Genomic DNA, 144179 nt, shown 5'->3' with positions numbered 1-144179 from the left:
TCATAGGTAATGGAGTGGCCAGCGCAGTCACCAGATCTGAACCCCATTGAGCTGTTGTGGGAGCAGCTGGACCGTATGGTACGCCAGAAGTGCCCATCCAACCAATCCAACTTGTGGGAGCTGCTTCTAGAAGCGTGGGGGGCAATTTCTCCAGCTTACCTCAACAGATTAATAGCTAGAATGCCAAAGGTGTGCAATGCTGGAATTGCTGCAAAAGGTGGATTCTTTGAGAAAAGCAAAGTGTGATGTAAGAACAATGTTATATCACATACAAATCATTATTTCTAACCTTGTCAATGTCTTGTCTCTATTTTCTATTCATTTCACAACGTATGGTGGTGAAGAAGTGTGACTTTTCATGGAAAACACAAAATTGTTTGGGTGACCCAAAACTTTTGAACGGTAGTGTGTATATATATATCTGTTTGTATTCAGAGCTGATTACTTAGAATAATGTATATCAGTGTAATTTTGCTGAACCCGTCAGTTATTGTTCTTCTGACTGATGATGTCGCTGCGGTTATATCACTGACGGACAAGGAAACGTTCCATCAGCGAACAAATGTTTCCTTATTAATAGATGACACTTGAGGAACTCGAAAACCTTGTCCTTTCATGTCTTGCTTTTCATGTGAGCTGTAAACAAAAGCCGTAATAACTACTTGTTCTCTCATTACCCCGATAAGAGATCTGCTTTTATGTTACAAATGCAGCTGTCCAATTAGCTTAAGGACATTTTTATTGCTTTGTTGCATAAAAAAAAAAACTTTGCAAATGGTTTTGACCAACTGACGTTTTTGAATATACAGCTTATAGACACTGTCTCCATGGTAACAGACTACAAACAAATCATATGTAGTCTGATCCTCCACCAGTCCTTTTATCTATTCTTTACTGCTTGCCTGTGTTCACACATCACAATTTAGCCTTTCCAGCTATTCCTTTCTTTTAGCTAGTTATTATATTGGGGTAATTTATTGGGGTAAAGTATGAGCTTCATCTCTGAAACGTGTGCTCTGCTGGTGACTGTGTTTAGGTCATTTAAATGAATAGGGCCTATGCCTTTCTATTCAGGGTTCATGATTCCGTTTCATACAAGTAAAATAGTGCCAGTCACGGTCCATGAGCTCATACAATGAACAAGGCCATGCACTCAGCCATGTAGGAAAGTACCTGCCCCCGTAACGTCGTAATATCCGATGAATGCTGGAGGCTTTAGAAGCCGGTCCGGCACCCAACCAATGGCTGGCGGCCATACTGGCTTCATTCCAGAAATCGGGTTGTTGTGATGGGATAAGCCCCTGTAATCACTATATAATGAAAAGTCGGGCAGATTTCTTTACTGCCGGTAGCTGGAAACATTCTTGACCCTGAATGAAAGTAGAAATCCTGAGAACTGTGCGGAATTAAAACACCAAATAAAAAAGAATGTTCCAGAAGTTGTAATTATACAGTGATTAAAGGAATTCCCGCAACTCCCAAACTCCGGCATGTTCAAATCCGATTGTTCGGTATTTGAATATTGATGGCCGAGAAAGTTGGACGCAGCTCCAAGGACTCCGGATAAACATGGATACAGCCTATGGCCTATGCCTGTATCAAATGCCGAACAATCAGACTTAAGCATGCTTCAGTTACACTCATCTCTAATACACCTCTCAAGATGAATGGTGCCCTAGTCATTTTGGCCATGTGGTTGCTGGAGGTAATTGGGAAGCTATGAGTAGCTGAATAGGCTATGTTCTGATTTTTGTCATGGATATCCTGTGGGTATGGCATAAATATCCTACATGGCAATACCACTTTAACCCTTTCCCCACTCAGTCCTGGCAGGCTTCAAGACTTAGAAGAGGCCTCAGGGTACTGTGACAGATTGGACCCACTGAACACCAATGATCGAAACCGATTAATTCTTTCAAATCAACTGGTTACAAAAAGTGCCAGAGATTTGTAATTTACATCTGTCCACCTCTGTCCATGTCAGGAACAGCAGCAAATCCCCATAGAAAACCTCTCCTGCTCTGGACAGTTCCTGACATGGACAGAGTTGGCAGCAGAGAGCGCTGTGTCAGACTGGAAAGAAAATACCACTTCCTGTAGGACATACAGCAGCTGAGAAGTACTGGAAGACTGGAGATTTTTTTTATAAAAGTAAATCACAAATCTTTGGCGCTTTCTGGCACAAGTTGACTTGAAATAAAAAAAACATTGGTTTTTCTACCCCTTTAAACTACTGCTTTAATTGCAGCATCTAAACAGTAAAATGGTATTGGCGGGTACAGGGGGTGTTAATATGAGGCTAAGGAGGTGTCATTCATTCTCAGGAAGTGTGAATAGGAAGGTAAAGGGGTGTGGATTAGGATTATACCCCTTTAGCCGAGCAATCACACCCCTTTTGGAAATAAACAGGGAGATTTATCAAACATGGTGTAAAGTGAAACTGGCTCAGTTGCCCCTAGCAACCAATCAGATTCCACCTTTCATTCCTCACAGACTCTTTGCAAATGAAAGGTGGAATCTGATTGGTTGCTAGGGGCAACTGAGCCAGTTTCACTTTACACCATGTTTGCAGATAATAATGCAGAGAATAGTTAGATACTGTGTATGAGCCGACGTGTTTCTCTGACTACACCTCACCTTCAGTGAATGCCGGCAGACACCAGTATTCACCTAACACAACCAGTGATTGCTTTTATATGTTTATACTGCATGATTAGGTAACATTACCGTTAAATAAATGACACATAAAAATTCAGCGCTGCCTCCGCAGCCCGAGGCTAGAATACATAGAACTATTATACGCAGCATTTTCTGGTGCGATTTATTTATCCATATTTAGCCACAAGGAACTGATAAGACGTGTTACTAGTTATAGGATAGGAGGTAGGGGGAAGGGAAGCCAGGAGGTGGCGGGGAAGGGAAGCCAGTAGGTGACGGGGTAGGGGACCCAGGAGGTGGCGGGGAAGGGAAGCCAGGAGGTGGCGGGGAAGGGGAGCCAGGAGGTGGCGGGGTAGGGGACCCAGGAGGTGGCGGGTAAGGGAAGCCAGGAGGTGGCGGGGAAGGGGAGCCAGGAGGTGGCGGGGAAGGGGAGCCAGGAGGTAGCGGGGAAGGGAAGCCAGTAGGTGGCGGGGTAGGGGACCCAGGAGGTGGCGGGTAAGGGAAGCCAGGAGGTGGCAGGTAAGGGAAGCCAGGAGGTGGCGGGGAAGGGAAGCCAGTAGGTGGCGGGTAAGGGAAGACAGGAGGTGGCGGGGAAGGGAAGCCAGGAGGTGGCGTGGAAGGGAAGCCAGGGGGTGGCGGGTGAGGAGCCAGGAGGTGGCGGGTAAGGGGAGCGAGGAGGTGGGGGGTAAGGGAAGCCAGGAGGTGGCGGGGAAGGGAAGCCAGTAGGTGACGGGGTAGGGGACCCAGGAGGTGGCGGGGAAGGGAAGCCAGGAGGTGGCGGGGAAGGGAAGCCAGTAGGTGGCGGGGTAGGGGACCCAGGAGGTGGCGGGTAAGGGAAGCCAGGAGGTGGCGGGGAAGGGAAGCCAGTAGGTGGCGGGGAAGGGGAGCCAGGAGGTGGCGGGGAAGGGGAGCCAGGAGGTAGCGGGGAAGGGAAGCCAGTAGGTGGCGGGGTAGGGGACCCAGGAGGTGGCGGGTAAGGGAAGCCAGGAGGTGGCAGGTAAGGAAAGCCAGGAGGTGGCGGGGAAGGGAAGCCAGGAGGTGGCGGGGAAGGGGAGCCAGGAGGTAGCGGGGAAGGGAAGCCAGTAGGTGGCGGGGAAGGGGACCCAGTAGGTGGCGGGGAAGGGAAGCCAGGAGGTGGCGGGGAAGGGAAGCCAGTAGGTGGCGGGGTAGGGGACCCAGGAGGTGGCGGGTAAGGGAAGCCAGGAGGTGGCGGGGAAGGGAAGCCAGGAGGTGGCGGGGAAGGGAAGCCAGGGGGTGGCGGGTGAGGAGCCAGGAGGTGGCGGGTAAGGGGAGCGAGGAGGTGGCGGGTAAGGGAAGCCAGGAGGTGGCGGGGAAGGGGAGCCAGGAGGTGGCAGGGAAGGGAAGCCAGTAAGTGGCGGGGTAGGGGACCCAGGAGGTGGCGGGTAAGGGAAGCCAGGAAGTGGCAGGTAAGGGAAGCCAGTAGGTGGCGGGGAAGGGAAGCCAGTAGGTGGCGGGTAAGGGAAGCCAGGAGGTGGCGGGGAAGGGAAGCCAGAAGGTGGCGTGGAAGGGAAGCCAGGGGGTGGCGGGTGAGGAGCCAGGAGGTGGCGGGTAAGGGGAGCGAGGAGGTGGCGGGTAAGGGAAGCCAGGAGGTGGCGGGGAAGGGAAGCCAGTAGGTGGTGGGGTAGGGGACGCCAGGAGGTGGCGGGTAAGGGAAGCCAGGAGGTGGCGGGTAAGGGGAGCCAGGAGGTGGCGGGTAAGGGGAGCCAGGAGGTGGCGGGTAAAGGGAGCCAGTAGGTGCGACCAGGAGGACTTCCACAAGGAGAAGATTTTTGGTTTTCAATGTTCTTCACAACATTGATAATAAAGTTATTCCAACCAGACGGGTTTCGCCTCTGAAGCCTCCTCACAGGACAATTACCCCAGCAGATGGGCCGGTCTCTCCCTGACATCACAGATTATACATTGCCTATTATACCGGAGCTTTGTTGTCAGCCGCCAACTAACGTCTTTAATGTCTGATTACCAAGATGAAGTTTTTGATGATCTTAATAAAAAATGTATGAAATATTCTAGTGTAAGAACTCAACCTAACAGTACTGTTCGGAAGAGGGGTGTACAGCGAGTGCACTACTTGGTTGGCACCAAGAACCAGCAAATATGAGTAATAGAAGTAGTAGGCTCTCTAGCGTAACTCCCCTTAAATTATCCAAGTTAATGTATATAGTCTTAGATATATATATAGTTTCTGGTTATATCATAAATAAGTGATTATAATAAGTCAGAATTGTGTATAGAGATAAATATTTTTTATATTCATAAGATGAAACAAATAAAAAATAAAATTCACCAGTGAAAAATACAAGCAAAATTAAAAAACACACCTTTATCAAGATTCATAAGGCTCTATAGGCATATATATCAGTATATATCTTCATAGTATGATAATCACAGGAGTATATATATTAAAATTCTTAGTGTAAAACACATATAAAAAACATAGCAAAGCTTGAAGGATGTTTCAAAAAAAAAAAAAAAAAAGGTATCTTTGTGTAGTATATTTCATACACGACTATTTTTCATAAACTATTCTAGCAGTACAATCTTGTCCATATGTGACTCTGCAGGGCCCTTGCAGGTCGCAGCGGTTTGTAGTCACTGTGCTTATGGTAAATATAGAACTGTTCCTCTGTTAGTTGATTTGAGATATAGTATATCCCTTATTCTCGTATATGCAGAGGTAATACAGTTAATATAGAATAAAAGCGGTGAAAGTACACCTCTCACCAGTCCCAAGTCTCTGGGTTTGCAGGATCTGCGGCCGCAGTTAGTGAGGAGCATGTAGATGGATATGGAACTTCTCCTGCTCAGAGATCCTTCATTCAGGAGGTTCTCCCCAGAGTATTACACACAGATCTTGTCTCTCACATTTGTGGAGCTTCAGGAGGTATGTTTCATGACTTTGCAACATATTACTGAGGAAAGAACGGAGCATCGATCTGAAACGCGTCTAATAAGAGTTGCAACGTTATATATAGCAGAAAGACGCATTGTGCACAATATATCACCAGTCCGCACTTCAGATCTGAGCACCCAGCCACATTGGGAGAGGCAATCAGACATGAAACATACCTCCTGAAGCTCCACAAATGTGAGAGACAAGATCTGTGTGTAATACTCTGGGGAGAACCTCCTGAATGAAGGATCTCTGAGCAGGAGAAGTTCCATATCCATCTACATGCTCCTCACTAACTGCGGCCGCAGATCCTGCAAACACAGAGACTTGGGACTGGTGAGAGGTGTACTTTCACCGCTTTTATTCTATATTAACTGTATTACCTCTGCATATACGAGAATAAGTGATATATCTCAAATCAACTAACAGAGGAACAGTTCTATATTTACCATAAGCACAGTGACTACAAACCACTGCGACCTGCAAGGGCCCTGCAGAGTCACATATGGACAAGATTGTACTGCTATAATCGTTTATGAAAAATAGTCGTGTATGAAATATACTACACAAAGATACCTTTTTTTTTTTTTTTTTTTTTTTTTAAACATCCTTCAAGCTTTGCTATGTTTTTTATATGTGTTTTACACTAAGAATTTTAATATATATACTCCTGTGATTATCATACTATGAAGATATATACTGATATATATGCCTATAGAGCCTTATGAATCTTGATACAGGTGTGTTTTTTAATTTTGCTTGTATTTTTCACTGGTGAATTTTATTTTTTATTTGTTTCATCTTATGAATATAAAAAATATTTATCTCTATACACAATTCTGATTTATTATAATCACTTATTTATGATATAACCATAAACGATATATATCTAAGACTATATACATTAACTTGGATAATTTAAGGGGAGTTACGCTAGAGAGCCTACTACTTCTATTATTAATAAAAAATGTTATTGCCAGAAAACCTGACTCATCTCCTAATGGATGAAATTATTTATTTTATTGTTCCATCGTATAACATTGCATGTTACGGAGTTCCCGAAGCCTTTTATTGTGTCCCGTATTACACAGTGTGACTTACACAGCGCTCTTCACTACGACAGGACCGTAAAAGTAACTGGCACAGGAATGACATTGTTACGACCAGGCATTTGGAGGCGTTTCGGAAAGTCTCTCGATCGCTGATTCTCCAAAATAAATTCTAGGGTTGAAGTTGAAATTCACATGAATACCTTATACAATTAATAATTCTAGTCTTCAAGTACTTATCAGCTGCTGCATGTCCTGCAGGAAGGGGTGTATTCTTTCCAGTCTTATAGTACTCTCTGCTGCCATCTCTGTCCATGTCAGGAACTGTCCAGAGCTGGAGAAGGTTTCTATGGGGATTTGCTGCTGCTCTGGACAGTTGTGTCAGGCTAGAAAGAATACACCCGCAGCTTACAGCCCCGGCCCCCTTAAATCCCCGCACCGCACGCCCGATTGCCACCCCGGCTCCCCCGCACGCCCGATCGCCGCCCCCCCTCCCCCCCCGCGTGCCTGATCGCAGCCCCGGCCCCGAGCATACATCTCCTGCTCGGGCCCTGGCTGTGTGATGCTCCCGGAAGCATCACATAGCCACGGCCCGAGCAGGTGATGTACGTGTATACGGGGGCCGCGATCCGTGCCGCAAAAAAAAAAGGACATGTTGTAGTGCGGACCGTTCTTTGCGGCACGGATCGCTAGGGTAATGAAGTGTGAACGTAGTGCTCCGTGCTTCATTCGTAGTGCTGGCCGCGGGGCCGCGGACTGCACTAGGGTGTGTGAATATAGCCTTAGGCTGGGTTCACACACAGTATATTTCAGGCAGTATTAGGTCCTCATGTCAGGTCCTCATAGCAACCAAAACCAGGAGTGGATTAAAAACACAGAAAGGATCTGTTCACACAATGTTGAAATTGAGTGGATGGCCGCCATATAACGGTAAATAACTGCTATTATTTCGAAATAACGGCCATTGTTTTAAGATAACAGCAAATATTTGCCATTAAATGGCGGCCATCCACTCAATTACAACATTATGTGAACAAAGCCTTTCTGTGTTTTTAATCCACTCCTGGTTTTGGTTGCAGTATGAGGACCACAATACTGACTGAAATATACATAGTGTGAACCCAGTCTTAGTGTGCACCATCTGCCAGAACAGAAGATCTACACCTATACTTGCATCCATTAACATTGATTAGATACGATTCCAAAACCTATAAAACCTATAGAAAATGTATAAAGCTTTAAAAAGCTGGCTGCAGAGAGATGTATGTGTGGTGGATGGGAATTGTTCTCAGCGGGGTGACTGAATAGTCAGGTGGCCGCCTCCGCTTGTATATAACCTCATCATGTCGCCGGCGCTCGGACTTCTTTGGGCGATGGCTTAATAATGATGTACGGAGCAATTCCCACTTTTCCTCCTGGCTGGCAATGACATCTCACTTTTTGGCCTGCAGTGCTCCTCGTCCTATAACCAAACGCGTTTACCTACTCCACCATTCATCTCCGGTTATAGGCGGCTTCCTGATAATTTACTTTAAATGACAATTAATTAGACATATTGCTCGGTCTGTTACGTCTGTTTAGATTCCAATGTTTTCCTAACATGTTCCAGCTTCTTCTATGAGATTTATAACCACGTTGGAATTGATTGACTCCATTATGTTTGAAGCAGAGTGGGGTATTATAATGTGGGCGGTCCAGGCGGCCGCCAGGGTCCCAAGGCCTACATCTGATCTCACTGCAGCTGCACATCCTCTGGTGGGCCGGAGTGATGTCGAGTTACAGGGCCATCCCAGGAATCCAGAACACCTGTCCCAAATTACCAGATAGCACAATATTCAATCATGTATGCCCCTTTAGGGAGCATGTGCAAGTGGCGGAGCCAGGACTTCTGGCGCAGGCATCGCCTGTAACACATGCTGCCTGTGCCGGAGGATAGAAGACACGAAGGCCATCTATTATCAGGGAACTACACAGGGGCCTAATCTACGATAGGGGGGCGACATAGGGGGGCCATCTACTATAGGGGGACGACACAGGGGACTATCTACTATAGGGGAACAACGCAGGGGGCCATCTACTATAAGGGGACGACACAGGGGGCTATCTACTAAAGGGGGAGTACACAGGGAGACATCAACTATAGGGGGACTATACAGGGAGATATCTACTGTAGAGGGGCTACACAAGGAAACATCTACTATAAAGGGAGCACACAGGGAGACCTCTACTACAGAGGGACTACACAAGGAAACTTGTACAAAGGGACTACACACTACACAGGGGGCCTCTACTAAAGGGGGAGTACACAGGAAAACATCTACTAAACAGGGGCTACACAGGGGGCCATCTACTAAAGGTGCTACACAGGAGGCCATCTACTATATAGGGGATGCACAGAGGGTGTACTGATGTAAAGTGAGCTCATTGCTCTAGGGTCCCATGTCAGTGTGTCTGTAAGCCGGAGCAGTTGCTGACCTGACAATTCATTGATAGAAATGGCCTTTTTTTGTAAAATCTGGTTGTCAGACTTACAGCAACCAGATTCAGTTCTAGATTCAGTGGGGATGGTAGTACCATACAAACCACCACCAGTCTATATCTACCATCTACAGCTTTAGTCCACATTCAGATTGTTCGAACACGGCCACATTTTCGCATACTTCCTAGAATCCCAATACGTGGACTCAACATGGTTCAAGTGAATAGAACTTAGTTCACTAGAGAATTGCGCTCAGTTCAATGTTTCCTATAGATTCCTGGTTAGAAATGTATCCTAGTCTTGGTGTTCGGTCTATGATGAGTATTGGAAGCTAGTTGCCACCAATAGTAGTGGTGTGCCACCCATGTTACCATCACCAGTGAGGGCTACTGGCAGCACTGACACAGTGCTCTCTGCTGCCACCTCTGCCCATATCAGGAACTGTCTAGAGCAGTAGAAATCCCTGAAAGTGGTACTTCCTGACATGAACAGAGGTGGCAGCAGAGAGCACTGTGTCAGATTGAAAAGAATACACCACTTCCTGCAGGACATACAGCAGCTGATGATTACTGGAAGATTTAATATTTTTAAATAGAAGTAAATTACAAATTTGTATCATTTTCCGACACCAGTTGATGTAAAAACATTTCCTGAGTATCTCTTTAAACAATCATTAGCAGAAATCCGATCCAGTAAGAGTCAGCAGCAGATGATTCAGCCCACTAAGGGTTAAGCAGCTAAAAGGTTTAGATGTGTCAGAAAAGATGTTGTGGTAGCAGCAGGATGAGAGGCCAGATGTGGACACTATCAACAGTCAAGCACACGGTGGTCAGCAACGTACATGAGGTCAGACAGAAGCAATGTCAGGTGAACAGGCACAGGACAAAAGATCAGGCACAGTAACCCTTCTCAGGTTTACTATAGGGAACTACACAGGGGGCCATCTACTAAAGGAGAGTACACAGAGAGATATCTACTATAGGAGGACTGCACGGGGAGACATCTATTATAGAGGGACTACACAGGGAGACATCTATAGAGGGACTACACAGGAGGGCCATCTACTAAAGGGGGCCTACACGGAGATATCTACTATAGGGGGACTACACAGGGAGACATCTGCTAAAGGGGGACTATACAGGTAGATATTTACTATAGAGGGACTACACAGGGGGCCATCTACTAAAGGGGGACTACACAGGAAGATATCTACTATAGGACTACACAAATAGACAAGTACTATAGGAGGACTACACGCGGAGACATCTACGATAGAGGAACTACACAGGGGGGCCATCTACTAAAGGGGGCCTACACAGGAAAATATCTACTATAGGGGGACTACACAGGGAGACATCTACTTTAGGGGGACTATACAGGGAGATATCCACTGTAGAGGGGCTACACAAGGAAACATCTACTAAAGGACAACTACATGGGATAATCTACAAAATGGGGGGCTACAAAGGGGGCCATCTACTATATAGGGGATGCACAGAGGGCGTACTCATGTGAGTGAGCTCTAGGGTTCCATGTCAGTGTGCCTGTGAATTGGGAGGGGGATATTGGGGGGCCCAGCCTATATTTAAGCCGCCCTTGCCGGAGCAGAATTATGACCTGACAATTCATTGATAGAAATGGCCTTTGTTGTAAAGTCTGGTTGTCAGAATTTCAGCAATCAGATTCAGATCCAGATTTATCGGAGATGGTAGTACCATACACATCACCACCAGTCTACATCTACTGGTGTAGATGGTCAGCAGCAGATCATTCAGCCCAGTGAGGGTTAAGCAGCTACAAGGTTTAGATGTATCAGCAGTGGCGTAGCTATAGGGGTCGCAACGGTCGCCATGGCGACCGGGCCCCTACGCTAGGGGGGGCCCGCCGGCCCCCCTCGCCACTCCCTCCTGTGGGCCCCCAGCCCACGCACATAACTGGCACTTGATGTCATCTGACTGGATCTCTTACCTAGTCAGATGACAGCAAGTCCCAACGTCCTCTCCTCCTGCCTGCTCCGTGCAGGCGGCGCTTCAACTGAGAGGATCGCGCTGCTGCAATCCTCTCATCTCCTCATCACTGTAGGCTCCTGCAGGGTGGAGGCCCCTCCCCCAGACCAGGTCACAGCGCAGCAGGAAAGGAAAGCATCAGTGAGTATGGGGTCGTGACCTGGCCTGGGGGAGGGGCCTCCGCCCTGCAGGAGCCTACAGTGATGAGGAGATGAGAGGAGGATTGCAGCAGCGCGGATCCACTCAAGTTCCTCAGAGGTGCTGACTGCAGGGACGCTGCCATCCTCCTCTCCTCAGTGGTGTATGCTGGATCCTGCAGAGCTGAGGGGTATGGGGATCCGAGCAGGGGGAGGAGCCTCAGCCCTGCAGGACCCAGCATACACCATGGAGGAGAGGAGTGCAGCATCACTGGGGTAAGTGGGGGGATATGGAAAGATACCACTACATATATATGTATACACACACACACACGGGGCACATGGAGGGATACTGGTCTGCTATATACAGGGGCACAGGGAGGAGTACTGGTCTGCTATATACAGGGGGACATGGAGGGATACTGGTCTGCTATATACAGGGGGACATGGAGGGATACTGGTCTGCTATATACAGGGGCACAGGGAGGAGTACTGGTCTGCTATATACAGGGGCACATGGAGGGATACTGGTCTGCTATATACAGGGGGACATGGAGGGATACTGGTCTGCTATATACAGGGGCACAGGGAGGAGTACTGGTCTGCTATATACAGAGGGAAATGGAGGGATACTGGTCTGCTATATACAGGGGGACATGGAGGGATACTGGTCTGCTATATACAGGGGGACATGGAGGGATACTGGTCTGCTATATACAGGGGGACATGGAGGGATACTGGTCTGCTATATACAGGGGCACATGGAGGGATACTGGTCTGCTATATACAGGGGCACATGGAGGAGTACAGGTCTGCTATATACAGGGGGACATGGAGGGATACTGGTCTGCTATATACAGGGGGACATGGAGGGATACTGGTCTGCTATATACAGGGGGACATGGAGGGATACTGGTCTGCTATATACAGGGGGAAATGGAGGGATACTGGTCTGCTATATACAGGGGGACATGGAGGGATACTGGTCTGCTATATACAGGGGGACATGGAGGGATACTGGTCTGCTATATACAGGGGGACATGGAGGGATACTGGTCTGCTATATACAGGGGCACATGGAGGGATACTGGTCTGCTATATACAGGGGCACATGGAGGAGTACTGGTCTGCTATATACAGGGGGAAATGGAGGGATACTGGTCTGCTATATACAGGGGCACATGGAGGGATATTGGTCTGCTATATACAGGGGGACATGGAGGGATACTGGTCTGCTATATACAGGGGGACATGGAGGGATACTGGTCTGCTATATACAGGTGGACATGGAGGGATACTGGTCTGCTATATACAGGGGCACATGGAGGGATACTGGTCTGCTATATACAGGGGCACATGGAGGGATATTGGTCTGCTATATACAGGGGGACATGGAGGGATACTGGTCTGCTATATACAGGGGGACATGGAGGGATACTGGTCTGCTATATACAGGGGGACACAGGGAGGGATACTGGTCTGCTATATACAGGGGCACATGGAGGGATACTGGTCTGCTATATACAGGGGCACATGGAGGAGTACTGGTCTGCTATATACAGGGGCACATGGAGGGATACTGGTCTGCTATATACAGGGGGACATGGAGGGATACTGGTCTGCTATATACAGGGGGACATGGAGGGATACTGGTCTGCTATATACAGGGGGACATGGAGGGATACTCAGGGGCGTAGCTAAGTGCTGATGGGCACTGATGGTGCTGAAAGGTTAGAAAACAATTAGAGAATGACACAGTACAGTCCATTAATAATAGGGGGCAGTAGTACAGTACATGAGGGGACACAGTGCCACATTAGGGGGCGTCACCTTAGAGTGACTATAAGGGGGGGGGGGGGGCAAATAAAATTTTGCACCAGGGCCCATCAGCCCTTAGTTATGCCCCTGTGTATCAGAAAAGATGTTTTGATACGGGATGAAAGGCCAGATGCGGACACTGTCAACAGTCAAGCACACAATGGTACACAGTGTCAGACAGAAGCAATGTCAGGTGAACAGGCACAGGACAAAAGATCAGGCACAGTAACCCTTCTCAGGTGCCAGGTGAGTGTGTAGAGTAATGGCATGGGTGGAGGACCTATTAGAGATGTGTGTACTGGCCCTTTAAGTTACAGCCAGGGCACTGCAGCCCCTATGGGACAGACTAGGAACTGCAGCCATAGAGGAGGAAGCCGGGACCTGATAGAGTGGAGACCTATTGAGCCCTAATAACCCCATTGTTATAGTGTTTAGCCAAACAATTCATAAAATTGCCTGAAGAATAGCCGTAAGTGGTGCGGGCTAGCTGTGCGCACAACCCGGCTACAAACACTTGATCTTAGAAATTGCTCTGTGTAATTTGGAAAGTGGTCAATTTAGTGGTTGTCAGGGCGTCCTTATCGTCTGTGTACACTGGCAGAACATCTTGACAGCATGTAAATCCCCGCTCTCCCTCCTGCAGGGTCATTGTTCTCAGTGCAGAAGGTAATACTGTAGGAAGCTCCTCCAGGGGGGAACAATGCTTCTTATTTATGGGCTTCTAATTCTGATTTTTGTTTGTAAGAAGATTGTGTCCTGTAATGAAGTTATTGCTAATGTTAGATGAAAGAGTCTTTTTTTACTGCAGAAGAGCGCCACTCCTGTTTACAGGCTGACTCTGGTATTGCAGGGTCAAAGTGAATGGGGATGAGATTAAATACCACACACTGTTCATAGATAAGAGTGGCAGGTATACACACCTTATATGATGGGGAGGGGTATATAGAAATATACAAAACAATCCTGGAACTCATATTGTTTACTGATGAAAAGATCATGAAAAATATAAACACCGGGCGGAATGATTGGAAACATAATATATAATATCAGTATAATAATATATAACTATACAAAGTATCCCCAAAAGATCATGCTGTAAACAAACTTCATAGCAATACTGTGGATCCAGGATCAGTACAGGATCAGTAATGTAAGGTATGGACACAGTGACCCTACCAGCAGAATAGTGAGTGCAGCTCTGGAGTGGTGATTGCAGCTCCAATTAGTTTTGGGTGTGGTCCTGCTGTGTGAGGCTGTGCGAGTCTGCTGCTCCTGAACTCCAAGCAAGCAAGATCTGCCCCCAGGCCTGCTCTTTCCTCCCCAGGGAGGGAGCGGGTTTCCAGGCATGAGCGAGGAAGGCGAGGTCCAGGCTGCTGTTTCCCGTGGTAGGCCGCCGGGGAGCAGGAGAAGCCAGTAAGTGGCCTGTACACCTGAGGATTCGAGTCGTTCCACCAGGAGTCGCAGTAATTCCATTCCTACTCTCCCCACTGAGGCTGTGGACAACCGGAGGAGGAATCCACCTCAGGAAAGCAGAGTGCCACCAGCAGAAAGCCAGTTACTTCTGGAGGAAAGCTGAGTGCTCACGGGGGTGAAGCCGACCTCGGTGAGGAAGGCTGGGGAGTGCAGAGGGCCTGGGAGTCTCTCTCCACCTATGGCTCCCGGGTCATGAGCCACCTCCGTGAGTATGAAGAAGCCAGCAAGTCTCTGAGGAGGCTCCGGGAGGAACTGCGCTACACCCGTGCCAGGGCCAACCAGGCTACAAAGAGGAAGAAGTCTGAGATCCAGGCGGAGGTAAAGAAACTTGAAGGTGAAATAAAAGATTTGGAGGAGAGGAAAGCGGAGATACGGGAGATGAGTGGTGGATTTAAAGAGAAACTTATAAATGATGACCGTTTCCGGGAGATGGCTGATAACAGAGAGAGAAGGTTGATGGGGCTGCAACCTGAAAGGCAGGTGGATGATGATGATGATGATGATGACGACAACAACGATGAGGGGGGGGGGGGGGGGGGGGGGGGGGGGGGGGGGGGGGGGGGGGGGGGGGGGGGGGGGGGGGGGGGGGGGGGGGGGGGGGGGACAGTGACAGCAGCGGCCAGGGAGGGGCGCTGATGGCCCAGATCAGGATGATTGAGTCCCCAGTGTGCCCTCAGAACTTTGTGTTTGGAGATGAACTCCCAGAGGAGGCACCTGGGGGCAAGAAGGGAAAGACCAAGGCAAAGCAGCAAGAAGTGGTGAGTTACATCTACACCCCCGTCCCTGAGACGGCCGCAGGGTCGGTTTATTGTGCGAGCCCCGTTACCCAGCCCAGCCCGTGTTCTGTAGTGGACTCGGTGCAAAGGTGGGGGGGGGGGATACAGATATTAAAAGGGCGCTGAGCTCCAGCCTTGTTTGTAGTAGCAGGGATGGAGCAGAGAAGGCCGGACAGTGAGGGTGGCCCAGCGGTGGGCAAAGAGGCAGACTCCGGTGCTGTAGTTCGCTCCCCTGTGGGATGGGGGGTGGCTCAGTGCCGGAGGTAGTTGTGGTGGCTCCAGACGCTCCCAATAAGACAGGCCAAATAAAAACTGCAAAATGGAAAATGTTGTTTTGTATTGGCGCCGCTAATCCCACTGATCAGCGGCACTTGGACAATGGGATGGCTCCTAGACCGGGTAAGCAGGCTGTCCGGTCCCTTAAAGGGCCAGTGGAGGTTGTCCCAACTCTAGTGCCCCGGGATGCTGAGCCAAAAAGGATAGCACGAATAAAAGACTCGTCATTATCATCCTGTGCTGCATCTGCTGCTGCTACAGCCAGTGTGAATGAGGGAGGGGATGGGGGTGCGGGCTGTATGAATGATGAAATGATGGAATATGGGGTGACCAGTGTTATTGGGGGTGGTAGTGATGCTGTTATTGGGGGTGGGAATGATGTGATCGGGGACAATGTTATTGCAGGTGGTGATGCTGTTATTGGGGGTGGTGGTGATGTTACTGGGGACAATGTCATTGAAGGTGTTGATGCTGTTATTGGGGGTGGTGGTGATGTTATGAGGGGGATTGGGGTAGTTACTAGAGACAATGTTATTGGGGGAGGTGGTGATGGTGGTGTAGGGGCAGGGACTGGTCCGGTTGCACCCCCAGCAGTGACAGCACCTAGGAGAAGTTATGCAGGGGCTGGGGGAGGTAGAATGCCCTCCTCGTCTCCAGGCTCTGGGGACGGCATGTTGCGACAGCGTTTCCTGTGGGCTCTTAAGAAGGGGGAAAGATCGATCAATGTAGAGGGAAGAGAGGTTGATCTATGCTATTGGATAGAAAGGCATGGCCTTGCTGCCTTCCAAGAACAAAGAGGAGGGGAAACCACTTGGTCCCTTCCAACAGCCGGGCAGGGTGGTTTCCGTAGGATTGTGGTTTGTCTTCGGTGGAGGGGCAGTGATACATGTCCTTCAAGGACCAAGGTGGTTGAGCTCCTGCTGAAGATGAGCTTCAAGCCAACTTACATCTATGCTTTGATACATCCCTATGGTACACCCGAGTTCGATATCAGTTTTGTTCGGCCGAAGGGGCTTGAGCTTTTCTGGTCGAACTATGAATTGATAAAGAATGAGCCCGGCTGGCAGGCATTGTCTCGCCAAAACGAAGTCAAGAGAGTGACCATCTTGACCCGTAATTATGGCTGTATCCCAGTTTTCCAGGCGGTCCTCCCGCTGTATCCACCCTCTCCACGGAGCCGCCAGGCAGCTAGAATCATTGCAGAGAGTTCGGGTTTGTACGAACCCGAACCGAAACAGGTTTGGACCATCCCTACCCGTAATAAGTCACTCTCTTGTGTGGATATCATGACATGGTTAGGGCGGTACGGTGAGGTCATTGGTATTCCACAAAAAAATAGGTACGAGTTTGGCATCTGGTCAGGGGCCTGGACGTTTGTGGTAAAACTCAGACGTTCAGGAAATACGGTTACCCATATTCCATCTTCTGCCTTCCTCGGGAGAGTTCGTATCCAGATCTTCTACCAGGGTCAGCCAAAGCTCTGTCACAGGTGCGGCGACCCCAAACACTTCAGTGCCAACTGTACGGTACAGAAATGTGCCTTGTGTGGGGGTGTAGGCCATCTTGCTGCATCTTGTGCAGAGATTAGGTGTCACCTGTGTGGTGACTTAGGGCCCTATTCCACAGTAACGATAATCTGCCGGATCGGACGATTATCGTTTGGTGAAATAGAGAGAACGATCAGCTGATGATCGTGTCATCGACTGATCGTTCATTTAGGGCCAGATCTAAAATCATCGTTCCCCCACTGCGCATCGCTGCGGTTGAATAGCGGTGCGTGGCGGGCGACCGACGATTTCAGAAGCGCAGCATCATACATTACTTGTCAGGTCTTCTTCTCTGCCCTGTCTTCATCCCTGGGTCCCGCACTTTCTATCTTCCGAATCGCCGGTCAGCTGACGGAGCGCTCAGCCAATCACAGGCCAGGACCGTCGCGGCCTGTGATTGGCTGAGTGTGGCCTGTCAGCTGACCGTCCATTCGGAAGATAGAGCGCGCGGGACCCGGGGATGAATACAGCGCAGGGAAGAAGACCTGACAGGTAATGTATGATGCTGCAAGGACATCGGTAACTATGTCCTTGCAGCCCTCGCTCAACGATCATCGGGCCGTGGAATAGGCCCAGTAAACGAGCGGTGATCTAGCAGATCGCCGCTCGTTTACATCGTTGATCGGGCCCTCCTCGGCCCGTGGAATAGGACCCTTAGGTCACCCTTTCAGTCGTTGTCCTTGTCCTTGTTCCTTTGCCAATGCGGTCTTGGCCCCGGCGAGTAAAGGCCATGAGCTGGAATCTGCTGGGGAGGGGACTAGCAAAGGTGAAGGATCTGAGGGGCCAGTGAGGAATAGCAAGAAGACAACGCCAGCCAGACTGAGCCGTCTTGATAAGCACCAAAAGGAGAGGGCCATGGGGGAATCCCGAGTTACTGGGAGAACCTCTGGTCCTGAGTCTTTTTCTCCTGGGGAAGTTCGTATTGTGAACTACATGCACCAAAAAAACGATAGTACTATGAAGGTCTATGGTAGTTCTTTAATAATGCGCAGGTGCATACTAAGTATTATATTGTGACATTATGAAGATATAATATATATAGCGATCTACTGGTGACACTTTGAATATACAGTATATTATAGCTGATAAGTACGGGATGTATTTGGATGAATGGAGATTTATTACCTATTATCATCTGAGATTTATTATTATGAGTCATATATAATTTCTTGATATTATTCCTTAGTGTTCACTTGCGCATGCGCACTTTTTGTAAGACACAGTGATATACGATTTATGCTGTGATTCATGTTAGTGTCGATATGTTACTGTATATTAGTAATATGCGTCGTCTCATGATATTTTATTATTTTTTTGATTTATATTTCATTCTCAAAATGTAGCACTTTATATAAAGCGCTGGATTGGGCCTGCGTGTTCCTTTGGAACGCACAGTGATACGCATAACCGAAGCCAGTGCGCTGACGTGCTGACACACACCAGTGGGTGTGTGCTGGCAAACTGATGTATCTTGGTGGAACGCAAGTTGATACGCATAGACATAATGGTCGTTGTTATGTAACTTACTTTATAGTATTGAAGATACGAATCCAGGAATATCGGCACTGTAGGAGATATGTTCCCATAGACTGCATGCATTTATATAAGATAGAGCAGGGGTTCCCAAACTTTTCACACAGGGGGCCAGTTCACTGTCCCTAAGACCGTCGGAGGGCCGGACTATAAAAAAAACAAACTATAATCAAATCCCAATGCAAAATGCTACAACCCCCCCCCCCCCCCCCCAAAAGTAAAAGCATCCCTCTTTCCACCCCTCACCCAGCCCCCACTCAACCCCTCACTCCCTCCTCAACCAGCCTCCCCTAACTCCCCCTTCACACCCTCAACCAGCCCCCTCACTCCATATGCTAATAATGTGTCCCTGCATTGTCCCCCATATAGTAATAATGCTCCCTGTTGTGCTCTCTATAAAGTAATATTGTCCCCCTGCAATGTCCCCCATATAGTTATATTGTCCACCTGCAATGTCCCCCATATAGTAATATTGTCCCCCATATAGTTATAATGTCCCCCTGCAATGTCCCCCATATAGTAATATTGTCCCCCATATAGTTATAATGTCCCCCTGCAATGTCCCCCATATAGTAATATTGTCCCCCATATAGTTATAATGTCCCCCTGCAATGTCCCCCATATAGTTATAATGTCCCCCTGCAATGTCCCCCATATAGTTATAATGTCCCCCATATAGTTATATTGACCCCTGATATAGAGTGTTCATAAATGCCGATGTGAATCTAGATGAATATGTAACACACGTTATGTGCTATGTGATATATCCTCCGGTATGCCCATGCGCACTGGGCACAATCTTCGCTGGTAGCGCCATTTTGCTTAGTGGCAGACAGTGGGTGGAAATTTCTATCATACGATGCTTCGGCTATGCGCATGCGCAGTTGGGGATAATGACGCCATCTTGTGCATCGGCGTCTGATGTGCTCCACATGCCCAGGTCCCACAGGTAATTAATTTACACATAAATGCACTATGCTACTAATTATATGTATGTATAAAAGGGACATCATTTCATTCTGAACTCCACCCCTGACGAAGTCACCTGGAGTGACGACACGCGTTGGGTCCTTCCCAGGGCATCTGTTCCCATGCTATTCACTGCTATTGAGGATTTTCTGTGAAGTATATGACCTGGCTTCCTTCACTTTTTCTGGTTTTACACTTTATGTAGCAGAGGTTATTAGCTCACTTAGGGAATTGCACAACAAGCACTTTATATGTGATTATTTGCATTTATTGTGATATATTTTTTGTGCCACTTGTGTACTTATGAGATCTTATTTATTTGTATAGAAGCCAGCCGTATAGTTTATAGTTCATGGTACTGTATATGTAATCATGTGGAACTACTTTGATTTTGTTTGATTCCCTGGGTGAGATAGGGAGTACCATATCCCTGTACTCAGTTGTTGTATATACCTATATGGTTTTTTAATTGATTTTATTTGTAAAGTTTGTTATGTTGTTCTGTCTTTTTATAATCATGTTATAAATAAAGCTTGTGTACATATTTTTCACATTTTTAGTGGTGTGCGCTACCTTTTAGTGTCCAGCTTTTTTCCTTCTTGGTTGTAGATGTATCCAATGGACACTTAGCTGCACCCCTAGTTGTTAGTGTGAGCTCCCTCATTTCTGTACTATTTATGTCCTCAGGGGAGGGGACTGGCCCAGAGTCTGGGGACGAGGACGGTAATATTGATAAGCCTGGTGATATGGACGCTTCAGTATCACTAAAAAGGGTTAAGAGTTCTTCTGACGTGGAGTGTGAGGAGGGTAAGAAGGGGGGTGGGAAGAAGAAAGCCATCCAACTCAATCACCCATGATGGCGGCACCCTCTCCGTTGACCCTGGCTTCCATTAAGTCAGATACGGCTAGATTTGCGGCCTATGATTATTTTGCCCATGTTAATGCTGACATTTTCTTTTTGTAGGAGACCAGGCTAACAGACATGTCATCTATATTTAAAGCCAGAAGGGAATGGAGGAATGGGCCCTCCTACTGGTCTCTTGCGGCCGAGCTGTATAGCGGGGTGGCAGTCGTTTTTGCCGCACCGGTAGAATACCGACGGGTTAGGCCTGGGTTTACATATATAAGTTGGCATCAGTTGCGTTTTTTTGCCTAAAAACTGACCACAACTGATGTCACAACTGAAGCCAAAAATGCATCAGTTGTGATCAGTTTTTCTATCCTTCTTTTCATTAAAAACCATCAGTTTCCATCAGTTGTCACAAGTTGTGCTCATCAGTTGACATTTTTTTTCCAAGTATGTTTTCCTGTCATTTTCAATGGGATTTGCGGGGGAGCGCACGGGGGCTATATACTAATTGGGGGAGCTCACAGGGGGGCTATATACTACAAGGGGAGAGCTCATAGGGGGGCTATATGGGAGGGGGAGAGCGCACATGGGGGGCTATATACTATTGGGGGAGAGCGCACAGGGAGGCTGTATACTAATTGGGGGAGAGCACACAGGGAAGCTAAATATTAGTGGGGGGGGGCAACAGGGGGGCTATATACTACTGGAGGAGAAACGGGGGGGGGCTATATACTACTGGGGGACCAAGGGAGGACTATAGGGGAGGGGGAGAGCACACAGGGGGAGAGATGTGTTTATTTTGTGCTACTATTTGCCTGAACGCCGGATGCCAGAGCCGAACGGCATGCGTCCTGCCCGGCGAGGCATCCGGCGCTCTATTCGATTGAATTGGTGCGGCGCCGCATCACCGGAGCGGCGGTCCGCCAGGACGCTGCAAGATGCGTCCTAACGCACCGACGGTCCGGCGATGCGGCGGCCACTAGTTCACCGCCGCACATTTTGAACGATCCCATTGAAAACAATGGGATCAGTTCAATGATGCGTTTCCCTCCGGCGCTTTTCTTCTGCGCCGGAGGGAAACGCCACCGCCTTATTGAGTTAAGTTCAGGCTGTGTGTCGGGCTGAGAAGTCTCATTGTTGGGTTTAGTATGTTATATATTTTCTCATAAGTTTGCGTATTGTGATTGTCTTTGTATATTTGTATAAATTGTATATACTGTATATATTATATGTGTTTTGTTTGCACCTGGGGTTGGGGTTTAGTGATAGGTTGGGTGGTGGGTAAAAGGGGGGAGGGGGCTTCTGTGGGACTTTGTTGGGTTGGATAGAATTATGTCTGTGGTATTAGGTTGTGCACAATGCAACTGGGCCAGGGGGTTCACATTTAGTTATTTATATAGGTGTATAGTATATAGTGGTGTATTGTTTATAGGTGTATAGTTTATAGTAGTATTTATAGATTTGTATATAGTAGTGTATATAGTTTATTAATATGTTTAGCTAAATAGTTTATATTGTATATATATTGTATATAGGTATATGGGTTGTCTGCGTGGGGATGGACCGGTGGTTCATGTTATGGTTTCATTTTTCTATTTATTGTTTTGTTCTGGTTAGATATGGTGTGTTATTTCTGTATTTATTTATTGTTATGTTTAAAATTTTAATAAAAGAAATACAGGATGTAACTCAGGATCAGTACAGGATAAGTAATGTAATGTATGTACACAGTGACCTCACCAGCAGAATAGTGAGTGCAGCTCTGGAGTATAATACAGGGTGTAACTCAGGATCAGTAATGTAATGTATGTACACAGTGACCCCACCAGCAGAATAGTGAGTGCAGCTCTGGAGTATAATACAGGATCAGTAATGTAATGTATGTACACAGTGACCCCACCAGCAGAATAGTGAGTGCAGCTCTGGAGTATAATACAGGATCAGTACAGGATCAGTAATGTAATGTATGTACACAGTGACCCCACCAGCAGAATAGTGAGTGCAGGTGTAAAACAGGATGTAACTCAGGATCAGTAATAAAATATATTTTAAAATTATCTAAACTTTTATGTACATTTTATATAGATTTTAATATTAGATTTACTTAGTGTCTTAATGTGTAATTGCTCAGCATTTGATTTGTCATTCTATAGAATAGTAAACACTGTTTCTTTCTTTGTCCCTTTATGCATTTATATCTGTGTACATACACGCGGCCTCCATAGACATTGTAGACTTTCCCGACTCTCTTCAGCGGAGTATCTGGAAAATTCAGCAGAATTAATTGTTTCAGAGACGTATTAAATATTCTTTCCACTTCAGAGGTGCGGAGAACATTAATGCGGTGTTATTCATCAGCCCTTTATTTGGCTATTTGCTCGGTGACTTATTTCCTATCTTCCAATTTCTGTTATTCCAAAGAGAACAAAAATTCTGACCTGTCAGTTGCTTAAAGTATTGGGATCCTTGTAGGCCCTAGAAATATATATTTGTCAGTAAGAAGATCCACTTGATGTTCAGAATGTAAAATATTTCGAGGGCCATTTTATGACCCAGCAGACTGGCACATTGGCATGTCTGTAGTATTGGATTCAAGAAAAAACTTAAATTTGCTTTCAACTTGTTGTTTATCACTGAGAAAAATCTCAATAGATGGGGGTGTAGTATAAAAAATAAACCAGCGATACTCACCTGTCCTGTTCCCATGCCATTGCAATCATCTTCTTGGTTTGCTTCCTGTGATGTCACAACCAAGCCAATCACTGACTGAGGCAAGATTGTTGTGTCCATTGATTGGCTGAGCAGTTCCTGCATGGTCACAATGACATCACAGGAAGGAAGAAGGACTTGAGACTGTGAGCTAAAGTGGGCGGTGGGGGTACAGGTGAATATAGCTTGTTTTTTCGTTTCACAATACCACCAGCCATGGGGATTTTTTTTTCCTATTGATCAACCCCAATAATCTAGTGCCCTCTTTTACACTAGGAAGACATCCAGCTGGTTGTGGTCACCGGTGGGACACCTGGGGCCATGGGAGCACCGAGAGGCCACTCTGTCTTGTCCATGGTATTATAATACAGGGCTGGAGTAGCAAGATGATTTCCTTTTGGGAAGGAAATCCTTTGACTCTATAAACTGTACCTTTCACTGTTAGGGCTTGATTCACACACTAGATTTTTATTTTAATGCTGTTTTTGTTAGCCAAAACTAGTAAGCAGATACAAGAGGAAGGAAATGTATACCGAAAAGACCAGCCTAATGAAAAAATGGGGTGTCTACAGGGGTGCCATGGACAGTTAGGTAGTAGGGCAGTGTCGTAAGGGATATATAGCTCAGGGATCTCGCTGGACTGTTGTTATCCCTAGTGCGAATCAGGTCTCTGTAGACTTAGTAGCTCTCTAGCAGAACCTTTTTATAGAGGGGAAATTCTGTGATTTTTTTTTTTTTCGAATTGACTGGTGTCAGACAGATTTGTAATTTATTTCTATTTAAAAATCTCAAGACATCCAGTACTTATCAGCTGCTGTATGTTCTACAGAAAGTGGTGTATTCTCTCCAGTCTGACACAGCGCTCTCTGCTGCCACCTCTGTCCATGTCAGGAACTGTCCACAGCAGCAGCAAATCCCCATAGAAAACCTCTCCTGCCCTGGACAGTTCCTGACATGGACAGAGGTGGCAGCAGAGAGCACTGTGTCAGACTGGAAAGAATACATCAATTACTGCAGAACATATAGCAGCTGATAAGTACTGGACGACTGGAGATTTTTAAATAAAAATAAATTACAAATCTGTATAACTTTCTGACACCAATTGATTTAAAAGGGGGAAAAAAGCCCTTTAAAAAGTTTCCCTTTAACACTTGGAATGTAATTTGGCAAATGGACAAGTGACCCCCTGATCACTGTAATATACATGTATTGCAGTGAACTCTTAGGACCCTATTACACGGGACGATTTCTGTGTGAATTAATGTTACATCGTTCGAATTTAAGCGATAATCGTTTTGTGGAAATTTTGCTGTAATTCCGCATTCGGTCACTAATTGTTTCTTAATTGTTCAGTGTGATGGTGTGTTTACATGGAGAGAGTTATCTGACAATTTTTTAAGCCAAAGCCAGGAATGGATTTAAAAGGGGAGAAATCTCAGTCTTTTCTTTATGACCTGATCTCTGTTTATTGTCTGTTCCTGGCTTTGGCTTCAAAGATCTGTCAGATAAATCTGTATGTGTAAACGCACCATGATTCTACATTGTCCCTTCATTTGATGGGATCAGATAGAGTAAACGATTGTGGTAACTAACGACTATCGTTCTTTGTAATATGATGACTGATTTCAGGCTAGCCATAAATCATCTCTTTAGCCATTGTTTATCGTTAACCATTAAAAATCTATTTGTCTAATAGGACCCTTTAAGGATCCATTTACACAGAAAGATTATCTCACAGATTATCTGCCAAAGATTTGAAGCCAAAGCCAGGAATGGATTTGAAAAGAGGAGAAATCTCAGGCTTTCCTTTATGACCTGATCTCGGTTTATAGTCTGTTTCTGGCTTTGGCTTTAAAACTTTGGCAGATAATCTTTCTGTGTAAATGGACCTTTCAGGGGACGATTATTGTGTGAAAAATCGTTATATGATTCGAATTTAAATGATAGTCGTTGTGCATTATTGCAGACAGCAATCGAGAAATCATTGTGTGTCATTCATCGTTGACTTAGATCTCACCCTAAAATTAACGTTAATCGTTCGCCGCAGTTCCGCATTCGTTCTCTAATCATTCATCGCAATTCCTTCATTTACTGGGATCAGATGCAGAGTAAACGATTGTAACTAACGACTATTGTTCTGTATAACGATTTAAGGTTAACGATAAACAATCTCGTTTGCGATCGTTTATCGTAAAAAATCGCTTTGTCTAATAGGACTCTGACTGCTGTGCAACTGTTATGGAAGGCAGACGCGTTTCAGCTCCCTGGGACTCCAGCCGCTTCACGTCTTCAAGTCACTCTCCCGACTAGAGTGGTTCACTATCGCTCACAGAGTGCTGGAGTTCCACTTTATCGCAACCGAGCGTACAAGAACAATACTAAAAAGTTTAGTTGCAACTTGTTGAATTAAAGGGAAATTCCCCCGAGCACCCCAGCAATGAAGGGGTTAAAGGTTAGGTGTCCCCGCCTCCTTGTGTTTTCCCCGTTAGCATGGGCTCTAACCTCTTTTCCTAATAGGATAATAGTGATCTGCGCCACCGCCGGCGTTCGGCATCTGTCTGATGGCTGCGGCTAATTTGTTTGTTTCTTCTGGTTTCTAAGTGGATTGTTATAAATATGTTCTCATGCAGGAAGCGGCGAAAATCAGAGGAGTTTTTTTTTTTTCTTTCTTATTAAATCTCAAATAATTCTTGTGGCTTCGAACCTTCTGCCAAGATGAAGACTGCAAATCCGTAAGAACTTGTGGGGTCACGCTGCCCCAGAACTAGTAACCACAGCAACCTCAGGCAGCAGATAATATAGAGGCGTGGTGCCGTGCTTCATTCCATCCACAGTGTGGTCCTCATTTATTCATTATAATAATATAATAGTAACATGTGACCTGCATTTGATTCATCCCGTATTTCTCCTATATATACTCATTCCCTACATGTTTCCCTGTTATGATACTTACTCAGGGAACAATAAATTTACATTTGATTGTTAAAGGCCTATTTGCTATGTATTACCTTTCTTTACTTTTTATAGATAGATAAACACCAATGCAGTGTCCTGATACCCATATATTAGCTTCTTTATGTATAAGGTTGTTGTGTGGCTGAGAAAGACAGGAAGTAGTATTATACAAAGACTATAAAACAATGTATGTACTCTTTCTTTATTTGTCACACTGCTTAAAGGACAACTCTGGTGCCATAAAAAAAACAAACACCACTGGGGGAGATTTATCAAACATGATGTAAAGTGAAACTGGCCCAGTTGCCCCTAGCAACCAATCAGATTCCACCTCTCATTTTCCAAAGAGTCTGTGAGGAATGAAAGGTGGAATCTGATTGGTTGCTAGGGGCAACTGAGCCAGTTTCACTTTACACCATGTTTCTATTACTCACCCTCACTCCTGGGTCCCTCTACGTTCGAATTTCCAACCATTTACAGTTCCCAGAGCTCTGGTCGGCAGCATCTGTTTTTCTTTCCTTGCACATCTTCAGCTGGGAGCGTCAAATGACTGACAGCTTGCTCAGCCAATCAGAGCTGAGCAGGCTGTGAGTCATCTGACGACGTAGCAGAGGAGAGCTGGCCGAACTAGTTAGGCCAGCCTCCCCCCTGTGTGACCTCATCGACACGAGATGGCGCCGGCCGTGGTCAATCGGGCCTCCCAGTCACATGTAGGAAACTGAACTTTGGCTCATCTCTAATGGTGTCCCTGCAGTATTTTTGCATTTGTAGCAAGCATGATGTAAATCCACCACTAGGTGGCAGCACACTACCATGTTATACAGTGCAAGTACAGTACTTAGAGATGAGCGAATCACTTGGAAATTCGTTTCACAAAGTTTGCGAAAATTCACAAAAATTTGTGACTATTACAAACGAATCTCACACAGAACAATTGTCGTTAGTTACGATCGTTATAACGTTCGTTACTGCGATCGTTAACTCAAACTGATCCCATTAAACTATGAAATTTAGAATTAGGCCATGTGCAGACTATGTAAGAGACCGGCCGTTCCGTGACCCAGCCGGTACTGCAGTACCGGCCGGATGATTTTTTTTTGGCCGCAGGGTACTCATGCGAGCGCATCCATGCACGCCCGCATCAGTACTCTCCACTGCACTGACAGGGTTTTCACTGAATAGCGGCCGCAGAAAACTGACATGTCAGTTGTTTTTCGGCGCCGCTAGGGATCCCGGCCGGAGTGTATACCCTGTGTATATGCTCTGGACGGGATCCCATAGACTGAGAGACAACGTATATTTTTGTAATAATAATTTTTGTAATTTTACGAAGTTATACGTTGTGTGAACGTAGCCTTACACTGAATGATTATTGATTGAATTTGGAATTACAGCAAATGATTAGCGAACGATTAATGAGGCAAATCGGGAGAATTCGCGAATCTCAATGAGGAAAGAGGCGCCCGATTTGCTGCGAGTCTGAATTCATCAGATTCGCTTCGCTCAATCAGTACTTATGAAAAGCAAATCATAAAAACACGGAAATGCTTAATATGACACCACTCCCATCCAACAACCAACTTGTTCCATGTAGCAGGATCGGTACAGGGTCACTGCAGCTGAAGGAGACCACCCTGTCAGGAAGCATGGGGGGTGAGGGAGACAAACTGCATTTACAAAAAAAGGAAAAAGATCAAACAATAAAAAATTTCTGGCTGCACAGAATCATTCCCTTGTTTTATTACCCAAATTGCCCAGTAACTAATGGAAGTTTTTTAAGTAATCGATATATTAGGAAAACTACTGACAATGCAATTCCCTAGTGTACTGTATAGTCTATAACACGTCTCCGGCAGTGATCACAGCTAATAAAATCATAAAACATATTTACGGCCCTGTGTACACAGGACAGAACGGGGTACGCTGTACTCACAGCCTCCAGCTGCATGATGGGTAAGCACGCCCGGGGGAGGCGCACAGCCTGTCAGGGAGCCCATTGCTTTCTGGAAGGGAAGATGAGGGCAGTAAATACAGTCACACTCCGAGCTATTTTACAGATGGAGAATATGAAAAAAAAAAAATATTCAATGATAATAAAACTGCAGAACTATACAAGCTCCAGGGTGAGAAAGCAATAGCTGAACCTTCCAACTACCCCGTCATTTATAGAACTATTGTTATTGCCATTATAAGTAAGTTATTGTTTGTCGGCAACCAGTCTCCTCGTGTAAATGGGGAGGGGGGCTGTAATGGCCACTTTATAGTAAAATTGTTCCGTGTACAGTATTAGTAAGTGTAATCACATGACTTACTGACCATGCCCCACCTCCAGTGCCCTCTATAGACATATACAGGCTCAGTGGTGGATACTGGGGGATGGGGCATGGTCACATGCTCCTCCGTGTCGGCCATCTTATGGACAGACTCGCCACAGAGCAGGGCAGTACAGCCTGCGCAATGTGTACACTTACTAATACTGTACATTGGACATTTTTACTATAAAGTGGCCAACCCCTTTAAGAATATTTTTCTGTTCCTGTAAACTAAAACCATGGAAACAATATTTTAGTATTTAACTATTGGAATGAATGGCTGAACTTTAAGGGATACTCCAGCATTTTGTTTTATCTTTTAAACCAACTGGTGTCAGAAAGTGATATAGATTTGAAATTTACTTTTTAGTTTTAAAAATCTCCAGCCTTCCAGTACTTATCAGCTTCTGTATGTCCTGCAGGAAGTGGTGTATTCTTTCCAGTCTGACACAGTGCTCTCTGCTGCCACCTCTGTCCATGTCAGGAACTGTCCAGAGCAGGAGAGGTTTTCTATGGGGATTTGCTACTGCCCTGGACAGTTCCTGACATGGACAGAGGTGGCAGCAGAGAGCACTGTGTAAGACTGGAAAGAATACGCCACTTCCTGCCGGACATGCAGCAGCTGATAAGTACTGGAAGACTTGAGATTTTTAAGCCGAAGTACATTTCACATCTATGTTTCTGACACTAGTTGGTTTGTAAGTAAAATTTTTCGCCATAGTACCTTTTTAAAGTCAACATCTCTTAACGTAGTAATACAAATAAGTGCAAACCTGCTGTTACTGTGATGTATCACCAGAGTACTTTGAAGGGCTTCAGATTTATGTAAGCAATGAACAGAACAATGACTGTATGGGAGTATGCAGTGTCCCACTACGTACGTTTTCTATGTCTTCTCTGAGTTGAATTATACGTGACCCCAACACTAAAAGAGTTCATCTGTCTCCCCCATAGTCTTGTATTGTTACTCTGTTATCTATATTTGTCTGTATTAATGGCAATACATAATCTTGTATGTTAGTGATACTCCCTCCCCAGGCATATACATAAAAACTCCCACATTAACCCTTTAGCTGTTACTAGAGACAGATTCCTCCTGACATCAGGCAGTGGACAACAGATTGCAGAGAAGGGAGCCACCTAGTGGCCAACACTTAAGACCTTTTCTTCCAGGGTAAGGAGTCATTTTTGGAATATGATGTGGTTTACAAGGGGTTTGTTAGGGATTATACAGACAATCACATGGCCGGACTGTATAAAACTACAATGGCGCCCCCTAGAGTAAGGTTTAGCCATGTGTATACAGGCATCACAGCCATATGAGAATTAAATGTAAGAGCCAACCTGTAAATTCCCCTATTATTGGAACCAGATGGGAGGAACGTGAGTCACGTTTCTTGATGATTTGACAACGCAACCTTTTCTTTCTGGGTTCTATCACTCTCTAATTCGGAGTATGGGGAGTGATAAAGCTTTTATAATCAGAGACGGAGCGAGTGATTAATAACCAGGTGACAAGTACGGCTTTATAAGGTACAAGAACAAGATCCTCTTTCACATTTCACTAACTTTGGAGAACAACATGTTATTAGTACAGATCACAGAAAGTGGTAAAAGGAAAAAAATCAAAGATTTTATTATTGTAAAAGTTCTGCAGCTTTTTTACAGGAGGACGGGAGAACCTGTACATTACATATACAGTATCTGCGGATTTACAGGAGGACAGGAGGACCTGTGCGTTACATATACAGTATCTGCGGATTTACAGGAGGACCTGTGCGTTACATATACAGTATCTGCTGATTAACAGGAGGACGGGAGGACCTGTGCATTACATATACAGTGGTACCTTGGTTTAAGAGTAACTTGGATTGAGAGCGTTTTGCAAGAAGAGCTCACAGTTTTTCAAAATTGTTACTTGGTTTAAGAGCATTGCTTTGGTTTAAGAGCTCCCTGTACTGGGTGGGAGGGGAGTGGGGGAGGGGTATGGCCTGCATAGCGGGGTCTACAGCCCTGTACTCTGACCCAGGAAGTCTCCCTCACCTTCCAAATCATAGCAGATCCACTTCAGGCTGGGGCTTGCATCAGGGGACAGTCTCTGTCAGCCTTTCTGTTTTCCATCCTCTCCATTCCTGTTCCTGGAATGTCTAGAGTGGCGAGCTGTATTCTTTCCACCACCACCCACAGAAAGGGGATATGACCCAAGGGTGAGGTATCTACTGTGTAGGTGCTGGAACAATAACCACTGAGTCCCGTTAGCATAAAAAAATCTTCTTTACTACAGAAATACTTTGTACAATAGCTGATAGCAGACTGTAGACTTGACAAGACAGGAGCTGTACTGAGGACCTTTAGAGTAGTAGAGCTGAGAGTATTTGAGAGGAGTCTGCGCTGTGAGTCCAGAACAGTGAAGAGGAATTTGTACTGCAGGTTTAGAGTAGTAGAGAGGAGTGTGTTGTGAGAGTCCCAACCCAAGGTAGAAGTGTGCTCTGACGGAACTTTAGAAGAAGAAAAAGAAGTAGAATACTGAAGACTTGAAAGTAGACGTTTACCTTGTTTCGACCTTTGTCGCTATGCCACCTTTTGCCTACCAGTGTCGGGTGACCCGTCCTGTGAGGTTGACACAAGCCCCAGACCTCGTCACCTGGGTTGAGCAGAGTGGCCAAGATTTCTTGGTTACACCCGCACTGCGAGATCCGGATCAGCTCCTCTGTTATAGGATATCATCCTGCACCTTTAGACTTGTTCCCGGTGTGGGTTGGGGTTTCTCTGACTTATCCTCTTCCTTGAGTAGCTTAACACTGCATGGTGTGTGGAAGTGCTGCTTTCAAGAAACTGGTGTCTGGATCTTCCATGTGCATCTGCTCTACACAGGAACCTGACTAAGACTGACTAGTTCTGGAGAAAGCCAGGGCCCAGTTGGACCACTTCCTCTCCCCATGTGACAACTTCCTACAGGTGGTGTAATATCCCCTGAGAGTGGTGGAAAAGAAAGCATAGAAAAGAAAGGAGCTCAGGAACAGGTAGAGAAGAAGAGAAGGTCCTCATTGGTGCACAGATCACAATAAACAATAACCCTTTGGTTACCTGCAGCTGTGCAAAACATAAGTACAGTTACATACAATAGTGACATCTTGTGGCAAAATAATAATAATAAATAATTGAAGTACAGACTTTTGCGAAGGATGTAACATACTAGTAACACCCGTGGTGGGACACCACACATCTTCATATGGGAGTTCCCCTTAATGACCCTTTCTTATGCCCCCACACTTCAGACAAACAGGTTTTGAACCACTGCCTGGAAGGGGATACATGGCGACCATACAGATTTATGTAATACAGTACTTGCATGGCTAGAGCTATGATATCCTGTACACAGATGTGATAACACTTTGAATTAGATATTCTGTGGTGGAATAATAATCAATATGGCTGGAAACCCATGCCTGCCACATCAGCTAAATCAGGTAAACCCAAATTTAAGGTGGTGCACCAACTTTTTAAAATTGATAGCCTATTCTCCAGGTAGCCCATCAATGGTGGTCGGGCACAAGATACAGTGTTTCAGTGTTTACCGTCCACCCCTGGGAATACACATGAACAAAACACCTTTAAAGGGCCTCTCTGCTGCCACCAGTGTCAGGAACTGAAGGGCTGCCAATCTGGAACTGGTCTGGCCTTGTTAAAAAAAATTTTTTTAAAAGAGCTACGTTTCATTGGTAAGTGAAAATAGAAAAATTAAATCCAATATAAAAAAAAAAGGAAATTCTATTTCCATAAAGATTTTTCTTTTTTAGCTACAATGAGAAAGGAAATTGCATTCATGTCACCCGACCAAAATATTTGGTAGCCCTAGCTTTAATGTGAGTCATTATATATATATATATATATATATATATATATATATATATATATATATATATATATAATATAGTAGTGGAAAATACTCGCCTTGCATGTTCCTAAATTGCTATATGAATGGATAAAGCTGATGCGGCTGATCGGGAGACTGGCTGCACACACTGACACACATGGAGTTACATTCTGGAGACACTAGATGGCGCCCTCTACCATTACAAAAAAAAAGCTTTTTAATTTTTTTTGTTATTGGAAAAACTTTATGAAAATGTGAGAACTGAGCCACAAATCATTAGGAAATAATAAGCTGTGTCCTGTTCTTGACAGATCCTTTATTTATTCTAAAATGAAATAGATTGCGGTTTATCTGACAAGCGGTGAAGTATCCTATGTGTCCACAGTGTACCTCTAATAAGGCAGTATTACCGAGGCTGTATGGATGCAATGTATGGCACTATGTGAGCACTATATATAATAATGCTATGGAGCTGTATATGCCGTGGCCGGGGCTGCTGGATACTGGTGTTGAACCAGCCGGTGGCCTCTGGTGTTTTGGGGCTACTTGTCTTGGTGGCCAGGAGTGGTAACACCTACCCAACCAGATAGTACCGGACTAGTTTGAGGTGCCGGTTGCGATGACAGTCCCACTTTAAATAATGCTGAACTTTACTTGAACTTAAAGGGGTACTCCGGCGAAAATCTTTTTCTTTTAAATCAACTGGTTACAGGAAGTTAAATAGATTTGTAACTTACTCCTATTTAAAAATCTCAAGTCTTCCCATACTTATCAGCTGCTGTATGTCCTGCAGGAAGTGGTGCATTCTTTCCAGTCTGACACAGTGCTCTCTGCTGCCACCTCTGTCCATGTCAGGAACTGTCCAGAACAGGAGAGGTTTTCTATGGGGATTTGAAGTGAATGTACCATCAGTACATTCGCTTCAAGTGTTTCACATGGATAGAACGGCGCTGGCGCGGGGAAGCCGGGATGGTGGGATGTGTGCGGTGGGATGTGTGCGAAGTGAAAGTGCATCATTACCACGTTAACTTGTAGTACAGGCTTTTGCGAGTGGTGTATAAACTAATAACACCCGTGGTGGGACACCACATCTGGATGTCCAGTTGAAAGCTTTGATAAATGACAGTATCGCTATAAAGATGGATTTTTTTGTACCATTTAGTTGAATGTCACAACATAACACCATTCGCTTAGATCAAAGCAATCTTCCTGTCAAGCGATAACATCTGCTGTGTCGCCTTGGCCTTACCTGCCTGACTCCTTCCGCATCATCTCTCAATAATCAAGATCCAATTTTGTTTATCATTAACCTTTTCCTTCTCCATTGGTTAAAGGAGAAGTCCGGCCATATTGAAAATCCGGCAGGTGCAGGGGGGAATTTAATAACGAGTGAGCGCTTACAAAGCTTTTTTCTGTAAATTGCAAAGATAAAAGAACAGGCAGGTGACAAATACAGCTCTACTACAACCCAGATTTTGCCCAGACAATTCCTTGAAGCGGGCTGCAAAATTAAAGCGTACCTCATCTGTCATTATAAAAAAAAAAAAAATGTTCAGACTGCGACCGATCAGGAGAACGAGCTGGGGAAAGTCTGTGATCAGTACCTTCTCCTCCGGCTCTGTGTTATGGCCGTGTAATGTAAGTCTATAGGGGCGTCCAAGACACAGGGCGGGGAGAGAGAATACACTGCACATGGACTTCTCCCAGCTCGTTCTCATTGGTTGCAGTCTGAACTTTTCTCCAGAGTATCCCTTTAAATATCCTAATTTTATCATTCGCGATGTTGGCAACTATGTATTTGCTGAAGAAAAGACACAGAAATTCAAATTCCAAAACACGGTTTCCATAGATTGGTATCATTCTGCATGGCGTGACATCATGGACATATTACATCATGATACCTTTTTTGGATATACAGTGGTACCTTGGTTTAAGAGTAGTTTGGATTAAGAGCGCTTTGCAAGGAGAGCTCACAGTTTTTCAGAATTGTAACTTGGTTTAAGAGCATTGCTTTGGTTTAAGAGCTCCATGTACTGGGTGGGAGGGGGAGTGGGGGAGGGGCATGGCCTGCAGAGCGTGGTCTACAGCCCTGTACTCTGGCCCAGGAAGTCTCCCTCACCTTCCAAATCATAGCAGATCCACTTCAGGCTGGGGCTTGCATCAGGGGACAGGACTGTTGAGGTTGTCTCTCCATAGCTGTAACCCCTCTCTCCCCGGACAGAGATTGCTGTTATACTGTGCCCACATCTGTCCTGCTCATTCCTTCATGCTCCCTGCAGTCTCTGTCAGTCCTTGTGTTTCCCATCCTCTCCATTTCTGCTATAATGTGCCTGCACTTACACTCAGCTATACACACTACTGCTATAATGTGTCTGCACTTACACTTGGCTATACACACAGCTGCTATAATGTGTCTGCACTTACACTCAGCTATACACACCGCTGCTATAATGTGCCTGCACTCACACTTAGCTATACACACTACTGCTATAATGTGTCTGCACTTACACTTAGCTATACACACTACTGCTATAATGTGTCTGCACTTACTCAGCTATACACACTGCTGCTATAATGTGCCTGCACTTACACTCAGCTATACACACTGCTGCTATAATGTGCCTGCGCTCACACTCAGCTATACACATTACTGCTATAATGTGTCTGCACTTACACTCAGCTATACACACTGCTGCTATAATGTGTCTGCACTTACACTCAGCTATACACACTACTGCTATATTGTGTCTGCACTTACACTCAGCTATACACACTGCTGTATAGAAAGGTTTCTGTCACTGTCCTCCTGCACTCCTGATCTGTGATTCTCACTTCCTGATACGGCATACGGCATAATGTCAATCTTCCTGATCTGTGATTCTCACTTACTGATCCGACATACGGCATAATGTCAATCTTCCTGTAAATTATAAGAATATTAGAAGCACACATCACTTACCGAATGCCAAATCCCCGAACATTTTAAGCTCCGCCCCTAAAGGCGAACACACTCGCAGCTCATCACCGTATAACCCTCACCTCTGACATCACTATATCTGGCTTTCCCATTGACTTGTATTACAACAATATATACCTGTGTCGGCCTTACAATAAAACACGGTACACAGATTTTTCTTGGTTTATTCAATAAAGCTTTAATATCTTGGTTTTACAAAATAAAATACAACTTTGTGTTCTGTACATTAAGCTTATATGTATAAGATAGATCTTCTTACTATGTATACTGTATAGTATTTGCAGTTTGTAGTTATATTACAATGATCGGCTATCATACGTCTTGTAGATAATGTATATGGCTTCCTCTAGATAAGCATCGATACAATTTGGGGGGGGGGGGGGGGTCACTAAATGATTTCATCCTACAGGACCGATGACATCATATTCCCGGTGTGGTATAAATGATGGCGGTTACAGGTGCTTCTTATAGATCTGAGGTCTGGCAGATATGTTCTTTGGAGAGAAATCACTTAAAGATGGTTAAATATGATGATCATTTCAAGGGGCTATCCAGGATTAGAAAAAGCACCGCTGCTTTTTTGCAAACCAGCGCAACCCCTATCCTCAGGTTCTGTGTGGTATTACAATTCAGCTCCATACACTTCAGTGGAATTGAGCTGCAATACCATGCCCAGTCTGACGACAAGGGTGGCGCTGTTTCTGGAAGAAAGCAGCCATGTTTTTTTAAACCTGGATAACCCCTTTAAGATACTGTAAACCCATGGCCTGTGCCTATGTATACCTAGAGCAAATCCAACTCAAACTTCATCTAAAGACCAGGGAAAACAAGGACAGATTGGTTGCTAGGCACACGCTTCCTGACAACTTTAAAGGCTGTAGTTACTAAGTCATGTTTTCTTAGCAACAGGTATATCATATAGAGTAGTACCAATTCAGATTTCTACTATAGACTACAAAAAACAAAGACAGACTGGTTGCTATGGTTCCTGACAACCTCAAAGACTGTAGTTGCTAGGCTGTGTTTCCATAGCAACCAGTCTAGCAAACAGAGCAGTTTCAGTTCAGACTTCACCTAAAGATAAGAGAAAACAAGGATGGATTGGTTGCTATGGATACACTTCCTGACAAGCTCAAAGGCTGTAGTTGCTAGGTCATGTTTCCATGGCAACCAGTCAATCAGGCTTGAGTAGAGACAATTCAGCCTCCACCTACAGACTACAGAAAACAAAGATAGACTGGTTGCTAGGCATACAATTCCTGACAACGTCAATGGCTAGGTGGTTTCCATAGCAACCAGTATAGAAACAGAATCGTGTCAAGTCACACTTCCTCTAAGGACCAGAGATAGCAAAGGCTGACTGGTTACTAGGGATATAATTAATGATAACCTCAAAGGCTGTAGTTGCTAGGGGGCATTTCCACAGCAACCAGTCTGTCTCTAATGAAGCCGGTTGGTGCTGTACTGACTGCATAGAACACAATGTAGTTCTGTATATTAGGTTGCACTATTATATTATTTTCTTGGGGGAAAATAGTTGAATGATTTTTACACTATTAAGGTCTATATCTTCTCTGCAGTTTTGATAGATGGCGGGCTGTACGTCTATGTAATGTTGTGTTGGCACAGCACGCCCACTACAGCATGCCCACTACTGTGTGCCGCTCTGTATGATCCCAGACTCCACCTCCTTAAAGAACTTTCAGGAAAATGTGATCAAAGTCTTTATAGGGTAAATATTACATTCACAAGCTTGACTGGTGGGGGTCCGGGTGCTGAGACCCCGCTGATCGATAACTGAGCAAAAATCAAAGGGCATAGTGCTCAAATAAGCTCTTCTGGTCTTTTGTTTTACTGATCCTGTGTTAGGGTCCCAAACTTAAAGGGGTTTTGCAATAATGAACTCTATTTTTAACTGTCTAATAATTTAGTATATATTGACAAATTAAGTTATTTTACTACCTTTCTGTGGTCTTTTATGGTTCCCTTTTACTTCTGAATCTTACTGTCTACTCTACTGTCTTCATCATCCCAACTCCATGCCAAATGTAGATCCTGTAATGGACTTCCTGTTCCTGCTGTACACTCTAGCCAGCAATTCTGCTCACGTTATCTTCCCCTCAGTATGTGGGTGTACCAAAGGGTTATAGTACAACATTGGTGGGAGGAAGATAAAGTCTGAATTCCTAGCTAGAGTGTGCAGCAGAAACAGGATGTATAATACACAGAAGGGTATGTTACAGAGTAGAGAGTTCTTAGGGGTAATGGGTACAAGATTCCCTGGAATGAACGGTGCTCAGTCAGTATTCCATTCACTCTCTGACTTTAGGGTCAATTTTTTCCAGTTTCTTGGGATCGGTTAGACACCACACTTTAAAAAAAAAAAAAAAAAAATTAATTTCCTTAGTTTTTAATAAACTCACTCATCTCGCCCAATTCACTATATGAAAAACCTGAAACCCTAAAGGGCTATTTCCGTTTCTCATAAGGGTATTTGGATATAATGGCACAATGATAGAATAGTATATAGACATTTCGGGCTAATATTTGGAACATGGAAAGATCCTGATAGGTTTCTTCCCAGATCCTTCTTTGGTCTAAGCCTGGCAGTGCCATCAGCACCAGTTGATAACATGGTAGCAAGAGCAGAACCATACGAGCAGGAGATCCATGATGTCGTCTAGAGCTATGGGAACCTGGGGCCGTTCCACCATGGATGACCTCACAGGACAAGTCCAGCCTTTCCTTGAAGAATATCGGGAACAAACAATGGTCTTGCCACTCACTATATAGTGGAAAAAAAGAGCAGCTTAATACAGAAGACAAAGAGGTGAGCTTAGTGACATCCAGTAGATGAGGTCCTCCAGCAGAAGAGGGGTCAGTATGGTGAACTAAGGCAGCGGATAGGCCAGGAGGAACATTGCCAGGCTTATTGGCCCGCTATGGTTTCTTAGGGTCTATAGATAACCTTTCCCCAAGTTTTCGAATGAGTTCTGCAAGGTCCTCTGTGTTGTGTGTCTTCTCTTCAAGGAGCTCATAACGCAGACTTGAAATATCTTGCTTTATTTCCTTCAGTTCACCTGTAAAGAACAATGACATCATTTGCAGATATTTGTCTATGATACATACAGTCAGAACATTAAGGGGTACTCCGGCAAAAATCTCCTTTCAAATTAACTGGTGTTAGAAAGTTATATAGATTTGTAATTTACTTCTATGTAAAAATCTCAAGTCTTCCAGTACTTATCAGCCACTGTATGTCCTGCAGGAAGTGGTGTATTCTTTCCAGTCTGACACAGTGCTCTCTGCTGCCATCTCTGTCCATGTCAGGAACCTGCTTCACTTCTTAGGGCCTTTTCACACTAAGCATATTTGGCAGAATCCCACGGCAGAGCTCTCTGCAGCAGAATTCTGCTTGCCTCAGTGTCAAACAGTGTGTCTATGGGAGGGCTTGTGCCTTGTGCTCTCCGCTCAAAGAATTGACATATCAGTGTGAACAGGCCCTTAGGTTGCTTGGCATTGTGGAAACTACTCATTGAGCCACTTGGCACACACCGTTGACTGAGCGTTCCCTAGGCTGGGCATGCAGTACTGTTGCTTACCTCTGGGTGGCAATCATGAACTGAGCAGCAAGCATACAGTGTAAGTACAGAAGCAGGGACTCCTTTCATTGACAATAGCCCCTGCTCCTGTACTGATTTCTACAAAATAAATCACAATAAAGTGATTTAGACAAACCCTAAGTTTTTTTCATTTAAAAGTTTTGGAGCTCAGTTTTTTTTTTTATCTGTACTGTAGCTCCAAATTAGCAAAACGTTAATCTTCGTATTCTAGCTATCCACCACTAGGGGCAACTTGGGGGTTGGTTACATACTATTTATCCACTGACTATAATATACACCATTCAGGAGGAGGGGTAGATATCTTTATTACATGGAAGACTCACCTTCATTGACTTCATCGCTTTCCTTGTCCACCTGCGCTTTGAGCACATATCGTTTGATAAGTCGCTTCATTATTTTCTATGAGAAAGAAAGATTTTCAATAGAGATTGATGCAGACCCTGATCAGACCTTCATCAGACCCTTACCAAGGACCAAACAGTAATCCACACCACCATGTCATATAAGACATAAGATAAGGAGTGGAGCATACAAAAATACAAAATTTCTCCCTATGGAGTAATAGCAGAAACATTCTCCAGCCCCATAAACCACATCCAATCATTATTCCATGCTTTTGCAGTGTAACCGACGCGTTTCACATGTCTTATGCGTCCTTGGTAATGGATATAAAAACGTCCAGCAATATTAAAGAAGACGTCAATAAAATAAGACATTGTCAGCAAAATGTCATTCCCCAAGGCAGTCCGGGTGTAATGTATAGCTGACAGAACGGCTCCTATTCCCTATCCGGGACCATTAGAACAGACACATGGCTGCCCCGAAGAAGCACTGGAGCTATTTATTGTCAGCTATACATTACACCTGGATTGCCTGAAGGATCATATTTTGCTGACCAGGTCTTCTCTTATAATACGGATTGAAGGACATTTTTACAGGCATGAATAAGGAAGCATAAGACATTAGAAATGCGTCGGTTTTTCTCTTTTTTTTTTTTTTTTAAAAGCATGAGCTTAATAGCTGCCATTGGGGAGTATCAGGATGCCACCATACACATTGGGTGGTTAACCAGTCTCACCATTGTCAGCGGGTTGGTCAACACTTATCAAATGTGTATGGCCAGCCTCTGATCATAGCAATGTCCTCAGAAAGCTGACAGGTTACCTGATATCTGGTGGGCGGGTGACTGATGTTGTTCAGGTTGCCATCTTCAGAACTTCTTATGCTCGAGTGTTTACTGTGACCGAGCTGCAAGTGAATGAAACACAAATCCCTGTTACTGTGATTATGTAGGTATCACATCAATAAAATAAGTCATATATAATATATACTGTAAGTCATACTTGTCATCTTTACAGAATGGAGAACTCATATAGACCACAGACCAGACACCTACACTGATATATGCCACAGACCAGACACCTACACTGATATATACCACAGATCAGACACCTATACTGATATACACCACAGACCAGACACCTACACTGATATAGACCACAGATCAGACACCTACACTGATACAGACCAGACACCTACACTGATATATACCACAGACCAGATGCCTACACTGATATAGACCACAGATCAGACACCTACACTGATACAGACCAGACACCTACACTGATATACACCACAGACCAGACACCTACACTGATATAGACCACAGATCAGACACCTACACTGATAGACCAGACACCTACACTGATAGACCACAGACCAGACACCTACACTGATATAGACCACAGATCAGACACATACACTGATATAGACCACAGATCAGACACCTACACTGATAGAGACCAGACACCTACACTGATATACACCACAGACCAGACGCCTACACTGATATACACCACAGACCAGACACCTACACTGATATACACCACAGACCAGACACCTACACTGATATACACCACAGAACAGACACCTACACTGATATACACCACAACCCAGACACCTACACATATATAAACTACAGACCAGTCACCTACACTGATACAGACCACAGACCAGACACCTACACTGATACAGACCAGACACCTACACTGATAGACCACAGACCAGACACCTACACTGATATAGACCACAGACCAGACACCTACACTGATATAGACCACAGACCAGACACCTACACTGATATACACCACAAACCAGACACCTACACATATATAAACTACAGACCAGACACCTACACTGATACAGACCACAGACCAGACACCTACACTGATATACACCACAGACCAGACACCTACACTGATATACACCACAGACCAGACGCCTACACTGATATACACCACAGACCAGACGCCTACACTGATATACACCACAGACCAGACGCCTACACTGATACAGACCACAGACCAGACACCTACACTGATACAGACCACAGGCCAGACACCTACACTGATATAGACCACAGGCCAGACACCTACACTGATATAGACCACAGACCAGACACCTACACTGATATAGACCACAGGCCAGACACCTACACTGATATACACCACAGACCAGACACCTACACTGATATACACCACAGACCAGACACCTACACTGATATACACCACAGATCAGACACCTATAGTGATAAAGACTACAGACCACACTCATAAACTTAAACAGACCACAGACCAGACCCATAAGCAGATACATACCAGAGGCCTGACCTGTAAAAAGATATAGACCAGAGGCCAGACCTCCTAAATCAGACCCTAAATAAATGTCAGGTTAAGGGATGGTCTTTTGCAGACAGAATTATGATTTACAAAATCCGAATCTTCCTGGGGAGGTTAAAGTGTCATCCACATTACTGGAAGAGAACATCTCTGCAAAACGGGCTGTTCATGTAAGTAATATTATTACCATGATGACTAGCATCCATGGAAGATAGCGGCTACTGGATTACAATCTCTGAGGCGCCCCCTAGCTGTTGGTGCTAGAGTGGCCGTCTAAGCTGCAAGGCCCTTTCCCTGGCTGCAACGACTTCTGGTTAAGGAACATTATTGACTCATTTTGTACTTTTTTATGTTATACACAGTGTAAGAGACAAGTGGGCTATAGTATTTATTTTTGCATCAACTTCCACCACAGATGGTGAGGCCCTGGAATTCTCTTGGTCAGTCTGGTGAGGCCCCGGCATCCTCTTGGTCAGTCTGGTGAGGCCCAGGCATCCTCTTGGTCAGTCTGGTGAGGCCCCGTCATCCTCTTGGTCAGTCTGGTGAGGCCCCGGCATCCTCTTGGTCAGTCTGGTGAGGCCCAGGCATCCTCTTGGTCAGTCTGGTGAGGCCCAGGCATCTTTTTGGTCAGTCTGGTGAGGCCCAGGCATCCTTTTGCTCAGTCTGGTGAGGACCCGGCACCCTCTTGGTCAGTCTGGTAAGGACCCAGCATCCTCTTGGTCAGTCTGGTGAGGACCCAGCATCCTCTTGGTCAGTCTGGTAAGGACCCAGCATCCTCTTGGTCAGTCTGGTGAGGACCCAGCATCCTCTTGGTCAGTCTGGTGAGGCCCCGGCATCTTCTTGGTCAGTCTGGTGAGGACCCAGCATCCTCTTGGTCAGTCTGGTGAGGCCCCGGCGAGGCCCAGGCATCCTCTTCGTCAGTCTAGTGAGGCCCCGGTATCACTTTGCTCTGATGGGGCTCCAGTAGACAAAGTTTGAGAAGTGCTGTGCTAGAGCATTCAGTTAGTTCTGCAATTTCACCACTGGGTGGCAGTCACACACCACGGCTGAGCTATGTGCATGCTATATACAGTGCAACCTGTTCAGAAGTGACGAGTGACTATTATTAATTTACACGATCACTACGGCTGTGTGCATAATAATATCACCGGCGATCACTGTGACATCAGCAACATCCTCCCTTACTACCAATACAGATGACGACAATGAGCCAGACAAAACAATGCTTTATAACTACGGTAATCCTTATTATTTACAGCTTGTTTATGTACATGTGGTGTGATAACTCAGAATAAAATCATAGATGGATAGAAAGATAGATAGGAGATAGATAGATAGATAGATAGGAGATAGATAGATAGATAGATAGATAGATAGGAGATAAATATTAGATAGATAGATAGATAGGAGATAGATAGATAGATAGATAGATACATAAATAGATAGGAGACAGATAAGAACAGAGCTGTCTTAGTCACATTGCTCAGGTAAAGGCTAGCTGTTAGGTTTAGCAGCATATGGCAGTAGATATTATATTTCTGGCCACTAGGTGGAGTCACAGATCGCTGTATATCTCTGCACTGAGCTTCTGGTCCTGTGCAGAGCATTTCATCAACCCCTTTCTGCTGCATTCAGTGCAGTTTAGATGGGTCAGCACTTGCACCCGGGGCCTATCAGCAGACGCTGAGTGGACTTCAGTGAGCGTGGTATAATGTATCATATACTGTATACTGCGGGGGATATCAGCAATTACATCATGTCTCTTCAGTGGATAAAAGCTGACGGCCCCTTTCTGACATACTATATACCTCTAATGTATAACAACAACAAAAAAGAGAGAAACAGCACCGGCAAATGCTAAGACACACCGTATACATAATAGAGATATTTAGAATGGCAAAACTGCTATACAAACCATTTAATCAAATAGAGTGTTTTATCTCACCACAGTAAGGTGACCTCAGAGAGATGGTTTCCATGCTGACAATGGACTCTCAGGGCTAATACTAAGCCTACAAACTGGGCACCCTGTGGGGTGTCCTGTGTGAGACTGGACACCCCAGTAGAATAGATGGGTCCTGTGGGCCCTGTGTGTGAGCTTAGTATTAGCCCAGGAGAGGGCAGTGTACAGTGTAGGAACCATCTCTCTGAGGTCACCTTAATGTGGTGAGATGGTACAGTCTATTTGATCAAATGATTTGCTAAGAACTTAATTTTTTTCAAAATATCTATATTCAGGGCCGGCCTTTGGGGTGTGCGACCTGTGCATTTGCAGAGGGTGCAGCACTCCCGGCCAGCTGATGGGGCACCGACAGAGTACCTGCCCGAGCACCCCCCAGCTGGCTGCCCGCTCTTCTCCCATAGAGGTTCATACGGGGTGCTCCAGGAGACAGACAGCACATCTAACTTCTGGGTAAATTCCAACACAATGGATCTGATGTAGTTTGACTAGAGAACACCACTATACTGTGACTGGATAACACCCCATACCGTGACTTAATGACACTACTATAGCATAACTGGATAACATCCCTATGCTGTGATTGGATATCATCTCCATACAGTGGTTAACACCAACATACTCGCTCATCTCCCACTAGGGATTGTTCCAACCATGTAGAGGAGACTCTCTGTTCTCAGCTGATTAATGGACGTTGGCGCTCTACAAATGGAAACAGATGTTGCTCCAGCCTTCACTTTAACCAGCAGCCAACTAGAGAGTATAGATTTCCTTTGCTCCCTCGCCTATGTAGGGCTGCACAAAAGGGCCTAATACTGAATGGGGGCTGCACAAAGGGGCCTCATACTAAATGGGGGCTGCACAGAGGGGCCTAATACTAAATGGGGGCTGCACAGAGGGGTCTAGAGCTATATATAGCACTATCTTGTAATTCTCACCCACTTTATCGCTGCTATAAATTTGCTCCGCTCCCTCTCCTATATGGGGCTGCACAAAGGGGCATAATACTAAATGGGGGTTGCACAAAGGGGCCTAATATTAAATGGGGGCTGCACAGAGGGGCCTCATACTAGTTGTGGATTTTCTGTCTGCACATCCTTTAGTGAATGGAACACGTATGGGTATGGCCCTAACCTAAAAGTTATATTGTATCTACCCTGATGTAATACCTAGAACATTCTTTTGCACACCCACAGAGAACAAGCTATGATATCATCATCCCCAAATGACTATATCATGTTTAGTATATCTGCCAGTACAGCTCGATGCATCCGTGTCTCCGTTTATCATTAGTGCCCTAAGCATTATGATCAGGCTGATGTCTCTGTGTAGACAAACAATGGTGACAGATTCTCCGCACATCATTTCCATTCCTGTATTTACAGAATTGGGGCCAAAATATATTCCAGTCAATCTGCCCAGACCATGTGATTGCACTGTGATGTCTCCCATTGTAGACCAGCCGCCTTTATTGTGTAATTTACTGTATTATAATCGACGTCTTTCATGCACGACTGCAGGTTCCTCGTAATCAGCTCTGGGGCAGCTGTCACCCCCCCCCCCCCCCCCCCGAGCCCCTCTATGTGCACAGACTGGAGAAGGGCCCCCTAATTCCGGCCTATATGCCCTCTCATCTACCATGCAATCTGCACTTGGCTTCAGTAGTAAAATATTTACATGGCCGTGATTGTGCTTCGGGCTCTTTGTGTAACCACAATATTCATTTATTCATATGCTGGTTTTATATGACCACCGTGTGTGTTCATTTCTTCCTTTGTTGCCTCTGGGTTATTGAATGCTTCAATGCTTGAAGAACGGAGATGCAACTTAATGGAGTTGTTGCTTTCTTCCAAGAATAGCATCACACTTGTCCTAAGGCCCCATCTGGTACTGCATCTCAACCTACTAGATATAAATATATCTCCTTCTAGTAGAAAGGGGGTGCACATAGTGGCTTAATATTATATGGGGCTGCACAGAGGGGCCTATTACTATAGGGGGTGAACAGAGTGGCCTAATACTATATGGGGCTGCACAGAGCGGTCTATTACTATAGGGGGTGAACAGAGTGGCCTAATACTATATGGGAGCTGCACAGAGGGGCCTTTTACTATAAGGGGTTCCCAGAGTGGCCTAATACTCTATGGGGGCTGCACAGAGGAGCCTATTACTCCAGAGGGACCTAATACAATATGGGGGGCTCTGATCTGGACTTTGTGTTTTGGGGCCAGTATGGCTTTAGAAGGAGCCTTATTTAACCCTAACCCTTCGATAGCTATCAATCATCATATGTTATCTATACAGAACAGAGATGCACATGTATGCTCTGCTTGGCTGAGTGTGCATATGTCTTTAGTGGAGAGAAGCTGCTGCCAGATCTAGTGGTAACTTATCTAAGAAGAATGGGATCGGACTTGCTCCAACTGAACGTGCCCTACTATGTTCTTTCAAAGGCAAGAGTTGGGAAGCCGCAATACAGAGTAAGCAGTGAGTTGGCCCAGCATTTCTCTGTGTATGGGGTCCTATAGGTAAACTCTTTGCAGGCTAGCCCTCTTGCTGTTATATGGTTGCTTATGGAATCAGTGCTCCCTCACTTCTCTTGAGTTGGTTGTCCCAATTTGTCTCATTGGATTCTTACCAAACTAGGAGGGTTGATCCCACTGCTATCTCTAATGTAACGCTCCCATGAGAGCCCGTAACCATTTCTTTTCTAAACTGGCCATCTGGTGACTCTCATCTAAGCACATGTCAAAAGGTAAGAAAAGACATTTGTTGCCTATTCTAACATCTATTTATATTCGAACAGGTCACCTTAATGGACTTAAATTCAACGTGCACATCAAAGCTCCTTAAGGAATCAATCACTGACTTGTCATCATCCTGACTATCATGATTGGAAACCTCATGATCCTGCTCAGGACTGGATTGAAAGAAAGGGCATCCGGGGCGCATGCTCCAAGGTCTTCACCACATATGGGCCACTACAGCCATCCCATAGCCCTGCAAGCCCACACAACATCTTTCCTGGTTTCCCAGGTGAGTATACATTCAACTGTACATTAAGATGCACACCAGTTGAATGAGCTACACTGACAGGATGTGTCTGTAGTATGTTACTATATGGGGAATAAATACTATATAGGAGCTGCATAGGGGGGCCTAATACTATACGGGGCTGCAAAGGTGGGCCTAATACTATAGAGGGACAGGACAGAGGGGCCTAATACTATTCAGGGGCTGCGCATAGTGGCCTAATACTATTTAGGGGCTGCATAGAGAGGCCTAATACTATACAGGGGCTGCATGGGGGGCCTAATGTTATATGCGGGCTGGATGGAGGGGCCTTAAATCATATGGTGGTTGCACAGAGGAGCATAATACTAAATGGGGCTGCACAAAAGAGCCTATTACTATATGGGGTGCACAGAGGGGCCTAATGCTATATGAAGTCTGTGATGAGGCACCTGGAAGCTGTGATGATGAGCCTTAAACTACACGGGGGGTACACAGAGAGGCATAATAATATATGGGGTATAGAGGGGCATACTATCATATGGAGGCTGCAAAGAGGGGTCCAATACTATAAGGGGCCATCACCTCAAACCATACTTGTAGCAGAGTTTGGCTGTTCCCAACTACGTTTAAGCTGCTTCAGTTTCAGGTACTGTCTAGGTTTCAACCTACAAACAGTATTGATAATAATGACTATGATTATCACCCATATGGCATAAATTGCTAGTAATACACCTGACTGTATACACCTGTACCTAGAAAAACGGAGGCTGGTCAAAATACATACTGATTTTGTTTAGATTTCATTCATTCACTTTGCAATTTGTTCAGTGATTAAAAAAAAACAACAACCTACTAACACTTCTATTTCTGGAAGCTTCTTGCTCTGCAGCATTTTCTTTACACTTTTGCACAGAGCTTTATATATACGCATCTCATAGACACAATGAATCAGTGTAGACGAGACTGTGAGATCAACAAATGTACAGCAGAAATATTCAGAGTGTTTGTTACAATGTATCAGTCTGTAGTCCAGTCTGTTTAGATCAGGGGTCTCAAACTCAATTTACCCGGGGGCCGCTGGAGGTAGAGTCTGGGTGAGGCTGGGCCGCATCAGGGTTTCCACAAGAAAAACAAGATAGCAACCCTCCATAGTCACTCCCCTACAGTCACCACATGCTGCTGACTGAATAGTACCCCATATAGTATCCAATTCTAATTATAGTGCCCTATATAGTATCCAATCCCCTCATATAGTGCCCCACATAGTAGTCAATCCCCCCATATAGTGCCCCACATAGTAGCTAATCCCCCATATAGTGCCCCACATAGTTGCCAATGCCCCCATATAGTGCCCCACATAGTAGCCAATCCCCCCATATAGTGCCCCACATAGTAGCTAATCCCCCCATATAGTGCCCCACATAGTTGCCCCCATATAGTCTGCCTGAGCATAGAATGGAGTCTATGGCACGGGTGGAAAGTCAAGTGGGAGTGTGGGGGGCGAGCGGCAGAATCCGCGCAGATTCCGTAGTGTGAACGCACGCTTAGGCCAGTTTCACACATTGTATGACACCGGCCGTTCTGTGACCTGGCTGTTTCACAGAACGGCCGGTGTCAGTGAAGATCATCCCTGTAGGTACTGCAGTATCGGCCGGATGATCTTCATTTCTGTTGAATTGGGATGCAGGCGCATCTGTGAGCGCCCACATCCCAATTCACCATTCAACATAATGGAGAGTGCGGCAGGAGCTTCAGTCCCCATTGTGTGGCCTGTCAGGGTTGTGCGGCAGCTATTCAATGAATAGCGGCCACACAAAACTGACATGTCTGTATACACTCCGGCAGGGATCCCATTGACTGTAGCACAGCATAAGTTTTGTATTAATCACGGACGTTGTTGCAAGTCGGCAACAACGGCCGTGACAAATATAAAACTTACATTGTGTGAACATAGCCTTACTTAATAAACTCTACAATAAAAATAACAATTAGAGGAAAAGTCAGAAAAGATATAAAAGCTATATAGAAAAGGTATTAGCAATGGACTCAGGAACGTATTGATGGGTTAATATGAGTATTGATCTGAGCTGCTCTTAAATAATGGACGTCCTGGCAGCGGCTGGTAACCTTGTTTAATACAAATCACCGTCTTAGTACCATAAATTGTATCCTATTCGATTCCCTCATTACAATAACTCACACAGACCCGCTGCAAGCATTTGCATTCATCACATCTGGGATAGTCATACTGTGCAGCCGTCAGCCTAGCAACAGACAATGGCAGCTGACAGGCATCATCTCTGGAGCTGCCGAGACTTTTCACTCAGACGTTTCACTGGGAATTTATTAATTTGCCAGACTGAAACAATGAAACAAGTATCTGGTATCCAGAGGTGTTTCCACTATAGAGGCCGTCATTGGTGGTGTTACAGGACCCATTGGGGGAGATTTATCAAACATGGTGTAAAGTGAAACTGGCTTAGTTGCCCCTAGCAACCAATCAGATTCCACCTTTCATTTTCCAAAGAGTCTGTGAGGAATGAAAGGTGGAATCTGATTGGTTGCTAGGGGCAACTGGGCCTGTTTCACTTTACTCCATGTTTGATAAATCTCCCCCATTGTGCACAACTCACATCAGTCTCACTCCTCATCTCTTTAGGGTGTTGCAAAGTCTTGGAGGAATTTTCCATACCCCCTAATATTGGCACGAGCAAGCGGAGGGATTGAGAAAAGATGTCCTCCAGTGTCTATAAATTTCTCCTGAATTAACTATTTGTTGTGTGGTTCCATTGTAGTGTTCAGGCAACTTGTCGAACTTGCTGAGTGTTCAGGTTTGGAGAATGCTGCCAAATCCGCTCAACGCTATTCCTCTTTTATGGCCCTATTGGTGCGTTTACACAGGCAGATTTATCTGACAGATTTTTGAAGCCAAAGCCAGGAACAGACCATAAACAGGGAACAGGTCATAAAGGAAAGACTGAGATTTCTCCTCTTTTTAAATCCATTCCTGGCTTTGGCTTCCAAAATCTGTCAGATAAATCTGCCTGTATAAACGCACCATAAGACACAGCGATAATTAGGCTGATTCGGCAGATTATAACCTGCAGAGCCAATCATCGGCTTATCTTTGTCACCTAAACATTTAAATCATCATCTGCCAGCCGCTTACCAATAGGTGTAGTGGTGCACGGCCGATGGCTGATGACACTGTAAAAATAATAAAGTAGATACTTACCTTTTGTCCCCTGTTGTCCTTCAGCCTATTGACTGCTGGCAGGACGATCAGCCAATCACTGGCTGCTGTGCTGTCCCATCTAGGTCAGTGATTGGCAGAGCAGCCTGTCACTAAAGAGATGGGGACAGAACTGCCAGCAGGGAAACAACGGCAAAGTCAGCAGGGGGGGGATAATAGGTAAGTATAAACTATTATTTTTTAAGTAAAAAGCAAGGTCTGCATGGACATCACTGAGGATAATATACAGCCCTACAGCCCAGTGAAACCCCGCCCAAGCTGGAGACAAGAGTGGGGCTGTCTCTGGAAGAAAGTGGCCATGTTTTCATAGCGCTGGATAACCCCTTTAACGTAATGATAGTTGTCCACACATTCTCTTATACACTGTCTACATTTGCTTATGTCAATCACTGAAAACAATGTTTAAAAAAAAAGTACTGTTTTTTTAGAGGACAAAAAGTATGGTTGTTGCACCATTTAGGACCCTAAAAAAGGGAAATATGCAAAAAAGTAGACAAAAGTATACAGCTATATACTAGCTCCCTTAAAGGGAACCTGTCAACGCAGATGAGGACACAGAGCCCGTCCGACCCCCCGGTGAAGCCCCTGGATACTTACCCTTCCCGGTGAGTCCCGCCGGTGCCGGGACGAAGATATCAGCGCCCGAAGCCGTGCGCGCACGCTGCAGAGATGAGTCTGACGCCCATAGAGAATGACGGCTTCAGTCATTCTCTATGGGCATAGGACTTATCTCAGGTAATTTGCATACAGCGCGCGCACGGCTTCAGTCACTCATATCTTCGTCCCGGGACCGGCTCTAGGAGTGGGACTCGCCACAGAGGGTAAGTATCCGGGGGCTGCACCAGGGGGTCGGGCGGGCTCGGTGCCCGCGTCCCCGGTGACAGGTTCCCTTTAAAACTGAAATGAAATAACTGATTCAGCAGGATAGCAGCACATGATGTGAACAGGCCCTGATACAGAGTCCATGAGGTCTTACATCAGGGTATGGGAGGGTGTTGCAAAACTACAATTCCCATCATGCCTGGACAGCTTGTGCCTGTTTTCTATGATAAATTCTCAGCTATAAAATAAGAATAAAAAAAATGGAAAAAAAATCAAAAGAGCCTCAAACATATAAACTTCTAAGGCAGAAAATTATCAAAGCACTCAGCATGGCCCCGGCCAGCCCGACGCATGGGGGACGGCAATCATGTCCATTCTGCCTTTGTTAAGAAGTGATACGATCTCCTAAAACCAAACACGATATATATATAACGAATGCGAACACAAGAGTCCCTGATTCTAATTACACCGCGGAGAATAAATCCAGCTGGACCACCGCTCGCTGATCAAACGTCACGGACTCCCCAGGCTGACGCGTCCTTTCATACGGCCAGCATTGGGGCAGAGTTCAGTGCGGAGATAAGTCGAGTAATTACGCTCATTGTGCTCAATAGAGAGATGTTCTAGAGAGATAACAATGGAGTGGAATGAATGAGAACCCATCTGTAAACTTCATGCGGACATTGTACGGGGAGTATGGAAATGAACCGAGACAAATGTGAACGTTTACAAAACTTTTTGTATAATGCGAGGATGAAACCAATATTCCACCAATGCAATGGATTGGAATGGAAAGAGTGGCAACCAATGGGAATGGGAGACCTGCATAACCAAGACTTGGTGGTATTCACCCTACGGGCTTGTTAGGTCACCCAAAACATAAAGACCCACTGCTTGTATCCCCCCTTGGGCCAAATCCCCACCTCGGTGTTGGCTAACAAAGCAGTTCCTATGTAGAGTAAAGTCCTTGAACTAGTTCTCACCATCCAGTAGTAAGGGATTGGGCGAACAAGGATTGGGGCCCCTGTGTGGTCTGCTTTTACAAAACATATACTATGGGCAAGGAAGGTTTTCAAAGTAGAGATTTGGGGGAAATGTAATATAGTCACATGCCTCAACAATGACCGACATCCAGGACATGGACAGGAGCTTCGCCAGAGCTGCATACTGCGTCAATCAGCACCAAGACTTTGTGGACAATTGTTGCTTCTAAGTTCGTGTAAAAAATTTGATCTTCTGTTCCATCAGGACTGCACCCCAGTGAGACAGCAAGCTCCATAGAGACTGGTGTGGGAGAACCTCAGCCCTGACCGCAACAGCATCCAGCCATTCCAGCACCATTGGGATGAAAAAAAAAAAATGGGCAAAAAATCCCCCCTCAAAAATCTTGACTAAAGTTTCCCCACAATAGTGGCGACTGTTATCCTTGCAAACTTCCAAAATGAAAGGGGTACTTCAGTGAAAATCCAGCTGGTTTCAGAAAGTTATATAGATCTGTTATTTACGTCTACTTAAAATCTCAAGTCTTCCAGTACTTATCAGTTGCTGTATGTCCTGCAGGAAGTGGTGTGTTCTTCCCAGTATGACACAGTGCTCTCTGCTGCCACCTCTGTCCATGTCAGGAACTGTCCAGATCCATAGCAAATCCCCATAGAAAACCTCTCCTGCTCTGGACAGTTCCTGACATGGACAGAGGTGGCAGCAGAGAGCACTGTGTCAGACTGGAGAGGATACATCACTTCCTGCAGGACATACAGAAACTGATACGTATGGGAAGACTTGACATTTTTAAACAGAAGTAAATCTATAAAACTTTCTGAAACCAGTTGTCCTAAAAGCTCCTGCAGGTGTAACGTGTAGGTCTCCCAACACTTTTGTCCATATAGGGGGAGATTTCACAAACATGGTGTAAAGTGAAACTGCCTCAGTTGCCCCTAGCAACCAATCAGATTCCACCTTTCATTATCTAAAGAGTCTGTGAGGAATGAAAGGTGGAATCTGATTGGTTGCTAGGGGCAACTGAGGCAGTTTCACTTTACACCATGTTTGTGAAATCTCCGCTATAGTGTTTATTTAGGGCAGGATTTAGAGACGAATACCACAGTCTGCATGCTAAGCAATGCAGGGAGGACACAGATCATGTCCCCCGGGACGCTTCTCTCCCCCTTGTCACAGTTTTAGGCCTGTGACGTCATCCTAATATCTTGGGTCTCCATGGCAACCGTCAGAATAAAGAATGGAAGCTTTCTTCCCTTAGGTCCCAATACTAAACACACTTTAAGTGCTTTTTTGGTTTGGGGGAGCAGATTATTTTGGCACCATGTCACCTCAGGAGAGTTCAGCCCTGTCAGCCCAATCTCTTCAGCGGTAAAGCACTACGCGGGAAAATCTGACACTAAGGTTTAGAAAGTAGGTATTCCTTCTAGCTGTCTATAACGTGTGTATATAAGGGGTTAATTCGATCCCTAAATGGATATCTGGTATAAGACCAATGGCTCCAAATCATTTTCATGTCCTTAAAGAACTGACATAACAGACAGCAACTGTGCCCATCACAATGCAGCAACAAGCAAGCCGAATGTGCCCTCCCGAGGTAAGAGAACATCCCGACAACTCCCGACAGTACCACAAAGTCATAGTCTTTCATACAAATATCATAATAGAAAAAAATCATGGTATTCCACCAACAAGTCAACTGTGTTAAATTTGGGCCAAAAGATGTCTCTCCACCCTTACCTCTAAAGGGGAACTCCGGTGATTTTTTTTTCCTCTTTCAAATCAGCTGGTATCAGAAAGTTATAAAGATTTAAAATTTACTTCTATTTAAAAATCTGCAGTCTTCTAGTACGTATCAGCTGCTGTATGTCCTGTAGGAAGTGATGTATTCTTTCCATTCTGACACAGTGCTCTCTGCTGCAACCTCTGTCCATGTCAGGAACTATCCAGAGCAGTAGCAAATCCCCATAGAAAACCTCTCCTGCTCTGGACAGTTCCTGACATGGACAAAGGTGGCAGCAGAGAGCACTGTGTTAGACTGGAAAGAATACACCACTTCCTGCAGGACATACATCAGCTGATAAGTACAAGAAGACTTTTTTATAAAAAGTAAATTAAAAATCTTTGGCACTTTCTGGCACCAGTTGATTTGAAATATTTTTATTATTTTTTTGCTGAACAACTCCTTTAAATTGTGCAATATGGAAAAAAAAAACATAAAATAAGTGTTAGGCTATAGTCACACAACGTCTATTTTTGGCTGTTTTGCAGCCTTTCTTTGCATAAAAAGGATGCATTTTGGCACCAAAATGGCCGCAAAACAGCCCAAAAAAAGACGTTTTGTGAACCTAGCCTAAAAGCCACTCCTGTATACAATACCTTGTTCATCTCGGAGTCCTCCTGTAAACCCTTTGAGTGGCAGGAAAATATTCTAGGAAGGAAGGATTTTATTTTCAGCGCAATGTAAACAAACGATTTGGGACTTGGCACCAGGTTGAATGGCACTGGAAGGGTCCTTCCTTCCTCAAAGTACGAAAACCAAAGTTTGGCCCTGGCAAATTTCCACTCCACATCTGCGTCATCCTGAAGAACGAAAAAGAAAAAAAGAAAGGTAAACTAGTCAGTCAAAAATCTATAGAAGTTTTATATTGTATAAATTCAGTTTACTTTCTACTAGAACCGTTGCAGAATAAAATAGAGGCGGTGCCTACAGCAGTTGAAACAGCAGTAGCGGGGGGATCAGGGAGCAGGTGAGTATGGGTTATTATTATTTTATTTTTTTTTTCATAGAAAGCTGAAAATATTTTTCTGAGGCTGAAATATCCCTGTAGGCTATGTTCACACTAGGTAAAAGTACGGCCGTTGTTGTTGTTGCCATCGGCAACAACAGCCGTACTTTTTGCGGGGTGGAACAATGCCATATTTTCAATGGGATCCCGGCCGGAGCGTATACACATCGTATACGCTCCGGCCGGTATCCGTGCGGCACCGTAAATAACTGACATGTCAGTTTTCTGCGGCCGCAATTCAATGAATTCAATGAATTGCGGCCGTAGGAAACCCTGTCAGTTCATACAGTGAAGCAAGCGGCTCCGGCCCTGATGCACCCGCATTAGAGTTCTGCAGCCTGAAAGATCATCCGGCCGGTACTTAAGTACCGGCCGGGATGATCCAGGCAGAGACCGGCCGTTCCGTGACCTGGCCGGGGTCACGGAACGGCCGGTTGTTCACGTTGTGTGACCATAGCCTTAAGGTGTTTAAAGGCCCTGACTTTTATTTTTGGAAGATTTTTTTTTAATTTATTTATGTATTAGTTAAACCAGGTAATCGTAGTCGTCCCAGTGACTTTCAGATGTTCCCTCATTCTTTAAAACCACTTAGGTGCCAGGGAACCTAATGGGGTTAAAAGGTCGGAATCTGAATTATTTTTGCCTTTTTAAGTGTAACTATCAATAGTACAAGCGATTTTAAGAATCTCTGTAATAGGTTTTATTAAGCAGAATAGTTTCCTTCTGTACTTAAAAAGCTGTTTTGCAGCTCCCCCTCACTTCAGAAGAAGCACTTTTTCAGTGTCCATTATGGTCTATGGAGAGGGGCGGGGCCAAAGGGGGTTAATGAGCACGGAGAGGAGAAAAGGCAGCGCCGCACAGCACATAATCCTATAATCTTATCTCACCCAGATTCCAGATAAGCACTGACCTTTCTGACCTCTGAAGCCAGTGTTTTATGTGCCTACACAGTCTCCAAACTGTACAGCTGCTTGACTTCTCTTCCTGCTCTCTCATCCCCCTTGACCCCTCCCCCCTTCGTAGGTTATAATGGACACAGCACAACCCATCATCACTTTGCTCCTCTGTAATGAAGACGGCTTTGCCTTATAATAGACAGATAAGTGAGGGAGGGGAGGCTGCAAAACAGCTTTTTGACTAGAGAAAGAGGCTTTTTGCTTAATAAAGCCTATTACATAGTCTCTTAAAATCGCTTGTACTATTGATTTCTGCAAAAAATATTAAAAATGACAGTTACAATATAAGGTATTATATGGGTCGTCTGTGGCGCAGGAATGGACGGACACTGCTATACAATGTTGTCACCTATAGGTGGCAGTGGAGAAAACACTTTATGCCTCTTTGAGAACAAAGTCTCTATGGACGTTCTCCTTTTAAAAGAAACTATTTTTTTGTTGACGGCCAAATCTTCAAACGTCTTCACATCTGATCCCAAAGCTGAGACTGTTTATTTTTCTTTGTAGTATTTTTGGCTGTGGAGCCTGCGCAGGTTTTTTTTGATGCTTCCCTTTGATAATTTACTGTATTTACCGGCTGACACCGTGCAGACTCCGTTGATGAGACGCATCCACTTCCACCTCTTCGTACATTCTTGGCAACGTCTTCCCATTACATACACGGCGTTTTATTATCTGCTGATACTTATTGATTGCTTGTCACTTTGTAACCATGTTTTATCCAGACCCCGATGGAGCCGCAACAATCGGGAACGACTTCAATGAGCGATGGGTTAAATGTCCCTGGCGGTAATTCACAGGACGGCGGTGATTTTTCAGACGGCGGGTGGATGTCATAGGGAGGCACCTATTATTTTTAGTTGGTTTGAGGAGGGAGCGGAGACAATCACCTCCTAATGATGTGATCATTGTGTGTCATTCTCTGCAGCGGGGACTGGTTAATAATCCCCAAAGTGTTAGTTAAATGGCGTGTATCTGTCACTCCTCCGGCTGAGGAAGAAGACAGGAAATTGGAGATATGCTTATAGAAATATATCACATAGAGTATGGGAAGATAGGAATGTCAGACAGCGATCTGGGAACCGGCGTGTCTCTAGTAGTGTCAAGTCGTAGAACAGCTAGGGAAACTTCCTCCTGGGAATTATATACAAACTATACATCTCTGAACAGCCATGGAATTGCTTAAAGGGATGCAATTGTAGATTTTCTTAAAGGGGCCACCCAGGGATTAAAAAGTATACGGCAAAAAAGAAGTGATACTCACCTCCCCTGATCTCCTGACAGTCCCTGGTTGTCACCATTTCTTACTGGTTTCTGTGACACATCCGCGTAGGACTGCCCAGCGAATCACTGACTAAGACGGGACATTGCTGCAGGCAGTGATTGGCAGAGCAGGGCAGTTACTGTGGGGATAACATGCCACAGGGACCAGGGAGAAACGGTGATAGCAAAGAACTGACAGCTGTGGAGCATCGGGAAAGTGAATATCGCTATTTTTTTGTTTTTGTAGTCGCCAGACAGAATTTCTTAAAATTCTCAAACAATCCCTTTAACCAACCACTATTGCTACTATTGTTTGCACCACTTCTATCCCTACCAAGTTTTACTTTTATGATTCCTAACTAAAACTATTACCACTGTTACTGTTAGTGCTGATACTACTATTACCTACACCAGCTATAACTACTATGATTTTTAACTATATCTACAGTAGTACCACTATACCCAATACTACTACCACTTAATACTATGCTGCTAACTATAACTACGATCACTATTACTACTAACACTACTATTACCACCACTGCCATTACCACTATTACAGATCTAACCTCCACCACTTTTACTACCTCTAATACTACTACCACTATCAGCACCACCATTACTACTATCACTACTAGCTACAACTAATTTCATTACTACTAAATGTGTAGCGTCCCAGCACAGATGTGTCACTAAGTTTCTCATGCACAAAGTAATTCACTCAGGTTCTCAGAGTGGGATGAAGGAGAAGTGTAGTATTTATTTTCCCCCACTGGGTGTCACTTTTGTATTTGCTGAATGTATTATATGGAGCACAGCTAAAGGAAGCATTGGGTTAATCGTTTATTGTCACACTTTTTATCCTGTCACACGTGCGGGTCTGTTTCCCTCTTCTTCTGTCCTATCACCTCTCTCTTCTCTCTTTTACACACATAACCCTACCAATCCTACACTTGTTAAAGGAACCCTATAAAAAGGAGCTAATTCCTAGTGGGATGGTCTTCTAGTTCAGTTAGTGGTGAGAGACACACAGACAGAGACAGTTCCTGCTGCAGCATATCCAGGGCCTGGCTCAGGCCAGGACCCTTGTTGGGACCTAGAGACTTAACCTTTGTTCTTATGCAAGTAACTACCCCTAGCATGCAGTACTAGACCCCTCAGGAGGAAAGACGTCCTCTGAGGATCAACTTGTCCACACCAGGGATACTGTCTACACTACACAGGGCAGCACACTGGAGCTAGGTACTGACCCAAGTAGGGCAAAGCTGCAGTTCAAGCCTACGTATCCTGCTGTAATGCAAGGCTATTCTGGGAAACTTTGAGAGGTCTGCTTCACCCAGCGCAAGGACCTGGGACCTTATACTACCCTAGCAGGATGGGTATTCCTACACTATAGGGTATAAGGCATCAGATCAACAAGGGATCTATACGAGTAAATATCTTCTCATCTTCTCTTATCTACTACACTATGCCAGCAGAGTAGACAGCCAGCTACATTGGACAGGGCCCTCAAGGCGCTCCTCTACTCCACTCTACTCTCACTTCTAAAGTTTACTACTACTACCGCATGCCTGCACCTGCAGTTGCTAAAGTATTCTAATTGTTTTGCACTGAAGATTTAAAGTAAATGGACATTATCCTGTTTAATTTATTGGACTTTGGTTATTCAAAACCTCGAGAGCAGTGCCTGTTTGTCCAGGGGTGGGTCCCAACGCCATTCGAGGCTACTGTGACAAGTGCCCAAGTGACCCTACACCCACAGAGCTGCCAACAAGCTACACGGCATACGGCAGCGCTCCTTCCGCACATGTACTATCACCAGCTATTACTACCATTTGTCCTAACTATAACTACTACCACCACTTTTACTACTAATACTACCACCACCATTACTACTCTTAGTCCAATGTATAGCTGCCACCACGTGTACCACTACTACTACCACTGCTCACACCACCATTATTATTATTATTATTACTACCAGCCATTGCGGCAATTATCACTAGCACTATACAGAACCCATTGGTCTTATATAAATTAATAAATGTCCGATTCCAGAACACTTGGTTCGGCAGCCGCCATCTTACCTCGATCTCCTGGAAGGAGCTGTTGATCATGGCGATCAGCATGTTGAGTAGTACGATCACCATAGTGACATTGTAAACCCCATACAGGACATAGCCGATATTCTCTATAAATTTATGCCCGTAGTTGATGACCACCGACTTCACTTCAGAAAGTCCAAATATGGCCCAGAATAAAGTCTTAAAGCTTTCTTCAACTCTTAAAGAAGAAGGAAAAAAGAAGAGAAAAAAAATCTTAATCCGCTTGTAACGTCTCCGTGGAAAATCAGCAATGTTCATCCATTGTAATGGCAATTATTCTCGGGCTGTGGTTACGTTCCTGCCATAGGGTGATATGACAATGTACGGTCTGTAAGGGTAATCGACCACATCCTGCTAGAGAAGTGGTGCATATCACTGTACGTATGTAGCAGAGCTCATTTCTAATCTAACTCTATGGGGTTATAGTCTTTGTGTTTATAGTCTTGTTATTACAGCGAGTCAATGGGATCAACTTAGAGGGGGTGGTAGAATTTTAAAAACTTGCTAAAAGGGTAGGTCATGTGACCACAGTAGGCGCTGGGGTAGTGTGGAAGGATGGGGGGGGGGACTCAATTGTTTTCACTGAAAAGCAGCTACCTGCATATACACGTATGTATCTCCCACTGATTTTAAATCCATATACAGATAGCTCCACCTAGTGGTGGACAAATGCAGCCAGAATATTATCATGTATCAAGTCCGAAAAACTGAGCTGCCCCTAGATGACAATGCAGAAGATATTTCTTACATAGAACCCAATGTGGTAATAAACTAGATAAACCCTTACGTGGTGAAGGCGTCGTTTTGCTTGGCTCCCAGATAATAAGAGTAGAGGTTAAACATTCCGATCATGAAGGCCACAAACACCATAATAAAGATCACCATGAACTTAAAGATGTCCTTCACTGTCCTTCCTAGCGAGATCTGTAAGGGTCCGAAGCTTTCATTGGCTGGTAGGATATAGGCAATGCGAGAGAAGCTCAGAACAACCGCGATCGCGTAGAGGCCCTCCGAGATGATCTGCGGATCTGACGGCAGCCATTTTATTCTGGCTAGGAGGAAGAATGGCAAGAATGAGTTAAATGCTGTAAAATCAAAACAAAATTGAGGACAAACATGGCACCTATATAACTTCAACGTCCCTATTGGTCACCCATGGGTCATATGACAAAAAGAGGGCATAGCTCAGCTAGACAGCATCTCATATACATCAGAGTTGTGAGACTGTAGTGAGCCTCCCCAACCTCCCCATCCATGAGTATAGCAGCATTAGTAAACCAGGAGAAGGGAACCAGTGTAAGGGTGGATCACTGCTCTTCTCTCCTTTTATAATGTACGCTTTCCTGCAGTGTCATCTGTTTCATCCCAGCTCTGCTGCATCCACATATTTTTATTACTTTATTTGGGATGTGTGACCCTTGACCAGGCACCAACCAGACTTTGAGATTTCAAAGTGAATTCCCTTTCAACCCTGCTATCAATCCCATAATGCATCATCACAGAATCATATAGTCAGCTAGAGCCAAAGGCAATTGCCCAGGGACCACATTTCCAAAGTGGCTCCCAAGGACCGGACTGTAAATACATCACAGTTTTAAGTGGATAAGTAGTAGTAGTTAAATACTATAATGAGGTAATAGGCATTGTAATGAAAAAAAATAAATAAAATGCTTAAAGGGAAACTGTCATCAAGACAATGCTATATAATCTATCGCCATCATGTTATAGAGCAGGAAGAACTAAGAAGATTGATATATAACTCTGTGGGAAAAGATTCAGTATAACTTGTAATATCTTGACTGAAATCCCTGCTCATTCTGTGTTAAGGAGTCCAGTGGGCGGTGTCACTCATTGGACTGGACTCTTTACAAGTTATACCAATCTTTCCCCATAAAGATATATATCAATCTGCTCAGCTCCTTCTGCCCTATAACACAATGCGGATAGTTTAGGTAGCATTTTCATGGTGACGGGTTCCCTTTAAGAATTACCTCCATACAGTATTCTAGTGCTTATAGCATGTATCCGAGTTGAGCATTAATTGCCACCATTAGCAGAGCTATGACAATAACGATAGTTATAAACTGTGTGGCGGTATAAATTAAGCGGTAATCACTAAGTGGGGATATTGTAGGAGGACTGAATTGCTGCATTAACAGAACTTTGTTTGGCGTCTGTAATTGAACACAAAATTGCAGAATTAGCAATGAGTACTATATGGCGGTATTTACTGGTTATTCTAGAATAAAAGAACTTTTTATGGTGTTAACTGAGCATTACTGTAGCGGCAGTAATTGAGTGGTACATGGCGGCTTTAGACGAGGATTAGTTAAGCAGGATTTTAGCACTGAAGAGATTTAATAGTGGCGGCATTAAATGAGCTTTAAATGGAGGTATTAATTGAGCACTTTATAACAGGAGTAATGCTACGTTTAAACGGAACGATAATTCGCCGATTGCACGATTAACAATGTCGGAGTAACGATTTTTTTTTCATAACGATCAGCGTTTAGACGGTACGATATATCGTATGGAAATTCGCTTAAGCCTATCTCACACATTGGTTAAATCGGCAAACGACTGTTCACACGGAACAATCAACGTCAATTTGAGAACTTGTTGAAAGATCAAAATAAACGATTTCTCGCTCGTCGTTTGATCGTTCGCTGCGTTTACACGTACAATTATCGTTCAAATTCGATCGTTATCGTGCTAATTCACACAATAATACATGGTGGAAATCATGGCTGAGACCCTTCACATTGAAGGGTCCTTCAGTTTACAAACCCCATTTCTAAATATACAAGGTGGGCCAAAAGTAGGTGGACAGTATGTGTAATAGGGTTATACAGGGGGAGATTTATCAAACATGGTGTAAAGTGAAACTGGCTCAGTTGCCCCTAGCAACCAATCAGATTCCACCTTTCATTTCTCACAGATTCATTGGAAAATGGAAGGTGGAATCTGATTGGTTGCTAGGGGCAACTAAGACAATTCTACTGTACGCCAGTTTGATAAATCTCCCCCATAGTGTTTTCCCAAACCTAAAATTCCTGACAGCCCCCTCGTACCCATCTACATGTAACAGAGGCTGAAATAAAAAAGACGCTAAAGTCTATCCCCTTGCACATAATAAATCCTAAGGCTGGGTTCACACTGCGTTTTTGCAATCCGTTTTTGCAATCCGTTTTTTGCAAAAAAAAAAAAAAAAACGGATGAAAAAAACGGATGCATTTGTGTCCATCCGTTTTGATCCGTTTTTCCATTGACTTCCATTGTAAAAAAAAACGGATCAAAATGGATCCGTTTTTTTTGACAGACGCAAAAACGTAGCTGACACTACTTTTGTGTCCGTTAAAAAGAAACGATCCGTTTTGATACGTTTTTTCTACAATGGAAGTCAATGGAAAAACGGATCAGAATGGATGCACACTAATGCATCCGTTTTTTCCATCCGTTTTTTTGCAAAAAAAACGGATGAAAAACGGATTGCAAAAAAGCAGTGTGAACCCAGCAATTTGCCAGAGACAGAGACACTGAAGCTGCACAGTAGTGATTTGGTTCCTGTCCTGTAATCCGGTGCCCCCCTGCTATACCTGAGCTGTAGGACACTGTGATATAGGGCAGGAGTGACGTTTATAATGTTCTTAGCATCTATGACAGGTGGGAACATTTCCGTCTTCAAACCTGTCAGCACATAATATATAGTATACATAACATCTAAAAACAGGCAGTCTTCTTAAAGGGATATTCTCATCTCAACTAATATAGCTGTACAAGTACAATCACAATCAATGGCTGCAATCCGTCCCCTGTGCCCCAAGTCTGCTTTGGGGTCAGCTTTGACTCTTTCTTTTAAACCACACATTCAGGCCCCGACCACCTCCACCTCAAAAACATTTCCCGCATCCGCTCCTTTCTCACCCCTGACACCACAAAACTGCTGGTCCATGCTCTCATTATCTCCCACCTGGACTACTGTAACATCCTGCTCCCTGGCCTCCATCTAACACCCTTGCTCCCTTCCAGTCTAACCGTAACTCCACTGCTCAGCTAATCCACCTCTTTTCTCACTCTGCCTTTGCCTCCCCCCTCTGCCAATCCCTTCACTGGCTCCCAATGCCCAACGTATTCATTTTACATTGTTGACCATGATATACAAGTGTGGTGGTTGCTACGACCGGTGATGGTATAGTCGTGACGACAATGCTAGTCCAGCACACAGGTGTGATGTTGGTACCTGCTTTAGTACGGCCGGTTTGTAGTGTTTGTCAGTGACCTGCCAGGTGGTGATGGGTCCCTTGGGCTCTTTTCACGGGAGTCCTGAGTGGCTATCAACCCACCCGGACTAGCGGTACCGCCACCCACAGAAGGGGGGAAAAAAAAACCCAAGGTGTGCAGTTAGTGTGCATAGGTACTGGTGCGGAGTAAGAGATGACTGAGTCCCAGTGATATAAAAATATGACAGCTTTACTGTGCAGTCTCTTAGTAGTACAAAAGACTTTAGTAGAAAATAGATAAATCTTTACACAGACTTCAGTGCTTGACCTTGTTTGTGCTGAGGAGATGCTTGGAGAAGTAGAGTAGAAGTAGTTGTAGCGGAGCTTGAAGAGTTGGAAGTAGAGTAGCATAGAAGAGAAGAGTTTGTCAAGGGAGTCCTAACCCAATGTAGCAATGTACTCTGTTGGAACTTGAGAGAATACTTTAGAGTGAGACGTTTACTTGTACCCCTGTATAGACTATAGTCTGACCAACTTCTGCCCTACAGTGTCAAGTGACTCGTCTTCCTAGTGTGATACAAGCCTCAGTCGTGGTTATCTGGGTGAAGCTAACCTCCTGGGCATGTCCCAGTTACCTGCACTGTGAGATAGGATACGTAGACTTTCTGGTAGCTTTGTCCTATCCAGGCTAGTTCCTCTTGTGTATCAGGATACTGCCCTGCACCTTTTAGACTGGTTCACGGCGTGAGCTAGAATGTTCCTAGATTCTTTTCACTTTGTAGTGTTTAGCACTGCAAAGTTGATATAGTAAGAATACTGAAAAGGCTGAGTGTCTCTAGTTGCATCTGCATACTCACGTGTCTTAGACTAGACTGCACTAAACTGAACTGACTTGTCCTGGAAGAGGATTCTGGCAGAGCCGGGCCCTGGGTTGGCTACAGCAGAGACGTCTGCTCTGTGTGTCCTTCTCCCACGAGAATCTGGGTAAGAACTGATGCTACACCTCCTCCCACCAAGTGACTACTTCCTACAGGCTAAGCAATCCTCCCTGTGAGTGGCGAAAAGGAGTGTGTGCAAGAGAAAGAAAGAGATAGGCTAGAAGTAGAGAGCATCTCCTATAGGTCAGCACATAGTACCTATAAAACAGTAACCCATTGCTATCTTCAGCTGTGCAAATCATAAGAGCGTACATATAAAAAATACTGACATCTAGTGGTGAAACTTTAAAGTGCACTCCATCACCACTTAACCTGGAGTAAGAAGCTTTTTTTTGAGAGGTGCGAAGCAGATATAATATAACACCTTTGGTGGGACACCACACAAGGCCGTCCACAACCTATCCCCCCGTACATCCTTTGCAGGCAGGGTCCTCTCTCCTCATGTACCAGTCTGCCATTTACCTTATTCATGTAATGTGTTTTGATCTTGTAATGTTCCTGTCTGTCACCCCCTATTGTTTGTATAGCGCTCTGAAATAAAGGGGGCTTTAAAAACAAATAATAATAAAAATAATACAAGTATAATTATGTTAGTTGAGATAGGAATAACCCTTTAAAGGGGTAGTTTACTCCCCCAATTTTTTTTCAAATCAGCTGGTGCCAGAGATTGTTTTCTATTTAAAAAAATCTCCAGTCTTTCAAGACTTATCAGCTGCTGTATGTCCTACAGGAAGTGATGAATTATTTCCAGTGTGGAAAGCAGTAGAGTTTTTTTAAGGGGATTTATGGCTGCTCTGGAATTTCCTGACATGGACAGAGGAGGCAGCAGAGAGCATTGTGTCAGACTGGAAAAAATACGCCACTTCCTATAGAACATACAGCAGCTAGTAAATACTGGAAGACTAGAGATATTTTAATAGAAGTAAATTACAAATCTCCGGCACTTTCTGACACCAGTTGATATGAAAGAATTTTTTTTTTTTATGTGGACAACCCCTTTAAAGGGATTTTCCAATCTGACAAAGCAACTTACTGATCATGAGGTATCTGACCACTGGGGCCTTCCATGGTCTCAATAAAGAAGACCCCAGTCTTCTATTAGAATGGAGTGGTGGGTTGCAAATGAGCACTGTGGCTCCATTTATTTTCTATGGTAGCTGTGGAAATAATAGAGTACTACTCCCAAAGAGAACAAATGGAGTGGCAGCATATATTATGTGACCGCTGCTGTATTCCCTATTATACGGGGCAATTATCATGTGAAAAATCGTTTAAATGTAATATATTATTTCTGTGTGCTGGCAATGATCAATCAACAAACGAAAATTTGTTCATTTCTTGGTCGCATCTTTTGAGCTGACCATAAAATCGACCCAAGGGTCCTATTAGGCCGGGTTTACATATGTCCGGCGGTGCGGCGGCGTTTCCCTCCGGCGCAGGAGAAAAGCGCCGGAGGGAAACGCATCTTTGAACTGATCCCATTGTTTTCAATGGGATCGTTCAAAATGTGCGTCGTGAACTAGTGGCCGCCGCATCACCGGACCGTCGGTGCGTTAGGATGCATCTTGCAGCGTCCTGGCGGACCGCCGCTCCGGTGATGCGGCGCCGCACCAATTCAATCGAATAGAGCGCCGGATGCCTCGCCGGGCAGGACGCATGCCGTTCGGCTCTGGTATCCGGCGTTCAGGCAAATAGTACACAAAATAAACATATATCTCCCCCTGTGTGCTCTCCCCCTCCCCTATAGTCCCCCCTTGGTCCCCCAGTAGTATATCACCCCCCCTGTTTCTCCTCCAGTAGTATATAGCCCCCCTGTTGCCCCCCCAGTAATATTTAGCTTCCCTGTGTGCTCTCCCCCAATTAGTATACAGCATTGCTGTGCGCTCTCCCCCAATAGTATATAGCCCCCCATGTGCGCTCTCCCCCTCCCATATAGCCCCCCTGTGCGCTCTCCCCCTCCCATATAGCCCCCCTGTGCGCTCTCCCCCTCCCATATAGCCCCCCTGTGCGCTCTCCCCCTCCCATATAGCCCCCCTGTGCGCTCTCCCCCTCCCATATAGCCCCCCTGTGCGCTCTCCCCTTGTAGTATATAGCCCCCCTGTGAGCTCCCCCAATTTAGTATATAGCCCCCGTGCGCTCCCCCGCAAATCCCATTGAAAATGACAGGAAAACATACTGGGGAAAAAAATGTCAACTGATGAGCGCAACTTGTGACAACTGATGACAACTGATGGAAACTGATGGTTTTTAATGAAAAGACGGATAGAAAAACTGATCACAACTGATGCATTTTTGGCATCAGTTGTAACATCAGTTGTGGTCAGTTTTTAGGCAAAAAACGCAACTGATGCCAACTTATATATGTAAACCCAGCCTTAGAGATTAATATCTCTTAATATAAGCGATTTTTCGTTTTCTCTGATTAACGATAAACCATTGCAAATGAGCGCTTTTGAGAACGACCAAAAATCATTCAAAATAACATAACAACAGTCGTTAGTTATGATTGTTACTACGATCATTTACTCGTTCTGATCCCAGCAAACGAAAAGATGCGATCAACGACATGCAAATGAATTTTCACTAGTTTGACCATTGCCTGCGTACACACAGAAAGATTATCACTTAAATTCAAACGATATAACGAATTTTCACACGATAATCGTCCTGTGTAATACAGCCCTAAGACCAGAGTCCCTGTTCTCAAGATCACGGGGGTGTTCCCTGTTCTTTAAAGTCTATAGTCTTTATTATTAAAAAATTACAATAAGTCTTGTATGAGTTGCAGTCTACTCACCAAAAGTGTAGTATTTTATTTCGGGAGGCAGTGTGGCACTTGTCACGTCCTTGATGTTCTCATCATCGTCCACATAGTTCTGTGCCCGGGACGCATGCCAGAAGGCCATGAACCTAGCGATGAATGATGCCGCAAAGATGGCCAACATACCGAAATCCAGAATATTCCACAGTTCAAACATGTATTCCCTGGGCCCTTGGGACCAAATTTCTTTACATTCGGACCAGATCATACCTGCGGGAAGTCACAATAATATCCTATTGAGAAAGACACAGTTAACGTCAGACACTGAAGACAGAGGCTCAGATACTAAACATAGCCCTAGGAGCAGATGCAGGCCTAGTCTATTTCGAGAGGATGCAAACCATTGGCGATAGAACTGGAGATGGGATGGGTAAATATTATGACTTATACCGGAGATTTCTGAAAGCTACATGTACATAATGTACTATATGCAAAAGACCCTCATGCACATGGAAAACTCCAGAAGATGTTTGTAGTTATAAATGTAAACCCTTATAGGAGAACTTTTAGAACCTTCCATAGATACAAGTTCATCTTAAGATCACATAGATGTCAGATTGAGGTCAGAAGATAACATTGATGTCAGATTGAAGTGAGAAGATCGCATGGATAGGGATCAAGTCAGAAGATCACATTGGCGGGGACCAAGTCAGAAGACCACATTCATGGTGACCAAGTGAGAAGATCACATTGATAGGAACCAAGTCAGAAGACCACATTAATGGCGACCAAGTGAGAAGATCACATTGAAATTGACCAAGTCAGAAGATCACATTGATGGGGACCAAGTCAGTAGATCATATTGATGGGGACCAAGTTAGAAGATCACACTCATGGGTGTGGTGTCTCACTACGGGTGTTGCTACTATTCACACCCTTCGTAAAAAGTCTCATTGCAGCTACAGTATTATTAGAGATGACCACTAGATGCCGCTGTATTGTTTAACTTGAGTATGGAAGCTGCATGGCTGAAGTGTCTCAAAGGGTTATTGTTTGTGTGTATACCAGATACTGTTAACCAGTAGGATCTCTCCTTTCTTCTGTCCTATCATCTCCTTACTTTCCTCTCTTCTGTTGCACTCTTTCCACCCAACCACAGCGCACCTTACATGCTGGTTAGGAAGTTAGTCCCTTGGGTGAAGGAGGAGTCTTAGCTAAGCTTGGTGGAGAAAGGACACAGCTTAGATAGCTGCCAGGCCCTCTGCCAGGTCCCCTCTACAAGTGAAGTTTTTAATTGGTACCCTGCATGGGTAGGACACAGAACAGTCAGCTCTTGCAAACCTCTTTTTTGAAGCATCAAACACGCTGTGTTGAGCAACTGCTAAGCCCTTCCAGAAAGGACTAGCCAACAGATCATCTCAACCTATGCCGGGGACTAGGAGTTCTACAGTGCAGGACAGTATCCATAAAAGAGACACAGAGCTAGGAACTGATCCGGTTGGAGCAAAGTTACGTAAAGTCTATGAGCTCCATCTCGCAACGTGGGTGTATCCAGAAAATTCTGACTATTCTGCTTATCCCAAGTAACAAGGTCTGAGGCCTGTCTCACCCATTGGTACGGTTCCACAAAAGCTAGTGGGCATAAGGTGTTGTGAAGACTATAGGAAAGGTCAAAAAACAGGCACAGGTTGTCTTCTTCTTCTTCTTCTACAAGTATTCTTCTCTACACTTCAACATCCCGGAAGAGCACATTACTAATTGGTTTGAGACTCTCACGGCACTCTCCTCTCTACTACGCTACCTCAGTCCAACCTTATCAACTCGACTACATCCTACTCAGCAGTTATCACACAGATCTGGTGGTTCTATGTTCGTGTATTTATTGAAACTGTATCAAGTGTATCTAAAGATTTGTTGTATTGCCTGATGCATATTAACAAGTAGTAAACCCAGTCAGCATTATTAACGGAGTCTGTGATAATTCACTACCCCCTGCACAGCACTTGCACCGCAACCTTGGGACATCTCCCCTTTCTGTGGGTGGCGGGTCCTACCACTATACGGGAGGGTCATTACGCCGCTCTGGCTACCTGTGACTACTTCACCTGTGACCACCATCCCAAGGGACCCTGCAGCAGCTCAACAGGACACCGACCACAGAGGGAAAGGGTACAACCGGCCTTACACCTTAAAAAGCAGGCTTACCATCACATCTGTGTGCCCACAGGCACTGGTGTCACGTGACAAAACCCAAAGGTCCGACTGTATCTCGGCCATCCACCACAGTAGTGGCATCACACTTCCACCTAGCCAGTGACCCGCTGTCCCACCGCTACAAGATCATCCGGGGGCTCACCACATGGGGACCAAGACAGAAGATCACATTGACGGGGACCAAGTCAGAAGATCACATTGATAGGGGGTAAGCCAGTAGATCGTTGATATGGACCAAGGGCTCTATTACACGGCACAATAATCAGACAAACATCCTGATAAAGGCCCAGCACGCATCTAATGAATACGCAAACGCTCATTCATCAGATGGTCAAATTGTTAGACCTATAAAAAAAAATCACAGTTCTTCGACCATACTGTACATCTTCATGTAATAAGGGATGCGCGGCTGACTAGTGATGGCAGCAAAAACCTCACAAAGCAATACTCTCCCCACATGATGCTCGAATCTTGTAAAAATGCGATCTACGAAATTAGCATTCTTGGTGAATCAGAAGATAACAGTGATGCCAACTAAGTCAGAAGTTCACATAATGAAGATCAAGTTAGATCACATAGTGGAAACCAAGTTAGAAGATTACATTGAAGGAGTCTAAATCAGAAGATGACAATGAAGAAGACTAAATCAGTAGATCACAGTAAAGAAACCCAAACCAAAAGATCACATGAAAGAAGATTACAAGATGGAAACCAAGTTAGAAGACAGTGGAAACCAAATGGAGAGATCACAGTGATGTAGATGAAAGCAACCTGGGGCATCCAGGTCTCATGAAGAGTGGGAAGAGAAGCATGTGGCAACATGGTCGTCTGCCCACTAGTTCTACTCATGGGTCATGGTATGAACACTAAGAACCATGTTATGAGGTTACTAGAACCAACCATCTTATCCATGACTAGTACTGCATGTCAATGGACAACCATGTAAAATATATTAGGTACCTCCTGAAAAAGTTTTACTATCTGTTCCCGCTCCTACCTGGTGAGCATCAATGAGATAGCTAAGGCCACATCCCAGCTCTCGCTGTCAAAGTCCTACATGGAAACCCCGGAGTCCCAGAGAACCTCGGCTGGGACTTACTACTCTCTAGTCAAGTAAACTACTCGGAGCTCTAGATGGAAGATCACTGTTCACAAAATCCATAATATGGCTTCACGTCCAGTTGTCACTTTTCTTGCAAAAATGGCCACCACTTCTAATCTATTCCAGGGGCCAATTTTACATTTTGGTTTTGAACCTCCTCTAAAACTTCAGACAAACCAGATGTATGTGTCTGGGAACTATATATGTCCTGACACAGTTTGATGCAACCTGCTGTAAGTTGCTAACCCATTAAGCGAGGGTTAGCGGGACACAAGAGACTGGCGGACGGGTGGCTGCACTTTCATTTAGGTGGATGGGATTTTCTATTTAGATGTCAGTTCTTTGGCAGCTTGTGCTCTCTTAGTTCTGACATGAAATAGCACTCTGTCCCTGAGCGTCTGCTTAGTGTTGCCTGCAGGATAGATCGGCTGACACGTCGTATAAACCTCCATCGCTCGTCATTTGCTCCTGCCAGGGCTTTTAATTAAGGTTTTGTGGCAAACAGCATCAAAGGTTGAGCGTCTCATTGAAGGTGTTCTAGTGCTATATTATTATCCATAACTTCCTTCCATCTGTTTATTACGTGCTTTAGTGAAGACATTTCAGGTGAAGAAGCTCTTGATCTACTGTTTGTTATTCCGTTCTCGTAACAAGTAGGGGTCCCACCACTTATTCTTTAAGGTCGTTGTCTGACACCATTACCATAAAGGTCAATGGGAAGTGTGCCCCCAGGTAAATCTTTGGACGTTGACTCTGCTATTTTTTCTGTGCTATATTTTTTCTGTGTTTTTTCTGTGTTAAAAAATTGAAATGGTCTAATGGTATCCGTGGCCTCTTTACCTCCAAAAGATTGGCATTTCCATAGGGCCGAAATACTCAACTTCCATGGCAAATGTAACCATGTCTTATTGAGAGGACCACTATTCATTCAGCCAGTAAGAGGAGCCATACACCTTCTTCAGCTGTTTGCCAAATGGTTGTCTCTCTCCATTTCCCATCCGCCAAGGGTTCAGGGGCCCCCAATAAAAAGAAGAGGGGAGATGTACCAGGTCTACTGTGCTCTATGTGGCCACCCACTGGCTATGGTGTGAACTGGAGCCTGTCCATGGATTTGCTAGAAGATATTGTATTTGGTTTGTATTATAAGCATCAATTAAAAATCAGAACATTATAGCCATCTCCCGTGTGCCCAAGTTCTCATACAGCAATGTGCCCCAAAGGTCTAGCGGAAGACAACCACTTGGGGCTAACGTGGGGTGATAGCTTACGCTTACAATATAAAGTGCTCTATACACGTGGTGAGAGTATAGAGAATGGTACAGTCATGCTGACTGGGTTGCGTGCTGAGAGGTATACAGAAGAATCAGAAGAGTAGAGAGGAGGATGTTGTGAGAGTCCCAACCCAAGTAGTACTGTGCTCTGCCAGGATGTCGGAGGTAGAAATAGAAGAATACTTGAGAAGAGAGAGAGAGAATACTTGTGCCTGTGTTTTGACTCTTTGGTCTTTACACCACCTATTGCCCTAACAGTGTCAGGGGACCCGTCCTAGTGGGTGACACAAGCCCCAGACCTTGTTACCTGGGATGAGTGGAGTGTTGAGGGTTCCCTGCTTACACCCGCGCTGCGAGATAGAGTTCATAGGCTTCTAGCAACTTTGCTCTATCCGGATCAGTTCCTAGCCTTGCTTCGTGGATACTGTCCTGCACTGGGTCTCTCCTTGTCCACGGCGTAGGTTGAGATGATCTCTGACTTGTCCTCTCTAGTGAAGGGTTTAACACTGCATAGTGTTGAGTGGAGTTACTTGAGAAGAATCTGTAGGCTGCATGTGCCTAGGTCTGCTTCTAGACTGCACACTGAGACTTGGGACCTGGCAGAGGGCCAGGGCTCAACTGGACCACTGTAGAGAGCATTCTGTCTTGTGTCCTTCCTCTACAGAGTCTAGCGACAAAAGACACTGCACTTCCTCTACCCATGTGACTTCCTATCTACAGCCCCTGTAAGGTGTGCTGTGAATGGGTGAAGAGGGCATGAGAAAAATGATAGGATAGAAGTATAAAGTACTCTCATTGGTCCACAGATCCATGTGACATACAAATAAACAATAACCCTTTCAATGATACAGCTGTGCAATAACTAAGTACATTTACTTACAACAGCGACATCTTGTGGCAAAACTTTAACACTACTACATTACCACTTACATCCAAAAAGTACAGGGTTTTACGAAGGGTGTAACTAATAGCAACACCCGTGGTGGTACACCACATACAGACACCGGGTGGACATTGTGATTCATTTTCCCTGGTGGGCCCAAGGACTCCTGGACTGACATTGAACAGTGGAAGCTGCGATCCCCCTTGATATTTCATCTGCACTAAAACTGCAGTTTGTAAATTTAGCTTAAATCAGAAAAAAAAAAATCTACATTTGTTACTGTATACCGCCTCTGCTGTTTGGTTTATGCAATGTTATAGAAGAGGATTATAGCATTGTGCGTGTTTCTCTGAGATAACAGCAAAAGAGAAAGAAGAACGAGACATTTAGAAGCCAACAGTAACATTAACATAATGGCAAAAAATATCAAAAAATAACATGAAAGACAAAGGGAGTGAATAGAAAAAAAAAGCAGTACTGAAACTCCAAGTCGTGTAAAGGAGAAGCGATTCATCCAGGAGCAGCAGGGCCGGCTACCTCATACATCAGAACCTATTTTATCTTGTGTCTCTTTAGGCCGTCCTCACAACTTTGTGGCCGTTTTTACACTGATCAGGAAGCCTTTTAGGGGGGTTCAGGAAACCGACGGTATCTCCAGCCAGAAGAGAGCATAGCTAGGATTCATGAGGCCCCATAGCAAAAACAATGTATAGGCCAAAAATTTAATCTCTTGTGCCCAGAGGCAGAATCCACAAGAATGGCTGCTCTGTCAGTCTACTGTATTGAACTATAAGATCCTATTAAAAGTGCACTGTGTACTGCAGTGTGTAAGTGACCCAAAGTGCACTTACATGCTGCAACACAAGAAAGGGTTAAAAGGCAAAAGACAAGGAGAGGTCTGCTTTAATGCTCTATGCACTGATAACCACTGACTTCTAAGCTTGCAGCCGGAGAACAGAGAACAGGGGTTATCAGAGCAGCGAAGCAGAAATCTTGTCTTCTGCTTTTTAACTCTTTTTTGTGTTGCAGTATGTAAGTGAATTTTGGTTCACTTACACACTGCAGTACACAAGAGATTATGCAGAAGGACACAGGACGGCTCTTACCTTTCCTGTGCATCCACGGGCCCCATAGCAGCTGCCTGGCCTGCCTCTATGGTAGCTACGCCACTGGCAAGGAGCCAGTGGCTCCCGGCACTGTCAAACACAGTGCAGCAGTTAACTGTATGTGCTCCTCATTAGGAGCGCATACTTTTAAAGGGCCAACGCCTGCACCCAGCAGCATTTGCCCGGAAGCTGGCACTGGCCCGGGCTGCCAAGCAAAGCATCCAGAAATCCAGACAGCGTCTGGATACACATGTGTAGCTGTCTAGAATTCCAGATGCCCCTTTGAGGTTCTATGGGTCCTAATTTCGGACAATTATAGGACATATTCTATGATTTCTGGGTCTATTTTCCGGCACAGATCCCATTGAACCCTTTGGATCAGGAAATCTATCTGGATTTCCCAAAGATAAATCTGGATAGACTTTCCTGAAATGTGAAGGGGGCCTTATAAGAGAGATTTCAGACAACTGTGAAAATAAAAGCAAAGAAACCTTAAAGGGGATGTCCTAGGGGGAAAGCTACTTTCCACTGTAATAAATAAACATATATTAGTAAATAAGGTTATTTTATGTTTTTGATGCAAACTGTCTACTCCTGTACTTCCTTTCACTAAACTTCCTGTTCCGGTATACTGGACACTCTAGCTTGGAGTTCAGCCAACTCTATCTCCCTCACATTACACTTTCTTGACTACAACCAATATATAGAGATTTATTTGGCTGAATTCCTAGCTAGAGTGTACACAAGAACAGGAGGTCGATTGCAGGTTGTACACCAGACGGGATGTTGGGCTGAGGAAAACAGAGCAGATAGAGCATCAAAAACAAGAAAAACACACAAAGGTAGTAAAATATCCTTAGTTATCTACTGGGGAGGGCACAGTACGGGGGGCAGCTCTACTTACTGTCAAACATCATACCGTCTAAATAACAGACAATTACGCCTTCGCAGACAATGACAGACATGTCATCTTCTCACAAGACGCATGTATCTGCTCTTACCCAGGGGCTGCTATTCATAACACAGACTGTAATAAGCAGTTAGGGGTCTGAGTGCATGACTCCATCTGCTTTCTCATTACGGGGAATGAGACACAGAAAAGATTGCGCTTATTTAAATTTCAATTCAATTTACAAAGCGCTAGAATTACAAAGAAGCCAATCAGGAGCGCGGCTGATAGATATCAGGGGGCAGATCTGCCGCTTGTTATTTGGTTTTTCTCATTAATGTTCTGCTATGGAATCTGATCCATGTAACTAATGAGTGACTACAGACAATGAGATTATTTCTATAGCTCTTACGGACCAGCACGCCTTGCTAGTATATGGCCAGTCTAATGTGTGACTGCCAGATCAGACTACAGAAGAAATCCACAGGGGTTGTGGTCGCAAGCAGTTCTGCAATATACTCGCTATATTAAGTATTCTATGTTTAAATCAACATTATACATGTGGCCACTAGGTGTCTCCCTCCCAGTCCATTCTCCCTCTGTGCCAATATTTGGTCTTTTCTCTATTTAAAGGGGAACTTGTTTCCAATTACCTTGTTTTAGAAAGTTATATTGATTTGTAATTTAAAATCTCAAGCCTACCAGTACTTATCAGTTGCTGTATGTCCTGCAGGAAGTGGTGTATTTTTTTTTAGTCTGACACAGTGCTCTCTGCTGCCGCCTCTGTCCGTGTCAGGAACTGTCCAGAGCAGGAGAGGTTTTCTATGGGGATTTGCTACTGCTCTGGACAGTTCCTGACATGGACAGAGGTGGCAGCATAGAGCACTGTGTCAGACTGGAGAGAATACACCACTTCCTGCAGGACATACAGCAGCTAATAAGAGATTTTAAAATAGAAGTAAATTACTTGTGTATATAACTTTCCAAAAATTTGAAAGAAAAAGATTTTCGTTCCAGCCATTAGAGTACTCACAGATATGGCTCAGTATAGACTGACAGCCATTCCTGAGCATCCATGGAGCTGGACAAGTCTTCACTATACATGCGTACAGTTGCTACGTGTCAACATTCAGTAGCAGAGAATCCTGTGGGTGCTCGCATTGTATGGTCAGCTCTCCTGTCACACCACACCAAAACCTCTGTAACCACACAGTGACATTATACTGACTGAATTGTTACACAAGGCCCCGCTCACACTGAGCAAAGCTCTCAGCTGCGCTCAGTGTCCTGCAAGGGAGGGCACACGCGTCCACTTCCTCCCCTCTCCGCTCAAAGAATTGACGTCATTTCTTTGAGCGGAGAGCGGCGGGAGCAGACGCGCACACACCCTCCCGTTCACTCACTGCAGGACACTGAGCGCGGCGGAGAGCTTTTTGCTCATATTCTGACTTCAGACCCTATTGTTATATTGATCTGAAGAAGAGGCCACGCCTCGAAACGTGTAATCAATGCAATAAAATTATAGATTATCAATACGACTCTCATCCGTCTAAGTCGTGTACATCCACTATTGCCCCATACAGTGCCAGAAAAATACCCAGACCTCGGCACGGCTGTGCCTCCAGCCTGCATCTTCTGATACTACACCGGGATCCCCCGACCCCGTGGACTGGCCGCAAGTGGCATCTTTTTTTGATCATGCGATTGGCGGTGTCGCGCTCATAGCACAACCACCCCAAGTGAGCGGCTCTGTAGCCACAACTTTAATCTTCACTTCAAGCTTGCGGTAATACACTATGTGCGCCCCCGGTGTCTTCTCTTTCTTCTAGTTACGCTTTGGAATCTACACAAGCTATAAGATTTAAAGGGGTAGTTTTTTTCACTAAATAACACACATTACAAAGTTATACAACATTGTAATGTGTGCTATTTATGTGAATGGCCCCCTTCCCCATGTTTCCCCCGCCGCTAGTCCCGGAAGTGTAATACTCACAGAATTACTGTCGACTCCTTCAGTGACCGTCGCCATCTTGGGACGAATATGTCACTCTTCGGCCTGACCGCTCCAACCCCAGCCCTCCCTCATGTCAGCCCCCCTCCCACACATCATCGATTGGCTGAGCATAACAGAAGACATCTGGGAATTCTGTTATGCTTAGCTAATCGCGGCTGAGCAGTTGATGACGCGCTGGAGGGGGGCTGGCATGAGGGGAGGGCTGGAGCAGTCAGGCCAGCCTCCTGAAGAGTGACGTATTCGTCCCAAAATGGCGTCCGTCACTAAAGGGGTCGACTAATACGTGAGTAGGCAGAATTACACTTTCGGGTCTGCCGGCAGGGGGGTGGAAACATGGGGAAGGGGGCCATTAACCTAAATAACACACATTACAATGTTGTATAACTTTGTAATGTGTATTATTTAGTGAAAAAAACTTTTATACTGCACTACCCCTTTAAGGCTGCGTTCACACTACGTATATTTCAGTCAGTATATTTCAGTCAGTATTGCAACCAAAACCAGGAGTGGATTAAAAAAACAGAAAGGATCTGTTCACACAATGTTGAAATTGAGTGGATGGCCGCCATATAACAGTAAATAACGGCCAATATTTCAATATAACAGCCGTTGTTCTAAAATAACAGCAAATATTTGCCATTAAATGGCGGCCATCCACTCAATTTCAACATTGTGAGAACAGATCCTTTCTGTGTTTTTAATCCACTCCTGGTTTTGGTTGCAATATGAGGACCACAATACTGACTGAAATATACTGACTGAAATATATGTAGTGAACCCAGCCTAATATTGCAACTTATTAGCAACTTTTTGTGCACCAGAAAACTAGGGCACCTGAATGAAAAATTCCCCTCAAAGTTCTGCATTGCAGCTGCATACACAAAACGATTTGAGATTTTTAATAGAGACAGATTTAAAATTAGGTGAGCCGAACCAAAGGCTTCCCAACGTTTTCAAGCAAGATGGAATTTGCAATAACTACAAATGGGGCGAGACTTTTGAGTTTTTTTAATTTTATCGCTTGACTTGTAATTTCACGTCTTATTTAACGGCAAAGCAGAAATAAATGATGAGTTCACTGGCGCCCATCACCTTTCAGTCACACAAGACTATAACTAAGACTTTCAAAGGACTCAGATAGAATTAAAGACGGAAGACCTGGACACACAACGCGCGGCCAGAGGTTCTAAAAATAATTGACGTGTTGGGCGCTCGGGAAAGGAAAGAAAATCTTTACCTATTACCCAGGAGATAATGAGCAATTCCATCCAGGAGAAGCAAGAGGTCTTCATCCTAAAGAGCTGCTTTGCATTATCCGTGATGCTTTCGTTAGGAAGGATCTTGGTGCCTTCGAATCTGTCGGCCGCGTTCATCACTAGCAGACCAAGGAAAATAGTAAATGAGGCCGCGTGAGCTACAAACTTCATGAAAGGTCCGCGCATTATCTTACCAAGCTGTAAAAGACAAGACATCATGTAAACTAGAGAGCCTAATACACAATTAACATTCATACATAATGCACGGGGGCTCTTGTCCATGACGGAATAATATTACCAAGGCGACTCACTAAAGATACCCATGCAAATAAAGGTGCAGACATGCTGGTACTATAATCAGGTAACTGTCTGATTTTGATGAAGACGGATTGTCAGGGGCTTAACTACAGTTCATAGGACCCCTAAACAAGATAAGGGCCACATCCACGCGATTAGATAAACCTGTAGCATATGGGGCATTATGGTATTATTTGTTTGATCATAATCCTATTTATTTCAGGAGGCACAGTGTATAGTATTTTTTATTTCAGGAGGCACAGTGTATAGTATTATTTCTTTCAGGAGGCACAGTGTACAGTATTATTTCTTTCAGGAGGCACAGTGTACAGTATTATTTCTTTCAGGAGGCACAGTGTATAGTATTTTTTATTTCAGGAGGCACAGTGTACAGTATTATTTCTTTCAGGAGGCACAGTGTATAGTATTATTTGTTTCAGGAGGCAAATATTATTTATTTCAGGAGGCACAGTGTATAGTATTATTTTTTCAGGAGGCACAGTGTATAGTATTATTTTTTTTCACAATGTATATTATACACTGGGACACTGGGTTGCCTGAAATAAACAATACTATACACTGTGCCTTCTGGAATAAATAATACTATACACTGTGCATCCTGAAATAAATAATACTATTGCCTCCTGAAATAAATTCTCTTTGTCCCCTAGAAAAATACCATACACTTTGCCTCCTGAAATAAGTAACACAATACACTGTGCCTCCTGAAATAAATAATAAAATAATCTGTGTCCCCCCAAAATAATACCATACACTATGGTATGCCTCCTGAAATGAATAATACAATATACTGTGTATAGTATTGTTTATTTCAGGATTCACAGTGTATGGTATTATTTTTTTAGGGGACACAGATTATTATATTACTAATTTTAAGAGGTCCAGTGTATTGTATCATTTATTTCAGGAGGCACAGTTTATATTTTTTTTTATTTTTAGGAGACATAGTGTATTTAATTATTTATTTCAGGAGATACAGTGCATTGTATTTTTTATCCCAGGAGGCACCTGTGTATATTATTATTTGTTAGGGGACACATATTATAGTATTTACTTCAGGAGGCACAGTGTATTGTATTATTTAAATTCAGGAGGCACAGTGTATTGTAATATTTCTTTTTTGGGACACAGTGTATTGCAGTGTATTGCATTATGTAGGCAACCTGCTGTTAAAATTTGAATCCTACCCCTCTACAGAATGCAACTGAATGGGTGACTATCATTTATTATATTAGTGTACTTAATGCCCGCTGTAACAGGATATAGTGGTTACCTTGCTGCACGGTGCCACCCAGTAGACCATTGCAAGAAATGGCAAGCCGACTGCTACAGCCAAAACGACCAGAAATTTTACCGCTGTGGTCTGTTGCCGCAATCCTGATATATTTTCATACCAGATGGAAAGAAGCTGCTGCTGGCAATTGGGATGAGCCACAAACTAAAAAAAAAAAAAAAAAAAACATCATTAATATCCATGGAACTAAAACTTTGCCTTCATTGTCTCCAATTAGACCAATTACTACATTCCGAAATCCTTGTAAAGATCCGATATCCAACAGATGAGCGATCCTGCATTAATCAATAGTGACAACGCTAGGGCCCTCATGATCCAGATGCGTTGGCCAATGCAAAGTGGTAGGACGGTTCATGTAGAGTTGGACAGAGGGTGGTGTGGCAACTTGGCCCATAACTACGAAAGCAAGAGTCAACCGGACCTTTACCAATCTACATGACCACCAATTGCCATGACTAGAGTTTTCTGATAATCCAGTGAAGAAACATTGCTCCTACCTTTTTAACTTCATACTTAATAGCGAGTTTTAATCGGCAGAGGCTCGGCCGGTCGCTAGCATCTCCAGAGCTGTGGTTCGTTTCTACATCACCATTTAATATCGCTTCCACCTCCTCTGTGTTTCTGCACAAATCAAGAAGTCCAACAACAAAGTCCTTGCATTGCATAGACAATTTTTTGTAGTCATTCTAAAAAACATGTAAAACATATTGGAGAAGTGACTATAAATAGTCAAAACATGCATCGTAATAAGGGCGACTCCTCATAGGTTCCTGCCATCCAGTGTGCCGGGGTCTTCACAATGGTTGAAGATTTTTGTTTTATGTACTGATATGCGATGGCCCAACATTTGTCTTTTTGTTGCCTCAACCCAACTTCGCATAGGGTGCACGAGGGTAGCTTAAGAGCATGGCCTCTATAACATGAGATAGGCGTAGCAGAAGGACTCATTCCGAGGACTTTAAAAAGAAGATTAAAAGATTTACAAAAATGACACTCAATGCCAGGAACCCCATGAAAAGGCCCATATGCTCATGCAACTTATTGTATTAAAAGTCCAAGCAAACAAATATTAGAATTACATGCTGAGTATTAGAGATCAGTGAACCGCCAGTACACTCAATTTTGTCCAAACCCGAACGCTTTGCATTTGATTACCGGCGGCTGAAGACGTTGGATGCAGCTCTAGGGACAACACAACCATAGACCATAGGCTGTATCCATGTTTTCCAGGACTCCCTAGGGCTACTGTACATCGAACTTCTTCAGCCACTTTTAATTAAATGCAGAGCAGAGCAGATTTGGATGAAGCAGAGCATGCTGGAGCTTCGCTCATCTCTACTGAGTATCGTTAATGGGGTTGTCCAGGAGGCAAAAGGCTTTAGTCGTCTTCTGCTCCCCAGACAACCCTTTTAAAGGTCTGTAAGCAGAAGATGCTAATTCCAATGTGTAGCTTTCCTATTTTCCATTTTTCTCTTCCCATAGGCCAAACTAGCCCTTGGACTATGTTCAGACACCGTCAAAATGACGTCTGTTTTTATTGGACGGTCATCGTTTAACGACAAATGACAGCTATTATTTTATAAATTTTTATAAAATAACGGCCCTTATTTGCCTTTTAATGATGGTCGTCCAATAAAAACAGACATCATTTTGACGGTGTGTGAACATAGCCTTAAAAGGGTTTTCCAAAAAAAAAACTTGATGGCCTATCTAGTTGATCAACCCTGACGATTGCCTGTCCGGCTCTTGCTCTTACCTCTGTACTCAAGCCCCTATTCCACGGGTCGACTGAGGGGAGCAAACGAGCGCTATTAGCGCAGGTGAGTGCGGGAAAGCCCGCGGGGGGGCTGCCCGGGTGATCGTTAGATCGTCCGGGCAGCCCATAGTGAATAGTGGCGGTCTGCTTCTGCCGCTTCTTTTCCACGGAGCGATGGCAGCAGATCACTGCTTCACAGTTGTTTTTCAACATTCTTGAAAGACAAACGACGCAACGATCAGCCGACATGAACGATGTCGGCTGATCGTTGCCTTCTATTCCACGGGACGATTATCGGCAGATAATCGTTCTGTGGAAAAGGGCCTTCAGTCTCAGCCTCTTTTGAAGTAAGTAGTGACTGAAGGCCCTATTCCACGGAACAATTATCATCCGTTACGGCCGATAATCGTCCCGTGGAATAGAAGGCAATGATCAGCCGACATCGTTCATGTCGGCTGATCGTTGCAGTCATTTGTTTTTCAAACATGTTGAAAAACAAGCGACCTGATAGCAGCGATCTGAGGAATAGGAGCAGCGTCAGCAGACCGCCACTATCCTCTATGGGCTGCCCAGATGATCTAGCGATCACCCGGGCAGCTCCCCGCTGCTCCTCCCGTACTCACCCGCTGTCAGCGCTTGTTTACCTGCTTGTTCCCCACTCGCAGCACGTTTGACGGATGTTTTTTGGACGGTCATCTTTTTTCTCTGCCAGACTGTAATTGGCGGGATAACATCAGTTTGTTTTAAAATAAGGACCGTTCTTTGGCCACGAAATGACGGCCAAAAAAAGACTTGTGGTCGTGGCCCAACAGTGTAAGAGGCCATACGTACTGGCAAAATACATTTGGTGATATATAGATGTTCTGATGAAACAGCTGTGAAAATCATGGCCTGCAAAACCGCACCTGCACAGAACTATACATGTTGCAATATGGTGCACAATGCAGTTGCAGGCCATGGGGGAGATTTATCAAACATGGTGTAAGGTGAAACTGGCTCAGTTGCCCCTAGCAACCAATCAGATTCCAATCTGATTGGTTGCTATGGACTTTAGTCTTCAATGACCTCCATGGAAACAACAGCCGTTGGTTCACACAATGCATAGAATAACAGCTGTTGTTCAGGACATTTATTGGCAGTCGTTATTTTTGTTCACATAATTTTCTTCACATTATGTTTGTTTTCATAAGTTCACACACAATTTTAAATTTTTGGGCCATCCTTTCATCGTTTTTGCAACAAAATCCCAACAGACTTTTAAAAAATAGCCACACCAAAGAGGGTGTGCGGCCATCATTCAACTTGAACTTAAAAGGGGTACTCCAGCGAAAATCTTTTTAATTTAGATCAACTGATTTCAGAAAGTTATATAGATTTGCAATTTACTTCTATTTAAAAATCTCAAGTCTTCCAGTACTTATCAGCTGCTGTATGTCCTGCAGGAAGTGGTGTATTCTTTCCAGTCTGACACAGTGCTCTCTGCTGCCACTTCATGTCAGGAACGGTTTAGAGCAGGAGAGGTTTTCTATGGACAGTTCCTGACATGGACAGAGGTGGCAGCAGAGAGCACTGTGTCAGACTGGAGAGAATACACCACTTCCTGCAGGACATTCAGAAGCTGATTAGTATGAGAAGACTTGAAATTTTAAAACAGAAGTAAATCACAAATCTATAAAACCTTCTGAAACCAGTTAATTTGAAAGAAAAAAAGATTTCCGTTGGAGTACCCCTTTATATAATGTACCAACAGCCATCATTGCAAAGATGGCCGCCAAATTATGTAAGACAACAGTTATGTAGTACTCAATGGGGGAGATTTATCAGACATGGTGTAAAGTGAGACTGGCTCAGTTGCCCCTAGCAACCAATCAGATTCCACCTTTAATTCCTGACAGACTCTTAGGAAAATGAAAGGTGGAATCTGATTGGTCGCTAGGGGCAACTGAGCCAGTTTCACTTTACACCATGTTTGATAAATCTCCCCCAATGTCTTTGAAAATCGTTGTGTGAACATAACCATATACTGCACACTTGCAGGGACTCCTGCCTTTTGAAAAGAATCCCTGCTCCTGTATGCATTTGAATTGAAACCAGCAACCAGTTTCTGTATACAGCTCTCATGCAGACCTATGTGTCTTCAATCACTGTTAACATTTAGGAGGAAATCTATCTTTGCTCTTGTGACTACATTTTGCCGCAATCTGTGCCATATTTATGCAAATTTTATAGTTTTTTTTTTTTTGTTTAGTTGCACGCTTTTTGCAGATTCGTTTATAAATGTTTTTCAGTTTATTTTGTGCTCTTTTTTCCGTGCTCTCTTTTTATGAGATGCATAAGAAGCTATTATTACCCCTGTAACCCCTGCAGTACTTATATTCTCGTCCGGATGTAATTGCCAACATATCGAGCAGGCGGAGAATTCCAATGAAAACCTTAAGCCGTGTTTGCATATTAATGAACTACTTTGTGTCTGGCAAATTGCTTCTTATCTGCTCTGAGAAGGTCAATAAAGACTAAATAAACCTCAAATAAACTGCACCCATCGTGGCTGTGACGTCCTCTGCACCGTGAGGCTTTTAGACCACGACGTGCTTTGCATATGAAAATAACAAGTCCAACTCAATGCAAAAACATTGAGGCTTATATAAGGATCCAGAGCACGGTATCTAGTGACGGTATATGTGCGGCATGCAGAATTATATGTTATACGTCGGTGTTCACACATTGGTGGAGATTTATCAAACCGGTGTAAAGTGAAACTGGCCCAGTTGCCCCTAGCAACCAATCAGATTCCACCTTTCATTTTCAAAAGAATCTGTGAGGAGTGAAAGGTGGAATCTGATTGGTTGCTAGGGGCAACTGGGCCAGTTTCACTTTACACCGGTTTGATAAATCTCCCGCATTGTCTTTTTTGGGCCGTCTGACACCAAATAATGGTACACCATTATAAAAAGAACTCTCTAAATTCAACATCCCCCAAACCACTGGTACCATTGGATACCTGGTTGGATATCCATGACCTTTCATAGGATCTGTTTGGCTGCTGATGCTGTAATCGTCTTTAAAAAACATCTTTTAATTCAGCAGCGCAGTGTTAAAGGGGCGGGGCCTGGAGACTGTGCCCCGCACAGGGTCTTCCTCCACGCCCGCCTTCTCTTAAGCAACACAGGTCTCAATTTAGCGCATGTGGCGTTGCAAACCAGCACTGACGATAATCCTGCCCAGGGGCATCACTTGAGAGGAAGAAGGCAGGGAGGAAGACCTGATGCTCCAGGCTCCGCCCCTTTGACACTACACCGCTGCATTACAAATTGCTTTTAAGATGATAACGACATCAGCAGCCAAACAGGTCATGGATTAAGGCCAACTATCCTACAATACCAATGGTTTGGGGGGCGGGGGTGGAGTTTGGGTACAGATTCACTTTAAAGCGAATGAACCATCAGGTACGTAGCTTTAAAGTTTTTACATCAATAGACCAGAGCTGGCACAGGGATAACGGTGCCGTGGTCCTTTTTTCGGACGGTCTATTCCTGGGCATCGGCCCGGCCTGAAGCACTGGAGGCGCGTCCGTCCACCCCTAGTGTAAGGGCCCTATTCCACCGGACATTATCGTTCGCATAATAGTTAACGATTAACGATTTTAAACGACCGCTATTGCGAAAGACCTGAAAACGTTCACTCATTTCCATGGAACGATAATCGTTACTTATGATGGTAATTGCGATTATTTTTTCTTCGCTATTTATTCGCTATTGCGTTCGTATCTAGTGCGAACGACCGAACGACGTCTTATTCAATGCGAACGATTTGCGAGCGTTTTGCAAATGAGCAACAATAAAAATAGGACCAGGTCTTATAAAGCGATCAACGATTTCTCGTTCGGGCGTTAATCGTTAACTGCATTTCAACCGAACGATTATCGTTTGGATTCGAACGATTTAACGATAATCTGAACGATAATCGTCTGGTGAAATAGGGCCCTAACTATTGGTCCTCCCCTCTGTTGCGGCTTCACACACATTTAGTTGGCACTTTCCAGGACCTTTTTGCTAGTATCATTCATTTATCAGCAACACTTATCATATCCATGGTTATACATCCATTTCTATCAATTCGCTCCACACTCTTATACTATACCCACCTTGAATTCTTTTTCTATATTAGCTAATACAGCCAGCTCATTGCTGAGCTCTAAAGCCGTCATAACAGGGTCTTCGCTAGACAAAGACAGGTATGCTGGACTGGCAAGACCTTTATATGCATTAATCCTGGACCTGGAGTGGCTAAAAGAGTCATGTTTTTGTTTTTCACTACATTCACTGCATTTACAAAAATAGTCATGAGGCCTCTCAATCCGGGCTCCTTTCCTTAGCAGCGTATGAACGATCTCATATTCCTGGCAATGAGCCGCCAAAATGATGGGCGTTATGTCTTGAGAGAACCTAGTTCCATCTTCATCGTAGGCATAGAAGTCGTCGTGCTGGAATTCGGCTTGGCTTGGGCTTGTGGTGAGCCGCTTCCCTTCGGCAAATGATGGGTGTCCCAGTATGGCCTCCACTATCCGCACATATCCTTTGCTGATGGCTAGAAGCAAGGCATCCCCCACCCGGGCCAAGTTTTCTTTCTTAAGTAAAAGTTCTGTAATCTCCAAGTGCTCATTGGCCACGGCTAGTTGCAGAGCGTTCTGACCCATGTAGTCCACGCAGTTAACGTTTAAAGAGAGACACTCCTCCATCATTTTTCTTATTACAGGAATGTTACCATATTCTGCTGCGTCCAAAAACCGCTCTTCCTCTGCTGTAAGGCTGGTGGAGCGGTCACTAAACATATACGCCGGTCCTCTGTTGGCTTGCCTCCTCCCCTTCTCCCGGAGTAATGTTTGCCGTCTATGAGATAATCTGGTATCTGGGGCTCGCCTGTGAAGACAAAAAAGGAAAATTATCCACCATGTAAATAAAACGTACAACCAGAGGTGTGCCTACCATACCTGCCATAGAAGCAGGACATTTGTCTACTATAACACTAGCCATACACCTATTATGGTTGGCCTGACCCGTTCCATCACGTCTTCTTGCCCTGAATTTTAATCATCAGAAGATTCCTGCAGTCACAGTGTCATCTGTTTCACCCCAGATCACCTGTAGCCATACATTTCATTACTGTATCTTAATATTTAGATTCCTGCAGTTTCATCTGTTTCACCTCAGCTCTGCTGTAGCCATACATTTCATTACGGTATCTTAATGATCCGATTCCTGCAGTGTCATCTGTTTCACCCCAGCTCAGCTGTAGCCATACATTTCAGTACTGAATCTTAATCATCAGATTCCTGCAGCTTCATCTGTTTCACCTCAGCTCTGCTGTAGCCATATATTTCATTACTGTATCTCAATCATCAGATTCCTGCAGTGTCATCTGTTTCATCCCAGCTCTGCTGAAGCCATATATTTCAGTACTGAATCTTAATCATCAGATTCCTGCAGTGTCATTTGTTTCACCTCAGCTCTGCTGTAGCCATGTATTTCATTACTGTATCTCAATCATCAGATTCCTGCAGTGTCATCTGTTTTATCCCATCTCTGCTGTAGCTATATATTTCATTATGGTATCTTGGCCATATGACCACTGCTTAGCCATCATCTTGGCTTTCAGATTTCAAACTGCATTCTCTCCCTTTCTATCCCTTGATGCATCTGTACAGCATCATATGTACCATGTCTCTCTGCTGTATCTCTATATATCTCTATATCTCTATATATAAATCTAAGCTAAAAGACAATGGGGGAGATTTATCAACCATGGTGTAAAGTGAAACTGTCTCAGTTGCCCCTAGCAACCAATCAGATTCCACCTTTCATTCCTCACAGACTCTTTGGAAAATGAGAGGTGGAATCTGATTGGTTGCTAGGGGCAACTGAGCCAGTTTCACTTTACACCATGTTTGATAAATCTCCCCCTATAAGTGTACAGTAACTGTCATCAAATCCATTATAAATGTGTGACAGGAGACAGATAATCATCATCAGTAACTCTAATTTTGAGTTTCTCACTCCCCCTGTGAAGGGTTTTTGTGGAACAGTCCATGCAGCCTCACCAGTTAGAAGGTTCTGTTTGCTGAGATGGTGACCTCACAGGGAGCACAGAAACACATGTAACCTTCAGGGGGTCATCATGAGATCACATGATCTAACTCTCAATCATCCGGAGGTAGCATTATGCCTTCAGCCAGAAGAGGTCTCTGCCCCCACCAGCACTGCGGCTCACAGAAGACAGAGAGAGAAGCCGGATGGGAGCACTGCTGCAGCAGGTGCATATAGGTTTTTTTTCTCCTCCATTTTTAGGGTCAGGAAATACTGATGGTTTCCTGAATCCTCCTGATCAGTGTTTCCTGACCATAAAAATGGGCACATACATGTGAGGGGGGCCTGAGACTCATAAAACTCTTATATATAATAGATGATATGCTTGTTTAGCCAAATTTAGTGGTTTGGTTGACGATAACCTAGCATTTAGTAGATCCCTGGCGCTGTGTTGCTTTTCTTACTTGATGGGAATCTGGACTAGTACCGGCCTGCAGCTGCCACTAGGGGAGCTCCTGCATACAGATCCCACTGAGTTAGCTGTATAAATCTATAAGCAGGTAGCTCCCCCTAGTGGTGGCTGAATGCAGTCAGATTGTATTAGCTTATCAGAGTCATAAGTAAGGAAAACAAAGCTTTAGTATACACATACATGAAATGAATTTAGGGATTGATATACATAAGGCTGGGCAATATAGGGAATGTATAGCATTAGAAAACATGTACAAAGTAGTGTCAGCGAAGGAACAGGACAATGTGTCTCCAAACCCCTAGAGGGGCTACAGGATTGGGAGGAGGCCACACACTCATATACTGATAGAAAAGTGCACAAATGCCACATAAAATACAAACAATTGTAAATCCAGATAGCACATAGGACAATATACTGTACAATACAGGTAAACATTTCTGTCCAGCTTCCATCTCATTTCATTTTAACAAGTCCCTAATAGGCCTGATTGATTGGGACATGGTGCACGGTCCTGATTTACGGCCCCATCTGCATGGTCTAATTGAAGCCTTCTGATACTTTCCAGCATCCATTGTCCCTTGGCAGTCATCATTGCAATATCACTCGAACCACCGACCGCTAAGAGGACCCGAGCCCTCGGCCGGTTATTGACAAGAAGAGATTCATGATGGGCCCGGCCCGTTCTAATTAAGTGAGCACTTAGCCTGATCCTATAGACATGGCAGGATGTATACGGCACCCGGGGGACACTCATCTTCAGGTTCTATTATAGTGAATGGCTGAATTCTGTCAAAGGTCAATTGGAATTACTTTCTTTTAATAACAAAGTGGAGGTCTCAGGATGACCCCCCCGCCCCAATCCATTAGACCATGTGACGCTTGGCAGGTCTACATTAATTTGAGTAGGTGCCATGTAATACTACATTACTTCACTGTGAGTGTAATATAAGAGACAAGTAGGAACACATGACTGAGGCCAATAGATAGGCAATGGGGAGGAGCTAAAAGTATATATTTACCCTGGACCCTGGGGGTCATTACCACCCTCTTTCCCTTTTTGGGTTTTTTTGGGCATATTTCATTTGGATTGTAGAAACAATGAGTTAGTGTTGAGACCGGATCTGTCCATCGACAGGTCCTTGTAGTTGGAGGTTTAAAGGGGTTGTTCACCAATTTTTTTTTCTTTTAAATGAGCTGGTGCCAGAAAGTGCCAGAGATCTGTAATTTACTTACTATGAAAAAATATCAATTCTATTTAAAAATCTCCAGTCGTCCATTACTTATCAACTGCTGTATGTCCTGCAGGAAGTGGTGTATTCTTTCCAGTCTGACACAGGGCTCTCTGCTGCCACCTCTGTCCATGTCAGGAACTGTCCAGAGCAGCAGCAAATCCCCATAGAAAACCTCTCCTGCTCTGGACAGTTCCTGACATGGACAGAGGTGGCAGCAGAGAGCACTGTGTCAAACTGGAAAGAATACACCACTTCCTGCAAGACATACAGCAGCAGATAAGTACAGGAAGGCTTGAGATCTTTTAATAGAAGTAAATTACAAATCTCTGCCAGTTTCTGGCACCAGCTGATCTGAAAGAAAAAAAAAATGGGAAACAACCCCTAAAAATTGGTGAGGCATGAGAGCCATGGAAGGCATGGTAGCATATTTTGGCATTGTGCCTCCGAGCCTTTTAGGGCGGCTAGATGCAAGGAGTTACATGGTCTTTGTTCCATTTGGGTGTCAGATCTTTGCAGCTCGGAGGACGTCCCCTGGGTGTTCTTGATGTTGTTCTTTTATAGCAATGATTAGACTAGAATGTAAATATTCTATTTGTATGTTCTGTGTGTAATAAACAATGACGGCGGCGGCCATAATTATCCAATCCGAGTCCATATGTGAATTCCTTGTGGGGGAAGAGGGGGTCGCTAGGAGGAGGATAGGAAAGTACTAAGAGGGGTTAATGGGTGCTCAGATGCTAGCTTTGTGGGGTGCGGTGTATAAGGACCCTACTCTACTATACTAAGGTAATGCCCCTAGATGTTTATTTGCCTCTGATGTACTTGGTTTGTAGGATGGTCATACGAAATGAACACACAGCTCGCTGCTTTTAAGCTTACTACAGTGAATAAATGGTTTTTACATGTAGAGATTCCTAATTTTTTAAGTGAATTATAAAAAAGTTTAGGTTAGTCTTCAGTTGAGACCAATTCAGTGAGAACTAACTATCTAAAGGGCTAAAGATGCAGTGCTGTCCCCAAGACTGCCTCTGAGTGTTTAGTGTTTTCCTAACAAAGTATAGCCAAGTATATTTCTGCACTAGCACTTCTAACCAGAACTGTTCTTATTCTTGTATTGCACTGAAGTATCTTTCAGTAAAGTTTAAGCACAGTTTAAGTCAGGACTCATCTCTGTGGCCGCATCTCTGTGACCTCACAATAGTTCTGGTGTCCGTGAGTCTGGGGGTGGGTATCACTACTCCTGGCCACCATGACAAGTCGCCCCAAAACACCAGAGCCCACCAGCTAGTACAACACCAGTATACAGTGCCCCGGGCCATGGCACTCATTTAAAAAACTAGTCATCAGGAACTCCAATAGAGCTGTATGGTCTTCTTTTAAAGGGGTTGTCCGGCGATAAAAAATTATTCACAGAATAACACACATTACAAAGTTATACAACTTTGTAATGTATGTTATGTCTGTGAATGGCCCCCTTCCCCGTGTTTCCCCCCACCCACGCTAGACCCGGAAGTGTGGTGCGCTATACATACCTGTCACGTGCCGACCATGGTCTCCGATCCTCAGCAGTGACGTCTTCTTCGGGCGGCCAGCGGATCTTCCCGAGTGCCGGCCGTCCTCTGCAGCGTCATCCGAAGCTCAGCCGCGATTGGCTGAGCATAACTGTGCTCAGCCAATCGCGGCTGAGCAGCTGATGACGTGGCCGCGTCATCAGCCGCTCAGCCGCGATTGGCTGAGCACAGTTATGCTCAGCCAATCGCGGCTGAGCTTCGGATGACGCTGCAGAGGGTGGCCGGCACTTGGGAAGATCCGCCGGCCTCCCGAAGAAGACGTCACTGCTGACGATCGGAGACCGTGGACGACACGAGATGCGGTGAGTATAATGCACCACACTTCCGGGTCTAGCGTGGGTGGGGGGAAACACGGGGAAGGGGGCCATTCACAGACATAACATACATTACAAAGTTGTATAACTTTGTAATGTGTGTTATTCTGTGAATAATTTTTTATCGCCGGACAACCCCTTTAAGGAGTACTGCTCATTCTCTGTAGTTTAAATTTTTTTTTCTGCAATTTTCCTGATGTTGTACCTCGGTGTCTCTAGTTCACTCCCCCAGTCCTGTATCTGAATACCCGGCCACAGCAAAGTGACTTGTGGATCCCCCTGGCTCCCTCCCCACCAGCCCGGCCTACATATGTCCCGGCCCAGAAGACAGTATCCTCTGGCAGAATAGTGGTTTCAGACAAATAATATCATTCAACCCCTTTGTCTTTGTGCTGGATGACATCTTATATGAGTCACCAGGGAGATTTTCTTTTATTTAGTTTAGAGCAGAAGCGACCAAGCAGTTTCACAATCTCTTTTTTGCGGAGCCTTTAGGTGCCATATCATAGTGCCATAGGTGCCATATCATAGTGCCATAGGTGCCATATCTTAGTGCCATATCATAGTGCCATAGGTGTCACATCATAGTGCCATATCATAGTGCCATAGGTGCCATATCTTAGTGCCATAGGTGCCATATCTTAGTGCCATATCATAGTGCCATAGGTGTCACATCATAGTGCCATAGGTGCCATATCATAGTGCCATAGGTGCCATATCATAGTGCCATAGGTGCCATATCTTAGTGCCATAGGTGCCATATCTTAGTGCCATATCATAGTGCCATAGGTGTCACATCATAGTGCCATAGGTGCCATATCATAGTGCCATAGGTGCCATATCATAGTGCCATAGGTGCCATATCTTAGTGCTATAGGTGCCATATCTTAGTGCCATATCATAGTGCCATAGGTGTCACATCATAGTGCCATAGGTGCCATATCATAGTGCCATAGGTGCCATATCATGGTGATGGGGACGGCATAGCATAGTGCCCACATCTCTGTATTATAGAACTGCAGGAACCCCACACGCCTCTGTTACATGCTCATTTCCATATAATTCTTCTGGATGGTCACTGGGCTTAAAGGGGTACTCCAGCGAAAAGCTTTTTCCTAGTAATTGAAACACACTACAAAGTTATATAACTCTGTAATATGCTTCCATCACCTATCTGCCCCCTTCCCTATCTCCCCCCCCCCTCAATCCCCCACCAGAAAGTGAAGTAAACTCATTCTTACCTTATGACTGTTGACCCCAGGCTGCTCTGTGGCAGCCATTTTGTGACAATGACATCATCAAGAGGGAGGCGGGTCTAAGCTCTGTTAAGCCAGCCTCCCTTTGTCAGATGACACAGGTTGCTCAGCTCTGAATGGCTGAACATGCTGTAAGCCATCTAACAGTTTTACAGAGTCAGTTATACATCACAGGAGACAAAGTGCATCATGGGAAACCCCAAACCAGGAAGTGAAGAAAAAATGAAGACACCGTCTGGAGCTTCCGGGCCAGCAAACAGCAGGAAATTCAAACGCAGACAGACTCAGGAGGGATGTAAAAACTGATAGATTTTTTTTTCAGCGCCAGAGTACTCCTTTAACCCCTTCCCAGCAACTGACATAGACCATGTACACCAGACAGAGGCCGTGAACGGAGATAACGCTGATCCTTGCTGTTTACTTTCATTAAGGCCATGGCCAATAGTGAGCATAGGTTTATGTAACAGCTGTCTCAGTTATGTTATTACCCTGCACCCCCACCACACACCACCACCACCACCACCACGATAACTGTGACTATGGAGTACTGAGCAGTTTAAGTGACAGTCTGGGGCCCCTAGGTCTTCCATCACTTTAAGTAGACCCTGCCAGAGGTGGCAGCAGAGAGCACTGTGTCAGACTGGAAAGAATATACCACTTCCTGCAGGGCATATGGCAGCTGATAAGTACTGGAAGACTGGAGATTTTTAAATAGAAGTAAATTAGAAATCTATATAACTTTTTGACACCAGTTGATTTGAGAGAAAAAAAAATCTACTGAATAACCCCTTTAACCCTTCCCAGAACCCCTTGTGGTCAGTCTTTTATCCCCTTACATTGCTGTAGCCAAAAATGCGGTATTACAAGGCGGTTAATCAGCTTGACTCTACACAAGCCTATCTTTCTTAAAGTGGGAACAGAGGGTGCACATTATATTATCAGCGTTCATTATAACCAATAACAATTCAGCCTTCACGTCCATCCATGCATGTTCCGTATATGTTTTTTTATTCGTTTTGTTTTTTGTTTTCTATAATTACATGAACCTTTGCATACTTTATGCTTAGAATAGAACAGACCACATAGAATTACAAATCTTGTCAGATCTCCTATTCGGTACATTATGTACTGCGCTAAAGTATACGCCAAGATGAAAGTGCCAAGAAACCCCATTTAGTGTTGAGTTACGGCTATATAATACATGGGGTCGGCTGAGGAGAAATCGCGTCTCTGTCAGCTGTGAATCCGAGATGGAAGATCCAGTCTCTTTTTTTTAATTCAGATTTATGGGATATTTTATCGCTTTTATTGCGGCAATGAATCTTATGAATCGGTTGAACACGACCTTCCGCGTGTTTTGATTATAGTCTTCATTAGCGAATCGAGAGACAGATATAAATTATAATCTATAATATCGAGCGACCGAGGTTTGGAGATTCCATTTATGGCGAAACATTTAAAATATGGACGTAAAAATTTCTCATTATTTTTTATTATTAATAATCCTTTATGTATACAGAAAGGTAATCCAATTAGTTACACGAGAACGATGGGCGCGAGACGGAGATGATAAATATAAAATAGAAGGGAAAGAAATTTTACTAACTGGTAACAGGAAAAAAAATGAAGCAATTTTTTTTTTTTTTTTAAATCGATAACCCAAGGAGGTGAGATTTCTTAGACTATACTGTATACTGATTCTTAAAGGGGTACTCCAGCAATTTATTTTTTTCCTTTCAAATCAACTGGTGTCGGGAAGTCCTATAAATTTGTATATAGAGAATTTCAAATCTTAAGTCTTCCTTTATGCATAAAATGAATAAAAAGAATATTGAAAAAAAAAAAAAAATCTCAAGTCTTCCAGTACTTATCAGCTGCTATATGTCCTGCAGTAAGTGGTGTATTCTTTCGAGTATGACACAGTGTTCTCTGCTCTCACCTCTCTCCATGTCAGGAACTGTCCGAGCAGGAAAGGTTTTCTATGGAGATTTGCTGCTGCTCTGGACAGTTCCTGACATGGACAAAGGTGGCAGCAGAGCTCTGTGTCAGACTGGAAATAATACGCCACTTCCTGCAGGGCATACAGCAGCTGATAAGTACTGGAAGTCTGGAGATTTTAGAATAGAAGTAAATTACAAACTTATTTGACTTTCTGAAGTCAGTTGATTTAAAAATAAAAATGTTTTTTGCCGGAGAACCACTTTAAGGCCCTTTTTACTCCGGCTGATAATTATCAAATGAGTGTTAATCGGGAAAAGCATAAACGTCCCATGTAAAAAGGCCAGGGATCAGCTGACAAATGAGAAAAACGTAGCTCGTTGGCTGATTGCATCTTTTGTGCATGTTTATTAGATGCTCATCACCTGATTTTAATGATGAATTTAAGTGGCCACAAGAACAATCAAGTGATTGTTGGTGCAGCCCAGCCATTTGATTAATCAAACAACAAGTCCTGTGACTCCATCTCCTACCAGTCCTGTGACTCCATCTCCTACCAGTCCTGTGACTCCATCTCCTACCAGTCCTGTGACTCCATCTGCTACCAGTCCTGTGACTCCATCCCCTACCAGTCCTGTGACTCCATCTCCTACCAGTCCTGTGACTCCATCTCCTACCAGTCCTGTGACTCCATCTCCTACCAGTCCTGTGACTCCATCTCCTACCAGTCCTGTGACTCCATCTCCTACCAGTCCTGTGACTCCATCTCCTACCAGTCCTGTGACTCCATCTCCTACCAGTCCTGTCACTCCATCTTCTACCAGTCCTATGACTCCATCTTCTACCAGTCCTATGACTCCATCTGCTACCAGTCCTGTGACTCCATCTCCTACCAGTCCTGTGACTCCATCTCCTACCAGTCCTGTGACTCCATCTCCTACCAGTCCTGTGACTCCATCTCCTACCAGTCCTGTGACTCCATCTCCTACCAGTCCTGTGACTCCATCTCCTACCAGTCATGTGACTCCATCTCCTACCAGTCTTATGATTGCATCTCCTACCAGTCCTGTGACTCCATCTCCTACCAGTCCTGTAACTCCATCGTCTACCAGTCCTATCACTCCATCTCCTACCAGTCCTATAATTCCATCTCCTAAAGTCCTATCACTCCATCTCCTACCAGTTCTGTGACTCCATCTCCTATCAGTCCTGTGACTCCATCTCCTACCAGTCCTATCACTCCATCTCCTACCAGTCCTGTGACTCTATCTCCTACCAGTCCTGTGACTCCATCTCCTATCAGTCCTGTGACTCCATCTCCTACCAGTCCTATAACTCCATCTCCTACCAGTCCTATCACTCCATCTCCTACCAGTCCTGTGACTCCATCTCCTACCAGTCCTGTGACTCCATCTCCTACCAGTCCTATCACTCCATCTCCTACCAGTCCTATCACTCCATCTCCTACCAGTCCTATCACTCCATCTCCTACCAGTCCTGTGACTCCATCTCCTACCAGTCCTGTGACTCCATCTCCTATCAGTCCTGTGACTCCATCTCCTACCAGTCCTATAACTCCATCTCCTACCAGTCCTATCACTCCATCTCCTACCATTCCTGTGACTCCATCTCCTACCAGTCCTATAATTCCATCTCCTAGCAGTCCTGTGACTCCATCTCCTACCAGTCCTATCACTCCATCTCCTACCAGTCCTATCACTCCATCTCCTACCAGTCCTGTGACTCCATCTCCTACCAGTCCTGTGACTCCATCTCCTACCAGTCCTGTGACTCCATCTCCTACCAGTCCTATGACTCCATCTCCTACCAGTCCTGTGACTCCATCTCCTACCAGTCCTATGACTCCATCTCCTACCAGTCCTGTGACTCCATCTCCTACCAGTCCTATGAATGCGTTTCTTACCCTTCCTATGATTCCATCTCCTGTGACTCTATCTCTTACACATACTATGACTCCATCTCACTGAGGACAGGAGTGGAGCTGTTTCTGGAAGAAAGCAGACATATTTTTGAATTCCTAAATAACCCCTTTAAGAATTTACCTAGCAAGTGAAGACTGAGAAAAAAAGGATCAGTCTGAGAATATAAATTGTGTCTATTCCAACAAAAAGAAAAGTTTTATTCTTCTGGTTGGTAATAATAGCCAAATGCCATCCAAGTCATAATCCTTGGACAGCCGCATGATATTATATTATATAAGTCCCTGTGGTGTCCTAGCAATCCAGATGGCTATCTATCAGGATATTATAATCTCCTCTCTATGACATTACCCTAAGAAGACCTGTGCTCAGGACACAAATAATAGCGTTTTAGTATATTATTTTTTGCCTCTGTTGCCCTGATTACAATGCTGTTTTAATATTTTTGCTATGTGCTTTCCTATCCCCGATATACAGGGATTTTACTATTTGGTTGACCATCTAAACTTCCCTTAGTGAGATGGTGGGAGACTTTATTTCAAAAAGTAATTTTAGATACAGGGGTTAAGGCTTATTCACTGCTCCTTCACCATATATTCCTACCCCCGAGCTTAATCCATGCCCCCTCAGCCTCATATTTACACCCCAAAAATGATTCACCCTCCCCCCATCTTCTTTAATCTCCCTGAGCCTGATTTTTCCTACCTCAGCATCATACTCACCCCCCAAGCCTGATTTTCCTCGTTAGAATCATAGTCACACCTCCTGATCCTGATGTACCCCCTCAGCATCATATATACACCCTCTAAGTCTGTATTACCTCCCAGCATTATATTCACACCTCCTGAGCCTGATTTACCCCTCTCAGCATCATATTTACACCCCCTGAGCCTGATTTACCCCCCTCAGCATCATATTTACACTCCCTGAGCTTGATTCCCCCCCCCCTCAGCATCATATTTACACCCCAAAACTGATTCACCCTCCCCCATCTTCTTTAATCTCCCTGAGCCTGATTTCTCCTACCAGCATTATATTCTCACCCCCTGAGCCTGTTTATTCCCTCAGCATCATACTCACCCCCCAAGCCTGATTTTCCTCGTTAGAATCATAGTCACACCTCCTGATCCTGATGTACCCCCCTCAGCATCATATATACACCCCCTAAGTCTGTATTACCCCCCAGCATTATATTCACACCTCCTGAGCCTGATTTACCCCTCTCAGCATCATATTTACACCCCCTGAGCCTGATTTACCCCCCTCAGCATCATATATACACCCCCTAAGTCTGTATTACCCCCCAGCATTATATTCACACCTCCTGAGCCTGAATTACCCCTCTCAGCATCATATTTACACCCCCTGAGCCTGATTTACCCCTCTCAGCATCATATTTACACCCCCTGAGCCTGATTTACCCCCCCCCCCTCAGCATCATATTTACACCCCCTGAGCCTGATTTACCCCAACAGCATATTTACACCCCCTGAGCCTGATTTACCCCCCTCAGCATAATACTCACACCTAGACTAATTTTTCCCCTGTAAAAAATTAAATACAGACCACAGGCCGCTACTCATTCTTTTACTTGATTCCTTATTTTCCTTTCAGAACCTTGGTCCAGAGCATGTGAATTCACTAGCATATAAGGCAGGTATTTTACAACACAGGATAATGTATCTACCATTTTTATCACAGTCACAGTTTATCAAAGTCTACCTGTGAAAGATATGGGGGGGGGGGGGAGAACCCTTTAATTAGACTGAAAAATATCTTGAGGTGGTAAATGAGATTCCTTATAAAAGGCGATGTAGCAATTTGCCCTCCGCATCATTTCTCTCTTGAGACGCAAATTCAAGGAAAACACATTAAAGAACAAAAGCGTCAGTGACAGTGAGAAATTCATTCAGGAGAGGCGACTGCTTCCTATAAGCAACAGTGGTAAGAGAAGATGAGGAAGAAAAGAACAGAGATTATCTAAATTAATGGACTAATCAAGAGACCCTCATTACTCTCATTTTTTACCAGTACTGATACTTATACCTTATATGTGGAGCTCCAGCTATTTCCCATTTTTCTTGTGCACCTTCTGCTTTTTCATATAAGATACTTTAACTATAATATATCTTACCAGAAATCATAACTCTTTTAAAGGGCCCCTGACCTTCATAGGGATGGTGTTCAGTACATGGATTGTAGAAAGTCGTTTTGTAAGAATTAGGGACCTAACAACATAACAGTTATGGCTGGCAGGTTCACCTTACTTTCCACCCCCTCCTGGACCTCATTGCTGCATTGTTAGAAACAGCTTTATGTTCTTTGTTATGGGGCTATTGTTACTAATTATGATGTTATGCAGTTCTTATGATGTAAATTACTTATGAATATTATTTATTTGCTTTACATTTTTATATTGAGTGTCTATTAGCATTAGAATAGACAATACACTGAAGGGAGCTGTCTGTCACTGGTGCTGCCACCTCCCTGATGTCTATATAATACATGTTACCATTAGAATAGACATTACCAGTGTCGGACTGGGCCACCGGGGGGCCGGGGAAACCCCCCGATGGGCCCCTGAGGTGTCCTGACAAAGGTCCGGGTGGCTCAAGCAGTTTTCCACCTCACTGAGCACAGCCACGCCACTCCCCCCCCCCCTCCTCCTCCTCCTCCCTCTTTCCCCCAGACCTCAGTGAGCACAGCCACTCCGCCCATGGGGCAGAGCAGGGGGCATATACTATGGGGCAGAGCAGGGGGCATATACTATGGGGCAGAGCAGGGGGCATATACTATGGGGCAGAGCAGGGGGCATATACTATGCGACATATACTATTGGGGCAGAGCAGGGGGCATATACTATGGGGCAGAGCAGGGGGCATATACTATGGGGCAGAGCAGGGGGCATATACTATGGGGCAGAGCAGGGGGCATATACTATGCGACTTATACTATTGGGGCAGAGCAGGGGGCATATACTATGGGGCAGAGCAGGGGGCATATACTATGCGACTTATACTATTGGGGCAGAACAGGGGGCATATACTACTGAATTAGTTTTTTTTTTGTATTTTGTAGAACTTTATTTTGTAAGTGTGCCCCGATGTATAAAGGTTAGGAAACATTGCCATATGCCATAATACACACATACAAACTTTCCTATACAGGGTGGGCCCCTAGAGTCAGTTTCCTTGGTGGGCCCAAGGTACCCCAGTCCGACACTGGACATTACACTGGGGAAGCTGCCTGTGTCACTAGTGCTGCAGCCTCCCTTGATGTCTGTATAATACATGTTACTATTAGAATAGACATTCCACTGGGGGAAGCTGTCTGTGTCTCTAGTGCTGCAGCCTCCCATGATGCCTATATAATACATGTTACCATTAGAATAGACATTACACTGGGGGAGCTGTCTGTGTCACTAGTGCTGCAGCCTCCCCTGATGTCTATGTAATACATGTTACCATTAGAATAGACATTACACTGGGGGAAGAAACCTGTGACTAGTGCTGCAGCTGCAGCACAGTGTATCAGAGATTGACCATTATGCCTGTCAGCAGACACAGACTGTGCCCCCAGTGTAATGTCTATTCTAATGATAACATGTAATATATAGACATTAGGAGAGGCTGCAGCACTAGTGACACAGACAGCTCCCCCAGTGTAATGTCTATTCTAATGGTAACATGTATTATATAGACATCAGGGGAGGCTGCAGCACTAGTGACACAGACAGCTCCCCCAGTGTAATGTCTATTCTAATAGTAACATGTATTATATAGACATCAGAGGGGGCTGCAGCACTAGTGAGACAGACAGCTCTCCCCAATGTAATGTATATTCTAATGGTAACATGTATTATATAGACATTAGGAGAGGCTGCAGCACTAGTGACAAAGACAGCTTCCCCCAGTGTAATGTCTATTCTAATGTTAACATGTATTATATAGACATCAGGGGAGACTGCAGCACTAGTGACACAGACAGCTTCCCCCAGTGTAATGTCTATTCAAATGGTAACATATATTATATAGACATCAGGGGAGGCTGCAGCACTAGTGACACAGACAGCTCCCCCAGTGTAATGTCTATTCTAATGGTAACATGTATTATATAGACATCAGGGGAGTCTGCAGCACTAGTGACACAGACAGCTCCCCCAGTGTAATGTCTATTCTAATGGTAACATGTATTATATAGACATCAGGGGAGGCTGCAGCACTAGTGACACAGACAGCTTCCCCCAGTGTAATGTCTATTCAAATGGTAACATGTATTATATAGACATCAGAGGGGGCTGCAGCACTAGTGAGACCGACAGCTCTCCCCAATGTAATGTATATTCTAATGGTAACATGTATTATATAGACATTAGGAGAGGCTGCAGCACTAGTGACAAAGACAGCTTCCCCCAGTGTAATGTCTATTCTAATGTTAACATGTATTATATAGACATCAGGGGAGACTGCAGCACTAGTGACACAGACAGCTTCCCCCAGTGTAATGTCTATTCAAATGGTAACATATATTATATAGACATCAGGGGAGGCTGCAGCACTAGTGACACAAACAGCTCCCCCCAGTGTAATGTCTATTCTAATGGTAACATGTATTATATAGACATCAGAGGAGGCTGCAGCACTAGTGACACAGACACAGGTAGCATTTATTATATAGACATATTATATCAGGGGAGGTTCAGTATCTGCATACGGCAGCCTATATATATATATATATATATATATATATATATATATATATATTATAATGTTACATAAATACCCCTTTAAGGAAAAGTGTATACTACCTGCCTGTAGCCCTCCACATACCTCTTTACTTTTGCTCTGCTAACCATTTCCTATTGGCTGGGGCCAATCGTAATAACGTTAAAGTATTCCTGGAGGGATCTAAGTCTTCATCCTCTATGGGATTCACTAGATGTCCGGCTGTATTCTTTCTCTATTACCATACGATTTTCTATCCTTTCTCTTAGTAAGGTGTTAGCAGTTTTATCCGCAGCTTTATGCTCAGCACCCAGCAATGTCACTTGTCACTACCGTATCCACTAAGTACTGCAGTGTCTACAAATAACCAGCCCGAAATGTAAAAGAATGAGAGGATACCTGTCTCGGTGGAGCAGTCTCTTTCGATCAGTCTCTATTATGTCCCTCTGGAGATTTCCCTCCTCGGCAGCTTATCACTGCAAAGTTTATCTCATCCAGAGTGAAGCCCCATCCTCTGTCACTGTAAGACGAATGGCTGAGCTCCCTGCCCTCCTGACAGACTGGAAAGTTTAGGCTAATAGAAGTTCGGCAAGTTCTCTTTCGGCTCTTTTCACACTGCGCCTGATAGAGGTTACATGTCCGGCGGAATTTCCCAACATACTGTATATGACTGACTAATACCGCCAATAGACGCCACATAATGGCATTCATCATACAGTACAAAGGCTCCAAAAATTATACCGCATGGTATATGTTTTTTAGTGAATACCTCTGTACAAAAAAGCTAAGTTTATTCATACAGTAAAGGACAATTCATATTATTTGGATTCATACAAAAAAGGGCAACCCCAATGTACACCGCCAAATAGCCGCTTGTCTGTTTTCTCTCCGAAATCCACCTGCTATGCTTATAGGGCTAACTTCAGCCATACTGAACAAATTATACATTCACGCTGACACTGTACATATAAATGATACTGTCAATGTACTTATAAATACAATAGATAAATATCGCCATACTGTGCAATATATATAAATAATGCTGCCATAGTATGTATATAACTAATGCTGTTATACTGTACATATAACTAATACTGCCATACTCTACATATAACTAATGCTGCTAAACTGTAGATATAAATAATGCTGAAATACTTTGCAAATAAATATGCTTTCATACTGTTCATAAAAACAATGCTGCCATACTGTATGTATAAACAATGCTGCCATACTGTATGTATAAATAATGCTGCCATAATGTACATATAAATAATGCTGCATACTGTATATATAAATAATTATGAAATACTGTACATATAAATAATGCCGCCATACTGTATATATAAATTATGCCGGCATACTGTACATATAAATATTGCTCCATACTGTATATACTGTATAAATAATTATGAAATACTGTACATATAAATAATGCCGCCATACTGTACATATAAATAATGCCGGCATACTGTACATATACATAATGTTGCCATACTGTACATATAAATAATCCTGCCATATTGTACATATAAATATTGCTACCATACTACATTGCTACCACTACGCAGTGGTTAATGTCACCCCTTGATACTTAGGGTACTGTAGTGGTCAATGTCACCCCTGGATACTTAGGGTACTGTAGTGGTCAATGTCCCCTCTGGATACTTAGGGTACTGCAGTGGTCAATGTCACCCCTTGATACTTAGGGTACTGCAGTGGTCAATGTCACCCCTGGATACTTAGGGTACAGCAGTGGTCAATGTCACCCCTGGATACTTAGGGTACTGCAGTGGTCAATGTCACCCCTGGATACTTAGGGTACTGTAGTGGTCAATGTCACCCCTGGATACTTAGGGTACTGCAGTGGTCAATATCACCCCTGGATACTTAGGGTACTGTAGTGGTCAATGTTACCCCTTGATACTTAGGGTACTGCAGTGGTCAATGTCACCCGGGATACTGAGGATACTGCAGTGGTCAATGTCGCAGTCACTGTTTTATTTAAACAGCTATAAAATTCTATCAGTATTTTTATAATTTATCATGAAAAAGGCGATGACCTCCCCAGATCCTCTCTAGGGTCGGTGCCGCTCTCTCCGCATAGACATGTGGGGTATATTGATGTCAGACCAGCCAGAATCCGCTCTCAGCCCCCCACACTATGAAATGTCAATCCGGAGACAACCTCTATAAATACGGGATTTTTGGATTCTTACACCAGGGACTCTTATAAAGCTCCCACTAAAATCAATAGCAGCTGTATAAGTACATATGGGGCTGCAGCCATACCGAGCCCAGAGTGTGGCGGGGGGGGGGGGGGGTTGGTTAACCCTTGATGCTAGATTACATTCACTATCTTTGTTTTTTTCCTGCTTTACATGTAATCCTATTCCTCCTCGTTGCTGAGGCAATAGAATCCGCTGGACGCTATTCACGTCCACAGGGACTCCGGCTCTTTATCCTCTTCTCTCTCTCCAATAGACAGCCCCATTAGATGACGGCATGAATGATGGCCGCTCATAGATATACATCTGTCACGCTGCAGCCGGAACATTTATTTCTCCATCATTTGCAATACAAATTCCACCGCCTCCGACAGACCACAATCAGTCACCGACTATACAATCCATCATCTCGGCTCTGCCGTCGTCGTTCTACCGGAGGACCTTCAGCGGGAAGCGAGGCTCCTCTCTCTCTATAGTACTGACACCTTTGTGGATAGGAAGTCGTGTACGTGTAAAATACATTGTAATGTTATGTGCATTTATATTGGGTGCCTGTCACTTTAAAAAAAACTTTTGACATGTCTTAGATTAGTTAATTGGCTGATGACTGGAATGGGAAACATGTGGCTGGGCACCTGTCTCTCCACAGTCCTACAGACTTACATTATGAGTAGTGGCGAGAGGAATTGTTCAGTTTTGGCAACGTTATCCGATTCTATGGTCAGCTCAAAAGATGTGATCAACGACACACAAATTTTCGTCTTCCAGTACTTATCAGCTGCTGTATGTCTTGCAGGAAGTGGTGTATTCTCTCCAGTCTGACACAGTGCTCTCTGCTGCCACCTCTGTCCATGTCAGGAACTGTAGAGCAGGAGAGGTTTTCTATGGGGATTTGCTGATGCTCTGGACAGTTCCTGACAGAGGTGGCAGCAGAGAGCACTGTGTCAGACTGGAAAGAATACCCCACTTCCTGCAGGACATATAGCAACTAATAAGTACTGGTAGACTGGAAATTTTTTAAAAAGAAGTAAATTACAAATCTAGATAACTTTCTGACACCAGCTGAATTGAAAACAATTATTTTAGAGTACCCCTTTAAGCAAAGGAGCAGATATCAAGGGCTGCAATACCACATACAACCTGTGCACAGATGTGGCGCTGTTCTGAAGAGAAGGCGGCCATGTTTTATAACAGTAGATTTAACACGAATGTAATTGAAATAGAAAGCTCAGTGTTTGTATACAGATAAGGGATGAAAGGAAGTATCCACAGATCTATACGCTCTTGTATCAGACGGAGGATTCATGGCTCAGTGTAATTATTCTCGCGTCTAATTAAAACCCCCTTCTCTTTATTAATCTTATTTTCCGCTAATTATATCCTGAAATGAAGCTTCTCGGTGGGGATGGAATTATTAGACAATAAGATGTAATAACACTGTGCAAGTTATGGCGGACGCACGTAGACCGTTTTACCGCCATGATTAATCTTACATTAACGGTTAATTAAAATTTCATAATAAAAGAGGGAAATAGAGTAGATGTCGTTCCTGGGTCTCTGATTCAATCTACAAAGGTGTCTCCGCATTATGATTAAAGGGGTACTCCAGAATTATTTTTTTTAAATCAATTGGTGTCGAAAAGTTATGGAGATTTGTATATTATTTCTATTAAAAAAATCTCTAGTGGTCCAGTTCTTATCAGCTGCTGTATGTCCTGCAGGAAGTGGTGTATTCTTTCCAGTCTGACACAGTGCTCTCTGCTGCCACCTCTGTCCATGTCAGGAACTGTCCTGAGTAGTAGCAAATCCTCATAGAAAACCTCTCCTGCTCTGGACAGTTCCTGACATGGACAAAGGTGGCAGCAGAGGGCACTGTGTCAGACTGGAGAGAATACACCATTTCCTGCAGGACATACAGTAGCTAAGTGGCGGAAGACTTAAAAAATTACAAATCTATATAACTGCCAGGCTTTGAAGTCTGCTCCGCTCTGTGCCGCTCCTCCCTGGATGCTGGGAAAAGATGGATCCAGTCCTGGGGAACTGGAAGAAGTTTCCCGGGACGAGATCCATCTTTTCCCAGCACCCGGGGAGGAGCGGCAGGGACTTCAAAGCCCTGCAGCCCAATGAGCGGAATACATATCAAAACGAAGCGCTTCGCATTGTTTCCTACTGTAGATTCGCTCATCTGTAGCAGTCACCATTCTTGGATCCTAATTGTGGCTCCAAGTTCTCTGATACCCCCAGGACTTATAGTAGAACAGAATGACCAAAAGACAGTTGCAAGAAGAAACATACAAGCACATTACAACACTGCCAGGTAACCAGAATGAGGGTGGATCACAGAAGATGTGTGGTAAAAAAAAAAAAAGAAAGAAAAAAAAAAAACACCAATAACAAAAGCCAAGATTGGCATGGCAGTTTTTAAGGGTATTTTAGCATTTTTTTTTCTGTTCTTCGGTAGTTTATGCAAAACTTTTTTAAAGAAAAAGTTGTGTGTTTTTGACCTGTAGACATCTATAGGGGGGTTAAAAAAAAGAAAGAAAAATCTTCCATCTCTGTGTACATGTTAATGTTTTCCTGTTAATTTCTTTTCCATTTCTTCAATAAAAAAAAATCCACAAATCGCACAATAAGAGGTAAAAGAATGACAAAAAAGGTATAAAAGTCTTTAGACTAATCCACACTAAAATGAGAACCCACCTCTGGGGTCTCCATACACATAAAGTGGTCAATGTAGGAGATGATCTGGATCCCCCAGGACTTACAGTTCTAGCAGGTCATTGGTGATCACTGGGTCCCATAGAGCTACCCATCCATCTATACAATGCAAAATCACTGCGCACAGACATCCAAACCAGCAAACCGGCTACTGAAGTAAATGCAAAAATTAACAAAAGTTCAAAAACAAATCAATGGAGTCAATCACTAATGCTCCATTAGGTTATTATACAGCCCCCCCCCCCAACCATAAGGTGCGGCTCAATGATAAAAGAGGTCACAGGACGGCCAGCTCATTCATTATATTGGTTTATATCTATAACACAATATCCTGCCAGAGTCTTATTGTTGGCTTATGTTCCTTTTTATACTTTTTAGTTATCATTAAATGGAATGTGTCACCTAAATTTTCTTTTACCGATTAGAGTCAACTTGTTCTTTTATTCTAAACTGTTTCTATTTTCTGAATCTTTTTTTTTTTTACTTCCCTTTGTACATTGTTATACAGGCGGCCATCTTGCCTGGGCTGTTCTTAACAGCATTTAGTGACATGCTTTACAGCAAGACTCATGGACATAGACAACAATATACAAAGTCTGTCCCCTTGAGCTGAATGTGAAACATTACTGAGCGCGCTCTTTGACCTTTGAAGAGGTCATTCCACATGGAGCTGCTATTGTCTCCTCTATCGACTGGTGTCACATGACGCTGCAATGCTGTACAGATACCTTTACTGCAGCCTCCTCTTATCACCACAGACAGAACGGGAAGTCTCAGCTTAGTTTTACCCCCAGTAGTGAGAATGAAAACTGCAAGATATCAGGATTATTTTGTAATATAGATAGGAAAATTAGAAAAAATATCACCATAAATTCTTATAAAATATGTTTAACATAAAAACATTGGGGGAGATTTATCAAACATGGTGTAAAAGGGAAACTGTCTCAGTTGCCCCTAGCAACCAATCAGATTCCATCTTTCATTTTCCAAAGAGTCTGTGAGGAATGAAAGGTGGAATCTGATTGGTCTTTACACCATGTTTGATAAATCTCCCCCATTATTTATACAATAAGTTACTTTCTGATGACACATTCCCTTTAAGTGTTTTGTGCGGCCGTCTTCTATAAATAGTGTAGAGCACATAACCAGCTAATATTTGTGTATAAGTGGTGTCGCAGGGGTCACAGCTGCCACTGAGCCCATAAATCATGGCGACCCCCCCCCCCCCCACTCCCCCACACCACATTATGGGTGACTGCTTAAGCCGGCTAAAATTCATATCCAATGCCCAGCAGCATATGGAGGTCTGTGCAGCAGTAATGACGGGAGCAGAGGTGTCACACAGGTTAGAGGAGGCCCGAGAAGTAAAGTCAAGAAGCTGCACTGACTAAAGTAGAACAGTGTTAACCCCTTCCTATTGTTTGGTAGCTGCCTATGCAGCTCACGGCGTGGTTTTACTAATTATAGCTATGGCTGATACCAGATCATCATTACAGCCCCTGGACCTCCATGTTTTAATATAGAAAATAGCGATGGCTGCAGCAGGAGTTCATAGGTACCTAGGTCTGCAGGTGTCCGGACAGGTACCTAGGTCTACAGAACCCCAAACAGGTACATATGCATAGCCCGGGTTGCTAGGACTGGTGTTGAACCTGCTGGTGGGTTTTGGAGGCTACTTGTCACGGTGGCCAGGAGCGGTAACACCCACCCCCGGACACACAACAACCGGACCTTGGTTAGGAGGAAGGTGAGGTGTAGGTGCAAAGTGCGGCATGCAGAGAGTTCCACTTTAAGCAACTTTCAAACTTGAAAAGGTAAAAAATAGTTACAAACTGTGCTCAAGTATGTAGTGCAAAAAAATCAGCAGTAGAATTCCAACAGGCAAAACAGGTGGGTTCTGCAAGGATGTAGTGAAGTGTTGAGAATTGTTTGAAGAATCCTCTTACTCACGTATGGATGAGTCTAGTTATCTCACCTAACCGCCTTCTGCCCCATAGTGTTGGGTTACCCGTCCTATTGGGGTAGTACAAGTCCCAGGTCTCTGTTCTGGCTGGAGCTGGCTTTTAGTGTCCTTCCTATTCTCGATGCACTCCTTGCCAGCCCGGGCAGCGACCCGGTACGGTGGGCAAGTCCTGCCAGGTAACAGTAGGCACATTTTGATCTATGTAAATCATTTCTAAGTAAATCAAGAATATTTTTCTCTTTCTGTGACATTGGACATAGCCAAGGTGGGATCCCTGGAAACTATCCACAAGATGGCATATAGATCCATAAAACCACTGGAATGATGGCGCTTCACAGTTCTTAGGGACAACATAACCGACACAAAGCTCCGCATCTACCAGCTCAGCATCAATAGAGACGCTAATGCTTTTTACTTTACTCTCTGTCTCAGACAGAACTAAAAATACAGGTGTTAAAGTTTCCCTACAACTTTCTTTGCCGCCGGCAAACATAAAAAGCGAAACCTCAGCGTTTTACATCCCAGCAATACTTGTACGGTTCCCGCAAAGAATTTTAGCAAAAAGCAAATGGTATAAGGGTCATCTGTGAGTCATAGACGTCTATTGTCAGGATGAAGAATGCCCATTATTAGCACTACGGCAGATGACGGCCCTGACAGCTCCTGACTGCTAGGCTGGATTCCTCTTATGCAGACATCAGGATGACAGCCGAAGATCTCACCGAGCGCAATGCCAGCTGTCACTGGAGATCACAGGAGGAGCTGGAATAGATGGGATTTATGGGAGAGCTGCACAGAATGACACATATAGAGGGTAAGTGATGGTGTGGATGAGGGGCAGGATCAATACCGGATGAGAGGCTGGGCGATCCGTGATCGATGGCCGGGATTTATGACTTTAGGGGTCAGATATATAACATTTATAGGCAATCCTGACAATTACCAGCAATTTAGAGACACTGAGAACCTAATAAGAGCTCTAAGCAAAGTGGATACAGTCCTACAGATATATATATATATGTATATATACAGTATATCTTACTAGAACATTGGCGCAAAAGCACAAAAAGCTGGTGTCAAAAATTGTGTGTGTAGGGGGGAATGGTTTAGGGCCCTGATACACAGGACGAGTATCGTGTGAATTATCGTTATAACGTTCGAACTTAAAATGATAATCGTTTCATGTAAAACAAGAAATAGTTCATCGCTCGTTTGGTACTGACACCAAAATCATCGTTAACTGTTCGCTGTGATTCCGCATTCGTTCACTAATCGTATAGTGTAATTTTACATCGTTCCTTCATTTGTTGGGATCAGATGGAGTAAACGATCGTAGTAACGATCCTAACTAACGACTATGATTCTGTGTAATATGGTGAACGATTTCAGGTTAACGATAAATAATCTTGTTTATCGTTAATCATTACAAATCGCTTTGTCGAATAGGACCCTTAGAGTCATTGTCTAAGGAGCTTCAAAGATGTTTGCGGAGTTATTATTACTTGTCATATATCCATGGGATAGGGAGCAATTAAGAGAATGGGGGGGTCCGACCTCTGGGCCCCTCAATGGTTTCTAGAACAGAACCCCAATTCCATGGTTTGAATGAAGCCCTGGGTCGGCACATGACCTGCTGCTCCATTAGTTTACTATGGAGTCGTGTATAGACACAGATATCTCTAGCGGCTCTATAAAAAATGAGTTTAGCTTCGGGCCAGGCAATTTTAAGAAGCTTTGTAATTGGGTTTATTAGGCAAATCTGCCATTATTTGCATTCAAAAATGCTTTCCCCAGGTCCCCCCCTAAACAACAGTGACCCTTTAAGGCTGGTGGGGCTGGAGAAGGCTCTGGGGACTCATGGTATGGGCAGTATGAAAGGTGCCCTTTAAATATAACTTGCAGATAATACAATAGATAGCAAAATAAAGAAAGCCTTAGGAACCATGCACTGTATAGAGACCTATGTAACCAAATAGGTTACCCAAGATAAAAAAAAAACAGCACCGCACCTGTCTATGGGCTGTGTCTGGTATTACAGCTAAACTCTACTGAAGTGAATAGGGCTGAGCTGCCATGCCATACACCAGTGTGCAGGCACTCCATCATTCATGGACAAGTTATGACCTATACTGGCAATATACTATCATTCTTATGTGGGGAAACCCTTTAAAGGCCGTAATGTTTAAGCTGGTGAAGCTGGGTATGTGATTTACCTGGTTTCCAGCTAACAGCTGGCTGCTGCGAACGGGACCCAGAAGCGGCGCATCAGTGGCACAAGGATGGGTGAGTTCAGGTCCTCATTATTTTCCTGCTTCCACCAGCCTGCCTGCAGTTTATGACCTTCCATGGGACTTATCATGCCTGATCTTCTAGAATTTAGCTCCAGTACTCAGCAGTATATGGAGGTTTGTGCAGCAGCACTGACAGGGGTTAAAGGTCAGAGAAGTAAAGTCATAAAAGAAGAGGCTGCACTGACAGGAGCAGCAGAGATAAGAACTATGTCTCCCTTTCTCTGAATTTGGTATCAGCCTATGCAGGAGTCCTACTGATTCTGTCTGAGCCTCTCCTCTTGTGGCAGCTTATCTCACCATGAACAAAAGGATATAAATATATATATATATATATATATATATATATATATATATATATATATGCGCCAGTAAGACTTTCAACAGTATAAAGGACATCTTGAAGCACTCAAGCAGTATGTTGTGAAATCAATAGCCTTAAAAATAAATGCTAATCAAAGCTAATCCTTAACAGGAGTCATCATCCAGCATCGAGGAGAGGAAAAAAACCCTGTGGAGGAAACCTCTAGGGGAACCATGGCTGAAGAATTTTCCCATCCTTTCACCTTAGAGAGCTAATGCCAAACTGTAGGCAGATGCGTACAAAATATTCACAAAAATACCCTTTGCAAATATTTTGACACCAATCTGCCCCATCTGCGCCAAAAAAAATTCGCATATTCGCCTTTTCACACATCTATCTAGTCTACAATATCAGTTTCCTTTCTTATTACCTTAGGATAGATATATGTATATACCAGGTGTACATACACTTATTGTAGATTTACCAACCACATCTGCTTGAAGTTTGTTCAAGGCATCTACTACTCTTTCAGTAAAGTAATATTTTCTCATGTTGTTTCTGATATTTCCACTTGTAACCCCTCACTGTGCCCACTTGTTCTTGTGTTCAGTTTCTTCCCTCCTGAACCTTCCTCCTGTAACATATTCTAAGGTATTCTCCGGAGAAGTCTGTACAAAAACGTCACACATAAACCATGGTAGTAATAGAGATAGTCTAAAACATTTAAAAAAAAAAAAAAATTCCAATGAACTATAAAACGGTTTTGCGAGGTATAAGTGACCTTTACAGATCATGTGCCCACTACCTGCCCATCTGTCAGTGCACAACATTTACCCTGTACGGGAGCCATTCTCTTTCTTGGAGTCATACTGAATTGAGATTTCGTCTCTTGGCTAGAATCTACTTGATGAGTTGGAAGAGGCAACCCACTGAGCCGATTCCAGCTCAACAGGCAGCACCGCGCTTCACGTCCAACATCCTGGAGAGATGCTAGAATGACTATTCAATGCTTTCTTGTTCATTGATACCATCTGTATCAAATAACCATCTGTCGCAAAGAATTTTCTAAGAAGTCAATGTGATTGGGTAAAAAAGGCCTATGTCCTCAAAAAAGTGCGATGATACTGTATGCGACACTGTATACGGTATAGCATGCATGCAGGGCTGGATTATGGGGGGGAGCTTGCGGGGCGATGCCGATTGCTCCACACCCACCTCCAGCTCAGAGGGCAGCCATTATTAAGGGATGGAAACATCCCTTTAAATTATAATCACAAAAATTTTTTATTGATCACAAACAAAAATAAATATAAAATGCAATAAAATCACAGAAATGAATCAGAACAGATGATTAGAAAAAACACACATGGGCAAGGTGCATGTACTAAAGTGCCGGCATACAACAAAGTGTGCAAAAATGCATGGATTATAAATACTGAATATAAATGCCTAGCACAATAAGATAAATAGTTTGCATGTTCAGTGGGAGCTCATTAATAATAATAATAATATTTTTTTATTTATATAGCGCCAACAGATTCCGCAGCACTTTACAATTCTGGGGTACATACATAGACAAAAATAGACATTACAGAGAGAAACATGTAATTATCCATACATGAGGAGTGAGATCCCTGCTCGCATGCATGAGCTTACATACTATCAGGAGGGGGTGCGAGACAGAATGGCAGAGGGGCAAAGTGCTTCATTGTTCTTATGGTCCGGCCATCATTATAAATAAGGCAGTGCAGGTAAGGGTGGGTGAACCTGTCGCCAGCCAATGCCTGCATGCACAGGTCTAAGTGCTTAAATGCTTGGTGTGTGTGTGCATGTATGTATGTATGTATGTATGTATGTATGTGTGCGTGGTGGAGGTAGGTAGGTGTGTGTGGGGGGGGGGTAGCAGTCAAAATTAGGGAACCTGGTAAGCCTGCTTGAATAAATGAGTTTTGAGGGCACGTTTGAAACTTTGTGTGTTGGAGGAGAGCCTGACAGTCTTAGGTAATGCATTCCATAGAACTGGTGCAGCTCGGGTGAAGTCCTGGAGACGGGAGTGAGAGGTGCGGATTAATAAGCTCATTGTAATAAACAGCATATATCAAGTAACCGTGGAATTATATCATAGAGAACCCTATTACTGAAACATTACCTAGGTGCTGGTTCACACTATACCCATGAGGTGCGCCCCGACGCGTGTTTCGGCAACACGCCTTTCTCGATGGCCCGCTTTTTCTGGAGAGAAAGCACACACCCACACTGGTCAGTCGTAGCCTCGTTTCTGAGCTGAGGAAGCAAGACAAGTTGGTCCCTATCGTGGCTTTGCCAGGTCCCCACTCCAGCGCTACCCTCAGCAGTCTTAGTCTAGGGGTTGAGCACAGCAGATGTATATGGGAGACTTAGTCACCAGTTTCTTGAAAGCAGCACTTCCACACACTACGCAGTTTTAAGCTACTCTAGGGAGAGGACAAGTCAGAGAAGCCCCAACCCACGCTAAGAACTAGTCTAAAAGCATAGGACAGTATCCTGATAACAAGAGAAACTGATCCGGATAGAGCAAAGTTGCTAGAAGCCTACGTACTCGCAGGGCGGGTGTCACCAGAGAACCTTGCCCACTCTGCTCATCCCAGGTAACAGGGTCTGGGGCTTGTGTCACCCTCCAGGACGAGTCACCTGACACTGGTGGGCAATAGGTGGCGCAAAGACAAGAAGTCAAAACACGGCCACAAGTAAAAGTCTACTCACAAGTCTACGATATTCTACTTCTTCTTCCTGCAAAGTTCCGAAAGAGCACACTTCTACCCTGGGTTGGGACTCTCACGGCACACTCCTCTTCTCTACTCTGAACCTGCAGTACAAAATCCTCCCCACTGTTCTAAACTATCAACACCAACTCCTCTCAACTGCTTCGCTCTGAAGGTCCTCAAAACAGTTCCTGTCTTCTCTAGTCTACAGTCCGCTATAAACTATTGTACAATTTCTTCTCTCGTTAAAGAAGATTTATTTATGCTAACAGGACTTGGGTCATCTCCCCTTTCTGTGCGTGGCGGTACTGATAGTCCGGGTGGGTTGCAACTCCACTCTGGACCAGCATGATAGTTACCCAAGGGACCCCCTCACAGCCCGGCAGGTCACCGACCACAGGGGGAAAGGGTATAGCTAGCCTCCCTAAACTAAAGGCAGGGGTGCCTCCTTACCTGTGTGCCCTATCGGCACTGGTGTCACGACAGTATACCATCTGTCTAAGCTATATTCCAACCAACCACCACAGAAGTGGCGTCACACGTTACCAACTAGCAAGTGACCGATCGAGCACAAACCACACGCTCGCTTGCATTGCCTTAATAAGACACAAGATGCGTGATCGGTAACAGGGATCTTTACAGCCGCACAAAAGATTAAATCAGACGAAAAAGTGGGCATTTGCTGATAACTGACCCTTTTACATGGGCCGGGTATTGGGGATTCCATTATTCACAAGTTTCACCACTTCACTCTTCTTCCATAGAGATTTTACCATACTGAGTGTATAATATAGAATTTAAAGGAAAGAGTTGGGGCAATTTCGGGAAGGTCCTTAGAAGGTTACTTGTCTGAGAGCTTTCTCTCTTTCGTCTGAGCTTACACTCTAGGCACTTGGTAATTAGGCTTGATCAAACAGCGGAAAAAGCTAGATTCGATCGAACTCAAACCTAGCCGGACCTTCCGCATTTGATTCCTGATGCCTTCCCGGTCTGTGCGGAAGGAGGAGACATCCCAGGGACCGCCTGGATTTCCGGGATTCAGCCTAGGTTCAAGTTCGATTGAATCTAGCTTTTTCTGCTGTTCGATCAAGCCTATTGGTAGTCACACTACTCGAGTTCATAACTAGATCGTAAGGCTGCCTGGAACCCATGGGTGGCTCACTAGTGTTGAGCGGAGTTGCCGAACTATTCAGTTTCTGCAACGTTCTCCAAACCTGAACGCTCGGCATTTGACTCTCAGCGTCTGGAGAAGTTGGATGCCATCTTATGGAGTCCTGGAAAACTTTTATACAGTCATAAGGCATTGGCTGTATCCATGTTTTCCTAAAAAGAGAGTCAAATGAAGAGTGTTCAGGTTTGGAGAACAGCAATGAAGTAGGAGACAGCACGTCCAGCAATAAAGTTGAAAAGAGTGTTTTAATGACACACCAGATTTTTTTTCCTTACAGGTTTGGAGAACGTCGGTGACTGAGGGTACTATCACACGAAGCGATTTTTCAACGATTAACGATAAACAATCTCAAACAACTGCTATGATCGTTACTTATGATCGTTCTTGTGGTCATCTTGTTGACACTATTGTGAATGACGTCTTATTCCATGCGAACGATTTGCGAACAATGAAAGAAAAAAAAAAAATAGGTCCAAATTCTATAAAACGTCCAACAATTTCTCGTGGGTCATTTAATAGTTGTCTGCTATTACACTAAACAATTATCTCGTTCAAATCCGAACGATCTAACGATTTTTCGAACGATAATTGTCCCGTGTAATAAGGCTCTAAGTCTCTCCAAGCCTAGAGACAAAAATGAACGCCAATTGTGGGGGGGCAGTCTCGCTTTAAGCAATGTAACATTAAAATGAGCGCCTCCTATGGGGAAGATCAGAATCCAGCTTGTCATTGCTGTATATATACAGTATACAACGTATAGTTGTCTGTGGTCAATTATGGCTGCTCCTGAGACTGGACCCACCATGGCGTGGCAGAGGGGCATCATGCTACCTCCACCCTGTTCCTCCATGAAGCATTCCACTTCCCCATAAAACTAAGCTCCAGAGCATGTATAAAATAAAGGGATCTCACAGTTAGTTCCCCTTTAATTCCTAGATCTCGCAGTCAGGCGGTTAAATGTCTATCTAGAAGGAATCACACCGTCTTATCTTCCTTCTCTTTGCCTTCCATTATCCTACACATCTTCTGTGAGCCGAGGAGCCGATGATGAATGACAATCTACTGTATATATTGATCCGGCTCTCTTCTCCTCTCTGTATACCCGGCTTTCTGAGAGCCATTTATCTGAACCGTATTCTTCATCTGTTTTCATCTAAGAGGCGGCTATACATGGGGTGGGGGAGCTGCGCCCGCCGTACTACACACTGATTATCTATCGAAAGTTTTCATTTTCTGGCCATGTCTATGGACAGGGCAATGACTGTCTGCAATCCATTTTTGCCATGCATGAGCGGAGAAGCCTCATCAAGCTTGTAATGAAATATTATGGTCATGATTCCCAATTCAGCCGCGTGGATCTTTAACCCATTGCAGTACTCACAGTCTGGACCCTGATGGTTACGTATTGATACTCCTTTATGATGGCAACCGGTGTAAATTATGGCTAAAGGAAGACACTTCAAATGGTCTTAGCAGGTTTCCATTTACAATGTTTTTGTAATTATTTTTTATTATTTCCATCTATATTTATGGGATATCCACAGAAGATGTTATACAAGTCTGATAGATGCAGATCCCACCTATGGGACCTGCATTTATCCTAAATTAAAGGGGAACTCTTGAGGGTAAAAATGTTTTTTAAAATCAACTGATGTCTGAAACTTACATAGATTTGTAAATTACTTCTGTTTAAAAATCTTATCAGCTGCTGTATGCCCTGCAGGAAGTGGTGTATTCTTTCCAGTCTGACACAGTGCTCTCTGCTGCCACCTCTGTCCATGTCAGGAACTGTCCAGAGCAGTAGCAAATCCACATAGAAAACCTTTCCTGCTCTGGACAGTTCCTGACATGGACAGAGGTGGCAGCAGAGAGCACTGTGTCAGACTGGAAAAAATACACCACTTCCTGCAGTGCATACAGCAGCTGAAGTACTGGATCTAAATAACTTTCTGAAACCAGATAATGAAAAAAAACTGATTTTGGTACCCCTTTAAGACCAGTCTATCAGTACATGAGATAGGAAGGGATTAGCAAGGCCCTAATCTCACCAACAGCCCCTGATCCTGGATGATCTACCTTAAAGAGCCACCCCAAACTAAGTGCAGAAGAGGAGGGAGAAAGACAATAAAAACACAATAGAGCATAGCCAAACAAGACGAGGGTGAACACCTAGATAGCAGCGCAATACAAAATCAGTCAAAAGTCAAGTCAAAAACAGAGTAAGCAAACAGGCAATGGTCTCACTGGCACAGGTCCAAGATTAGAAAACAGAAGTGAGGCCAGAAAATGAGGCAGATGATCAGGATTCCTAGAAAGCTGAGTACACAGAATAAATCAGGAAGATCTATGCAGTTATGGAGCGCCAGGACACCGGCACCGAGCCTGATTTCCCACACTCACTGCTCACTGATTGGCCCGACCTCGCCCAATGACACAGATGTAACACGCCCCAGAGGAGCCGGTGCGGCACTACAGCACAATGAGGTGAGTTCCTGACACATGGATACTAAATACCTGCTAAAATAAAATCCATTAAAGAAAGAAAAGAAACTATTAAGTGACGGAACCTAACAGCACATCTCTCCCCTTCACTCCATATTACACATCCTACGAGCCCAGTAGTGTCATATCTGACACTATAAGGTGATACATTCTCATGCACACAAGTGACGTCTATAGCAAATGACTCATTTGTAAGTGTCAGCTAGTAACTAGACAATAACCTAACACATCCATCACATGTCATCACCTCCCAGTCATTTAGATCCGATTCTAACAAATGCCATGAGAGTCCCATCTGTAATGTGTTCATTGCAATGCTGATGGTATACCTCTAATCTGTAGGGAAATATGGCAACAGGTGGTCAATTTCTCTTTAGCGCCACCCCCAGAGGAATGAGGCATTACACACTTTCTATTGAAATCAATTGCAGTATAGGTAATGTTGGGTCCCCAAGGATGATAGAGAAGCTGCACTGTAGTCAGCAGTGACTTTTAACTTGGAACAACTACAGGCTACAACGCCGAAGCTTAACCCCATCCCCAGTCCCCTTTTGCCCCAACCTGTAGAATTTTCTTAGAAAGGGACAAAATAAGAAAAGAGAAGTTGTTGCCTCTTGATTGCCTCTGAACCCAGCCTAAAGCCGAGCTTAAGGGATCAATTCAGGACAGCTCTGTATACCAACTATACAAAACATGTGCTGACTATCAGTATAATAACTGTACACATGAATGTTTATAATAAGGAGGCAACACATAAGCCGCGCAAATCATTTTTACTGATTACAGATGATTGCACAGTCCAGTTGCTAAAGCAATATTATGATGCATCAAAAGCAGTGCAAGACATCATAGAGTTATAGGGGTTATCCAAAGTCAGAAAAACAGTGCCACCTGTGTGCTCAGGTTATGTGTGGCATTACAACTCAGCTTCACTCACTTCAGTGGAACAGAGCTGCAGTACCACACACAAACTAAGCTCCAGAGTGGCGATGTTTCTGGAAGACAGATACTTTTTTTCACCTTTTTAAATATAAAATAAATTCTCTAGACATCCCCTTTAAATGTATTTGTACAGGTAACATGTTGGTTCAATGGTTCATGATACCAGGATGGCAGAAAGCATTTTCTATCTCTAGATGAAGATAACATAAGAAACCAGGAATTCTCTTCTTGACTAATCCAAGTCCAACAAAAAAATTCCTGCAGAAGACAGAAATAAACGCTCGCTGGTTCTTATTTAGCCCCGAACACGAAACTATAATAGGAACACGGAGCTGCCCTGTACTTCATTACTGCTCCTATTCCCAGCGAGTGATACGCACCATCAGAGCCAGATACTACTGGGGATATATACTGTATATCATGGAGATAGATAGATAATTGATTGATTCATAGATGGATAGATAGATAGATAGGAGATAGATAGATAGGAGATAGATAATAGATAGATAGATAGATAGATAGATAGATAGATAGATAGATAGATAGATAGGTAGATAGATAATAGATAGATAGATAGATAGATAGATAGATAGATGATAGATAATAGATAGATAGGAGATAATAGATGATTGATTGATAGATAATAGGTAATAGATAGATAGATAGGAGATAGATAGATACTAGATAGATGATAGATAGATAGATAGATAGATGATAGATAGATAATAGATAGATAGATAGATAGATAGATAGATAGATAGATAGATAGATAGATAGATAGGAGATAGATAGATAGATAGATAGATAGAAGATAGATAGATAATTGATTGATACATAGATGGATAGATAGATAGATAGATAGATAGGAGATAGATGATAGATAGATAGATAGATAGATAGATAGATAGATAGATAGGAGATAGATAGATAGATAAATAGATAATAGATAGATAGAAGATAGATAGGAGATAGATAGATAGATAGATAGATAGATAGATAGGAGATAGATAGATAATTGATTGATACATAGATGGATAGATAGATAGATAGATAGGAGATAGATAGATAATTGATTGATACATAGATGGATAGATAGATAGATAGATAGATAGATAGATAGATAGATAGGAGATAGATAATAGATGATTGATTGATAGATAGATAATAGATAGATAATCGATAGATGATAGATAATAGATATTCTTGCTCAGCCATGGCTCATACTCACGGGCAGGATGCTTTATACCTCGGCGTTGATTATAATTTATGTTTGGATTTTCCGTTATGAGCTGAATTTGATTTGTTCTAATTCCGGAGGTTTCCTCACCTGATGTTATATTACGGGATTCTCTCGACGTGTTTCGGCATCTCTCAGCATACGCTTTGAAGCATAACTTGGCAGAAGTAATTGGCACCTCATCCTGGCACACACCCGGGTGAAGCATATGTTAGATTGCTGGTGGCGTTCTCTCTTCCCAGCAGATATGTGGAGACACAAAGCCCACTCACCGGGGGGGATTCTCCACCTCTGTCAGGTTATTTTGGGCTTGTTTGTTTCCCCCCTTCTCGGCAGGCCTCCTGATTATAGATAGAGAACCGCTGTGGCGGCTTCTGTACTTAATCAATGCTTACAATAGTTCTGCCTCCTCCGGCCTCTGCCTGCGCCATTCACCACTTTATGAATATGGACGTCACTCATTCCCCGACGTTCAATATGGGACAAATTGAGGCCTAATGTATCTGGAACAGCAGGGGGACTTATGTAATGACTATAGAAGCCAATGGGGGGGCTGAATATTTGGATGGAGAAAGAATTTTTCCTACATTGAAGTCTTAAAAGAATTATATTAATTGCAGCTGCTAATCAGAGTCTTTCTTATGGGGATGATGGGGTTCACTATCTAAGAAAAGGAACACTATGTGGATTTACGTGTGTGGGATATTCATCTACTACATAATCCCGCTCCACATCTCTGGGATCCCTCCAAAATTATTCCGGACTCTAGACTAACACCCCTAAAATTAAAGGGGTCATTCATCAAAAAATGTTTTTTCAAATCGATTTGTGACAGAAAGTGCCAGAGATTTGTAATTTACGTCTCCAGTCTTCCAGTATGTATCAGCTGTTGTATGTCCTGCAGGAAGTGGTGTATTCCTTCCAGTCTGACACAGTGCTCTCTGCTGCCACCTCTGTCCATGTCAGGAACTGTCCAGAGTAGTAGCAAATCCCAATAGAAAACCTCTCCTGCTCTGGACAGTTCCTGACATGGACAGAGGTGGCAACAGAGAGCACTGTGTCAGACTGGAAAGAATACACCACTTCCTGCAGGACATACAGCAGCTGATAAGTACTGAAAGACTGGAGAGAATATACCACCTACTAAGGCTCTGGTGTTACACTCCGTAAACTGATTCACGCTCCAGACTAACAACTCTAACAACATTAAAAGTTAATTCCGGTTCCAGATAAAGACACGTAAAATAAATCTAAAATACAGTCAGACTCTAGATTAACTCTCCTAAAATAAATCCAGACTCTTCATAAAACAACTTCAGATTTTAGACTAACACATCTGAAATGCAGGCTCTAGAGTAACACCTGCAATGTAATCAGACTCTAGAGTAACATCCATAAATTAATTCAGACTCCAGCCTGACCTAAAATGAATGACTCTCTAGAACCTCTAAAACAAATTTAGATTCTAGGCTAACTCTCCTAAAATGAATTTAGAATCCAGACTAACAGCCCTAATATTAATGATTTGAGTCTAACAGCCCTAATATTAATTCAAACTCCAGAATAGCACCTCTAAAATAAGTCAGACTCCAGACTATCAGCCCTAAAAATAGTTTAGCACTCCAAAATTAATTTAGGCTCCAGACAAAACACCCTTACCAGACAAAACACCCTTACCAGACAAAACACACCAGACAAAAATGGATGAAAATGCATCCTTTTTTTTTTTAGCAAACACTAAATAATAATAAAAGTCAGTGGAAAAACTGATCAAAAGGATGCACACAATTGCGTCCATTTTTTCATCAGTTTTTTTCATATAACGCATGAAAAAAAAAAACAGATTGCAAAAATGCAGTGTGAGCCCAGCCTAACACTTCGGAATTGTACTATTTAGTCAAATTGTATTCAGACTCTAGATTTATAGCCCTAAAACAAATTCAGGTACTAGATCAGCCCCCCTAAAATAATACATACATCCGGGCGGCTGCGCCAGTAAATTAGCGCAAACTTTTAAACAGTTTCTAAGCTCCCACCATCATAATGTATCATGCTGCCAGGAGTTCCCATGGACCATGCACGGACAGATTTTTGCCCCCTTATTTTTAACAAAAATATTTTGCTAAACTTGAATGCGGTTTGAGCAGCGCTAATCCATAAGTGTGTGCTTCCCCTTTAAGACACCAGGACATCTTATCACATGACCGGTGTAACGAGCAAATGACACATTAATGACATTGCCGCATCCACATCCTAGATTCAGCGAATGTTCTTCATTCTGTAATTGGAGCCTGATGTCCGGCTGTCAGAACGGACTTACGGTGATGAAGCCTAAATGGATTGTGCTAACATGGTCACCGCCGGCCATCACATCTACATTACTGCTAACTATAACAACTGCAATGTAGTCACTATGGGGGAAATTTATCAGACATGGTGTAAAGTGAAACTGGCTCAGTTGCCCCTAGCAACCAATCAGATTCCACCTTTCATTTTCCAAAGAGTCTGTGAGGAATGAAAGGTGGAATCTGATTGGTTGCTAGGGGCAACTGAGACAGTTTCACTGTACACCATGTTTGATAAATCTCCCCCTGTATATGAGATTAGGAAAAGATCTCGGTGACATAAGTACATAGCGCCGGGGCCGGGATTGTAATCTATCACACTCCGTACTGTTTATTAGAGACAGCCAATGGGAGACATGTCATGTATTTTGCCAATTACATCATCTTTATACTCTTAAAGAGTAACTCCGGAGGAAAAAATGGCAGGCTGTAACAATCACGCTGCAGCCTGTCATTAACCCCTAAATAGCATAGCAGTGATCAGTGTATGCAGTCTGATGATTGCAGGTAAAAGTCCCCCAGGAGGACTTAAAATGTGTAAAAAAAAAAAAAAAACCTCCCCCAATAAAAGTTAAAATCACCCCCTATCCCATAATATAAATTAAACATATAAAAATAATTAAATAAATAAACATATTATATACCGTAGCGTGCGTAATTGTCTGATCTATTAAAATGTAACAATCGTCATCCTGTACAGTGAACGGTGTAAACGAAAAGAGGTAAAGTGCCAGGATTACCGGGATTTTTTTTGGTACATTATATATTTTTAAAAAAAACGAATAAAAAGTAATCAAAACGTCCGACCTACACAAATATGGTAGTAATAAAAACTAGAGATCATGGGGAAAAAAATAACACCCCATTGAGCCCTGTAGGTGAAAAACTAAATCCGTTATAAGTATAGGACTATTTTATTAATAATAAATTGCAAAAACAAAAGGATTTCATTAAAAAACCATTAAACATTAGAGAATCTGTGTAACCTGCATATGGTTGTGTTCAGACTGACCTATAGTGGTATCATGACGCTTTTACCGTATAGTGCATTACGTAGATACAGGAACCCCCAAAACGTTACCATATGGCATTCCTTTTTACGATTTCACTAGTTTATATTTTCATAAATAATAATTTTGGGATTTCGTCATACATGTTATGGTAAAAAGAAAGACGTAGTTATAAACTACAACTACTCCTGAAAAAACAGCCCCTTACATGGCCCTGTAGATATAAACTGGAAGTGCTAGCGCTCTTAGAAGGGGAGGAGGAAAAAACAAAAGCGCAAAAATAAAAATTGGCGCGGGGTCATTTTGGGCTTGGTCCTCAAAGGGTTAAAGACGCAGCTGTTTGGGTCCTCTGGCTCTCTGTGTATACTGAGTATACTGTCCCTGGTTGGAGCCGCAGGTTTCAGACCACTGGCCTGCACTATTGGATGGCTGAGTCCATTTCCAGCAGTTTTCCATCCATCTATATTATAAGCAGACACTTTACATGTAATTGCCTGAAATAATAAGCGTCAGGAAAGAGGTGAAGTGTAAACGTGTAATCGGAGGAACATCGGCGCTGAGATACTTTACTTAACACTTAATAACGTCCAAATGATTGTTATTAAACATGTTTCCTGCATTAGGAATATTCATTAAGTCACTTACTGCCCTGTGTGCGGTCCGGAGCGTCTAGATAGAGGACTGGATATTATAAGAGGACTGTGTATTATAAGAGGACTGGAAGTTATAAGAGGACTGGATGTTATAAGAGGACTGGATATTATAAGAGGACTGGAAGTTATAAGAGGACTGTGTATTATAAGAGGACTGGAAGTTATAAGAGGACTGGAAGTTATAAGAGGACTGTGTATTATAAGAGGACTGGGTATTATAAGAGGACTGGATATTATAAGAGGACTGGATGTTATAAGAGGACTGGGTAATATAAGAGGACTGGGTATTATAAGAGGACTGGATGTTATAAGAGGACTGGATATTATAAGAGGACTGGATGTTATAAAAGGACTGGGTATTATGAGAGGACTGGATGTTATAAGAGGACTGGATAGTATAAGAGGACTGGGTATTATAAAAGGACTGAATGTTATAAGAGGACTGGGTATTATAAGAGGACTGGGTATTATAAGAGGACAGGATGTTATAAAAGGACTGATTATTATAAGAGGACTGGATATTATAAGAGGACTGGGTATTATAAGAGGACTGGGTATTATAAGAGGACAGGATGTTATAAGAGGACTGGTTATTATAAGAGGACTGGATATTATAAAAGGACTGGGTATTATAAGAGAACTGGGTATTATGAGAGCACTGGGTATTATAAGAGGACTGGATAGTATAAGAGGACTGGGTATGATGACAGCACTGGGTATTATAAGAGGACTGGATATTATTAGAGGACTGGATGTTATAAGAGGACTGGATGTTATAAGAGGACTGGGTATTTCAAAAGGACTGGGTATTATAATAGGACTGGGTATTATAAGAGAACTGGGTATTATGAGAGCACTGGGTATTATAGGAGGACTGGATAGTATAAGAGGACTGGGTATGATGAGAGCACTGGGTATTATGAGAGCACTGGGTATTATAGGAGGACTGGATAGTATAAGAGGACTGGGTATGATGAGAGCACTGGGTATTATAAGAGAACTGGGTATGATGAGAGCACTGGGTATTATAAGAGGACTGGATATCATAAGAGGACTGGATGTTATAAGAGGACTGGATGTTATAAGAGGACTGGATAGTATAAGAGGACTGGGTATTATAAAAGGACTGAATGTTATAAGAGGACTGGGTATTATAAGAGGACTGGGTATTATAAGAGGACAGGATGTTATAAAAGGACTGATTATTATAAGAGGACTGGATATTATAAGAGGACTGGGTATTATAAGAGGACTGGGTATTATAAGAGGACAGGATGTTATAAGAGGACTGGTTATTATAAGAGGACTGGATATTATAAAAGGACTGGGTATTATAAGAGAACTGGGTATTATGAGAGCACTGGGTATTATAAGAGGACTGGATAGTATAAGAGGACTGGGTATGATGACAGCACTGGGTATTATAAGAGGACTGGGTATTATAAGAGGACTGGATGTTATAAGAGGACTGGATGTTATAAGAGGACTGGATATTATTAGAGGACTGGATGTTATAAGAGGACTGGATGTTATAAGAGGACTGGGTATTTCAAAAGGACTGGGTATTATAATAGGACTGGGTATTATAAGAGAACTGGGTATTATGAGAGCACTGGGTATTATAGGAGGACTGGATAGTATAAGAGGACTGGGTATGATGAGAGCACTGGGTATTATAAGAGAACTGGGTATGATGAGAGCACTGGGTATTATAAGAGGACTGGATATCATAAGAGGACTGGATGTTATAAGAGGACTGGGTATTATAAAAGGACTGGGTATTATAAGAGGACTGGGTATTATAAAAGGACTGGGTATTATAGGAGGACTGGATGTTATAAAAGGACTGGATATTATAAAAGGACTGGATGTTATAAGAGAACTGGGTATTATAAGAGGACTGGGTATTATAGGAGGACTGGATGTTATAAGAGGACTGGATGTTATAGGAGGACTGGATGTTATAGGAGGACTGGATGTTATAAGAGGACTGGATGTTATAGGAGGACTTGATGTTATAAGAGGACTGGATGTTATAAGAGAACTGGGTATTATAAGAGGACTGGGTATTATAGGAGGACTGGATGTTATAAAAGGACTGGATATTATAAGAGGACTGGATGTTATAGGAGGACTGGATATTATAAAAGGACTGGATGTTATAAGAGAACTGGTTATTATAAGAGGACTGGGTATTATAGGAGGACTGGATGTTATAGGAGGACTGGATGTTATAAGAGGACTGGATGTTATAGGAGGACTTGGTATTATGAGAGGACTGGGTATTCATGCTGCACATATTAATGTAACTAAATGTACAGTACAATGTACCAATGTAACTGAACACAGCATCAAATCTGCTGCAGATCCTGTATGTGTGAAAGCACCCTTAGGCACCCGTACTTAAGTACCGGCCGGATGATCTGTCCGGCCGCAGAGCTCTGATGTGGGTGCATCAGCGCACGCCCGCATCAGAGCTTCCCATAGCCCACAGTGAAACAAGCGGCTGGAGCCGCTTGTTTCACTGTGTGAACTGACAGGGCTTTCTGCGGCCGGAATTCAGTGAATTCAGTGAATTCCGGCCGCAGAAAACTGACGTGTCAGTTTTTTCTGGCGCCGCACGGGATCCCGGCCGGAGCGTATACGATGTGTGTACGCTCCGGCTGGGATCCCATTACAAATTATGTATGAAGAGAAGGACAGAAAGAAACTAGGGTAACCAAGTCAGGCGCACACCAAAAATAAAGTAAAGGAAAAATGAACTTTATTGGTACCAGCTACAAAAAAACATGTTAAAAACATTTAAAATCCCCAAAAAGGGGAAAACACACTGCAGGACCTGTAAATAAAGGTGCAACTGCACTGCTACAGTGTTCCGGGCCACAAGGGCCTCCCAAGCATGGGACTCAAGGAAGGGAAAAATGACAATGCAATCATAAGCAATAATCAAAAAAATCTTATCACATAAGTCAAAAACAGGTCATACCCTACAAATGTCTCACGTCCTCATGTAGCAGACAAAAGAAATACCCCATGCGTATCGCCGCTACGTTGCGGCTTCGTCAGCCCACCCTGTCTCCTCTACCCATTACAAATTAGACTATGTTGCACACCGCAAAACTACGGCCGTAGTTTTACGTAGTGTAAACATAGCCTTAATCTGACAAAAAAGATTTCGTTCACTTTTCTAGCAAAGATTAGTTCAAAATGAACTACAGCCAGGGGGCGACAGAGTCCAGCCCAGCAGCCAGGGGTCGACAGAGAGTCCAGCCCAGCAGCCAGGGGGCGACAGAGAATCCAGCCCAGCAGCCAGGGGGCGAGAGAGAATCCAGCCCTGCAGCCAGGGGGCGACAGAGAGTCCAGCCCAGCAGCCAGGGGTCAACAGAGAGTCCAGCCCAGCAGCCAGGGGGCGACAGAGTCCAGCCCAGCAGCCAGGGGTCGACAGAGAGTCCAGCCCAGCAGCCAGGGGGCGACAGAGAATCCAGCCCAGCAGCCAGGGGGCGAGAGAGAATCCAGCCCTGCAGCCAGGGGGCGACAGAGAGTCCAGCCCAGCAGCCAGGGGTCAACAGAGAGTCCAGCCCAGCAGCCAGGGTGTGATAGAGAGTCCAGCCCAGCAGCCAGGGAGTGATAGAGAGTCCAGCCCAGCAGCCAGGGGGTGATAGAGAGTCCAGCCCAGCAGCCAGGGGGTGATAGAGAGTCCAGCCCAGCAGCCAGGGGGTGATAGAGAGTCCAGCCCAGCAGCCAGGGGGTGATAGAGAGTCCAGCCCAGCAGCCAGGGGGTGATAGAGAGTCCAGCCCAGCAGCCAGGGGGTGATAGAGAGTCCAGCCCAGCAGCCAGGGGGTGATAGAGAGTCCAGCCCAGCAGCCAGGGGGTGATAGAGAGTCCAGCCCAGCAGCCTGAACTAGATCAAAGTGACCTAATCCCCCAAATCAACTAGATTTCCCATCACTAGTGGATATTATAAGAGGACTAGATATTATAAAAGCACTGGATATTATAAGAGGACTGGGTATTATAAGCGTAGCTGCCATACTTGGCACTACATAAGAATCCTTCCCCCATTCCAAAATCTCCATGGCAGAAGATTGGGAACTCTCCGCATTCGCTTTCTCATTCTGTTTATCAGAAAATGACCTACGACTTATCTGCTCCTCTCCAGATCCCCTCCCCAGCTTCTCCTACGTCTCAGCCTTGGAAAACTGGGGAAAAAACTTCATTTGTCTTCTCTGATGTACAAGCAAAACTCTATGTGAATGTGCAATGTCTCCGGGGACGGCAGAATGGTTATTGGTATTCAGTCTGCAATTAAGATAGTAGGAAGCATAGAAAGGCATGGAAATGAATGTATGAAGTGGTGTACAGATATGAATATACAATTATATACCGTGTACAGATATAAATATACAAGTATATGCGGTGTACAGCTATGAACAAACAAGTAAATGCAGTGTACAGATATGAATATACAAGTATATGCGGTGTACAGCTATGACAATACAAGTATATGCGGTGTACAGCTATGAATATACAAGTATATGCAGTGTACAGATATGAATATACAAGTATATGCGGTGTACAGCTATGAATATACAAGTATATGCGGTGTACAGCTATGTATATACAAGTATATGCAGTGTACCGCTATGAATATACAAGTATATGCGGTATACAGCTGTGAATATACAAGTATATGCAGTGTACAGCTATGAATATACAAGTATATGCGGTATACAGCTGTGAATATACAAGTATATGCGGTGTACAGCTATAAATATACAAGTATATGCAGTGTACCTATGAATATACAATTATATACAGTGTACAGCTATGAATATACAAGTATATGCGGTATACAGCTGTGAATATACAAGTATATGCAGTGTACAGCTGTGAATATACAAGTATATGCAGTGTACAGCTGTGAATATACAAGTATATGCGGTGTACAGCTATGAATATACAAGTATATGCAGTGTACAGCTGTGACTTACTAATATAGTGTTATCACTAATAGTACCCATAACTGGAAATGGAAAATGAAAGGACTACACAATATGTATTGTTTCCAGCTGCCCGTATCCTCCCTCTCTCTGTTTATACAACACATCATCTTCTGATGTCACAGAAGACACAGAAGTTTTAGCCCCACCTCCTGAATGATGTCACAGAAGGCTTTTCTCCCCACTCCCTGAATGATGTAATCAGTACAGACCAGCCCTGATATATATTTACTGGGATTTTGTTTAGAGAAGAATAAGGAGAGCTTACAGCATGCTCCCTTGTGCTGAACAATGCCACAAGCAGGAGAGCAGACAAGGAAGAATACAGCAGCTTTTGCGTTAATGTGTGGAGAGAGAGAATGCTGCAGATGTGGCCAGGGAACTGGCATAATTGCTGAGAGAAAGCATTGCATTCTGGGAATTGTAGTACTGAGCCACTGCTCAACCAGAAGTGATAATCTGAGATAGGAGATCAGGTGACCCATACAACTTTTTTTTTTTTTTTTTTTTAAAGATTTCAGAAGGGGGCTGGACAGGTAAGCAATGTCATATGCTTCTGTATGTGACTTTGGAGGACCCCTTTAAGATTTGGGGGAGTATGAGGAATATAATCAGCTCAGGAGAAGATGTAATAAGACAAATGATAATTGAGCAGCGAAAGCGACATAATTAAAGAACATCATTAGATCTCCTGAAGTCGCAATTAGAGGATTTCAAGACACATTAAAACTTTATTCAATCAGACAAAATTGGGACGGCCACTTCCAGGCATTTGTATGTTGTGTACAAGTACTTGGCGCCATAATAGCTTTTCTAGGAAGGATAATAACAGCAATCATGCGTTTATCTTCCTCATCTTGAACTCAAGGGATCTTTGCAATTTTCTGCAATCACAAGAAAACCACAAAAAGAGGGTGGAAACAGATACCGAATATTTCGGACTAAAGAAATTGCAAGTCTCAATGTCTTACAATGTGCAGTTAGAGCAGCATGCTGACTGTTTCCTTACTGATCAGGCAGAGTGGTCATGGGAAGCTCTGCCTGATCATTGACAGAACCATGCTGCTGTTTTCAGCTGCTCAGTTCTCATTCTCTCTGAATCTGTATGATGATTACAGGACAGAAAGGGAAGCTGGATGCAATATGCACACCGCATCCAGCTTCCTGCCTCTAGCTTGTGGAGCTAAGTAAACTATCAGACCAGTCATTTTGCAGGCCTTATATTCTCCATTACTCCAAGGAGGGGTGACAACTAGTCTGACTTCCTTAAAGGGGGTTATCCCAAGATTAGCAGTTATCCTCTAGCCACCAGACAGAAGATAACCAGCTGACCACTGAGACCTTTCCGATCACAAGAGCAGAGGTATAGCCGACAATGTAAAGTGCAGCTGCACCCACACTTAACATTGTCTGCTCTGTCAGTCTTGTGCAGCTGCTATTCAATGGATGCCGGCCACACAAAACTGACATGTCAGTTTTTTCTGCAGCCGCAAGGAATACACTCAAAATGTATACACTCGGGCTGGGATTCAGTATAACGGCTGTGGTTGCAAAGCTGCCTAAGGCACGTATATTTTCAATTAATCATGGGCGTTGTTGCAAATTGCCCCCTATAAAATATACATTGCGTTAAAGTCTATGGAATCCCAGCTGGAGTGTATACACACACGGGATTCTGACGTGTCAGTTTTGTGCGGCCGCTATTCATTGAATAGCTGCTGCACAAGGCTGACAATTTAGACAATGAAAAGCGCGGCTCCGGCTGCACTTTACATTGTCGGCTATGGGTAATTGGAATGTGGGCGCACCGGAATGTGCCTGCATCCTAATCCTACCGTCCAGGATAAACTTCCCTGACACTGGCCGTTCTGTGACATGGCCGTGTCACAGAATGGCCGGTGTCTTACTTTGTATGAACCCGGCCTTACAGTGCAATTCTCAGTAATTCCACCCCATCTACTGACCCCATTCGGTAATGATGTCCTTTTAGTGTCCCACTCGGTAATGGCACCCTCTTAGTGCCATACTCAGTAATTCCACTCCTTTACTGCCCCATTCGGTAATGGTGTCCTTTTAGTGTCCCCACTCGGTAATGGCACACTTTTAGTGCCATACTCAATGATTCCACCCCATCCAATTCCTTGCCTGTAGCCCCAGTCGTGCACATACAGACCCCATACTGAACCATTATATGTGACTTCAGTTATGTGAAAGGAGGAGGAATACAGCTCTCCTGATGGATGATTAGCGGGCCCCCGCGTAGTCGTGTAGGGTGAGAGTTCCCGTCTCTCTTTCATCTCGCTGATTCCGGTTCTTACACCACTACTCATTGTTATTGCCATGGCTGGACAATCCTATGAACGATGAGGATATTAGTCGGGAGTCTCGTACTGCCCTGGAGGGAGCGTCTGCTCCTATACGTTACTTACTCTTCACGCTGATGGACCTGTTCAATATCCCCTTCTCTAGTACTGACAAATGGTGAATGCTCCAAAGACTAATTTATCAAAAAAACTCTCTCCAGAACATTGTATTCTCCATCTCCATCTCCATGTATGGTAGAGAGAGATCGCCGCATAGTGCTGTGTACATATGTAGCAGAGCTGACTTTTTCCTAAAGTCATGCAGGATATTTATCATGGCCGCCCCAGATGAAGATGGGGCAAACAGTCAAAAACTTTTGCACAAAAAATTGTTATTTTGCCCAATCGAAACCTGGATAAAGAGGAAGGTGGGCAGGGAGCATGGCAAGGTGTGAAGATGGCATGTCCACCCCTTGAATCATGTGATCAATGAGTCACGTGACTTGTATTTAAAGTTTTTGTTGCCTGTAGCAACCAATTGGCGCTCCATCTTAAGCTCTGAAACTGATCAGATAAAATGAAAGCTGAGCTGTGCTTGGTTGCTATGGGAAACAGCCAATTTTGGCCCATAGCAACCAATCATGTGTCAGCTTATATTTTAACAGATCAGTTTCTGAAATGAAAGCCGAGCTGTGATTGGTTGCTTTGAGAAACAGTTTTGCCCATAGCAACCGATCATATATCAGCTTACATTTTAACAGATCAGTTTCTGAAATGAAAGCTGAGCTGTGATTGGTTGCTATGGGCAACAACAACATAAATTCTTTAAGATAGTTTTCATAAATCCCACCAAACAACGTAATTAATGGTCTTCTATCTAAACGAATCTACTGGATATTCATGGAACCTATAAAAATCCAGATGGGAATACACCTTTAACTTAAAGGGGTTGTCCGATTTATTACCACTCATTTCATGTCCACAGGAGGATAGGAGATGACCCCTTTAATTTACCTACATGGAACCCAGTACAATGCAGGTTACCAACAGTCCTATAGGACCTCACAGATATCATCACATCCCCGTACTGTAAAGCGCTACCGGATGCGTTGTCTCTATAAAGACTTTATTATTATCACATCCAATTGAGCTGTAACCACTGACGCACTCAGCTCTGCTACATCTGTACTTCATACACTTGTAACTCACTTCTCATATATATATATATATTTCCCAAGTGTCTTTTCCTATTTCCACCTAATACTTCAGGGCGCTCTGTACATCTGCCAGCTCCATACAGTACACATGTGATAGCAGATCCCATACGGACAATTACAGCTTATTACCCAGACCTCAGCTTGTTGTGAAACTACAACTCCCAGCATGCAACAAGTCATAGTTATGTAATATACTGGATATAGAGATCACTGTAAAGCATCATATCTATACACTCACATACATCCGCTATTGACTCCCATTATATCTATACACTCACATACAACCGCTATTGACTCCCATTATATCTATACAGTCACATACATCCGCTATTGACTCTCATCATATCTATACAGTCACATACATCAGCTATTGCCTCTCATCATATCTATACAGTCACATACATTCGCTATTGACTCTCATCATATCTATACAGTCACATACAACCGCTATTGACTCCCATTATATCTATACACTCACATACATCCGCTATTGACTCTCATCATATCTATACACTCACATGCATCCACTATTGACTCTCATCATATCTATACAGTCACATACATTCGCTATTGACTCTCATCATATCTATACAGTCACATACAACCGCTATTGACTCTCATCATATCTATACAGTCACATACATCCGCTATTGACTCCCAATATATCTATACAGTCACATACATCCGCTATTGCCTCTCATCATATCTATACACTCACATACATCCGATATTGACTCCCATTATATCTATACACTCACATACATCCGCTATTGACTCTCATCATATCTATACACTCACATACATCCGATATTGACTCCAAATATATCTATACAGTCACATACATCCGCTATTGACTCCCATTATATCTATACACTCACATACATCCGCTATTGACTCCCATTATATCTATACACTCACATACTGTACATCCGCTATTGCCTCTCATCATATCTATACACTCACATACATCCGCTATTGACTCCTATTATAATTAAACATTCACATATATCTGCCATTGACTCCCACTATATCTATATACTTACATACATTCGCCATTGACTTTTTATCCGCTATTGACTCCCATCTTATCTATACATTCACATACCTCTGCCATTGACTCCCATCATATCTATACATTCACATAGCGGCCATTAACTGCCATCATACCTATACATTCACATACATCCGCCATTGACTGCCATCATACCTATACATTCACAAACATCCACCATTGACTCCCATCATACCAATACATTCACGTATCGCCCATTGACTCCCATTATACCTAAACGTTCATATACATCTGCCATTGACTCCCACTATATCTATATACTCACATACATCCGCCACTGAAATTTACATATATCCGCCATCGCCTCCCATCATATCCAGATATTAACATACATCCACCATTGACTTCCATCATGCCTATACATTCACATACATCTGCCATTGACTCTAGTTATATCTATACATTCAAATAATGACCATTGACTGCCATCATACCTATACAGTCACATACATCTGCCATTGACTCCCATCATAGCAATACATTCACGTATCGCCCATTGATTCCCATTATATCTAATCGTTCACATACATCTGCCATTGACTCCCACTATATCTATACACTCACATATATGCGCCATTGCCTCCCATCATATCTTTACATTCACATACATCCGCCTATGACTCCCATCATATCTATACAGTCACATATCGGCCATTGACTCACATCTATACATTCATATATATCCACCATTGACTCCCATCATACCTATACATTCACATACATCCGCCTATGACTCCCATCATACCTATACATTCACATACATCCGCCTATGACTCCTATCATACCTATACATTCACATACATCCGCCTATGACTCCCATCATATCTATACAGTCACATATCGGCCATTGACTCACATCTATACATTCATATATATCCACCATTGACTCCCATCATACCTATACATTCACATACATCCGCCTATGACTCCTATCATACCTATACATTCACATACATCCGCCTATGACTCCTATCATACCTATACATTCACATACATCCGCCTATGACTCCTATTATATCTATACATTCACATACATCCGCCTATGACTCCTATCATACCTATACATTCATATACATCTGCCATTGACTCCCATCATATCTATACAGTCACATATCGGCCATTGACTCACATTACATCTATACATACATATATATATCCACCATTGACTCCCATCATATCTATACATTCAAATACATCCGCCATTGACTCCTATCATACCTATACATTCACATACATCCGCCTATGACTCCTATCATACCTATACATTCACATACATCTGCCATTGACTCCCATCATATCTATACGGTCACATATCGGCCATTGACTCCCATCATATCTATACAGTCACATATCGGCCATTGACTCACATTACATCTATACATACATATATATATATATCCACCATTGACTCCCATCATATCTATACATTCAAATACATCCGCCATTGACTCCTATCATACCTATATACTCACATAGCAGCCACTGACTCCCATCATACCTATACATTCACATAGTGGCCACTGACACCAAATGTTATAATATTTTTTTATAAGAAATGGCATTAACTGCGTGATAAGAGCAATGAGCCAAACAGACCCATCTGGCTACTGATATCCCATAGGCAAGCTAGATATAGAACTCTGTGTGCTGTAACAAATGGATACAATATCGCCTATAACAATATAGGCAATTACTATACAACCTGCACTAAATCATGTTCCCCTTGATTAATAATCATATTTGCAAATGTAATCACTCAAGCTTCCAATTGTAATTGACGATCTACGGCGGCGATCTCCAACCTGTGGCTCTCTATTTGTTGCAAGACTACAACTCCCAGCATGCCCTGACAGCCGCAGGGCTGTCAGGGCATGCTGGGAGTTGTAGTTTTGCAACAGGTTGGCGATCACTAAGCTTTAGTATCTATACTAGACTTATCGACGAGCAAGTATATGTAGAACTACAAGTCACAGCATGCACCGGCTTGTGGTATAATATTGGTATATAAGGCGATAAGGCACTCACATGTGACAATATCCATAGTGATGTGAAGAGTTGTCGCCCGCCTCCTCCACCTCCATAAGCAGGTAGTCCTGGCTCTCATTCCTGAGGGCTGTGATGGGACAGTTGTTATTCCTGGTCACATAAGGCTCACAGTGGCTCATGGTAATTCCAGAAATTCTCTTGGAAAACTCTTCTCCCTAGCAGAGGCATGCAGCAGCAGCAGCAGCGTGTAATGTGTGATGCTGCCCGTATCCTGAGACCAGGAGCACAGGCAATTTCTGCTTCTCCACAAGCCCCTTGCATGCTTTTTATTCCCTGTATCTGGTCCCCCAGCTCCACTTTTTGACTGTCTGTCTCCGCACGCCCTCTAGTGTCAGGATTCAGAATGCAGCCTCAGCGCAGGGGACGTGGTTGCAGCTGGTTTGGCTCTGGAGTCGGAATTTCTCATTTTTTTTTTATTTTTTTTTTACCAGCTTGGAACCCGATGAGAAAATATAAACTTCAATCATCGGACGTAATTAGGAATTAATCAATTATAAATTCTGAATAAATTGCCTGCCCAGGGCTCGTATTCTGGATCAAGAGAAATGCGGATTGAGACTTCTGTAAAAAAAATGGGACTGCAGGTTGTAAAGGTGCAGTTTCTGAAGATAAAGCTGGGTTCACATGATGCATTTTTATGGCAGTATAATAGTAATAATAATAACTATAATTCCTTTATTTATATAGCACCAACATATTCTACAGCGTTGTACAGAACGTAAATCAGTCCCTTTTTTGCGTTGGGAACTGCAGGACTGTCTAAGCTACCTAAGCCCAGGAGTTCCCTATCCCCTGCTCGGATCTAGCTCTGCCGCATAGCTCTATACAGGGTCTAGTTCCCTCTGTGTACTGTATATTCTTATATACAGCACAGTGAGAGGTGGGGGATACTCCAGCAAATTTTCTTTCAAATGAACTGGTGTCAGAAAGTTATATAGATTTGTAATTTACTTCTATTTTAAAATCTCAAGTCTTTCAGTACTTATCAGCTGCTGTATGTCCTGCAGGAAGTGGTGTATTCTTTCCAGTCTGACACAGTGCTCTCTGCTGCCACCTCTCTCCATGTCAGGAACTGTCCAGAGCAGCAGCAAATCCCCATAGAAAACCTCTCCTGCTCTGCACAGTTCCTGACATGGACAGAGGTGGCAGCAGAGAGTAGTGTGTCATACTGGAGAGATTACACCACTTCCTGCAGGACCTACAGCAGCTGATAAGTACTGGACGACTGGACATTTTTTTATAGAAGTAAACACCAGTTGATTTGAAAGAAAAAAAAATTTCACCGGAGTACCCCTAGGTTTAGAAAAAAACATATTTTAATTGTGAATCACTGCAATTTTTACAGGGGGGAAAGCAGACTTTGGCTATGTTCACACAACGTCATTTTAATTATCTTTTGATAATTGCGGCCACAAATAAGAATCACAAGATAAAATGACCGTACAATAAGATGCCCGCAAAACAACACTGTGTGAACATAACCTTAAAATGTATCACCTGCTAAAACCTGGCTGATACTGACTGCAGCAAAAAAACACAGTCATGGCTAATAAAAAAAACAAAAACTAGAGTTTATTGATTGATTGATTTATTCTTAGCTGACCTTCAAGATCCAACACAAACGGCTTTCCAGCCCAGGCTACGGTTATGGCTTCAAAAACTACACAGTACTATAATGTACTGAGTTTCCACATGCAAATCCAATGCGATGGAAAATCAGCAGCATTTTTACACCACAGTCTATGGCACCGGGTCGTGCCGGATTTGATGTGAATTTTCCACTGCAGATTTACATCCGTATTATGTAACGTAATAAAAGTAAATGGGTTTAGAAGTCACAGATTTATGGTGGATTTGGACTTTCTGTGTGCCATGTGAATAGATGTGCCCATAGAATATATACTAAAGTCGGCAAAAGCCGGCACTACCGGACTCTCTACCGTTAGATAATGTAGGTGGAGACATGGGTGTAGCTAGGATTCATGGAGCCCCGTACCAAGAAACTGTACAGGCCCCATGAATCTTGTACAGGCCTCCCCATACTCATATGAAATTGTGCAGTCCCGCAGCGTTCCGTTCTCCCAGATCCCCGATGCACGAGTGACATCACTGCCGCCATAGGGAGCTGGGAAAATGGAATGCCACTGGACTGCATTGGGTCATGTGAGTATGTGCATCCGGGGAGGCCCTCTAATGGCTGGAGGTGCAATGCTGGCTCCAGCCACAAGAGAGACTGTCAGGGCAGGGAGCACTGCCAGTGCGTGCTCTGATCCGTAGCTACCATGGAGGTAGGCCATGTTTCTCCGGAGGGGCCAGGGCCCCCCCGCTGCATGGACCCCAATGCAGCTACGTGGTCTGGCTCCATGGTAGTTATGCCACTGGGTAGAGGGAGGGGTTGGGCATGGAAAATCCATCACATCTGACCCTTTTCTCTACAAACATCATTTGTCTGTGTTTTCTGAGGGATAAGCTGTCTGGCTGCTTGCTTCCCCTACCCTGCCCATAGGGAACACTGGAAATTTGGAAATCCCAAAGTGGATGGATAAGATGCAAGAAAATGCTCAGTCTTCCCAAGTCTCTCAACCTATCACTGACCGACTTATCTCTTCTATACCAATAGCGACCCAGCTTATGAGTCTATAAGTAAGACTGGAGAGAGACATATTCTCAGTGTAGTATGGTGTGGAGGAGTATAAACTGCTGCTGTTTCCAGTTGCCAGTGTTCCTGCCTGCTATAGCATAATCTGCTAAAACACCAGTGGTGCGACTACACCTGAGGGAATATGCATGTCCACGCTGATAGGGTCACTGTCTACAAGTGTAAAGGCAAGTCCTACACTCTGCATTGAGTCATATCTAGCCAGGGGTTGGAGAAGCTGTGTTTCTTGCCGAAGTGCCCCTCTGCTTTCACCGAGTCCTTTTCCAGCTAGTGTTCCTCTAGTACCCCTGTCACTACTGTTTAACTCTCCTAAGTCAAAAACTGTCTCCACCTAAGCCAAAGGTCTCCAAAGTCTTACTAGTTTGCACAAAAGCAGTAACCTACCAATAAACTACCTGACAGGTACGGTCCCAAGGTAACTACGTCTTGTGAACGAGGAACTGTATTGTATTGAACTGCTAGCTCTGCACATACCGTCTCAGTCACAATAACATAACTACAGGCTACCATTCAGTTATCACGGGAGCCATAGGCATTATGAAGACCTCCCTGCCATGAAAGGAGGATACCAAGCTGGGATAGGACTATCCCTTTAAATTTTAAACAATTTTTTTAAAAATTCTATAACATAAAATAATGTAAAATATAAAAAAATAAACGTAATTGATATCTCAAAAACCTCCATACAAGTAACATGCTCGTCGAGAACATTGTAAAAGCAAGAACAATTGTTCAGCTGTCAGTGCATGCTGGGAAGTGCATGCTGGGAATTGTAGTTTTGCAACAACTTAAGAGCCACAGGTTGGGGATCACTGGTATAAAGAATTCTGCAGTGACCATAGATAGGAACGTGACATACATATAACAACACATATACAACATAATATACCCAATGGAGCCTAACCAATGTATGTGACCCCTGGTGTGGCTGGGTGGTGGAGCCTGTACTGGTATGAATACAGTAATAACATTATAGGTAATTGCTATATCAGATGCGTTGGGGAAGGAGCCAATATAATGTATGTACAGCGCAGGACAGGCCCATAAACCAGAAGCAAAGGAAATAACCAGGTCCAGGCACAGACGGGTATAGATGTGGCAGAGATACAGCTGCTTGCTGGGGGCACAGACTAATCGCTGACATCCAGCTGGCGGGGGGAGGTTATAAGTCAATTGCTTTTTCGCCATAAATGCTCCATTAGTGATGAGGGAGGCCTGGTGGATGGAGACTGACAATGAGTGCACTGTGTGTATGACACGGGATAGGCTGCAGGACATCTATCACCAGTCTATAATCATATCATAGAAGAGGACCTGTCTCCTCCTAAGACGCCAGTGTTAGTAAAGACTTGGATTCCTCTCGAAATAACAATTTTAGAGCACTGTTTGGATTGTTCCTTTGTTATTCCTTTCCGGGAAATCTGCATTGTTCCTCTGGTATTCCTCCCGGGAAATCTGCATTGGTCCTCTGTTATTCCTCCTGAAAATTCTGCATTGGTCCTCTGTTATTCCTCCTGGAAATTCTGCATTGATCCTCTGTTATTCCTCCCGGGAAATCTGCATTAGTCCTCTGTTATTCCTCCTGAAAATTCTGCATTGGTCCTATGTTATTCCTCCTGGAAATTCTGCATTGTCCTCTGTTATTCCTCCTAGAAATTCTGTGTTGTTCCTTTGTTATTCCTCTTGGAAATTCTGCATTGGTTCTCTGCTATTCCTACTTAAATTTCAGCATCGGTCCTGTTATTCCTCCCGGGAAATCTGCATTGGTCCTCTGTTATTCTTCCTGGAAATTCTGCATTGTTCCTCTGTTATTCCTACTTGAATTTCTGCATTGGCTCTCTGTTATTCCTCCTGGAAATTCTGTATTGTTCCTCTGTTATTCTTTCAGGAAATTCGGTATTGTTCCTCTCTTATTCCTACTTGAATTTCTGCATTGGTCCTCTGTTGTTATTCCTCCTGGAAGTTCTGTATTGTTCCTCTGTTATTCCTTCTAGAAATTCTGCATTGTTCCTTTGTTATTCCTCCTTGAATTTCTGCATTGGTCCTCTGTTATTCCTCCTGGAAATTATGCATCAGTCCTCTGTTATTTCTGCATTGGTCCTCTGTTATGCCTCCTGGAAATTCTGCATCAGTCCTCTGTTATTCCTCCTGGAAATTCTGTATTGTTCCTTTTTTATACCTTCTAGAAATTCTGCATTGTTCCTGTGTTATTCCTCCTGGAAATTCTGCATTGTTCCTGTGTTATTCCTCCTGGAAATTCTGCATTGTTCCTCTGTTATTCCTCCTGGAAATTCTGCATTGTTCCTCTGTTATTCTTCCTGGAAATACATTACTAACTAGACAGCTGGAAAAATGTCAGAGTGCTTAAACACCCCCTCGTTGACGGGATAATGGTTACACCCAGTTGTCACAGGATGGATTCAAACCTTCATCATGACATCAAATTTCTTCTCATGATGTCGTCTAGTGAATCTTCATCTTCAGTGTATATAGACTGACCTGCTTTTATCATTATATCAAAGAAAGACGTAGTGCAGTGCCTGCACGCTTGGTATAGGTGTGCACTAGTGACTACGCAGACTCATTGAGGCAATATACCTAATAGTGTAGACCACAATGCACCTGATTTATCCTAGTGGCTGAGGTTGTTTGATAAATTTAAAGAATCTTTATCCATCTTTATCAATATCTTTATTGGTTAGCTTAATTTATGTCAATAATGCAATAAAAATTTTTATGTACAGTATTGCAGCCCAGGCCACACCCCTCTCTGATAGGGACCACCCCTGCGCAGCCATGCCACACCCCCTTGACAAGTAAAGATCTCCTCACATCAGTTTTTGCGCGAATTGAAGTGAAGCATTCAGAGAATACATCTTCCCCTGTGTATGTTTTTGATACTATCGCTAACAGCTACTCAATTTGCTCTCTTTGGGCCATAGCAGACTCCTAGCACTGGTAGAACAACCAGCAACCTGTTAGTCCTATAGGGATATGCAGTGGGATTCTGCATTACTAATAGCTACTGTACATGTGTCCATCCTTACCTTTCCTCTTGACTCAACATATCCTGAAGTCTGTGGCTGAGATCTGAGATTTAAAAAAAACATACATTTTTTATGATGCAGCACTAGTGACACGGGCAGCTTCCCCCAATGTAGTGTCTATTCTAATGGTAACATATTATATAGACACCAGAGGAGGCAGCAGCACTAGTAACACAGACAGCTCCCCCAATGTAATGTTTATTCTAATGGTAACATGTATTATATAGACATCAGGGGAAGCTAAAACACTAGTGACACAGAAAGCTCCCCCCAATGTAATGTCTATTCTATAGATAGTGATGATCTGTAGCGCTGTGGTTAGTACAGGGATGTTAGATTGTTATGCACTGATTATAGACCGATAAAATTCTAACTAATGGAGAAGGAGACACTGCTAAAGATACACTCATATAGAGTTACCTCTACTGAAATGAAAAATCACGATCAGGTGAATGCTCAATGTGTAGCTCCGTAGTGATTTCAAGTAACAGTGTGATATTATGGTTAATATACGTAGTAATACTGAAGGTATTCTGGTACATCCACTAGAGTGACGTCACCCAAACGTGGACTCCTTTGAACTAACTCTACCGTGCCGGGTGTGTTGGTAGCAGCAGAGCCGCCGGCCGGGGCTCGCTCCCAACCCCGACAGCAAAGACTCTTCCTCATTGCATGAACTATAAAGTATGATCAACGTAAAAGGAATTTATTGAACGCAGGTAGGACATTGTTTAAGTGTACCAGAATACCTTCAGTATTACTACGTATATTAACCATAATATCACACTGTTACTTGAAATCACTACGGAGCTACACATTGAGCATTCACCTGATCGTGATTTTTCATTTCAGTAGAGGTAACTCTATATGAGTGTATCTTTAGCAGTGTCTCCTTCTCCATTAGTTAGAATTTTATCGGTCTATAATCAGTGCATAACAATCTAACATCCCTGTACTAACCACAGCGCTACAGATCATCACTATCTATTGTATATACCATATATTAATATAGAGGATTCGGAACCCTCTAGATCCATATAGCGGCATAGTGGTTAGATACCTGCAGTGCAGCGCCGCACAGTGTGAACCAGGAGGGAACACACATCTATTTTTAATGTCTATTCTAATGGTAACATGTATTATATAGACACCAGAGGAGGCAGCAGCACTAGTAACACAGACAGCTTCCCCAGTGTAATGTCTATTCTAATGGTAAAATACTGTATAATAAACAGACATCAGATGAGGCTGCAGCACTAGTGACACAGACAGCTCCCCCCCCCCCCCCCCCCCCGAATAATACTCCTTTAAGAAGTTATTATAAATTAACTTTATAGTCAATTAAATTTTTAGTGCCTTTAAATCGTTTGGTTATCCTTCTCTCATAGGCGAGTACATTCATGAGATTCAGATTGCCTATTACTGCACAAATATTAGTTTTGGTGTCATCATTTACCATAAAGATAATAATATCGGAGACTATGATAAATGGTAACAAGCAGCGGATACAATATTGGCTCTATGGCTCCTCTGAATGTTCATCTTCTTTGAGAATCATCATTAGCGGTATTAGACATCCTATTGATCATCTATAACCATTGATCGTCTTTGCTGCTGATTCAGCATTTATCGTCGGCCGCAATATAATAAGTAATGATGCTTATATGATAATATTTGCTCAATATTAAGTATAATTTATGTTATATATCATGCATGTACTTACCGGAGGGGTGGAGGGACCCACAAAATGTTATGAGGTCAGAGGATAGTTGTCAATGGAAACTATCTGCAAAGTTTAACATATATAAGTTGTGTCAACTTCTTAAAAGGATGAAATAAAAAAAAAAAAAATTAAAAATGGCAACAAATATAAAACATAAGGCAGAGCTCACCTCTCCGATCCTTGGCCGTTCTAATGGTGCCCAGGATGGTGCTCTCCTCTTCTAGCTCCCGGTCTTGGCACAATGAGATGCCGCCCAGATGATCATTTCTTGCTTCTTAATGATTTATAGGACAAAACGAATCTCCTTGTCACTGTTATATGTTACATCTCTATATCAGACTAGAACGCACTAGAAAATGTCATCTTTTTTAGAACAATGGAATTTTTTATTTCTTTTAGAAGCCGACACTTAAGTCTCAGGAGACATTTAACACGAAGACATAAGAAAGTGCGAAGTGTCCGGATTGTTTTAACATGTCACCGTGATGAGGGAGGTGAAAACAAGGCGCTAACTGGCTCAAATGGAAAAAATACGTATATATTAAAATGCACACAATGGTCGCTTTATAAGAGCCCTCCATTAAGGAGCGTGTTGGAGAACCTTTGGCTTTCAGAGCCGCAGCAATTCACCTTGGCATGGACTGTCCTAGGAAATATATAGGCCCATGAGGAGAAGACCACTGACATGTTCTGGACATGTTCTGGACTATTCATTTCGCCTTGTCCCAGAGATGGTTATAGGGTTATAATCTGTGGACTGTGAAGGCTGAAGAAGCAGGGGAAAAAAGAAGGGGTTGTGATATTGCCAGGACTTTTGGCAATGTTACAAGGCCATTGGGGAATGCATGTATTTACTGCAAAGTGAGAACGTAGCATTATGTCTCCTTTACACCTCCTCCACCAGCCCCAGGATTGGTTAATGGAGTCGTGGTGCCAAATTCTGTCTTGCCATGGCACCACAGAGATCTGGATACATCTGTCTGACCACGTTCCTCCACAGGATCTGGATCCATCTGACCGGCCATGTTTCTCTATAGAGATCTGGATCCATCTGACCGGCCATTTTTCTCTAGAGAGATCTGTATCCATCTGACCAGCCATGTTTCTCTATAGAGATCGGTATCCATCTGTTTCGGCCATGTTTTTCCACAGTTATCTGGATCCATCTGACCGGTCATGTTTCTTTATAGAGATCTGGACCCATATGACCCGCCAGTAGTGGATTATAATAGGGGTGTTTCGGGCGGCAGCCCAGGGCCCTGAGTTCCTGGGGGGCCCATGACCACCCGAAAAGACTAATACTTTCAGTGGTGTACTGTCTCCTGGCTACACTTCCGCCATGATTTGCAAAAAAATCACAGTTTTTAATGGCAATTTTGCACAAATCAGGACATCATGACATTATCTATACTGTACTATGAACGCCAGGCTAGTGCCGCCATAGTTACAGTGGGGTGGGGGGGCCCAGGCTTGGTGAACAGCCCGGGGCCTATGGTAAAGTTAATCCGCCCCTGTGACCCGCCATATTTCTCCCCATAAATCTGGATCCATCTGACTGGCCATGTTTCTCCCCATAAATCTTGATCCATCTTACCTGCCATGTTTTTCTATAGAGATCTAGATCCATCTGACTGTCAATGTTTCTCCATAGAAATCTAGATTCTACTGACCAGCTATGTTTCTCCACAGAGATCTGGACACATCTAACCAGCCATGGTTCTCCACAAAGATCTGGACACATCTAACCAGGCCATTATACCCAGGGTCGGCTCCAGCTTTTTGTGGGCCCTCGGGCGACAGAGCCTCGGCGGGCCCCTTTGAGGAGCAAATCATGGAGAGACAGGTGAGGAAAGATTTGCAGCAAAAGAAACATGCGGCTGCTGCATATCTTTCTCCTCCTGTATCTCCTGATCTCTCCTGTATGCAGCTCCTGCTGTGTGTGTGTGTGTGTGTGTGTGTGTGTGTGTGTGTGTGTGTGTGTGTGTGTATATATATATATATATATACATGCACACACACAGCAGGAGCTGTATACAGGAGAACTAGCAGCACCAGCATGATATATATATATATTTATATATATATATATATATATATATAAACATGGTTCAGACCCCTAGTTCTCCTATATACAGGTCCTGCAGTGATATACAGTGTGTATATATATATATATATATATATATATATATATATATATATATATAGGTATACATACATACACACTGAACATCACTGCAGGACCTGTATATAGGAGAACTAGGGGTCTCACCATGTTCATATGATAGAGACAGAGAGAGAGACAGAGATAGATAGATAGATAGATAGATAGATAGATAGATAGGAGATCGATAGATAGGAGATAGATAGACAGACAGACAGACAGATAGATAGATAGATAGATAGATAGATAGATAGATAGATAGGAGATAGATAGATAGATAGATAGATAGATAGATAGATAGATAGATACAGATATCTAGTTGTTTTGTGTATAGAGGTCCTGCTGTAACATATATATATATCCTGCTGTAATAGATATATATATATATATATATATATATATATATATATTACAGCAGGACCTCTATACACAAAACAACTAGAAACCAGCACATACAGAACACTTAGTTTGCAGAGCCTACCATGCTGCCCTCTATCAGGTCAGGTGTCCGATCACATGACCCG

At 43.7% G+C, this 144179-nt stretch overlaps 1 protein-coding gene and 1 long non-coding RNA gene across 4 annotated transcripts; one reads left to right on the top strand and one right to left on the bottom strand.

Annotated features, from left to right (window-relative positions):
• Nucleotides 1-35510: 35510 nt before the first annotated feature.
• Nucleotides 35511-141889, bottom strand: TRPC6 (transient receptor potential cation channel subfamily C member 6). 3 transcript variants are annotated; one of them, XM_069969602.1, is made up of 14 exons: nucleotides 141664-141889; nucleotides 141495-141557; nucleotides 139772-139814; nucleotides 84942-85716; nucleotides 79539-79727; nucleotides 79021-79185; nucleotides 77411-77627; nucleotides 66731-66964; nucleotides 59563-59827; nucleotides 58758-58953; nucleotides 54042-54245; nucleotides 40103-40186; nucleotides 39262-39337; nucleotides 35511-38395 (listed from the first exon to the last, which is right to left on the bottom strand). In XM_069969602.1, exons 3-14 carry the CDS (start codon nucleotides 139789-139791, stop codon nucleotides 38256-38258), a joined length of 2565 nt encoding a protein of 854 aa, XP_069825703.1. In that variant the 5' UTR covers nucleotides 139792-139814; nucleotides 141495-141557; nucleotides 141664-141889; the 3' UTR covers nucleotides 35511-38255. The 3 variants fall into 3 exon arrangements, with proteins under 3 accessions (XP_069825703.1, XP_069825702.1, XP_069825705.1); XM_069969601.1 differs by lacking the exons at nucleotides 139772-139814; nucleotides 141495-141557; nucleotides 141664-141889 and adding an exon at nucleotides 134045-134273; XM_069969604.1 differs by lacking the exons at nucleotides 139772-139814; nucleotides 141495-141557; nucleotides 141664-141889 and adding an exon at nucleotides 129857-129947.
• LOC138792322 (uncharacterized) lies at nucleotides 42674-49313 on the top strand. Its single transcript, XR_011363119.1, has 3 exons — nucleotides 42674-42854; nucleotides 46383-46612; nucleotides 49251-49313. It is a non-coding gene; the product is annotated as an uncharacterized lncRNA (long non-coding RNA).
• Nucleotides 141890-144179: the final 2290 nt, after the last annotated feature.

Source organism: Dendropsophus ebraccatus, chromosome 5 (genome assembly GCF_027789765.1).
Source record: "Dendropsophus ebraccatus isolate aDenEbr1 chromosome 5, aDenEbr1.pat, whole genome shotgun sequence".
NCBI classification, from domain to species: Eukaryota; Metazoa; Chordata; class Amphibia; order Anura; family Hylidae; genus Dendropsophus; species Dendropsophus ebraccatus.
The sequence above is the reverse complement of the archived record's forward strand: the minus strand, read 5'-3'. Positions and strand labels throughout refer to the sequence as shown.

What these genes read in the sequence shown, in the direction of transcription:
- TRPC6 (XM_069969601.1), bottom strand. Translation starts at nt 134,184, where the DNA reads ATGAGCCACTGTGAGCCTTATGTGACCAGGAATAACAACTGTCCCATC. An exon ending in AGGACTCCGAGATGAACAAG is followed by an intron (nt 40,187 to 54,041) that starts GTATTGTATACA and finishes ATTCACTTGCAG; the next exon opens with CTCGGTCACAGTAAACACTC. An exon ending in AAGCGATGAAGTCAATGAAG is followed by an intron (nt 38,396 to 39,261) that starts GTGAGTCTTCCA and finishes TGTTCTTTACAG; the next exon opens with GTGAACTGAAGGAAATAAAG.